This window comes from Triticum aestivum, chromosome 5A, assembly GCF_018294505.1.
Source record: "Triticum aestivum cultivar Chinese Spring chromosome 5A, IWGSC CS RefSeq v2.1, whole genome shotgun sequence".
NCBI classification, from domain to species: domain Eukaryota; kingdom Viridiplantae; phylum Streptophyta; class Magnoliopsida; order Poales; family Poaceae; genus Triticum; species Triticum aestivum.
In genome coordinates this window covers 450,837,837-450,982,015 of record NC_057806.1, presented here as the reverse complement: position 1 = coordinate 450,982,015, position 144,179 = coordinate 450,837,837, and positions in this window count along the sequence as shown.

Here is a 144,179-nt window from a genome sequence, read left to right as displayed (position 1 = left end):
CCATCAATTAGATGACCTCTAATAAGTTGTTGAACCTTAGCTCTACTCACTAACTATTGTAGAACATCAGCTGCAATACTAAACAGTACGAGAGACAAAGGATCTCCTTGTCTTAAACCTTTACCAATTTAAAAGTTACTACTGGTTTGACCATTAACCATTAAAAATACACTACCACTTTGCACAATATGTTTAATTCAATCTGTATATTTCAAAGGGCGACCTTTCATTTCCAAGACATCAAACATAAACTCCCAATTAATTTTATCATAAGCTTTCTCAAAATCAACATTAAACAAAACAACATTGCGCTTTTTTCTTGTGAATCTCATCTAACACCACTACTCCTTCAAAGATAAATCTATTTTTATAATGGTTGTTTGAATAGGAGCAACTATTTAAGAAGCTAATAGAACATCATCAATGACCACCTTAGTAATTCATTTCACACTCACATAGTCCTACAAATAGGCTTGATCATCTTAAGCATATTAGCTCGAGTGCATTTAGTAATTAAAGCTATTAATCCATAATTCAATCTAGCTAAGTCAATTCTTCCATAAAAATCATTAAACAAATGTAAAATCTCCTAACAGATGCCAAAAATATTGATAAAACTATGTTGGCAGTCCGTCGGGGCCAGAAGACTTATTATGCTTCATATGGAATAAAGCTACTTTGACCTCACCTAAAGTAAATCAGAAACCAATTTCTCTATATCAGAATCATCTAACACACAAGGTACATGAACATCCAAATGAATAAAAGTACTATTATTATCCTGACCAAAAAGAGATTAGTAAAACTCAGTAGCATATCTACGTAAATTCACATCCCCTTCAATGACTCTATTAACTATTTGAGAGGAACGATAACGTTTCTCCTCCTTCAACCATTGACTTTAGCCATAAAATAAGCAGTATGAGCATTCTCCAGTAATAAATCTTGTTCTCTAGCTCTCCGTATCCACTTAATCTAGTCTTCCTTGACAATTCTGTTTAATTTTTCTTCTAATATTTTTCTAAAAGAGTATTTATGAGCAGTGTAAGTGCATCTAGTGCCACCCCCAGTTGGTTTTGGAGTATTGACGACAAATCTGGTTGAGTGACTAATGTGTTTGTGAGAATTGAAGGATAACACAGGTAGTAGTCTCTCATTAATTCGGTTTACCTACCGGAGATGACCCCTAAAAATGTGTGAAGACATTGAAGACAATGGTGGTATGTGAAGATATTCACAACGGAGACTGTGACTCTAGAAGACATTCACGTGAAGACTATGGAGTGCGAAGACATAGTTGTTTCGTAGTTTCCTTTTCTTCTTTGTTGAGTCATAGGGACCACCGTACTGTTAAGTGGGGTCCAAGTGAACAAAGTCAGAGTGACTGAAGTGATGCTCAACCAAATCCTAAGTCTTCAAGCGAAGACAATGAGAGCAAATCTTATCCAGAGCTAGATGAGTCAGCTTTACTTGTAGCCCAAGTTAAGCTGTCGCGTGTGTTTGAAATCTGACCATTGGAACACGTGTCAGTTCCTTAGTGACCTAGGGTCATTTCGGACAAATCAGGTCGGGTTGCCTAGTGGCTATAAATAGCCCACCCCCTACACCATAAATTGGTGGCCGCTCAGAGTTAGTGCACGGCTTTTGTCGTTTGAGAGCAACCCACCTCGAAGCCTTTGAGAGAGAAATCCTTGCGAGGACAAAGCCCTAAACACCTAGAGCCAAAGAGTGTTAGGCATCACTGAAGTCTTCCTGTCTGCGTGATCTGAAGACTTATTACACTTGAGGATTGTGAATCCTCCAGCCGGTTAGGCACCGCGTTATGAGCATCCAAGAGTCATTGTGGATCGCCGGTGAACGAAGTCTGTGAAGGTTTGGAAGTCTACCTTGAAGACTTACCAGAGTGATTGGGTGAGGACTGTGTGTCCTTAGCTCAAGGGGCATAAGGTGAAGACGCGGTCTTCTGAGTTGAATCTCAACCTCCCTAACCATACATATAGTTGTCACAACAACGGGAACTGGTCCAACAAATACCTGTCCTCACCAAGAAACTGGTTCTATCCTTACCTCTCTCTTTACTTACAGTTTGTCTTGTGAAGTCATTGCCTGCTTGCATGATATGATTGACTTCACTATGTGAAGACTGTTGTTGTTTGGCTTCATACTTTCTTCCATCTTGATCCATACTACATAGCTGCTGATAGTCTTCGTGCTTTCACGTCATTGCTTACTTGACTATGGCTTGTCTAGTGTAGTCTACCTTCCGCTGCATATCAATAGGTTCATTTCTACTGTTTGTCTTCAAAGACCTCGTGTTTTGAAGAATTCCATAAAAATCACATATTCACCCCCCTCTAGTCGATAACTAGCACTTTCAATTGGTATTAGAGCAAGGTGCTCCCTTGTTCTGTGTGATTCGGTTTAACCACCTGGATTTTAGCTATGTCGACTGCAGGGATAATCAAAGTCTCTGCTACGCGCCCTGTCTTCGATGGCACTGATTACCCTTACTGGAAGAATAAGATGCGCATGCATCTTGAAGCCATTGATGTCGACCTCTGGTATGTCGTCAAGAATGGCGTTCCCAAGGCCGGTGAAGGCGTTACCACAGCTGATGTCAAGAAGTTCATTCAACTAGATTCTACTGCCAAGAACATCATCTGTGGTCATCTGACCAAAGGATAGTATGGTCGTGTGAGTGCTCTGGAAACTGCAAAGCTAGTCTGGGACTGGCTCTCCAACGTCAATGAAGGCGTCTCAACCCAAAGAGACTCAAGGATCAGTGTTCTTCGCAACCTCTTCAACGGCTTCAAGAGAAATGACAATGAGAATGTTTAGCTGACGTTTGATCGCCTCACTGATATCACAAATGAGCTTCATGCACTCGACGCCACTGAAATCACCAAGCATGAAATCGTCAAGACACTCTTGAGATCACTCGACAACTCATTTGACACCCTGGCCCTGATGATTCAAGAACGCCCTGACTTCAAGACTCTCGATCCATCTGACATACTTGAGAGGCTCAACACACATGAGTTCCAGCTATCTAAGAAAAGAGATATCTATGGTCCGAACTATGGCCGAGCTCGCGCCTTGAAGGGAAAGGTTGTTTCCTCATCTGAAGAAGAATCTGACTGTAGTTCTGAGGATCCTGAAGACATTGGAAAGGAGCTTGCCATGCTCGTAAAGAAGTTCCAAAGGTTCACTAGGAAGAAAGGCTCCAGACAGTCTTCAAGATCCAGCTCAAGAAATGATGAAGCTTCCTCCTGTGACTACGAGAAGAGAACATGTCACAAGTGCAAGAAACCTGGTCACTACATCTCTGAATGTCCTCAATGGGAAAATGAGAACAACAAGAAGAAGAAGAGCAAGGAATATGATTCTAATGACAAGAAGAAGAAGAAATCCTCAAAGTCTTCTTCTAAGTCTTCGTCAAAGTCCTCATCACACAAGAAGAGCTCATCTAGCAAGGGTCGTGCATTTGTTGGCAAGGAATTGGATTCAGAGGAGGAGTCTGCATTTGAGGAGGTGGAGATGGAGTCTGAAGAGGAATCTGATTCGGGCGTGGCAAGCCTGGCTTTAGCTTCAGCGTACATCGCCAAGTCCATCTTCAACACTAAAGACGATGGCCTCTTCACCAACGCTGATGCTAACGAAGATGATTCTGCACCCACCTACTGCTTCATGGCACGTGGTGCCAAGGTAAACTCACACGATGCTCACTATCAAACATCCAGTGAAGATGACTCTGAATGTAAATCAAAACCTAGCTACAAAACACTTGCTAAAATTACAACACAGCAACAGATTGTTATGGAACATATTCAAAAACTGTTAGACAAAAGCGATGACCTGTTGGAAGCGGAAATGACTCGAACTTAGTCCTTAATTGAAGACATTAAAAATCTTCATGTTAAGTACGAAGAACTTGAAAGTCATCATGAAACGCTATCAACTACTCATGAAAAGCTCTCCTACGATTATCTTCAAAGGAAGCAAGAACTTGAGAACTTGAGAGCGGCTCATGAAGATCTTCAAAAAGAGAATGAGTCACTTCACGCTCAACGGATCAGTCCGGCTCAGGAAGGATTTGAACCACCATGTCTAAAATGCCTTGAGCGTGATAACACTACTTCTGTTGCTGGATGTTCTACTGCTATTGCGATTGCAATATCTTCAACTACTGATGTGGTAACTAACCCCTCTGCTGAGGATACCACTACTATTGCCGATGAGAATGCCAGGTTGAATACATTGCTTGAGACAGGAATGTACAAGAGTCTCAAAGGGCATCAGACACTATGTGATGTCCTCAAGAAACAGATTCTGAACCGAAACCCTATGAAAGAGGGTGTTGGGTTTGAGAGGAAAATGAATGTTGATGGTTCTTACTGGAAGCCTGAACAGTACCCCAAAACCACATGGGTTGCTGCAAAGGGACCTTCAGTGGATCCATCTACCTTATATGGCTTCACTTGTGCTAACCCGATTATTATTGATGAATCCTTTGATGCAAACTATAAACTATTTAAGAATCAGAATGGTGAAGTGTTTGCCAGGTATATTTGTACTAACTGCAGGAATGGACCACCTTTGAAGAAGATCTAGGTGCCCAAGAGTTGTCTTGAAAATCTTCAGGTGAATGTCATCATGACACCACCTGGGAAGAAGACAAACCCCAGACCAAAGGCTTCACATGGTCCAAAGGCTTCATATAGATAGAGGACTCATCAGAGTCGTCCTAACACAAATGTTTTGCAGGGAAACCATACTCAGGCCTATGAATATGAGCGTGTTTCATCAAACTGCCATGTTCATAAGACCAAGAACTGCACTGCTTATTCTTATGAGTATTATTCACCTCCTGCAAGACTATTTGCTAGGGCTCCAAAGCCAAAGTTCTCAGATGCTGCACTTAGAGTCATTGCTTCGAAGCCACCCCTGAAGATGTGGGTGGTTAAGAAAACCTAACTCTCTTTTGCAGGGAAAGGTCTCCAGCCGGAAATTAAAGGCGTCAGAAGCTATTGATGGGGACCTAAAACATCTTGTGGGGCACAAGATAAAATGCCCAAATGGTCTTATTATGTATTTTGTTCCTGAGTTGCTTGCCATGCATCCTATCAGTCCTAACCTGGATCTGAGCTTTCATAATCCACTTGCTCGTCAAATGTTTATGCTTCACAATACTCTTCATGAAGCCTATCCCCCTAACTGCACTGTAGGGTATGACACCAGCTGCTTCAGAATGGATTATTGATAGTGGATGCACTAACCACATGACTGGCGATCGAAGTCTCCTCATGGACTCAACCTTACGTCCATCTGACAAGAGTCATATCACATTTGCTGACACTGGTAAAAGTAAGGTATTGGGTCTAGGTAGAGTTGCAATCTCAAAGGATCAGCACATGGATAAAGTGATGCTTGTTGAATCCCTTGGTTTCAACTTAATTTCTGTCTCAATACTTTGTGACTTGAACATGATTGTGATATTTGGAAAATATCGTTGCCTTGTTCTAATGGAATCTGACAAGTCTCTAGTTTTTGAAGGGTACCGAAAAGGTGATATGTACATGGTAGATTTCTCAGCAGGACCACAGTTGGCAGTATGTCTTCTAGCAAAAGCTTCAGAGTGATGGCTCTGGCATCAGAGGCTAGGGCATGTGTAAGTGCATCTAGTGCCACCCCTAGTTGGTTTTGGAGTATTGACGACAAACCTGGTTGAGGGACTAATGTGTTTGTGAGAATTGCAGGATAACACATGCAGTAGTCCCTCATTGATTCGGTTTACCTACCGGAGATGACCCCTAAAAATGTGTGAAGACATTGAAGATAATGGTGGTATGTGAAGATATTCACATTGAAGACTATGACATGAGAAGACATCGCATGAAGTCTTTGGAGCGCGAAGACATAGTTGTTTCAGTTTCATTTTCTTCTTTGTTGAGTCATAGGAACCACCGTATTGTTAAGTGGAAGAAAGCCAGAGTGACTAAAGTGATGCTCAACCAAATCCTATGTCTTCAAGCGAAGACAATGAGAGCAAATCTTATCCAGAGCTGGATAAGTCAGCTTTACTTGTAGCCCAAGTCAAGCTACCGCGTGTGTTTGAAATCTAACCGTTGGAACACATGTTAGTTCCTTAGTGACCCAGGGTCATGTCAGACAAATCAGGTCGGGTTGCCTAGTGGCTATAAATAGCCCCCCTACACCATAAATTGGTGGCTGCTCAGAGTTAGTGCACGGCTTTTGCCGTTTGAGAGCAACCCACCTCCGAAGCATTTGAGAGAGAGATCCTTGCGAGGACAAAGCCCAAAACACCCAGAGCCCAAAGAGTGTTTGGCATCATTGAAGTCTTTCTGTCCGTGTGATCTGAAGACTTGTTACACTTGAGGATTGTGAATCCTCCAGCCGGTTAGGTGTCGCGTTCTGAGTATCCAAAAGTCATTGTGGATTGCCGGTGAACGAAGTCTGTGAAGGTTTGGAAGTCTACCTTGAAGACTTACCAGAGTGATTGGGCATGGACTAAGTGTCCTTAGCTAAAGGGGAACAAGGTGAAGACACGGTCTTCTGAGTTGAATCTCAGCCTCCCTAACTAGACGTACAGTTGTCACAGCAACTGGAACTGGTCCAACAAATCCTTTGTCTTCACCAAGCAACTGGTTCTATCTCTTCCTTCTCTTTAGTTACAGTTTGTCTTCGTGAAGTCATTGCCTGCTTGCATTATCTGTTTGACTTCACTGTGTGACTACTTGTTCTGATTGGATTCATACCATCTTCCATCCTGATCCATACTGCCTAGCTACTAATAGTCTTCGTGCTTTCACTTTATTGAATACTTCGATGGCACTGATTACCCCTACTGGAAGAATAAGATGCGCATGCATCTTGAAGCCATTGATGTTGATCTATGGTATGTCATCAAGAAGGGCATTCCCAAGACTGGTGAAGGTGTCACCCCTGCTGATGTCAAGAAGTTTGTTCAAATGGATTCTATTGCCAAGAACATCATCTGTGGTCATCTGACCAAAGGACAGTATGGCCATGTGAGTGCTCTGGAAACGTCGAAGCTAGTCTGGAACTGGCTCTCCAAGGTCAACGAAGGCGTCTCAACCCAGAGAGATCAAAGGATCATTGTCCTTCGCAACCTCTTCAACCGATTCAAGAGAAACGACAATGAGAATGTTCAGCTCACGTTTGATCGCCTCACTGACATCACAAATGAGCTTCATGCTCTCGGCGCCACTAAGATCACCAAGCATAAAATCGCCAAGACACTCCTGAGATCACTTGATAGCTCGTTTGACACCCTAGCTCTGATGATTCAAGAATGCCCTAACTTCAAGACACTCGATCCGTCTGACATACTTGAGAGGCTCAATACACATGAGTTTCAGCTATCTGAGAAAAGAGATATCTATGGTCCCAACTATGGCCGAACTCGTGCTTTGAAGGCAAAGGTTGTTTCCTCATCTGAAGAAGAATCTGACTGCAGTTCTGGTGACCCCGAAGACATTGGAAAGGAGCTTGCTATGCTTGTGAAGAAGTTCTAGAAATTCACCAAGAAGAAAGGCTTCAGAAAGTCTTCACGATCCAGCTCAAGAAATGATGAAGGTTCTACTCATGACCACAAGAAAAGAACATGCCACAAGTGCAAGAAACCTGGTCACTAAATCTCTGAGTGTCCGCAGTGGGACAATGAAAACAACAAGAAGAAGAGCAAGGAATATGATTGTGATGAAAACAAGAAGAAGAAATCCTCAAAGTCTTCTTCCAAGACTTCATCAAAGTCTTCATCACACAAGAAGAGCTCATCTGGCAAGGCTCGTGCTTTTGTTGGCAAGGAGATGGATTCAGAGGAGGAGTCTGCTTCTGAGGAGGCGGAGGTGGAGTCTGAGGAGTCCGACTCTGGCGTTGCAAGTCTAGCTCTAGCTACAACCTACGTTGCCAAGTCCATCTTCAACACTGAAGACAATGGCTCCATCACCTACGCTGATGCTAATGACAAGGACGACTCCACTCCCACCTACTGCTTCATGGCACGTGGTGCCAAGGTAAACTCACGCGATTCTTACTTTCAAACATCAAGTGAAGATGACTCTGATTGTGAATCCAAACCCAGCTACAAAACACTTGCTAAAATTGCAACTGAACAACAGAAAGCTATGGAACATATTCAAAAACTGTTAGACAAAAGCGATGACCCATTGGACACGGAAATGACCTGATCTCAGTCCTTAATTGAAGACATAAAAAATCTTGATGTTAAGTATGAGGAACTTGAAAGTCGTCATGAAACGCTCTCAACAACTCATGAAAAGCTTTCCTATGATTATCTTGAAAGGAAGCAAGAACTTGAGAAATTGAGAGCAGTTCATGAAGATCTTCAAAAAGAAAACGAGTCACTTCGCGCTCAACACATCAGTCCTGCTCAGGAAGGATTTGAACCACCATGTCTAAAATGCCTTGAGTGTGATAACACTACTTCTGTTGCTGAATGTTCTACTGCTGCTACTATTGCAATATCTTCAACTGTTGATGTGGTAACTAACTCCTCTGCTAAGGATGCCACTGCTATTGCTGATGAAAATGCTAGGTTGAAGACATTGCTTGAGACAGGGATGTACAAAAGTCTCAAAGGGCATCAGACACTATGTGATGTCCTCAAAAAGCAGATTCTGGACCAAAACCCTAGGAAAGAGGGTGTTGGGTTCGAGAGGAAAATGAATGCTGATCGTTCTTACTGAAAGCTTGAGCAGTACCCCAAAACCACATGGGTTGCTGCAAAGGAACCTTCAGTGGATCCATCCACCCTATCTGGCTTCACTTGTGCTAACCCTATTATCATTGATGAATCCTTTGATGCAAACTATAAACTATTTAAGAATCAGAATGGTGAAGTGTTTGCCAGGTATATTAGTACTAACTGCAGGAATGGGCCACCTATGAAGAAAATCTGGGTGCCCAAAAGGTGTTAGGAGAATCTTCCTGTGAATGTCATCATGACACCACAAAGGAAGAAGACAAACCCCAGACCAAAGGCTTTATATGGTCCAAAGGCTTCATACAGACACATGACTCACCTGAGTCACCCTAACGCCAATGTTTTGCAGGAAAATCATACTCAAACTTATGAATATGAGCGCGTATCATCAAACCCCTATGTTCATAAGACTAAGAACTACTCTGCTTATTCATATGAGTACTATTCGCCTCCTGCAAGGCTATTTTCTAGGGCTCCAAAGCCAAAGTTCTCAGATGCTGCACTTAGACTCATTGCTTCTAAGCCACCCCTGAAGATGTGGGTGGCTAAGAAAAATTGACTTTCTTTTGCAGGGAAAGGTCTCCAGCTGGAAATCAAAGGCATCAGATGCTATTGCTGGGGACCTAAAACATCTTGTTGGGTGCAAGATAAAATGCCCAAATGGTCTCACTATGTATTTTCTTCCTGAATCGCTTGCCATTCATCCTATCAGTCCTAATCTTGATCCAAGCTTTGATAATCTTCTTGCGCGTCAAATGTTTATGCTTCACAATACTCTTGGTGAAGCCTATCCCCCTAAATGTACTGTAGGGTATGACACCTCATGCTTCAGAATGGATTATGGACAACGGATGCACTAATCATATGACAGGTGATCGAGGTCTTCTCATGGACTCAACCTTACGTTCATCTGACAAGAGTCACATCACATTTGCTGACACTGGTAAAAGCAAGGTATTGGGTCTAGGTAGAGTTGCAATCTCAAAGGATCAGCACATGGATAAAGTGATGCTTGTTGAATCCCTTGGCTTCAACTTAATGTCTGTCTCAATGCTTTGCAATCTGAACATGATTGTGATATTTGGAAAATATCGTTGCCTTGTTCTAATCGAATCTGACAAGTCTCTATCTTTGAAGGGTATCGGAAAGATGATTTGTACATGGTAGATTTCTCAGCAGGACCACAGCTTGCCGTATGTCTTCTTGCAAAAGCTTCAGAGTGCTAGCTCTGGCATCGGAGGCTAGGGCATGCTGGCATGAGGAACTTGCATAATCTCGCAAAGAAGAAGCACGTCATAGGCATCATGGGCGTCAAGTTCAAGAAGGATCACTTATGCGGTGCCTGCGAAGCTGGAAAGATGACGAGGGCCAAGCATCCCTCGAAGACAATCATGACAACAACTCAACCCTTCGAACTGCTACACATGGACCTATTCGGCCCTACTCACTACTCTACTCTCACTACTACTGCTTGTCTCTATGGCTTCATCATTTTTGATGATTATTCAAGATATACATGGGTGCACATAATCCTCTACAAGACTGAAGTGCAGGATGTCTTTAGATGCTTCGCCTACCGTGCCATGAACAACTATGGCGTCTGAAAGTGCGTTATATCGACTAGAGGGGGGGGGGGTGAATAGGCGATTTTTATGAAAGTCTTCAAAACGTGGAAGTTATGAAGACAAATGATAGAAATAAACCTATTACCCTGTAGCGGAAGGTAGACTACACTAGGCAAGCCATAGTCAAGTATTCAATAGAGTGAAAGAACAATGACTAATAGCAGCAATGTAGTAAGGATCAGGTAGGAAGATATTATGAAGCCAAACAGAACACACAGTCACTCAGTGAAGATAAATGATAGTGCAATCATACAATGACTTCACAAGGAGTAACAGTACGTAAAGAGAAGGGAAGGATGAAACCAGTGACTCGTTGAAGACAATGATGTGTTGGACCAGTTCTAGTTGCTGTGACAACTATACGTCTGGTTAGGGCGGCTAGGTATTTAAACCTGAGGACACACAGTCCCGGACACCCAGTCCTGAACACGCAGCTCAGGACACCCAGTCCTCACCGTATTCCCCTTGAGCTAAGGTCACACAGACCTCGCCCAATCACTCTGGTAAGTCTTCAAGGTAGACTCCCAAACCTTCACAAACTTCGTTCACCGATGATCCACAATGTCTCTTGGATGCTCAGAACGCGACGCCTAACCGGCTGGAGGATTCACAGTCCTCAAGTGTAATAAGTCTTCAGATCACACAGACAAGAAGACTTAAGTGATGCCTAATTCTCTTTGGCTTTGGGTGGTTAGGGCTTTATCCTCGCAAGGAATTCTCTCTCAAGGGCTTCGAGGTGGGTTGCTCTCAAACGACAAAAGCCGTACACTAACTCTGAGCAGCCAACCATTTTTGGTTGTAGGGGGTGGGCTATTTATAGCCACTAGGCAACCCGACCTGATTTGTCCGAAATGACCCTGGGTCACTAAGGAACTGACACGTGTTCCAACGGTCAGATTTCAAACTCACACGGCAACTTTACTTGGGCTACAAGCAAAGCTAACTTGTCCGACTCTGGAAAAGATTCGCTCTCATAGTCTTTACTCGAAGACATAGGTTTTGGTTAAGTATCACTTCAGTCATTCTGACTGGTTCTGTTGGACCCCACTTAACAGTACTGTGGTTCCTATGACTCAACAAAGAAGAAGAAAAAGAACTACGAAAGATCTAAGTCTTCGAGCTCCATAGGCTTCATGCGATGTCTTCTCTTGTCATAGTCTTCAATGTGAATATCTTCATATACCACCTTTGACATCAATGTCTTCATACATTTTTAGGGGTCATCTCTGGTAGGAAAACCGAATCAATGAGGGACTTCTACCTGTGTTATCCTGCAATTCTCACAAACACATTAGTCCCTCAACTAGGTTTGTCGTCAATACTCCAAAACCAACTAGGGGTGGCACTAGATGCACTTACAACGTCAAGATCAAGCATATCATAAGCGACAATGGCACAGAGTTCAAGAACACTAGCCTCGACCTTTACCTAGATACATTGGGCATCACTCATGAGTTCTCAGCCCCATACACACCTCAGCAAAATGGCATCATGGAGCGCAAGAACAGAACACTCATTAAGATGGCTCAAACGATGCTTGATGAATACAAGACTCCAAGAAAGTTCTGGCCTGAAGCTATTGATACTGCATGCCATGTCATCAACCGTGTTTATCTTCACAAGCTTCTGAAGAATACATCCTATGAACTCCTTACTGGTAAGACGCCAAATGTCAGTTACTTCAGAGTATTTGGTGCTAGGTGCTGGATCAAGGATCCACATCACACTTCAAAATTTGCACCGAAAGCACATGAAGGTTTTATGCTTGGTTACGGAAAGGACTCACACTCCTACAGAGTCTTCAACCTCTTTCACTATAAAGTGGTTGAAACTATGGATGTGCAGTTCGATGAGACTAACGGCTCGCAAAGAGAGCACCTGCCAAATGTGCTAGATGAAGTTCCACCTAGTGAATCCATCAAGCTTATGGGAACTGGAGAAATCATACCATCTAAAGCTCAGGCTGAAGAGGAACTTATCATTTCTGCACCTAATCAACCTGAAGACAATGATCAGCCTAAAGACAATCCTCCTAATGATGACAATGATCAGCAAGAGCAAAATCTTCGTCCAGTTCATCCTCGTGTTGCAAATGAAGTACATATTGAGAAGATAATTGATAGCATCAATGCACCTGGTCCACTCACTCGTTCAAGAGCAACACAACTAGCAAATTTCTGTGGGCACTTTGCATTTGTCTCAATATGTGAACCCAAGAAAGTTGTTGAAGCCTTCATGGAACCTCAATGGATTCAAGCTATGCAAGAAGAGCTTCAACAGTTTGAGCTGAACAATGTGTGGGAATTGGTCAAGCATCCCGATCCTCGTAAACACACTATCATAGGCACTAAATGGATATATCGTAACAAGTAAGATGAGCATGGTCAAGTTGTCAAAAACAAGGCTCGTCTCGTTGCTCAAGGATACACTCAAGTTGAAGGGATTGACTTCGATGAAACATTTGCTCCCGTGGCTAGGCTTGAAGCCATTCGCATACTGCTAGGCTACGCAAATCATCATAACATCCTTCTATATCAAATGGATGTGAAGAGTGCCTTTCTCAATGGCAAGATTGAAGAAGAAGTGTATGTTGCACAACCGTCTGGCTTTGAAGATCCAAAACATCCTGATATGGTATACAAGCTCAATAAGGCACTGTATGACCTCAAACAAGCCCCTCGTGCTTGGTATGACACACTCAAATATTTTCTGAAGAGCAAAGGCTTCAAACCTGGTTCCCTGGATCCCACACTCTTCACGAAGACATATGATGGTGAACTGTTTGTGTGCCAAATATATGTGGATGACATTATCTTCGGCTGCACTAATAAAAAATACAGTGATGAGTTTGGACACATGATGCAAGAGCAATATCAGATGTCCATGATGGGTGAGCTGAAGTTCTTCCTTGGTCTTCAAATACGTCAGCAAAGCAACGCATCTTCATATCTCAATAAAAATATCTCAAAGACTGCCCGAGGAAGTTTGGAATGCAAGATTGCAAATGATACACGATGCCCATGCCAACCAAAAGTCATTTGGGTCCTGACGACAATGGTAAAGAGTTTGATCAAAAGGTATATCACTCCACAATTGGTTCTTTACTTTATTTATGTGCATCTAGGCCAGATATAATGCTTAGTGTTTGCATGTGTGCCCGATTCCAAGCGGTACCAAAGGAATCGCATCACTTAGCTGTGAAGCAAATTCTTCGATATTTGGCCTACACCCCAACATTAGGATTATGGTATCCAAAGGGCTCAAAGTTTGATCTAGTTGGATTCTCGGATGTTGATTATGCTGGTGACAAGGTGGATCGCAAGTCTACATCAGGCATATGTCACTTTCTGGGACGATCACTTGTTTGTTGGTCTTCAAAGAAGCAAAACTGTGTATCTCTCCCCACTTCTGAATCTGAATTCATTGCTGCTGAATCTTGCCGCGCTCAGCTTCTATGGATGAAGCAAACACTCAAAGACTATGGCATCCATCTAAAGCAAGTACCACTCTACTACGACAATGAAAGCGCCATCAAGATTGCCAACAACCCAGTTCAGCACTCGAAGACAAAGCACATTGAAATTCGTCATCACTTTCTCAGAGATCATGTCATGAAGGAAGATATTGATATCATAAACGTCAACACTGAAGAGAAACTAATAGATATCTTCACAAAGCCCTTGGATGACAAAAGGTTTTTCAAGTTGCGGCGTGAGCTAAATATCTTGGAATCCTCAAATGTCCTGTGATTAGGCACACATCCTAACACTTATGCATGTTGATGACTTAGATGTGCAACACACGAAGTAACGTATATCTTCAATTAATGAAGACTTAGACAAGTGTGAATACATTAACGCGGAATTTGACTTTGGAGCGCCACGATAATTTTGCGCCGTGTTTGGGTCTAATACTTCCTATACGGTGGGTAACGCCACCACCAAACTTTTGTTTGGAGTGTTTTCTGTTGGCGTTACATTTGCAAAATCTTCGCATTTGGTTTGTCTTCAATATTGACATGACTTCATGTTTATCTTCACAATGTTGATTTGGTCTTATTCTGATATATACATATATTAGTGTTTTGTCCTCTACAACATTCACTTATAGCTATGTCTTCTCGTTTGAATCTTTTGAACTAAGTGAATGTGATCGGACCCTAACCTCTCTATGCTTCTTTCTCAAATCTATCTATCCAAATCATATGCATTCTATTGAAACCGTCGAATGTCTTCTCTGCGTCCTTGTCAGTAGAAGATACATAGACAAACATTAAATCTGTTTTAAATGCTTAGTCCTTATTGCCTGAAACCCGGAGAAGCCAGAACGACCACCCGACAGTCCAGGAATGCGTGGGAACGAACAACTTCCAATGTGTTGCATGTTCGCCACCTGTCCCTCAGATGTGAACTGCCAGGGGCACCGCGTAATTGCGCTGTGCTGTCCCTCTCCCTATAAGTGCACATCACATCGCGGTCAAAATCTTTCTTCCACCTCTCCACCTCAGGCAAACCCTAGCGCCACCGCTACCTCTCGACGACGCTGGCGACGAAGTGCTTTGCTGCCGCGACCTCACCGACGCCAGCCTCACGCCGGCCGCGGACATCGTGTTCTCCGCCGCCGCCGTAGGTGTCCTCCATCGCCAAGTTAGGGCACGGAAGATCGAACTGATCGGCCTCATCTTCTACTCCGTCTAGCAGTTGATCGTGTGGTAAATTAGAACTCTCTTTTTACTGTCTTTTTGATCTGATGAATTCATCTTTCCTTACCAAAAGTAGTTTCTGCCTCCACAAATTCGGATCTATCATGTTCTGCATCTCATAATATGCCTAGTATATTCACTTATGCTTCACACGAGTTGGATTCCTCACTTGTACCAATTCTTGGATTCGTACAAATCTGGAACCAACTCTCAACATATAAGTGAATGTCTTCACGCTATGAGGTCAATGTCTTCTAAACTAATTTATCTTCAAATCTTCTGAGAATGCATATGACCTCTTCCCCTTCCCTTGCATCTCTAATGTTGTCACAGGTACATGTCCGTCGGAGAATCCCTTGGTTCTCATAGTCTGCATTCATTTGCAGAATTCTTACAGCATCACATCAATTCTCCCGAAGCTAGTTCCTGTCTGACCAGCAGACGGAAGCCTTTGACAGTTTTGAAGCCATTCAGTCTGAACTACATGGCCGTAGATAAGTCAGCAAGGAAGGGAGGAAGACAGCTCCGAGGGGGCACGTCAATGGATTTGCCTGAAGATCTATATGAGTTATACAAAACTGATCCTGAAGAGAGCTATGGCCAACGCAAAACACGAATCCAATGGATTCAAAGATATTGGGCCGAGCAATGGTTCAAGTACAGATTCATCACCAAGGAATACGCTGAAAAGAATGCCATCAAGCGTCCTTGGGGAGATATTCTCTATAAAAATCTTCAACCCAAGACTAAATCTGAAGCTATTGCTCAGGGTTTCTACCCTTGCATGGTCCGTGGACCACAACCTGCTGATGCCGACCCATCTTCTCTGCTATGGTGTCGTGAAGACAATCTGTTCAAGCGCAACTACCAGTTTGCCAAGAACTCGGCCAAAGAGAACAAGAAGTCGTGGGGATTAAACTTCAACCCTGGTCCATCTGCTCCTCGTGCCGATGGCACACGCGATGCTTGCTACCTCTTGAGCACTGCGTTGGTTTTCCCTTGAAGAGGAAAGGGTGATGCAGCAAAGTAGCGTAAGTATTTCCCTCAGTTTTTGAGAACCAAGTTATCAATCCAGTAGGAGGCCACGCACGAGTCCCTCGCACCTACACAAACAAATAAACTCCTCGCAACCAACACAATAAAGGCGTTGTCAATCCCTTCATGGTCACTTACGAGAGTGAGATCTGATAAGATAATATTTTTGGTATTTTTATGAAGTAAAGAAAGCAAAATAAACAGAAAAGGAAATAGCTTGTTGACGGAAGATTAATATGATGGAAAATAGACCCGAGGGCCATAGGTTTCACTAGTGGCCTCTCTCGAGAGCATAAGTATTATGGTGGGTAAACAAATTACTATTGAGAAATTGACGGAATTGAGCATAGTTATGAGAATATCTAGGTATGATCATGTATATAGGCATCACGTCTGAGACAAGTAGACTGACTCCTGCCTGCATCTACTACTATTACTCCACACATCGACCGCTATCCAGCATGCATCTAGAGTATTAAGCTCAAGAGAACAGAGTAATGCCTTAAGCAAGATGACATTGATACGTCTCCAACGTATCTATAATTTTTGATTGCTCCATGCTATATTATCTACTGTTTTGGACATTATTGGGCTTTATTTTCCACTTTTATATTATTTTTGGGACTAACCTATTAACCGGAGGCCCAGCCCAGAATTGTTGTTTTTGCCTGTTTTAGGGTTTCGAAGAAGAGGAACATCAAACGGAGTCCAAACGGAATGAAACCTTTGGGAACGTGATTTTCTCAACGAACAAGACCCGGGAGACTTGGACCCTATGTCAAGACACAAAAGAGGAGGCCACGAGGTAGGGGGGCGCGCCTACCCCCCCCCCCCCCAGGCGCGCCCTCCACCCTCATGGGCCCCCTATTGCTCCACCGACGTACTCCTTCCTCCTATATATACCTACATACCCCCAAACGATCAGATACAGAGCCAAAAACCTAATTCCACCGCTGCAATTTTCTGTATCCACGAGATCCCATCTTGGGGCCTATTCCGGAGCTCCACCGGAGGGCTTCTACATCAACACCATAGCCTCTCCGATGAAGTGTGAGTAGTTTACCTCGAACCTACGGGTCCATAGTTATTAGCTAGATGGCTTCTTCTCTCTTTTTGGATCTCAATACAATGTTCTCCCCCTCTCTTGTGGAGAACTATTCGATGTAATCTTCTTTTTGCGGTGTGTTTGTTGAGATCGATGAATTGTGGGTTTATGATCAAGTCTATCTATGAATAATATTTGAATCTTCTCTGAATTCTTTTATGTATGATTGGTTATCTTTGCATGTCTATTCGAATTATCAGTTTGGTTTGGCCTACTAGATTGATCTTTCTTGCAATGGGAGAAGTGCTTAGCTTTGGGTTCAATCTTGCGGTGTCCTTTCCCAGTGATAGTAGGGGCAGCAAGGCACGTATTGTATTGTTGCCATCGAGGATAACAAGATGGGGTTTTCATCATATTGCATGAGTCTATCCCTCTACATCATGTCATCTTGCTTAAGGTGTTACTCTGTTTTTAACTTAATACTCTAGATGCATGCTGGATAGCGGTCGATGAGTGGAGTAATAGTAGTAGATGCAGGCAGGAGTCGGTCTACTTGTCTCGGACGTGATGCCTATATACATGATCATACCTAGATATTCTCATAACTATGCTCAATTCTGTCAATTGCTCAACAGTAATTTGTTCACCCACCGTAGAATACTTATGCTCTCGAGAGAAGCCACTAGTGAAACCTATGGCCCCCGAGTCTATCTTTATCATATTAATCTCCTACTACTTAGTTATTTCCTTTGCTTTGCCTTTATTTTACTTTGCATCTTTATCACAAAAATACCAAAAATATTATCTTATCATATCTATCAGATCTCACTCTCGTAAGTGGCCGTGTAGGGATTGACAACCCCTATTCGCGTTGGTTGCGAGGATTTATTTGTTTTGTGCAGGTACGAGGGACTCGCGCGTAGCCTCCTACTGGATTGATACCTTGGTTCTCAAAAACTGAGGGAAATACTTACGCTACTTTACTGCATCAACCCTTCCTCTTTGGGGAAAACCAACGCAGTGCTCAAGAGGTAGCAAGAAGGATTTCTGGCGCCATTGGCGGGGAGGTCTACGCAAAAGTCAACATACCAAGTACCCATCACATACCCTTATCTCCCGCATTACATTTTTTGCCATTTGCCTCTCGTTTTCCTCTCCCCCACTTCACCCTTGCCGTTTTATTCGCCCTCTCTCTCTATCCTCCCTCTCTTTCTCTTTTGGCCTGCTTGTTTTTTGTTTGCTTGTGTGTTAGTTTGCTTGCTTGTCACGATGGCTCAAGAAAATACTAAATTGTGTGACTTCACCAATACCAACAACAATGATTTTATTAGCACTCCGTTTGATATTCTTTTTCTGCGAAACTCTGAAATAGGCAAAAAATAGCAATTCCGAGCTGGGCCTCCGGTTAATAGGTTAGTCCCAAAAATAATATAAAAGTGTATAATAAAGCCCAATAATGTTCAAAACAGGATATAATATTGCATGGAACAATCAGAAATTATAGATACGTTGGAGACGTATCAAGCATCCCCAAGCTTAATTCCTGCTCGTCCTCGAGTAGGTAAATGATAAAAAACAGAATTTTTGATGTGGAATGCTAGTTGGCATAATTTCAATGTAATTCTCTTAATTGTGGTATGAATATTCAGATCCGAAAGATTCAAGACAAAAGTTCAATATTGACATAGAAATGATAATACTTCAAGCATACTAACTAAGCAATTATGTCTCTTCAAAATAACATGGCCAAAGAAAGTTATCCCTACAAAATTATATAGTCTAGCTATGCTCCATCTTCACCACACAAAGTATTTAAATCATGCACAACCCCGATGACAAGCCAATCAATTGTTTCATACTTTTGGTGTTCTCAAACTTTTTCAATCTTCACGCAATACATGAGCGTGAGCCATGGACATAGCACTATATGTGGAATAGAATGGTGGTTGTGGGGAAGACAAAAAGGGAGAATATAGTCTCACATCAACTAGGCGTATCAACGGGCTATGGAGATGCCCATCAATAGATATCAATGTGAGTGAGTAGGGATTGCCATGCAACGGATGCACTAGAGCTATCAGTATATGAAAGCTCAAAAAGAAACTAAGTGGGTGTGCATCCAACTCGCTTGCTCACGAAGACCTAGGGCATTTTGAGGAAGCCCATCATTGGAATATACAAGCCAAGTTCTATAATGAAAAATTCCCACTAGTATATGGAAGTGATATCATAGGAGACTCTCTATCATGAAGATCATGGTGCTACTTTGAAGCACAAGTGTGGTAAAAGGATAGTAGCATTGTCCCTTCTCTCTTTTTCTCTCATTTTTTTATTTGGGCCTTTTTTCTCTCTCTTTTTTATGGCCTCTTTTTTATTTAGTCCGGAGTCTCATCCCGACTTGTGGGGGAATCATAGTCTCCATCATCCTTTCCTCACTTGGGACAATGCTCTAAAAATGATGATCATCACACTTTTATTTACTTACAACTCAACAATTACAACTCAATACTTAGAACAAAATAGAACTCTATGTGAATGCCTCCGGCAGTGTACCGGGATATGCAATGATGCATGAGTGACATGTATGAAAGAATTATGAGCGGTGGCTTTGCCACAAATACGATGTCAACTACATGATCATGCAAGCAATATGACAATGATGGAGCGTGTCATAATAAACGGAACGGTGGAAAGTTGCATGGAAATATATCTTGGAATGGCTATGGAAATGCCATGATAGGTAGCTATGGTGGCTGTTTTGAGGAAGGTATATGGTGGGTGTATGATACCGGCGAAAGGTGCGCGGTATTACAGAGGCTAGCAATGGTGGAAGGGTGAGAGTGCGTATAATCCATGGACTCAACATTAGTCATAAAGAACTCACATACTTATTGCAAAAATCTATTAGTTATCAAAACAAAGTATTACGTGCATGCTCCTAGGAGGATAGATTGGTAGGAAAAGACCATTGCTCGTCCCCGACCGCAACTCATAAGGAAGACAATCAATAAATAAATCATGCTCCGACTTCATCACATAACGGTTCGCCATACGTGCATGCTACGAGAATCACAAACTTCAACACAAGAATTTCTCAAATTCACAACTACTCAACTAGCATGACTCTAATATCACCATCTCCATATCTCAAAACAATTATCAAGTATCAAACTTCTCATAGTATTCAACACACTCATAAGAATTTTTTTATTAATCTTGAATGCCTAACATAATTAAAGAAAATTACCATGCTGTTTTGTAGGACTCTAAGAATAATCTAAGTGAAGCATGATAGAACAATAGTTTCTATAAAACAAATCCACCACCGTTCCCTAAAAGATATAAGTGAAGCACTAGAGCAAAAACTATATAACTCAAAAGATATAAGTGAAGCACATAGAGTATTCTAACAAGTTCCGAATCACATGTGTCTCTCTCAAAAGGTGTGTACAGCAAGTATGATTGTGGAAAACTAACAAATAAAGACTCAAATAATACAAGACGCTCCAAGAAAAGCACATATCATGTGGTGAATAAAAATATAGCTCCAAGTAAAGTTACTGATGGAAGTAGACGAAAAAGGGGATGCCTTTCGGGGTATCCCCAAGCTTAGGCTTTTGGGTGTCCTTGAATTTTACCTTGGGGTGCAATGGGAATCCCCAAGCTTAGGCTCTTGCCACTCCTTGTTCCATAATCCATCAAAACTTAACCCAAAGCTTGAAAACTCCACAACACAAAACTTAAAGTAGAAAATCTCTTGAGCTCCATTAGCGAAAGAAAACAAAACACCACTTCAAGGTACTGTAATGAACTCATTCTTTATTTATATTTGTGTTAAACCTAATTTATTCCAACTTCTCTATGGTTTATGAACTATTTTACTAGCCATAGATTCATCAAAATAAGCAAACAACACACAAAAAACAGAATCTGTCAAAAACAGAACAGTCAGTAGTGATCTGTAGCTAACGCAAGTTCTGGAACCCCAAAAATTCTAAAATAAATTGATGGACGTGAATAATTTGTCTATTAATTATGTGAAAAAATAATTAACTAAATAGTATTTTCCAAATAAAAATGGCAGCAATTCTCGTGAGCGCTAAAGTTTCTATTTTTTACAGCAAGATTAAAAAGACTTTCCCCAAGTCTTCCCAACGGTTCTACTTGGCACAAACACTAATTAAACACAAAAAACACAACCAAAACAGAGGCTAGATAAATTATTTATTACTAAACAGGATCAAGAAGCAAGGAATAAAAATAAAATTGGGTTGCCTCCCAACAAGCGCTATCGTTTAACACCCCTAGCTAGGCATAAGAGCAAGGATAGATCTAGGTATTGCCATCTTTGGTAGGCAATCCATAAGTGGCTCTCATAATAGATTCATATGGTAATTTAATTTTCTTTCTAGGTAAGTGTTCCATGCCTTTCCTTAACGGAAATTGGAATCTAATATTCCCTTCCTTCATATCAATAATTGCACCAATCGTTCTAAGGAAAGGTCTACCAAGAATAATAGGACATGAAGGACTATGTCAAGAACAATAAAATCCACGGGCACATTATTCCTATTTGCAACAATAAGAATATCATTAATTCTTCGCATAGGTTTCTTGATAGTGGAATCCGCAAGGTGCAAGTTTAAAGAGCAATCATCAAAATCACGGAAACCTAGCAAATCACACAAACTCTTTGGAATCGTGGAAACACTAGCACCCAAATCACACAAAGCATAGAATTAACGATCTTTAATTTTAATTTTAATAGTAGGTTCCCACTCATCATAATTTTTTCTAGGGATAGAAACTTCCAACTCAAGTTTTTCTTCATAAGATTGCATCAAAGCATCAACGATATGTTTGGTAAAGGCTTTATTTTGACTATAAGCATGAAGAGAATTTAGTACGGATTGCAACAAGGAAATACAATCTATCAAAGAGCAATTATCATAACTAATTCCTTGAAATCAAAAATAGTGGGTTCATTGATATTTAAAGTTTTGACCTCTTCAATCCCACTTTTAACAATTTTAGCATCAAGATCTAAGGAATCCGAATTTTTGGAACGCCTTCTTGGTAAAGGTGGATCATATTCAGTCCCATCATTGTCAAGATTCATATTGCAAAACAAAGATTTAATAGGGGACACATCAATAACTTTTAGATCTTCATCTTTATTATCATGGAAACTAGAAGAACACGCTTTCACAAAACAATCTTTCTTAGCACGCATCCTATCGGTTCTTTCTTTGCACTCATCAATGGAAATTATCATGGCTTTGAGAGATTCATTGATATCATGCTTAGGTGGAATAGATCTAAGTTTCAAAGAATCAACATCAAGAGAAATTCTATCAACGTTCCTAGCCAATTCATCAATCTTAAGCAATTTTTCTTCAATCAAAGCATTGAAATTCTTTTGCGAAGTAATAAATTCTTTAAGATTAGATTCAAAATCAGAGTGTATCTTATTAAAATTTCCATAAGAATTGTTGTAGGAATTACCATAATTATTAGAGGAATTACTAGGATACGGCCTAGGATTAAAATTACCTCTATACGCGTTGTTACCAAAATTATTCCTCCGAACAAAATTCACATCCATAGATTCATTATTATTCTCAATTAAAGTAGACAAAGTCATATCATTAGGATCAGAATAAACACTTTTATTAGCAAATAATTTCATAAGTTCATCCATCTTTCCACTCAAAACATTAATTTCTTCTATCGCATGCACTTTCTTATTAGTAGATCTTTCAGTGTGCCATTGAGAATAATTAACCATAATATTATCTGGGAGTTTAGTAGCTTCTCCTAAAGTGATTTCCATAAAAGTGCCTCCTGCGGCCGAATCTAAAAGATTTCTAGAAGCAAGATTCAATCCGACATAATTTTTTTGTATAATCATCCATAAATTCAAACCATGTGTAGGGCAATTACGTATCATTAATTTCATCCTCTCCCAAGCTTGTGCAACATGGTCATGCTCAAGTTGCTTAAAATTCATGATATCGTTTCTAATAGAGATGATCTTAGCGGGAGGAAAATACTTAGAGATAAAAGCATCTTTGCACTTATTCCACGAATCAATACTATTTTTAGGCAAAGACGAAAACCAATCTTTAGCACGATCTCCAAGCGAAAAAGGAAATAGTTTCAATTTAACAATATTATTGTCCACATCTTTCTTCTTTAACAAGAGAAGGAGGACAGAGAGAGAGGGTGAATAAAATGGCAAGGGTGAAGTGGGGGAGAGGAAAACGAGAGGCAAATGGCAAATAATGTAATGCGGGAGATAAGGGTTTGTGATGGGTACTTGGTATGTTGACTTTTGCGTAGACTCCCCGGCAACGGCGCCAGAAATCCTTCTTGCTACCTCTTGAGCACTGCGTTGGTTTTCCCTTGAAGAGGAAAGGGTGATGCAGCAAAGTAGCGTAAGTATTTCCCTTAGTTTTTGAGAACCAAGGTATCAATCCAGTAGGAGGCCACGCACGAGTCCCTCGCACCTACACAAACAAATAAACTCCTCGCAACCAACACAATAAAGGGGGTTGTCAATCCCTTCACGGTCACTTACGAGAGTGAGATATGATAGATATGATAAGATAATATTTTTGGTATTTTTATGAAGTAAAGAAAGCAAAATAAATGGAAAAGGAAATAGCTTGTTGACGGAAGATTAATATGATGGAAAATAGACCCCGGGGCCATAGGTTTCACTAGTGGCTTCTCTCGAGAGCATAAGTATTACCATGGGTAAACAAATTACTGTTGAGCAATTGACAGAATTGAGCATAGTTATGAGAATATCTAGGTATGATCATGTATATAGGCATCACGTTCGAGACAAGTAGACCGACTCCTGCCTGCATCTACTACTATTACTCCACACATCAACCGTTATCCAGCATGCATCTAGAGTATTAAGTTCAAGAGAACAGAGTAACGCCTTAAGCAAGATAACATGATGTAGAGGGATAAACTCATGCAATATGAAATAAACCCCATCTTGTTATCCTCGATGGCAACAATACAATACATGCCTTGCTGCCCCTACTGTCACTGGGAAAGGACACCGCAAGATTGAACCCAAAGCTAAACACTTCTCCCATTGCAAGAAAGATCAATCTAGTAGGCCAAACCAAATTGATAATTCGAAGAGACTTGCAAAGATAACCAATCATACATAAAAGAATTCAGAGAAGATTCAAATATTGTTCATAGATAAACTTGATCATAAACCCACAATTCATCGGTCTCAACAAACACACTTCAAAAGAAGATTACATCGAATAGATCTCCACAAGAGAGGGGGAGAACATTGTATTGAGATCCAAAAAGAGAGAAGAAGCCAGCTAGCTAATAACTATGGACCCGAAGGTCTGAAGTAAACTACACACACTTCATCGGAGAGGTTGTGGTGTTGATGTAGAAGCCCTCCGTGATCGATGCCCCCTCCGGCGGAGCTCCGGAAAAGGCCCCAAGATGGGATCTCACGGATACAGAAAGTTACGATGGTGGAATTGTTGGAAATATGCCCTAGAGGCAATAATAAAAGTGTTATTATTATATTTCTTTGTTCATGATAATAGTCTTTTATTCATGCTATAACTGTATTATCCGGAAATCGTAATACACGTGTGAATACATAGACCACAATATGTCCCTAGTGAGCCTCTAGTTGACTAGCTCGTTGTGATCAACAGATAGTCATGGTTTCCTGGCTATGGACATTGGATGTCGTTGATAACGGGATCACATCATTAGGAGAATGATGTGATGGACAAGACCCAATCCTAAGCATAGCACAAAGGTCGGTTAGTTCGTTTGCTAGAGCTTTTCCAATGTCAAGTATCTCTTCCTTAGACCATGAGATCGTGTAACTCCCGGACACCGTAGGAGTGCTTTGGGTGTACCAAACGTCACAACGTAACTGGGTGACTATAAAGGTGCATTACAGGTATCTCCGAAAGTGTCTGTTGGGTTGACGTGGATCGAGACTGGGATTTGTCACTCCGTATGACGGAGAGGTATCTCTGGGCCCACTCGGTAATGCATCATCATAATGAGCTCAAGGTGACCAAGTGTTTGGTCACGGGATCATGCATTGCGGTACGAGTAAAGTGACTTGCCGGTAACGAGACTGAATGAGGTATTGGGATACCGACGATCGAGTCTCGGGCAAGTAACGTACCGATTGACAAAGGGAATTGTATATGGGGTTTGATCGAATCCTCGACATCATGGTTCATCCGATGACATCATCGAGGAGCATGTGGGAGCCAACATGGGTATCCAGATCCCGCTGTTGGTTATTGACCGGAGAGTCTCGGTCATGTCTGCATGTCTCCCGAACCCGTAGGGTCTACACACTTAAGGTTTGGTGACGCTAGGGTTATCAGGAAGACAAGTATGTGATTACCGAATTTTTTTCGGAGTCCCGGATGAGATCCCGGACGTCACGAGGAGTTCCGGAATGGTCCGGGGGTAAAGTTTTATATATGGGAAGTTGTTAAACGGACACCGGAAAGTTTCGGGGTCATACCGGTATTGTACCGGGACCACCGAAGAGGTTCCGGGGGTCCACCGGGAGGGACCACCCCTCCCGAGGGGCCACTTGGGCTGCGTAGGGATAGCAGCCAGCCCCTAGTGGGCTTGGCGCCCCCCCTTGGGCCCATGCGCCTAGGGTTGGGGGGGGAACCCTAAAGGGGGCGCACCCCCCTTACTTGGGGGGCAAGCCCCCCACCCTTTGGCCGCCGCCCCCCTCTAGGGTTTCCCCTAGAGGGCCGGCCCCCTTGCCCCTCTCCTCCTATATATAGAGGGGTGAGGGGAGGGCTGCTGCACGACAACACAACTCAAGGCGCAGCCCCTCCCCTCCCCAACACCTCTCCTCCTTCGTACATGCTTGGCGAAGCCCTGTCGGAGTACTGCTGCACCAACTACACCACGCCGTCGTGCTACCGTTGGAGCTGCCTTCCTCAACCTCTCCTTCCTCCTTGCTGGATCAAGACGGAGGAGACGTCATCCGTCCCGTACGTGTGTTGAACGCGGAGGTGCTGTCCGTTCAGCACTTGGTCATTGGTGATCCGAATCACGACGAGTACGACTCCATCATCACCATCCCCTTGAACGCTTCCGCACTTGATCTACAAGTGGTATGTAGATGCAAACTCTTCCCCTTGACTCGTTGCTTAGATGAACTCATAGATGGATCTTGGTGAAACCGTAGGAAAATTTTTAATTTTCTGCAACGTTCCCCAACAGGAATTAGGGTTTTGGCTCCGTATCTGGTAGTTTGGGGGTACATAGGTATGTATAGGAGGAAGGAGTACGTCGGTGGAGCAACGTGGGCCCCATGAGGGTGGAGGGAGCGCCTGGGGGGTAGGCGCGCCCCCCTACCTCGTGCCTTCCTGGTAGCTTTCTTGACGTAGGGTCCAAGTCCTCTGGATCATGTTCGTTCCGAAAATCACATTCCCGAAGGTTTCATTCTGTTTGGACTCCGTTTGATATTCTTTTTCTGCGTAACTCTGAAATAGGCAAAAAACAACAATTCTGGGCTGGGCCTTCGGTTAATAGGTTAGTCCCAAAAATAATATAAAAGTGTATAATAAAGCCCAATAATGTTCAAAACAGGATATAGTATAGCATGGAACAATCAAAAATTATAGATACGTTGGAGACGTATCAATGCTGAACCCAATATTGTTGGGCCCTTCTACAACCTCGAGGGTCTCATCACTTACATCATGGTTCAAGGGGAAGTCGTGGATCACTCTATAGATGACAGTGATTCTGATGAAGCGCCTGCACCACCGAAGCCTAAGAAGCAGAAGAAACCCAAGGCTTCGAAGCCCTCCACTGCACCAAGAGCTTCGCGAGCGAAGCCTCTGGCCACTGCTCCTCCTGCAACAAGTGTGCATTCTGAAGATCTCTCACGCATCTCCAAGTCTTAGAAGAGGAAGCCCATGCAGACTACTAGTCAAGCACTGATCCCCGCTGCCGTTCTAAGGAATGAGAACGACGCCATTGATCTGTCTAGTGACAACGATCTTGGCGATGATGCTCTTGAGCTGCTAATAAAGAGCAAGCAAGAGGCGGAAATCTTCAATGATCTTCCCCTCTTCGATGTGGACATCCTGAACAAGTTCATTGACGAGTGGTTTGATAGCCCAAACCTCAGTTTTGATGATCTTCAGCTCCCTATTGGCCTCAGTGTCTCCTTCCATGGAGCTATTGCTCCTGAGCTGGCTCTAGCTCAGAGGATAGTTGAACTGAAGCACAAGATTGACTATGAAAAGGATCAGTTCAAGAAGCACATGGCCAAGCTCAGTGTGACAAACATCCAAAACTTCAAGCAAATGATGCATGAGCTCAAGGAGGCGTTTCACAAGAAACGTGACAAAGCTAAATATTCTCGAGAGCGCATGAAACTCCTCGCTGCCAAATGTTTCAAGCTTACAATGAAGCTGAGAAGCGCAAGGCACTTGGGCATCCTAGCATCGACCCCAAGATGGCTGCTAAGAAGAAGAAGCCTACTGTGGCCCCAGCTGAAGCATCCAGGCGGGAAGAACCTCGCATTATCTTCCCCGCCAGCATGACAGGCGTGAAGCCTAAGGTCCCCATAGTGGCTTCAGAGCTCAAGAAGACAAGAACAGCCGAAGCCGAAGCCAGAAAGCGCAAGAACAAGAACACCACAGATGATGCGCCACCAACCAAGAAGATAAAGTCCAAGAAGAAAAATTGGGCTGCTCCCACAGAGCCTCTTGTCGTCGAGCCAATTTCGGTTGCTCGCCCTGCGTTCGCACTCCAAGAGCGTCGCTTGATATTTCATGAGCCTGCTTCCACAGAGGCTCCTGAAGCTAAAGACATTCCAGCTGTCGACCCCATCGCAGCTGAAGACATTGGTACCCAAGACAATGTAGAAGATGATGAAGTCCTTCCTCAGATCGAGCACAACATGGTATCATCGCATGTTCTCATGAACAGCAAGCTCACCAGCATTGGTCGTCCTTTGACGCCAATTGCTCAGGATGATTCCTGGGCTGATCACCCTCAAGTCTCACCCCGTCAAGAAGAATCACCACGTACTCCCCCAACTCAAGTCACCACTCCGGTGCTTGATGATGAAGACTTTGTGGCCTAGACAACTCCATCTCCACAAGTGTTGCCAGCATTTCACAGGCTTTGCAAAGGACCAAGGCCACAAGTCACTCTTTCGAGTGTTCCAGAAGGAGAAGACCACCACCACTCAGTCTCACGACAAGTGTTTCCTGAAGACTCTCCAACTGCGAACATCTCAGAGTCTGAAGCCAATGCTGCTGAAGACATTCCGGCTGCATCAGCCGATGAACAAGAAGAACCAAGAGAAGAAGAAGAACATGTTGCTACACCCCCGTCCAACCCTGAAGTTGTTCTCGAGGACCCTCCAACTACTCAAGTGGAGGATGACAATACTGCGGCGTCCACAGACAACTCAACTGAAGCCAATGACATTGTCATGGCCGAAGCTAATGTGGCGCCTTAAGCTAATGTGGTGCCAGAAGTGAATGCACCTGAAGCCAATGTTGCACCTGATGCAAATCTGCAGCCTGAAGTTAATGCCACTGCCACTGCTCCTGTACCGCCTCCAAGGACACACACCATCAAGCAAGCATTTGATCATGGTCAATTGGTTACTGTCAGATGGACCATTATGGTTCCTCCACCTGCTGCCGGTCCATAATTTGACTATCATGTAGAGCACAGGCCTCAGGTCCTGAAGCCGAAGCCAAGGCTGCCAAGGTTTCCAAGTACTGTAACTTCACCAGGATATTTCAATGCAAATGGCTTCATTGCACACACAAAATTCTTTGATAGTGCCAAGAACCCCTACTCCAAGCCAAGAATTTCATCTGATCAGTTCTGGAGCTACCAACAGCGCAGTTACTATTCCGGTGTTCTCTATGATCAAGGGCGCATCTTTCCCCATATGCGTCTAGATAGTGAAGCTATGCTGGACTACCCTTCTTAGAAGAAGCTCTTGACTGTCTCCATGATGCTGGTCTCCTGAACTTTCTGACTGATAAAGAGCATTGGAATGAAGAGCTTCTGCTACAATTCTATGCTACCCTCCACATTCACGGCTACAACAGAGATCCAAAGACTTGGATCCTTGAGTGGATGACAGGCAATACACACCATGAAGCCAAAGCTCTGGATATCATTGAGCTCACAGGCCTGCCCACTCCAGGTGAACTCTTCAAACCTGGTTGTCAGCTTCACCGCAATGCCTTGGAGAGCATTTTTCACAAGCCAGAGCCCAACATGAGACAAATGCTGAGCATGATGAAGCCTCTGCCACGTGACGCTGAATACCCAAGAGAATTCTTTGTTGAAGACCTAGAGTATCTGCCCCGAACGATCTATCATATCATAAGGCGAACTCTATGGCCCATCAAGGGACATTCTTCTAGAGCGAAGCTTGAAGGAGCGATGAAGACATTGGTCTTTTATATCTTCAACGGCATCAGCTTCAATGCTCAAGACTTCTTTATCAAGCAATTGGCTGCATCTGGCTCTGACCTCTTTGGTCTGAAATTCTACGCTCCATGGGTTATGCGCCTTATCAAGCTTCATTCAGCTGTCAACTATCAGCCTTCTCCACGCAACCATCTGATATTTTTGTCAGAAGTTGATATGTCAGTTGAAGCCATATATCCAGAGCCTGCCAAGGAGCCAATTTATCTTCACAATGCTGATCACCAAAGCTTCACCAAGCCCATTGAAGGAGTTCAGGCCATCACTCAGGTTTATCCTTTGGCTGGCAATACACATGCACCAAACCGTGCCCATACTGAAGCCACTGAGAGCACTATTGCTCAAAGGCCGCGGAAGCGATCTCGTGTTCTCAATGACCGAGAGCTTCTCGTCGCCTTGCATCAAAAAATGATAAGCATCATGACTGGCTCAAGCGTCAAATGCAAAGCCTCTTGGTGGATGTCAATCGCATTTGCAACCTTGCCATCAAGAATGCCTTTGTCACTCATGAAACCTGTCGGAGGTTGTGGAAGAGTTTGACATTGCTCAGTGTTGAATTTGATCTTCAAGATGATGACTTCATGAAAGATTCAAGTTTGACTCAACTCCTCCAAGGAATGTTGTCTTGCGTCAGACTCCCTCACTTGAAGACTCTGACTATTCCTCCTCAGCTGCAACTATTAATGCCAGAGTCATTGATGACCAAGATGATGCTACTTCACCACCTCCAACTTCGGCGTGTATCGACACTGCACCAAGTTCTTCTGCACCACCAAATCTCAACGACGACCCTGCTACTTCACCACCTACTCCTCATGGGAACGACTAGAAGCTCTATGTCTTCAAACCTTTTTGGTCCTTACTGACAAAAGGGGGAGAAGCATATGAGTTGATAGTCTTCAAGCGGGTCCCTATGGGTGGTTGCTATACTTTTTGCCAAGTGTTTGCAACTCTCGCTTTGATACATTTGGGTTCTTTGAGTTGTAACACTTAAACTTGATGGTCGTCTGCTACTTTTTCTATCATCCATGTGATGCAACTATAAATTCTGCATGTGCGACGATAAATGCCGCACGGAGTCATATTGCAGACGTCCATTTTTCATTATGCATGTCATTATCTTTGTTATTTCTTATCATGCATGATAAATTGCCTTCGTAAGTTGAAGAGGATCTCCACAAGTACAACCTGCCATGTGCATTTGCATTCCAAAAGCAAAATACATATATGCACATCTTGTAAGTGCATCTAGTGCCACCCCTAGTTGGTTTTGGAGTATTGACGACAAACCTGGTTGAGGGACTAATGTGTTTGTGAGAATTGCAGGATAACACAGGTAGAAGTCCCTCATTGATTCGGCTTTCCTACCAGAGATGACCCCTAAAAATGTATGAAGACATTGAAGTCAAAGGTGGTATGTGAAGACATTCACATTGAAGACTATGACAAGAGAAGACATCGCGTGAAGAATATGGAGCGCGAAGGCTTAGTTGTTTCGTCGTTCTTTTTCTTCTTTGTTGAGTCATAGGAACCACCGTACTGTTAAGTGGGGTCCAAGTGAACCAGTCAGAATGACTGAAGTGATGCTTAACCAAAATCCTATGTCTTCGAGCGAAGACAATGAGAGCAAATCTTATCCAGAGCTGGATAAGTCAGCTTTGCTTGTAGCCCAAGTAAAGTTGCCGTGTGTGTTTGAAATCTGACCGTTGGAACACGTGTCAGTTCCTTAGTGACCCAGGTTCATTTCAGACAAATCACGTCGGGTTGCCTAGTGGCTATAAATAGCCCACCCCCTACAACCATAAACGGTTGGCTGCTCAGAGTTAGTGTACGGCTTTTGTCATCTGAGAGCAACCCACCTCGAAGCCTTTGAGAGAGAATTCATTGCGAGGACAAAGCCCTAAACACCCAGAGCCAAAGAGTGTTAGGCATCACTGAAGTCTTCCTGTCTGTGTGATCTGAAGACTTATTACACTTGAGGACTGTGAATCCTCCAGCCGGTTAGGCGTCGCGTTCTAAGCATCCAAGAGTCATTGTGGATCGCCGGTGAACGAAGTCTGTGAAGGTTTAGAAGTCTACCTTGAAGACTTACCAGAGTGATTGGGCGAGGACTGGGTGTCCTTAGCTCAAGGGGAATAAGGTGAAGATGTGGTCTTCTGAGTTGAATCTCAGTCTCCCTAACCAGACGTAGAGTTGTCACAACAACTGGAACTGGTCCAACAAATCATTGTCTTCAACGAGACACTGGTTCCATCCTTCCCATCTCTTTACTTTCAGATTGGTCCCTGTGAAGTCATTGCCTGTCTGCGTTATCTATTTGTCTTCACTGTGTGACTGCTGTTCTGATTGGCTTCATACTATCTTCCATCCTGATCTATACTGCCTAGCTGCTATTAGTCTTTGTGCTTTCTTCTCATTGAATACTTGACTATGGCTTGCTTAGTGTAGTCTACCTTCCGCTGCATGGTAATAGGTTTGTTTCTATTGTTTGTCTTTGAAACTTCCATGTTTCGAAGACTTTCATAAAAATCGCCTATTCACCCCCCTCTAGTCGATAACTAGCACTTTCAATTGGTATCAGAGCAAGGTACTCCCTTGTTCTGTGTGATTCGGTTTAACCACCTGGAGTTTTAGCTATGTTGACTGCAGGGATAATCAAAGTCTCCGCTGTGTGCCCAGTCTTTGATGGAACTAAATATCCCTACTGGAAGAATAAGATGTGCATGCATCTTAAAGCCATTGATGTCGACCTATGGTATGTCGTCAAGAATGGCGTCCCCAAGGCTGGTGAAGGTGTCACCGCTGCTGATGTCAAGAAGTTTGTTCAACTGGATTCCACTGCCAAGAACATCATCTGTGGTCATCTGACCAAAGGACAGTATGGCCGTGTGAGTGCTCTGGAAACATCCAAGCTAGTCTGGGACTGGCTCTCCAAGGTCAACGAAGGCGTATCAACCCAGAGAGATCAAAGAATTCCTTCACAACCTCTTCAACCGCTTCTAGAGAAACAACAATGAGAATGTTCAACTTACATTTGATCGACTCACTAACATCACAAATGAGCTTCAAGCTGTCGGCGCTACTGAGATCACCAAGCATGAAGTCGTCAAGACACTCCTGAGATCACTTGACAGCTCGTTTGACACCCTAGACCTGATGATTCAAGAACGCCCTGACTTCAAGACACTCGATCCGTCTGACATACTGGAAAGGCTCAACACACATGAGTTTCAGCTTTCTGAGAAAAGAGACATCTACGGTCCCAACTATGGGCGAACTCGTGCTTTGAAGGCAAAAGCTATTTCCTCATATGAAGAAGAATCTAAGTGCAGTTCTGATGATCCTGAAGACATTGGAAAGGAGCTTGCTATGCTTGTGAAGAAGTTCCAGAAATTCACCAAGAAGAAAGGCTTCAGAAAGTCCTCACGATCTAGATCAAGGAATGATGAAGCTTCTGCTCATGACTACAAGAAGAGAACATGCCACAAGTGCAAGAAACCTGGCCACTACATCTCTGAGTGTCCTCAGTGGGACAATGAGAACAACAACAAGAAGAAAATCAAGGAATATGATTCTGACGACAAGAAGAAGAAGAAGAGACACTCAAAGTCATCTTCCAAGTCTTCATCAAAGTCTTCATCACACAAGAAGAGCTCATATGGCAAGGCTCATGCGTTTGTTGGCAAGGAAAGGGATTCAGAGGAGGAGTCTGCTTCTGAGGAGGCGGAGGTGGAATCTGAGGAGGAGTCCGATTCTAGCATTGCAAGTCTGGCTACAGCCTACGTTGGCAAGTCCATCTTCAACATTGAAGACAATGACTCCATCACCGACGCCGATACTAATGACCAGGATGACTCCGCTCCCACCTACTACTTCATGGCACGCGGTGCCAAGGTAAACTCACGCACTACTCACTATCAAACATCCAGTGAAGATGAATCTGATTGTGGTTCCAAACCCAGCTACAAAACACTTGCTAAAATTGCAACTGAACAACAGAAAGCTATGGAACATATTCAAAAATTGTTAGACAAAAGCGATGACCTGTTAGACGCTGAAATGACTCGATCTTAGTCCTTAATTGAAGACATAAAAAATCTTCACGTTAAGTATGAGGAACTTGAAAGTTGTCATGAAATGCTCTCAACAACTCATGAAAAGCTCTCCTATAATTATCTTCAAAGGAAGCAAGATCTTGAGAAATTGAGAGCGGCTCATGAAGATCTTCAAAAGGAAAACGAGTCACTTCGCGCCAAATAGATCAGTCCCTCTCAGGAAGGATTTGAACCACCATGTCTTAAATGCATTGAGCGTGATAATGCTACTTCTGTTGCTGGATGTTCTACTGCTGCTACTGTTGCAATATCTTCAACTGTTGATGTGGTAACTAACCCCTCTGCTGAGGATGCCACTGCTATTGCTGATGAAAATGCTAGGTTGAAGACATTGCTTGAAACTGGGATGTACAAAAGTCTCAAAGGACATCAGACACTATGTGATGTCCTCAAATGGCAGATCCTGAACCAAAACCCTAGGAAAGAGGGTGTTGGGTTGGAAAGGAAAATGAATGCTGATGGCTCTTACTAGAAACCTGAGCAGTACCCCAAAACCACATGGGTTGCTGCAAAGGAATCTTCAGTGGATCCATCCACCCTATCTGGCTTCACTTGTGCTAATCCCATTGTTACTAATGAATCCTTTGATGCAAACTATAAACTGTTTAAGAATCAGAATGGTGAAGTGTTTGCCAGGTATATTGGTACTAACTGCAGGAATGGGCCACCTATGAAGAAAGTCTGGGTGCCGAAAAGGTGTCTGGAGAATCTTCCTGTGAATGTCATCATGACACCACAAGTGAACAAGACAAACCCCAGACCACAGGCTTCATATGGTCCAAAGGCTTCATACAAACAGAGGGCTCACCTGAGTCGCACTAACGCAAATGTTTTGCAGGGAAACCATACTCAGGCCTATGAATATGAGCGCGTTTCATCAAACTGCCATGTTCATAAGACCAAGAACTACTCTGCTTATTCTTATGAGTACTATTGCCCTCCTGCAAGACTATTTGCTAGGGCTTCAAAGCCAAAGTTCTCGGATGCTTCACTTAGACTCATTGCTTCGAAGCCACCCTTGAAGATGTGGGTGGCTAAGAAAGCTTAACTCTCTTTTGCAGGGAAGGGTCTCCAGCCGAAAATCAAATTCGTCTGAAGCTATTGCTGGGGACCTTAAACATCTTGTAGGGCGCAAGATCAAATGCCCAAATGGTCTTATTATATATTTTGTTCCTAAGTTGCTTGCTACTTGCCCTATCAGTCCTAACCTCGATCTAAGCTTTCATAATCCACTTGCTCGTCAAATGTTTATGCTTCACAATTCTCTTTGTGAAGCCTATCCCCCCAACTGCACTGTAGGGTATGACACCAGCTGCTTCAGAATGGATTATTGATAGTGGGTGTACTAATCACATGACTGGCAAGCGAAGTCTTCTCATGGACTCAACTTTACGTCCATCTGACAAGAGTCACATCACATTTGCTGATACGGGTAAAAGCAAGGTATTAGGTCTAGGTAGAGTTGCAATCTCAAGGGATCAACACATGGATAAAGTGATGCTTGTTGAATCCCTTGGTTTCAACTTAATGTTTGTCTCAATACTTTGCGATTTAAACATGATTGTGATATTTGGAAAATACCATTGCCTTGTTCTAATGGAATCTGACAAGTCTCTAGTCTTTGAAGGGTATCGGAAAGATGATTTGTACGTGGTAGATTTCCCAGCAGGACCACAGCTTGCCGTATGTCTTCTAGCAAAGGCTTCAGAATGCTGGCTTTGGCATCCGAGGCTAGGGCATGCTGGCATGAGGAACTTGCACACTCTTGCAAAGAAGAAGCATGTCATAGGCATCGAGGGCATCAAGTTCAAGAAAGATCACCTATGCGGTGCCTGTGAAGCTGGAAAGATGACGAGAGCCAAGCATCCCTCGAAGATAATCATGACAACTACTTAACTCTTACTACTACTGCTTGTCTCTATGGCTTCGTCGTTGTTTATGATTATTCAAGATATACATGGGTGCATATAATCCTCTACAAGACTGAAGTGCAGGATGTCTTCAGACGCTTCGCCAATCGAGCCATGAACAACTATGGCGTCAAGATCAAGCACCTCAGAAGTGACAATGGCACTGAATTCAAGAACACTGGCCTCGACACTTATCTTGATACTTTGGGCATCACTCATGAGTTCTCAGCTCCGTACACGCCGCAGCAGAATGGCGTCGTGGAATGCAAGAACAGAACACTTATTGAGATGGCTCGGACGATGCTCGATGAATACAAGACTCCAAGAAAGTTCTGGCCTAAAGCCATTGATACTTCATGCCATATTATCAACCGTGTTTATCTTCACAAGCTTCTGAACAAAACATCCTGTGAGCTCCTCACTGGTAAGAAGCCAAATGTCAGCTACTTCAGAGTATTTGGTGCCAGGTGCTGGATCAAGGATCCACATCACACTTCAAAATTTGCACTGAAAGCACATGAAGGTTTTATGCTTGGATACGGAAAGGATTCACACTCCTACAGATTCTTCAACCTATTTCACTATAAAGTGGTTGAAACTGTGGATGTGCGGTTCGATGAGACTAATGACTCGCAAAGAGAGCACCTGCCAAATGTGCTAGATGAAGTTCCATCCAGTGAAACCATCAAGCTTATGGGAACTGGAGAAATCATACCGTCTGAAGCTCAGCCTGAAGAGGAACTCATCATCTCTGCACCTGATCAACCTGAAGACAATGCTCAGCCTAAAGACAATCCTTCTAATGATGACAATGATCAGCTAGAGAAAAATCTTCGTCCTATTCATCCTCGTGTTGCAAATGAAGTACAGATTGAGAGAATAATTGACAGCATCAAAGCACCTGGTCCACTCACTCGTTCAAGGGCAACACAACTAGCAAATATCTGTGGACACTTCGCATTCGTCTCAATATTTGAACCCAAGAAAGTTGATGAAGCCTTCATAGAGCCTGAGTGGATTCAAGCAATGCAAGAAGAGCTTCAACAACTTGAGATGAATAATGTGTGGGTACTGGTCAAGCGTCCTGATCCTCGTAAGCACAATATCATAGGCACTAAATGGATATATCACAACAAGCAAGATGAGCATGGTCAAGTTGTCAGAAACAAAGCTCGTCTCGTTGCTCAAGGATACACTCAAGTTGAAGGAATTGACTTCGATGAAACATTTGCTCCTGTGGCTAGGCTTGAAGCTATACGCATACTGCTGGCCTATGCAAATCATCATAACATTCTGTATCAAATGGATGTGAAGAGCACTTTTCTCAATGGCAAGATTGAAGAAGAAGTGTATGTTGCACAACCGCCTGGCTTTTAAGATCCAAAACATCCTGACATGGTTTATAAGCTCAACAAGGCACTGTATGGCCTCAAACAAGCCCCTCGTGCTTGGTATGACACACTCAAGGACTTCCTAAAGAGCAAAGGCTTCAAACCTGGTTCTTTGGATCCCACACTCTTCACGAAGACATATGATGGTGAACTGTTTTTGTGCCAAATATATGTGGATGACATTATCTTTGGCTGCACCAACCAGAAATACAGTGATGAGTTTGGATATATGATGTAAGAGCAATATCAGATGTCCATGATGGGTGAACTGAAGTTCTTCCTTGGTCTTAAATACGACAGCAACGCAACGACATCTTCATATCTCAAGAGAAATACCTCAAAGATTGCCTGAAGAAGTTTGGAATGCAAGACTGCAAAGGTTACACTACGCCAATGTCAGCTAAACACCATCTGGGTCCCGACGACAATGGTAAAGAGTTCGATCAAAAGGTATACCGCTCCATGATTGGTTCTTTGCTTTATTTATGTGCATCTAGGCCAGATATCATGCTTAGTGTTTTCATGTGTGCCCGATTCCAAGCGGCACCAAAGGAATCGCATCACTTAGCTGTGAAGCGAATTCTTTGATATTTGGCTCACACCCCAACACTAGGATTATGGTATCCAAAGGGCTCAGGGTTTGATCTAGTTGGATTCTCGGATGCTGATTATGCTGGTGACAAGGTGGATCGCAAGTCTACATCAGGCACATGTCACTTTCTGGGACGATCACTTGTATGTTGGTCTTCAAAGAAGCAGAACTGTGTATCTCTCTCCACTGCTGAATCTGAATAGCAAACACTCAAAGACTATGGAATTCATCTGAAGCAAGTGCCACTCTACTGCGACAATGAAAGCACCATCAAGATTGCTAACAACCCAATTCAGCACTCGAAGACAAAGCACATTGAAATTCGTCATCACTTTCTCAGAGATCATGTCATGAAGGAAGATATTGATATCATACACGTCAACACTGAAGAGCACTGGTAGGTATCTTCACAAAGCCCTTGGATGAGAAGAGGTTTTGCAAGTTACGGTGTGAGCTAAATATCTTGGAATCCTCAAATGTCCTGTGATCAGGCACACATCCTAACACTTATGCATGTTGATGACTTAGATGTGCAACACATGAAGTAAAGTATGTCTTCAATCAATGAAGACTTACATTCTGAGTGTGAATACATTAACGTGGAATTTGACTTCGGAGCACCGCGATAATTGTGCGCCGTGTCTGGGTCTAATACTTCCTATACGGTGGGTAACGCCACCACCAAATTCTTCCCTTAGAAGTGTTTTTCACATGGCGTTACATTTGCAAAGTCTTCGCATTTTGTTTGTCTTCAATGTTAACATGGCCTCATGTTTATCTTCAATTTAGTTTCTGTCCTCTACAGCATTCACTTATAGCTATATCCTCACGTTGAATCTTTTGAACTAAGTGAATGTGATCGGACCCTAACCTCTCTATGCTGTCGTCTTAAGTCTCTCTATCCAAATCATATGCATTCTATTGAAACTGTCAAAACATCTTCTCTGCGTCCTTGTCAGCAGAAGACACATAGACAAACATTAATATGTTTTCAATGCTCAATCCTTTTTGCCTGAAACCCGGAGAAGTGGGAATGACCACCCAACAATCCAGGCGTGCGTGGGAACGTGGAACAACCTCTCATGTGTTGCATGATCGCCACATGTCCTTCAGATGCGAATCGCCAGGGGCACCTGTGTAATAACACTGTGCCATCCCTGTCCCTATAAATACACGCCTCACCCCAGTCATTATCTCTTCTTCCACTCTCGCACAAACCCTAGTGCCGCCGCTAGCCCTCGACGATGCCGGCGACGAAGCGCTTAGCTGCCGTGACCTCACCGACGCCGTCCTCACGCCGGCCGCGGACATCGTCTTCTCCGCCATCGCCATAGGTGTCCTCCGTCGCCAAGATAGGGCACGGAAGATCGAACTGCTCGGCCTCCTCTCCCCCTCCGTCTAGCAGTTCCTCGTGTGGTAAATAAAACCTCCTTTTTACAGTCTTTTTGATCTGATAGATTCATCCTTTTCCACCACAAGTAGTTTCAGTTCACACAAGTTGGATCTATCTCATACTGCATCTCATAACATGCCTAGTATGTTCACTTATGTTTCACAAAGTAGTTAGATTCCTCACTTGTACTTATTCATGGATTCGTACAAATCTGGAACCAACTCTCTACCTATGAGTGAATGTCTTCGCACTATGAGGTCAATGTCTTCTAAACTGATTTATCTTCAAAATCTTCTGAGAATGCATATGACCTCTTCCCCTTCCCTCGCACATTTAATGTTGTCATAGGTACATGTCCGTGGGAGAATCCCTTGGTTCTCATAGTCTGCATTCATTTGCAGAGTTCTTACAGCATCATATAAATTCTCCTGAAGCCAGTTCTTGTCTGACCAGTAGACGGAAGACTTTGACAGTTTTGAAGCCTTTCAGTCTAAACTTCATGGCAACAGAGAAATCTGCAAGGAAGGGTGGCAGACAGCGCCGTGGAAACACCTCAAGAGATTTGCCTCCTGACCTCTATGAGCTGTACAAGACAGATCCAGAGGAGGACTACAATCAGCGGTAAACCCGAATCCAATGGATTCGAAGATATTGGGCAAAACAATGGTACAAGTACAGGTTCGTGACCCAGGAATATGCTGAGAAGAATGCCATCAAGCAACCATGGGGAGACATCTTGTACAGAAATCTTCAACCCAGGTCCCGAGCTGAAGCCATTGAACACGGCTTCTATCCTTGCATGGTCCATGGACCACAGCCTGTAGATGCAGACCCATCTTCATTACTATGGTGCCGTGACGACAATCTGTTCAAGCGCAACTTCCAGTTTGCCAAGAACTCGACCAAAGAAAACAAGAAGTCACGGGGATTAGACTTCAATCCAGGCCCCTCAGCTCCTCGTGCTGACAGGGCACGCGAAGCTGAACCCAGTCTGGTTGGGCCCTTCTATAACTTAGAAGGTCTCATCACTCACATAAAGGTTCAAGGGACAGCTGTGGATGAACCTGCAGACGACGCTGATTCCATGAAGCGCCTGCACCACCGAAGCCAAAGAAGCTGAAGAAACCTAAAGCTTCGAAGCCTTCCCCTGCACCAAAGGTTTCATGGATGAAGCCTCTGGCCACTGCACCTCCTGAAGACAGTGTGCAATCTGAAGATCTTTCACGCATCTCCAAGCCCGCCAAAGTGAAGATGCCCATGCAACCCACTAGCCAAGCACTGATCCCTGCTGCTGTTCTGCGCAACAAGAATGACGCCATTGATCTGTCCAGCGACGACGATCTTGGCGATGACGCTCTTGAGCAGCTGATCAAGAGCAAGCAAGAGGAAGAAATCTTCAATGACCTTCCTCTCTTTGATGTGGAAATCTTAAACAAGTTCATTGATGAGTGGTTTGACAGCCCAAATGTCAGCTTTGATGATCTTCAGCTGCCCATTGGCCTCAGCATCGCCTTCCATGGAGCCATTGCTGCTGAGCTGGCTCTAGCTCAGAAAATTGTTGAGCTAAAACATAAGATAGATTATGAAAAGGCTCAGTTCAAGAAGCATATGGCCAAGCTCAATGTTGAAGACATTCAGAACTTCCAGGTCAGGATGCATGAGCTCAAGGAAGCATTCCGCATGAAATGCGAAGAAGCCAAATGTTCTTGTGAGCGCCTGAAGGATCTTGTTGCTAAATGTGTCCAGGGATACAATGAAGCTGAAAAGCGCAAGGCTTTGGGGCGTCCAGGCATCGACCCCCGAATGGCAGCCAAGAAGAAGAAGAAGCCAGCTATGGCAGAACCCGAAGCACCAAGGCAGGAAATACATCCAATTGTCTTCCCAGCTAGTATGACAGGCTCGAAGCCTATGGTCCCCACAGTGGCTTCAGAACTCAAGAAAACAAGGGCAGCTGAAGCAGAAGCAAGAAAACGCAATACCAAGGCCACCACTGATGATGCTCCCCCAACCAAGAAACAGAAAACCAAAAAGAGAGATCCGGCTGCTCCCACAGAGCCCCTTGAGGTCGAGCCAATCTCTATGGCTCGTCCCGTGTCCGAACACCGAGAGCGCCAGTTGATAGTTCATGAGCCTGCTTCCACAGAGGCTCCTGAAGCTGAAGACAATCCAGCTGTTGACCCCACCACAGCTGAAGACCTTGGTCCTCACGACAATGTTGAAGATGATGAAGTCCTTCCTCAGATCGAGCGCAATTTGGTATCATCGTCTGTGCTCACGCACAATGAGCTCATCAGCATTGGTCATCCTCTGACGCCAACTGCTCAGGATGCATCATGGGCTGATCACCCACAACACCAAGACACCCCAAGTGCTCCCCAACCACAAGATGATGATGACTTTGAGGCCCAGCCGACTCCATCTCCACAAGCGTCGCCAGCATTCCGCAGGTTTCGCAAAGGCTCAAGGCCCCAAGTCCCTCCAACTGTGCACGTCTCTGAGTCTGAAGCCAAAATGGCTGAAGATATTCCGGCTGCATCAGCCGATGAAGAAGAAGAACCAAGAGTTGAAGTAGAAAGAGTTGCTACACCCCTGTCCCACCAAGATGTTGTTCTCGAGGAGAACGTGTCTGACCCTCCAGCTCTTGAAGTGGAGGTTAACAATCCTGAGGTGGCCACCAACATCAACACTGAAGCCAATGATGTTGTCATGGCTGAAGCTAATGTGGCGCCTGAAGCTCATGCGGTGCCAGAAGTGCATGCACCTGAAGCCACTGCAGTGCCCGAAGCCAATATTGAAGCTCCTGAAGCCAATGTGGACCCTGAAGCCCATGTCAACGCCAATGCCAATGCTCCTGTACCCCCTCCAAGACCTCATACAGTTGAGCTGGCATTTGATCATGGTCAGCCTGTTATGGTCCGATGGCCCATTATGGTTCCTCCACCTGCTGCGGGTCCACAATTTGACTATCATGTCGAGCATAGACCTCATGTCCAGAAGCCCAAGCCAAGACTTCCAAGATTCCCAGGCACTGCAACCTCTCCTGGGGTCTTCAATGTGAATGGCTTTGTGCCACATAACACCTTCTTCAACAGCGCCAAGAACCCTTACACCAAACCCCATATTTCCTCGGATCGGTTCTGGAGCTATCAGCAGTGCAACTACTATTCCTGTGTCTTATACAATCAAGGGATCATACTTCCCCATATGCGTCTTGATACTGAAGCTATAGCTGGCCTGCCCTGTCTAGAAGAAGCATTGGATTGCTTCAGAGATGCTGGACTCCTGCAGTTTGTCACAGACAAGTAACACTGGAATGAAGAGCTTCTGTTACAGTTCTATGCAACTCTTCACATTCGCGGCTACAACAGGGATCCAAAGACTTGGGTCATTGAGTGGATGACAAGCAATGTCCATCATGAAGCCAAAGCTCTTGATATCATTGAGCTCACAGGCATGCCCACTCCTGGTGAATACTATGAACCAGGTTGTCAACAACACCAGAATGCTTTGGAGAGCATTTTTCAGAAGCCAGAACCCAACATGAGCCAAATGTTGAGCATGATGAAGCCTTTGCCTCACAATGCTGACTACCCATCTGAATTCTTTGTTGAAGACCTAGAGTATTTGCCTCGCACCATTTATCATATCATCAGAAAAACTCTATGGCCTGTCAAAGGACATTCATCTGCAGCAAAGCTTGAAGGAGCAATGAAGACTTTGGTTTTCTATATCTTCAATGGCATCAACTTCAATGCTCAAGACTTCTTCATCAGGCAGTTGGCTGCATCTGGCTCCGACATTTTTGGTCTGAAGTTTTATGCTCCATGGGTAATGCGCCTTATCAAGCTCCACCCTGCCATCAACTATCAGCCGTCTGCGCACAGTCATCTTGTATTCTTGCCAGAGGTTGATATGTTTGTTGAAGCTATTTACCCAGAGCCTACAAAGGATCCCATTTATCTTCACAATGTTGATCACCAAAGCTTCACCCAGCCCATTGAAGGAGTTCAGGAAGTCTCGCGTGTTTATCCCTTGGCTGGCAATACACGTGCCCCTCGCGCTCAAATTGACGCCACTGGAAGCACCATTGCCCAAAGGCCTCGGAAGCGATCTTGTGTTCTCAATGACCGAGAGCTTCTCGTCGCACTTCATCAGAAACAGGACAAGTATCACAACCAGCTTAAGTGTCAGATGCAAAGCCTCTTGGTGGATGTCAATCGCATTCGCAATCTTGCCACCAATAATGCCTTTGTTACTCATGAAACCTGTCGGAGGTCTTGGAAGAGTTTGGCATTGCTTAGTGCTGAAGCTGATCTGCAGGACGATGGCTTCATCGAAAGATTCAAGTTTGACTCAACTCCTCCAAGGAATGCTCACTTGCGTCGGACTCCCTCACTTGAAGACTCTGACTATTCGTCCTCAGCTGCGACAGTGAATGCCAGAGTCATCGGTGACCAAGATGACGCAACTTCACCTCCTCCAACTTCAGCGCGTGTCGACACTACACCAAGTTCTTCTGCACCACCGGGCCTCAACAACGACCCTGCTGCCTCGCGTGCACCTCATGGGAACGAGTAGGCGCTCTATGTCTTCAAACCTTTTTGGTCCTTACTGACAAAAGGGGGAGAAGCATATGAGTTGATAGTCTTCAAGCGGGTCCATATGGGTGGTTGCTTTACTTTTTGCTACTTTTGCCAAGTGCTTACAACTCTCGCTTTTCGATACATTTGGTTCTTTGAGTTGTAACACTTAAACTCGATGGTCGTCTGCTACTTATTTGCTATTCAGTGATGCGATGATAAATTCCGCATGTGCGATGATAACTTCCGCACTTAGGTCATTTTGCAGACGTCCATTTTTCATTATGCATGTCATAATCTTCGTAATATCAAATCATGCATGATGAATTGTCATCATAAGTTGAAGAGGATCTCCACAAGTACAACCTGCCATGTGCATTTGCATTCCAAAAGCAAATTACTTATATGCACATCTTCAGGGGGAGCCTTTGCCACTTATGAAGACAATACCCTATCCTTTACAATTTCACATATTTTTCCCCCGTTGAAAACTTCAACTAGTTTGTCATCAATCACCAAAAAGGGGCAGATTGTAAGTGCATCTAGTGCCACCCCTAGTTGGTTTTGGAGTATTGACGACAAACCTGGTTGAGGGACTAATGTGTTTGTGAGAATTGCAGGATAACACAGGTAGAATTCCCTCATTGATTCGGCTTTCCTACCAGAGATGACTCCTAAAAATGTATGAAGACATTGAAGTCAAAGGTGGTATGTGAAGACATTCACATTGAAGACTATGACAAGAGAAGACATCGCGTGAAGAATATGGAGCGCGAAGGCTTAGTTGTTTCGTCGTTCTTTTTCTTCTTTGTTGAGTCATAGGAACCACCGTAGTGTTAAGTGGGGTCCAAGTGAACCAGTCAGAATGACTGAAGTGATGCTTAACCAAAATCCTATGTCTTCGAGCGAAGACAATGAGAGAAAATCTTATCCAGAGCTGGATAAGTCAGCTTTGCTTGTAGCCCAAGTAAAGTTGCCGTGTGTGTTTGAAATCTGACCGTTGGAACACGTGTCAGTTCCTTAGTGACCCACGGTCATTTCGGACAAATCAGGTCAGGTTGCCTAGTGGCTATAAATAGCCCACCCCCTACAACCATAAACGGTTGGCTGCTCAGAGTTAGTGTACGGATTTTGTCGTTTGAGAGCAACCCACCTCGAAGCCTTTGAGAGCGAATTCCTTGCGAGGACAAAGCCCTAAACACCCAGAGCCAAAGAGTGTTAGGCATCACTGAAGTCTTCCTGTCTGTGTGATCTAAAGACTTATTACACTTGAGGACTGTGAATCCTCCAGCCGGTTAGTCGTCGCGTTCTGAGCATCCAAGAGTCATTGTGGATCGCCGGTGAATGAAGTCTGTGAAGGTTTGGAAGTCTACCTTGAAGACTTACCATAGTGATTGGGAGAGGACTGGGTGTCCTTAGCTCAAGGGGAATAAGGTGAAGATGTGGTCTTCTGAGTTGTATCTCAGCCTCCCTAACCAGACGTACAGTTGTCACAGCAACTGGAACTGGTCCAACAAATCATTGTCTTCAACGACCCACTGGTTCCATCCTTCCCATCTCTTTACTTTCAGATTGGTCCTTGTGAAGTCATTGCCTGTCTGCGTTATCTATTTGTCTTCACTGTGTGACTGCTGTTCTGATTGGCTTCATACTATCTTCCATCCTGATCTATACTGCCTAGCTGCTATTAGTCTTTGTGCTTTCTTCTCATTGAATACTTGACTATGGCTTGCTTAGTGTAGTCTACCTTCCGCTGCATGGTAATAGGTTTGTTTCTATCGTTTGTCTTCGAAACTTCCATGTTTTGAAGACTTTCATAAAAATCGCCTATTCACCCCCCTCTAGTCGATAACTAGCACTTTCACATCTTCAGGGGGGCCTTTTGCTACTTATGAAGACAATATGTTAATCCTTTACAATCTCACACACTTTTATCCCCGTTGAAAACTTCAACCAGTTTGTCATCAATCACCAACAAGGGGGAGATTGTAAGTGCATCTAGTGCCACCCCTAGTTGGTTTTGGAGTATTGACGACAAACCTGGTTGAGGGACTAATGTGTTTGTGAGAATTACAGGATAACACAGGTAGTAGTCCCTCATTGATTCGGTTTACCTACCGGAGATGACCCCTAAAAAATGTGTGAAGACATTGAAGATAATGGTGGTATGTGAAGATATTCACATTGAAGACTATGACATGAGAAGACATCGCATGAAGTCTTTGGAGCGGGAAGACATAGTTGTTTTGTAGTTTCATTTTCTTCTTTGTTGAGTCATAGGAACCACCGTACTGTTAAGTGGGGTCCAAGTGAACAAAGCCAGAGTGACTAAAGTGATGCTCAACCAAATCCTATGTCTTCAAGCGAAGACAATGAGAGCAAATCTTATCCAGAGCTGGATGAGTCAGCTTTACTTGTAGCCCAAGTCAAGCTACCGCGTGTGTTTGAAATCTAACCGTTGGAACACGTGTTAGTTCCTTAGTGACCTAGGGTCATTTCGGACAAATCAGGTTGGGTTGCCTAGTGGCTATAAATAGCCCCCCCTACACCATAAATTGGTGGCTGCTCAGAGTTAGTCCACGACTTTTGCTGTTTGAGAGCAACCCACCTCCTAAGCATTTGAGAGAGAGATCCTTGCGAGGACAAAGCCCAAAACACCCAGAGCCCAAAGAGTGTTTGGCATCACTGAAGTCTTTCTGTCCGCGTGATCTGAAGACTTGTTACACTTGAGGATTGTGAATCCTCCAGCTGGTTAGGCATCGCGTTTTGAGCATCCAAAAGTCATTGTGGATTGCCGGTGAACGAAGTCTGTGAAAGTTTGGAAGTCTACCTTTAAGACTTGCCAGAGTGATTGGGCGGTGACTAAGTGTCCTTAGCTCAAGGGGAACAAGGTGAAGACGCGATCTTCTGAGTGTATGTTGCACAACCACCTGGCTTTGAAGATCCAAAACATCCTGACATGGTTTACAAGCTCAACAAGGCACTGTATGGCCTCAAACAAGCCCCTCGTGCTTGGTATGACACACTCAAAGACTTCCTGAAGAGCAAAGGCTTCAAACCTGGTTCCCTGGATCCCACTCTCTTCACGAAGACATACGATGGTGAACTGTTTGTGTGCCAGATCTATGTGGATAACATTATCTTTGGTTGCACTGAAAAAAGATACACAAATGAGTTTGGACACATGATGCAAGAGCAATATTAGATGTCCATGATGGGTGAGCTGAAGTTCTTTCTTCATCTTCAAATCCGTCAGCAAAGCAACGACATCTTCATATCTCAAGAGAAATACCTCAAAGACTGCGTGAATAAGTTTGGAATGCAAGACTGCAAAGGTTACAAGACGCCAATGCCAACCAAAAGTCATCTGGGTCCCGACGACAATGGTAAAGAGTTCGATCCAAACATATACCGCTCCCTGATTGGTTCTTTACTCTATTTGTGTGCATCTAGGCCAGATATCATGCTTAGCGTTTGCATGTGTGCCCGATTCCAAGCGGCACCAAAGGAATCACATCACTTAGTTGTGAAGCGAATTCTTCGATATTTGGCTTACACCCCAACACTAGGATTATGGTATCCAAAGGGCTTAGAGTTTGATCTAGTTGGATTCTCAGATGCTGATTATGCTGGTGACAAGGTTGATCGCAAGTCTACATCAGGCACATGTCACTTTCTTGGACGATCTCTTGTCTGTTGGTCTTCAAAGAAGCAGAACTGTGTATCTCTCTCCACTGCTGAATCGGAATACATTGCTGCTGGATCTTGTTGCGCTCAACTTCTATGGATGAAGCAAACACTCAAGGACTATGGCATCCATCTAAAGCATGTGCCACTCTACTGCGACAATGAAAGCGCCATCAAGATTGCCAATAGCCCAGTTCAGCATTCAAAGACAAAGCACATTCAAGTCCGTCATCACTTTCTCAGAGATCATGTCATGAAGGAAGATATTGATATAATTCACGTCAACACTGAAGAGCAATTGGCAGATATGTTCACAAAGCCCTTGGATGAGAAAAGGTTTTGCAAGTTGTGGTGTGAGCTAAATATCTTAGAATCCTCAATTGTCATATAATTGGACACACATCCTAACGCTTATGCATGTGATGACTTAGATGTGCAACACACGAAGTAACGTATATTCTCAAACAATGAAGACATACACTCTAAGTGTGAATACATTATTGCGGAAATTGACTTTGAGCGCCATGATAACTGTGCGCCGTGTCTGGGTCTAATACTTCCTATACGGTGGGTAACGCCACCACCAAACTCTTGTTTGAAGTGTTTTTCATTTGATGTCTCATTTGCATAGTCTTCGCATTTGGTTTGTCTTCAACATTGATTCGTCTTCATGTTTATCTTCACAATGATGATTTGGTATCTAATACGTCTCCAACGTATCTATAATTTTTGATTGTTCCATGCTATTATATTATCTGTTTTGGATGTTTATGGGCTTTATTAAACACTTTTATATTATTTTTGGGACTAACCTACTAACCCAGAGCCCTATGCCAGTTTCTGTTTTTTCCCTTGCAGTGTTTCACAGAAAAGGAATATCAAACGGAGTCCAAACGGAATGAAACCTTCGGGAGCGTGATTTTTGGAACGAACGTGATCTAGGAGACTTGGAGTAGAAGTCAAGGAAGCTTCAAGGTGGCCACGAGGCAGGAAGGCGCGCCTGCCCCCCTGCGCGCACCCCCACCCTCATGGGCCCCTCGTGGCTCCCCTGACCGACTTCTTTCTCCTATATATATCCATATACCCTAAAAACTTCGGGGAACATAATAGATCAGGAGTTCCACCGCCAAAAGCCCCCGTAGCCACCGAAAACCAATCTAGACCCGTTCTGACACCCTACCGGAGGGGGAACCCCTCTCCGGTGGCCACCTTCATCATCTCGGTGCTCTCCATGACGAGGAGGGAGTAGTTCTCCCTCAGGGCTGAGGGTATGTACCAGTAGCTATGTGTTTGATCTCTCTCTCTCGTGTTCTTGAGGTGGCACGATCTTGATGTATCGCAAGCTTTGCTATTATAGTTGGATCTTATGATGTTTCTCCCCCTCTACTCTCTTGTAATGGATTGAGTTTTCCCTTTGAAGTTATCTTATCGGCTTGAGTCTTTAAGGATTTGAGAACACTTGATGTATGTCTTGCATGTGCTTATCTGTGATGATAATGGGATATCACGTGATCCACTTGATGTATGTTTTGGTGATCAACTTGCGAGCTCCGTGACCTCGTGAACTTATGCATAGGGGTTGGCACACGTTTTCGTCTTGACTCTCCGGTAGAAACTTTGGGGCACTCTTTGAAGTTCTTTGTGTTGGTTGAATAGATGAATCTGAGATTATGTGATGCATATCGTATAATCATACCCACGGATACTTGAGGTGACATTGGAGTATCTAGGTGACATTAGGGTTTTGGTTGATTTGTTTCTTAAGGTGTTATTCTAGTATGAACTCTATGATGTATTGAATGGAAAGAATAGCTTCATGTTATTTTACTACAGACTCTTGAATAGATCGGTCAGAAAGGATAACTTTGATGTGATTTCGTACCCTACCATAATCTCTTTATTTGTTCTCCGCTATTAGTGACTTTGGAGTGACTCTTTGTTGCATGTTGAGGGATAGTTATATGATCCAATTATGTTATTATTGTTGAGAGAACTTGCACTAGTGAAAGTATGAACCCTAGGTCTTGTTTCAACGCATTGCAATACCGTTTGTGCTCACTTTTATCATTAATTACCTTGCTGTTTTTATATTTTCAGATTACAAAAACCTATTTCTACTATTCATATTGCACTTGTATCACCATCTCTTTGCCGAACTAGTGCACCTATACAATTTACCATTGTATTGGGTGTGTTGGGGACACAAGAGACTCTTTGTTATTTGGTTGCAGGGTTGTTTGAGAGAGACCATCTTCATCCTACACCTACCACGGATTGATAAACCTTAGGTCATCCACTTGAGGGAAATTTGCTACTATCCTAGAAACCTCTGCACTTGGAGGCCCAACAACGTCTACAAGAAGAAGGTTGTGTAGTAGACATCAGTATCATATTGGTATATACTTATATTAGTGTTCTGTCCTCTACAACATGCACTTATAGCTATGTCTTCATGTTTGAATCTTTTGACCTAAGTGAATGTCATCGGACCTTAACCCCCTCTATGCTCCTATCTCAGATTCTATCTATCCAAATCATATGCATTCTACTGAATCTGTCGATTGTCTTCTCTGAGTCCTTATCAACAGAAGACACGGAGACAAAATTGAATCTTTTTTAATGCTCTATCCTTTTTGCCTGAAAACCGGAGAAGCGGGAACGACCACCCGACAATCTAGGCGTGTGTGGGAACATGGAACAACTTCCAATGTGTTGCATGTTCGCCACGTGTCCCTCAGATGTTAAACGCCAGGGGCATCTACATAATAACGATGTGTCGTCCCTGTCCTTATAAATACACACCACACCCCAGTCATTATCTCTTCTTCCACGACGACTGTGACGAAGTGCTTAGCTGTCACGACCTCATCGACGCCGTCCTCACGCCGGTCGCGGACCTCGTCTCCTCCGCCGTCGCCGTAGGTGTCTTCGGTCGCCAAGTTAGGGCATGGAAGATCGAACTACTTGGCTTCCTCTCTACTCCGTCTATTAGTTCTTCGTGCGGTAAATAAAACCTCCTTTTTACTGTCCTTTTGATCCGATAGATTCATCCTTTTCAACCTCAATTGGTTTCTGTACCTACAAAACTGGATCTATCCTGTTCCACATCTCATATCATGCCTAGTATACTCACTTATGCTTCACAAAGTAGTTAGATTCCTCACTTGTACCTATTCTTGGATTCTTACAAATCTGGAACCAACTCTCAACATATAAGAGAATGTCTTCGCGTCATGAGATCAATGTCTTCAAACTAATTTATCTTCAAAATCTTCTAAGAATGCATATGACCTCTTCCCCTTCCCTCGCATCTCTAATGCTGTCACAGGTACATGTCCGTGGGAGAATCCCTTGGTTCTCATAGTCTTCATTCATTTGCAGAGTTCTTACAGCGTCACATCAATTCTCCCAAAGCAAGCTCCTGTCTGATCAGCAGATGGAAGCCTTTGCAAGTTCTGAAGCCATTCAGTTTGCACTTCATGACGACAAAGAAATCAGTCAGGAAGGGCGGCAGACAGTGCCGTGGGAATACATCCAAAGATTTGCCACCTGATCTGTATGAAATGTACAAGGCTAACCCAGAAGAAACCTATGGTGAACGCAAGACTCGAATCCAGTGGATTCGAAGATATTGGGCAGAGGAATGGTACAGATACAGATTCTTCACTGCTGAGTATGCTGAGAAGAATGCCATCAAGAGACCATGGGGAGATATCATATACAAAGGTCTGCAACCCAAGTCCAAGTCCGAAGCCATTGCTCAAGGCTTCTACCCTTGCATGGTCCGTGGACCTTAGCCTGCTGATGCCGACCCATCTTGTTTGTTATGGTGTCGTGACAACAATCTGTTCAAGCGCAACTTTTAGTTTGCCAAGGAATCTACCAAGAAAAACAAGAAGCAGTTTGGCCTCGACTTCAACCCTGGTCCATCTGCTCCACGGGCTGACGGGACACGTGAGGCCGAACCCAATGAAGTTGGCCCCTTATACAATGTTGAAGATCTCATCTCTCACATTGCTGTCCAAGGGGCTGCGTGTTGGGGAACGTAGTAATTTCAAAAAAATTCCTATGCACACGCAGAATCATGGTGATGCATAACAATGAGAGGGGAGAGTGTTGTCTACGTACCCTCGTAGACCGTAAGCGGAAGCATTTATCAATGCGGTTGATGTAGTCGTACACCTTCACGATCCATCCCAATCAAGTACCGAACGTACGACACCTCCGCGTTCACCACATGTTCAGCTTGATGACGTCCTCGCCTTCTCGATCCAGCAAGAGAGGCGAAGTAGTAGATGAGTTCCGGCAGCACGACGGCGTGGTGACGGTGTTGGTGTAGAACAATCTCCGCAGGGCTTCGCCTAAGCACTATGAAAACTATGACGGAGGATAAACTAGAGGGGACGGGGTAGACGGCACATGGCTTGGTGTTTCTTGATGTGTCTTGGGTGCTAGCGCTACCCCTCTATTTATATGTTGAGCCTTGGGGTCGAAACTTGGAGTAAAAGCCTCCACAAAGCCAGTTTCACCTGAAAGGCAAGAGTCCTTCTCGGACTCCAGGACCAGACGCCAGGGTTCCCGGCGTCTGGACCTAGACGCCAGGGACCCTGGCATCTGGCCCCTGGACTCCGTAAAACTTCCTTTTGCGCTTTCCAAAAACCTTGTGGGCTTTCCCCTTTGGCCCAAATAAAGTGCTCTCGTACCCAAACATTTCGGGAAACATCCGAAACCCCTTCCGGTGAATTCTGGAACCCTTCCGAAGACCAAACACTATTATCCCATATATCAAACTTTATCTCCGGACCATTCCGGAGTTCCTCGTCATGTTCATGATCTTATCCGGAACTCCGAATAACATTCGGTTACCAACATACATAACTCATAAATACTATATTGTCAACGAACGTTAAGCGTGCGGACCCTACGGGTTCGAGAACTACGTAGACATGACCAAGACATTTCTCTGGTCAATAACCAATAGCGGAACCTGAATGCCCATATTGGCTCCTACATATTCTACGAAGATCTTTATCGGTCGAACCGCATAACAACATACGTTGTTCCCTTTGTCATCGGTACGTTACTGGCCTGAGATTCGATCGTCGATATCTCAATACCTAGTTCAATCTCGTTACCGGCAAGTCTATTTACTTGTTTCACAATACATCATCCAGCAACTAACTCATTAGTTACAATGCTTGCAAGGCTTATAGTGATGTGCATTACCGAGTGGGCCCAGAGATACCTCTCCGACAATCGGAGTGAAAAATCCTAATCTCGAAATACGCCAACTCAACAAGTACCTTCGGAGACACCTGTAGAGCACCTTTATAATCACCAAGTTACGTTGTGACGTTTGGTAGTACACAAAGTGTTCCTCCGGTAAACGGGGGTTGCATAATCTCATAGTCATAGGAACATGTATAAGTCATGAAGAAAGAAATAGCAACAAACTAAACGATCAAGTGCTAAGCTAACAGAATGGGTCAAGTCAATCACATCATTCTCCTAATGATGTGATCCTGTTTAATCAAATGACAACTCATGTCTATGGTTAGGAAACAAAACCATCTTTGATCAACGAGCTAGTCAAGTAGAGGCATACTAGTGACACTATGTTTGTCTATGTATTCACACATGTATCATGTTTCCGATTAATACAATTCTAGCATGAATAATAAACATTTATCATGAAATAAGGAAATAAATAATAACTTTATTATTGCCTCTAGGGCATATTTCCTTAACTGCGATGGCTCACTCTGCGGACGACGCTGATTCTGATGAAGCGCCTGCTCCTCCCAAGCCACCCAAGCAGAAGAAACCTAAGGCTTCAAAGCCCTCCACTGCACCAAAAGCTTCGCATGCAAAGCCTCTAGCCACTGCACCTTCTGAAGCCAGTGTGCAGTCTGAAGATCTCTCTCGCATCTCCAAGACTGAGAAGAAGAATAAGCCCATCCAGATTTCTGGTCAAGCACTGACCCCAGCTGCCGTTCTAAGGAACGAAGATGAAGCCATTGAACTGTCAAGTGACGACGATCTTGGCGATAATGCTCTTGAGCTGTTGATAAAGAGCAAGGAAGAGGCAGAGATCTCCAATGATCTACCCCTTTTTGACGTAGACATCCTGAACAATTTCATTGATGAATGGTTTGAGAACCCCAACATCAACCTTGATGATCTTGAGCTTATAATTGGCATCAGTGTCTCCTTCCACAGTGCCATTGCTACTACGCTGGCTCTAGATCAGAAGATTGTTGAACTGAAGAACAAGATTGATCATGAGAAAGCTTAGTTCAAGAGGAACATGGCAAATCTCAGTGTGGCGGATGTTCAAAGCTTCAAGTAGACACTGCATGAGCTCAAGGAGCAGTTTCACCAAAAACACCAGGAAGCAAAAGGTTCGAGAGAAAGAATGAAATATTTTGCTGAGAAAAGTGTGCAAGCACACAATGAGGCTGAGAAGCGTAAGGCACTGGGGCACTCTGGCATCGACCCCAGAATGGCTGCCAAGAAGAAGAAGAAGCCTGCTGTGGCCCAAGCTGAAGCATCAAGGCAAGAAGAACCTCACATTGTCTTCTCTGCTAGTATGACAGGCTCGAAGCCTAAGGTCCCCACAGCTGCATCAGAACTCAAGAAAACAAGGGCAGCTGAAGCCGAAGCCCGAAAGCGCAAGACCAAGAACACCACTGACGATGCTCATCCGAGGCCCTTGTCGTCGAGCCCATCTCAGTTGCTTGTCCTACGTCCGAACACCGAGAGCGTCAGTTAATAGTTCATGAGCCTGCTTCCACAGAGGCTCCTTGACGGTGTCCTGGACTAGGGGGTACTCACCATGTCGTCTCCCGATCTATTAGATTGGGCCGAGGACCCCCGTGGTCGTATACTCATGGGCCAGTTCGGACGGCTACCGCATACAAGGAAGATTCCACTAGACTTGGCGATCAAGACAAGGACTTCTCCCCACCGGCGTATTCGGCTAGGACTCTTGTTAACCTAGGCCTCTGGTGCATTATATAAACCAGGGCCAGGCTAGTCGATAGAAGATACAACATACACATCAACAATCATACCATAGGCTAGCTTCTAGGGTTTAGCCTCCTTGATCTCGTGGTAGATCTACTCTTGTACTACCCATATCATCAATATTAATCAAGCAGGACGTAGGGTTTTACCTCCATCAAGAGGGCCCGAAACTGGGTAAAACATCGTGTCCCCTGCCTCCTGTTACCATCGATCCAAGATGCACAGTTCAGGACCCCCTACCCGAGATCCGCCGGTTTTGACACCAACATTGGTGCTTTCATTGAGAGTTCCGCTGTGTGATCGACAAAAGGATCGATGGCTCGCCTGCAGATCAACTGCGACTTCGGCATCTTCGCCACCAGCTCGACTGGTCACCTTGGCTCGACCAAGAATTGCGCCCCATGTTCGGATCACCATGTTCGGACGAGGGCCTTCATCAAACATCAACTCCGATCTCTATCAAGATCATGGAGGAATCATCTATGGAGCTCAGGGGCTCAACGTCAACATTGCCCTCAAGCGACCGTGCTGTTTTTCCAAACAGCGAATGCGTATCCGCCGCCACCGCCTGCTCGAGCATCGCTTTAACGATCACTTCAGTGGAATTGTGCGGAATCGAGTCTACAACAACCCTGGAAAATTTTATCGAGTTCCGATTGAGGAACCTCTGGCAATCTATGATATACCGGAGCCCTGTCAAATCTGGACGAGAATCTGGACGAGTTTAGGGCGTGGTGTCCAGCTTCTAGCTCGGACGTCCTTTGGAAGATCCAACCGTTCATCGGCTGCGGAATTCCTATATCTACCAGCCCTCCAAATTTCAGCTCGATCCGACCGTCCAAACTCCGGGAACCTTCCGATCAGTGCATCACTTTTCGGATCTGTTTTCTGCGCGAAAACGAATCCGACCCGAGTTCATCTTTTTTATGAACGGGATTTCGGACATCCTTTTTGAAGGAAGTTTTGTATGGGGTATTGTGTTTTGTTCCCGAACACACCCCACTAACTTTAAGATCTTTTGAACATGACCTTCAACATCATGCTGGTGTCAAACCAGTCCGGCAATATTACTCCACGGCTGCCGACCTGCGCTAGACACGTCGTCACTTTAGCCGAGCTCAACTTCTTCGGATCATCATCTCGGCAAGCCGAACAAGAGTTCGGCATCGAGAAGGATAAATCACCATCAACATCGCTGCCCCACGGATTACACGGAGCGGGCATACCGGCATCGTCGCACGGTCGCTTCATCAAGCCGGCATCGACCACATCACGACCTGCATCGACAGGGCCGCACTATTGCTTCTTCAAGCTGGTGTCCATCACACCGAACTACTTCGACATCTCGGCTGGACCGGGGGCTTCGTCATCTCTTCATCAACCTACTCCGGACGCTTCGGCGTCACTAGCCGACCAGCTTCGTCACGTTAGCTGGGCCGAGGGCTTTGCCTCGACGAGTCAACCTTTACCAGCATTGGCATGCCGTCGTTTTATCGCCCATCAGGCAATGGGTGTGCGGAGCGAGTCCCAATTTTGGGAATCATCTTCCTTCGGATTGCTACAACAAATAAACCAGGTGCTATTAATCTCAGTATTTTTTTGCTTGTTTGGGTTCATTTTTCCCAAGGAATTATTACTCTGTTTTGTCCATCATATACACACAGGTCGATCAGTTTCCGTACATAGTCCGGCGAACGCCGCATTCGGAGCTCGGACCGACCTGCGAATTCAGGCTTTGCCACGCCTTTACCGCATCACGCCGATGCCCTGCATCGACATTGACTTCGGCGCCAGGCCATATTTCTTTTATTACTCATTTTGCATAAATTATGGATTATGCAATGATTTTTTTATATTATTATTACTATTATCTCCGGTTTGCACTATTTTATGTGGCACAGGAAAATGATCTAGCTGGACTATATCCTTTGGCGTCACCTCGGCTGGATGGGGGGCTTTGTCAACACTTCATTACCCCATGTTGAGGACTTCGGCATCACTCTGCCGGCCTGCATTAACCGTGCTATGTCACCACTTCGGAGTGCCGAGCTCTTCGCTCCGCCACCTCGGGACCGGCTTGGGGGATGGCACCTTGTCCCGCATCAAGCTCGGACCGCGTCATCAATACCGAACACATTAACCAGCTAAGTCGCTTTCATGCTCAAATTTCTAACTTGTGTTCGGTTCGACCAAGCATTATACTTTTTTGGAAAAAAGTTGCTTGTAAAAAATTTCCTTGTCCAAACTTTGTTTGTGACACACAAATTCAAGGACCCAATTCACTTGGGGGTTTCATTTATGAAGCTTTTCCTCTTGCATATGATTATACTTGTACGGCTTCGTTCCTTGTTCATGTATTATGCCACAATATGCACCATATTGACTTAAGCGATTTGCAAGCTGGGTTGCCTCGCTCCTCTGTTTACCCCTACGTTCCCGATTGTTCGGCTAGGGAGTAAAGGGAGCACCTCTGTGATTGTCACGATCGGGTCACCCGAGCCGGACCTCAGACTGGGTGAAGCCGAAAGCTAGCGCTCTTATAGTTATTCAATGATGGTCGGCACACAACGGAACTCATGAGTACAAAAAATCTATTGCACAAGTCTCATAATAACAATGAGCACCGAAGAAAGGTATCGGTGGGGGTACTATTTTCTTCGAAGATGCTTCTTACTCTTCGCAGTAATATAGCATAAGTTCCCTGAGCGCGCTTTGTCTGTTACAGCCTTATGGCATGATTGCCTGGTTATTGGAAACACCGTCGATATTCTCGACCGATGGAGTACATAACACTTTTCGGTCCTTAACCGAAGAGGGAGAAGCCGACGGTCGGTTAAGATGCGTTTAAAGTTCGGTTGAACATAGATATGATATAAGTACTTCGGTACATGCAATCATTCTTCTACCCAAGTCACTTGGGGGCTCTTAAGTTTATTTGAGCCGTTTTATAATAAGTGTTCTTCTTCTCAGTCGTTGCAAAGTTCTATTATTATTATTATTTATCACTCCTTTTTTCGACACGAGTGTGCGGTCACTAGCCGGGGAGCCTAATTTCTCTCTCAAAGCTGCTAGAGTTTAGTTTGCTAAACTGGCCTAATGAGAAGTACTCCGCCCTCGGGATAGGAGGTTGAAGCCGTAGGCTGACCCACTCGAAGTCTTGAGATAGGATGTGTCATGTTAAAGGACGACAGAAGCACTTCTTTTTTCTAAGACCAATTTTCGGATTGGCACCGAACACTTGATCTTGTTCGGACATCATGTTTTTACTGACGTTTCTTGGTTTTTCAAGCTTTCTGGCACTTTTAAACTATTTGTGCTTTTCCAGCATTAGTCTCGCAGTGCAACGCCGGACACCTTTAGGGATTCGGCAAAAACATTCTCAGATATTGCTATATATGCATCGGTTTCGAATTGTGTCTTCGGTCAATAGTTGGGTTGCCCGGCTCCTGCACTTGCTTCCTACGTTCTGTTTTGTTCGGCTAGGCGTGCAAAGGGAGAACCACTGCGATTGTGCTTCCAGCTCACATGGCTAAGCACCTTAGTGGAGAAAGCCGAAAACTGACTGTCACAATAAGCGTAAACTGGTCAGCGATCCGATGACTATGACGGGCCATTCATAACATTGGCCGAAGTGTTTACGGCTTGACCTCGACTGTCGCCGAACACTACCGGGGGCTATTAACTGGCCTCCCAAACTAAATCCTCGATATTTTGCTCTTACATTCGAGCTGAGGTTTCATGATCATGCTTAGCATGACAACCCAAAGAAAGGAACCGATAGCGGGACTATTTTCTTTGGAATACATTTCTTCTGTTAAATAGTAATATAACATATCTCTCTGCGTACCTTTGTTTATAAAACCGTACGGCCAGATTGCCTTGTTTGTTGTAAATCTTTGCCCTCATAAAGGCTTTATAAAGTAGGACAAACACTCCTCGGCTACTGGCCAAGGAGGTGGAAGCCGATGGTCGGTGAACAAAGTTTTGTACAATGCAGATCCGAGCATTAATGACGTAAAGTACTTTGATACATAGAGTCATTACACATAATTTGTGATTTTACTATGGATATTGATCCTTAATTCGGCCACCCGTGCCCGCATTAAGGCTCGGGGGTACTGGGCTTCGGGCTTATTATTTACAAATATTAAAGGGGCACATCGATCCCCTGATCTGGTGTTGCCACCCGACCAGTGTCTCGGGGGCTACTGCATTGCTTGTCCAATGAAGAAAATTTTATGTGCAATATAGTTTCCGAGGAGATTTTGATCCTCAGGTTGGTCGGCTGCACCCAACCTGAGTCTTGAGGACTGAGCATGCTGCTTTTGTGTCCCGAAGTATTCTGCCGAGCTAGGACTTGATCCTTAGGCCGATTTTGCAAATCAACTTGAGTCTCAGCGGCTACTAGGATCAGCGGTCTTACATCATCCTTTAGGTGCATCTCGGGTTTTAGACCGATACACACCTTGAGGGCTACTGGCTATATATCTCGGCAGAGAATAAATTGCACCAACAAAAAATATTCACAAAATCAGCCCACATTCGGGGTGGTGCACCACCTCAGAAGAAGTCCGGCATAAAGCTCGGGCGCTAGTGGATGACTCCGTAGAGGGCATTTCCGGCGTTAAGCTTGGCTAAACTCCTTCAAACTTTTTTGAACCAAGGTGATATGACACCTCAGATATAGTCTGGCGTTGGAGCTCGGACACATAGTCCGGCGTTGGAGCTCGGATACATTCCGGCGTTAGAGCTGGGAAGCGGTCCGGTGTTGGTGCTCAGCTGCAAAAGATACCTCGAATGCAGTCCGGCGTTGGAGCTCGGACGCAAGAGGACCCTGCCTCCCGGGAACAACTTCAAACCCGAGGTGTGGCATAAAAATAAACAAGGCATTGATAAAGGCCGGAAACTTAAAGGGGCTCACGGATACCTGACGTGTAAACTCGTCGAATGCATTTCGGCGATCCTCAAGATCAAAGATAAAGAAGATTTGTTGAACCAGTTTTCAAGACCGGCAACCGAAGATAAAGAACAGTTCAGAAGAATCGAGGAGCATCCCTAACTTGAAGACTGGTTCAGGGGGCTACTGACGGTGTCCTGGACTAGGGGGTACTCACCATGTCGTCTCCCGATCTATTAGATTGGGCTGAGGACCCCCGTGGCCATATACTCATGGGCCAGTTCAGACGGCTACCGCATACAAGGAAGATTCCACAAGACTTGGCGATCAAGACAAGGACTTCTCCCCACCGGCGTATTCGGCTAGGACTCTTGTTAACCTAGGCCTCTGGTGCATTATATAAACCAGGGCCAGGCTAGTCGATAGAAGATACAACATACACATCAACAATCATACCATAGGCTAGCTTCTAGGGTTTAGCCTCCTTGATCTCGTGGTAGATCTACTCTTGTACTACCCATATCATCAATATTAATCAAGCAGGACGTAGGGTTTTACCTCCATCAAGAGGGCCCGAACCTGGGTAAAACATCGTGTCCCCTGCCTCCTGTTACCATCGATCCTAGACGCACAGTTCGGGACCCCCTACCCGAGATCTGTCGGTTTTGACACTGACACTCCTAAAACTGAAGACATTCCAGGTCCTGAAGCTGAAGACATTGGTCATCACGACAATGTAGAAGATGATGAAGTCCTTCCTCAGATTGAGCACTGTCGGTGTCAAAACCGGCGGATCTCGGGTAGGGGGTCCCGAACTGTGCGTCTAGGCTAGATGATAACAGGAGGCAGGGGACACAATGTTTTACCCAGGTTCGGGCCGTCTTGATGGAGGTAAAACCCTACGTCCTGCTTGATTAATATTGATGATATGGGTAGTACAAGAGTAGATCTACCACGAGATCAGAGAGGCTAAACCCTAGAAGCTAGCCTATGGTATGGTTGTTGTTCGTCCTATGGACTAAAACCCTCTGGTTTATATAGACACCGGAGAGGGCTAGGGTTACACAGAGTCGGTTACAATGGGAGGAGATCTACATATCCGTATTGCCAAGCTTGCCTTCCACGCCAAGGAAAGTCCCATCCAGACACGGGAAGAAGTCTTCAATCTTGTATCTTCATAGTCCGAGAGTCCGGCCAAAGGCTATAGTCTGGCTATCCGGACACCCCCTAATCCAGGACTCCCTCAGTAGCCCCTGAACCAGGCTTCAATGACGACGAGTCCGGCGCACAGATTGTCTTCGGCATTGCAAGGCGGGTTCCTCCTCCGAATACTTCATAGAAGATTTTGAACACAAGGATAGTGTTCGGATCTGCAAAATAAGTTCACATACTGTCGTAGAGAGAATAACATTTACACAAATCTTAATCTGTTGACATGTTTTGGCAACATGACATTATGCCATGGCCCGGTGCTTATTCGAACCATTTTTCTTCAACCAGCTCCACACATAAGGCGAGGCGGTTTCTTGACATGTCTTGTCAAAGCAGAGATCGTGTTCCTCCAATTACGGGATTCTCATTAATACGGTCGTGGGTAACCCAACCGTGTCTAGGACTCCTAGATTATAGGCAAGTCCCAAACGGCTACGGACAGGACGCTTGATATTCACCCTCTTTATAAAGGCACAAGGCTTTTACTTTTTCCCTCCCGTGTTCAATCGAATCCTTCCCCCTCCTCGAGTTCTAACACCCAAAGCCCAGGTCAGGTGCTCCGGATCTTCAATCATGTCTGGATCTAGCCTTCAAGGCGGATGGATGCCCTCCTCCGTTACGGAAGAAGACATCAAGAAGTTGAGGGAGGCCAGATACCTGACCGCCAAGGTTTCGCATAGGCTGCCTGCCCGAGGGCAGGTCGTCCCTACTCCTGAACCCAATGAAGACATCGTGTTCATCTCCCACTTCCTCTGAGGACTAGGCCTCACTCTAGATCCCTTCGTCAGGGGTTTGATGTTCTATTACGGGCTAGATTTCCACGATCTAGCTCCAGACTCCTTTCTCCACATCTCGACATTTATTGTCGTGTGTGAGGCCTTCCTTCGCATTACCCCTCACTTCAGCCTGTGGCTCAAGACATTTGAAGTGAAGCCGAAGATGATCGAGGGACAATATGCAGCGTGCGGAGGCATGTCAATAAGCAAGATGGCAGGAGCTCCGTGGCCGAAAGGTTCCTTTCCAGAGGTGTCTGGATTATGGCAACGGGAGTGGTTTTACATCACGGCTCCCAGAAGTGCGAAGTGGGTGGCTGCCCCCGCTTTCCGCTCGGGCCCCCCATCACAACTGATGTCATGGATTAGCAGAGGTCTGAGCTGGGGTCCAGCCAAGGACGTGCCTATACTGCAAAGCCGCATTCAAGATCTCTTCGAGGGAGATTTTAATTTGGTTGTGGTAATGCAAGTTATGTTGGTTCGCCGAGTCCAGCCTTGCAAACGCTGGCCCCTTCGCTTGTGGGAGTTCAACCCAGAAGGACCGCGTGCCATTCAAAGTTTCCTCGGCCCGATGCACGAGGAAATGTACAAGTCATTCTTCGAACCTCAAATAGAGTGTCCGGATACTACCGAGGACGTGGGCCTGAGCAGTAACCGCGCCGCTGAACAAGTAAGTAATCCTCTAGCCGAACACACCGTCTTTTATTCATAATGATGTCATCTCTGAGAAATCGCTCTTTGACCAGGACTGGCTAACAAAGGCGAAGATGATTCGGGGTTCGGCCCCCCTCCCCGAGGGTTTGGAAAATCTGGTATTGGAAAAGATGCTCGAGCTCGCACCTTGCACGGGCCCCTCGAAGGAAGATACAGGGGGGAATAATATGGGAGGAAGCGGCCCCCCATCGCTGCCAGTTGCAACCGAGGGAATGAGCGCCTCCATAAAGGAGGATAATTGGGGGAGGAAGAGGACTGCTTCTGAGGATCCGGAAGCCGAGGCCTCCAAACGAGAGAAGAAGTCTCCAACAGAGGGTCCTGCCTCGGGGGGTGCTCTTGCCGCACAAAGTACGCGGGGGGATCAACCCTCCAATGAGTCGTAAGTGATCCAACAAATACTTTAATAGTGAAGGTATACTACCTTTCCTCTGAGGAGAATAACTTCCACATATATCATGCAGTTCGGGTCTTAGCCCTTCTCAGCTGAGCACGTCTTTGGGGGTCTTCTTCCGGAGATGATGGAGAGTGAAACGCCTTCCCCGGACTCCTCCGCTCAAGAAGCGGGCGACCCCGAAGTGTCATCACGGAGGGCCTCTCCGGATCCGGTGAGGCCAGAAGATAATCCCATACTCACCCGAAGTCCTCAACGTCCGGCTCTCGAAGAGAGCAAACAAAAGAGTCCGACACCGTCTGGTATGCGGTCGGACGTTCTGAGGGAGCTATTGGGGCGAGCGGCCATCTCATAAGAACACCGTATGCTGATGGGTATGGTGATGGAAAGAATTTCGTCCACCGAAAGCGGATTACATGAAGCCTTTATGAGTCTACTAACAGGCTTTGAGGTACGTGAAATGATATTTGATGGAACCGCACATGTTAGGTGTGCCCTGTGTAGATAGTAGCCCCTGAGACTCCGGTTGTCGTCGAGAATAGCGGCGAACAGAGGATCATAGTCCCAGGCAGTAACCAAACTGCCCTTATGTGCAGGTGGTGGAAGCTCCGGTGGCTAGCTGGACTAGTGATTTTGCCGAATTAAAGCGGCAACTGGATGCGGCAGACGCCGACATCGAGCTTGTTAACAAGCGGCTTGATGAATCATAGGGTAAGTAATGTTTTCTGGTGAATGTCACATAATAAGAGCAGCATGATGCCAGTATCTTTAATATGTTGTGACTGCAGACGGAGCTGCCACTGTGGAGACCCTTCGAGCGGAACTCGCCCGAGCCAAGGAACAAGCGAGGGTTACTAATGCGGCTGCTTTGAAGGCGGCCGAAGAGTTAAGAGCCGAGAAGGCTGCCCATTGCGAAAGCAAAGAAAAGATGGCCAAGATGGCCGTAGAATTAAAAGGCACTGCCGACCGTTGCCAGTTCCTTGAAGAAGAGAACCGAGTGAAGCCAGCGGACCTTGAGAAGGCCACTATGGCGACCAAAGACAATCGCTCTGCTATGAGGGCGAAGAAGGAGGAGCTGCGTGAAGCCGGGGATATTGCGGCTGGGAAGCCCTTTCTGCTGCGGAGGAAGTTCGGAGATCCGCGGTATGCCCCTCTGGATCGGCTGTGGAGTTCGGCAGACGCATATATGGACTTGGCGGCGAGCGCTGTCGATGCGGTCGAATACTTCCAAGATCAATCAGATCGTGAAGTGGACAAGCTATTCTGGTCGCAATTCAACGTTCCAGAGCGTCCGCTTCCCTTGACTGATCAGCTTGCTGAATGGGCCGAACTTAATAGGTTGTCCGAACTCGCCATAAGGTCTGTTGTAGATCATTTGTGGCCGGAGAAGCCAAAGCCGAACAACTATTTCAGCTTAGTGCAGCAGTTCCTTGGCGCGGTGCCGCGCATCAACGCAATGAAGAGGTCGGCGTGCATAGAAGGCTCGCGGATGGCCTTTCCCCTTGTCAAGGCATACTGGGCGGAAATGGATGCTACCACTGTTGCGGTGCAAGGTTCGACTATAGGCCGAGTAGCTGCCGAGCACTATTTTGAAGAGGTTCTTGAGGGTGCTCGTTTGATAGAGTCCCAGTGTGTTGGGGATATTACTGCTGGGCATAAACCGTCCTAGCTGGGCCGGGTCAACTTCATCAGTAGTTCAAGAGTGCTAAAGCCCAAGAAGGCAGATGAGGGCCTAAGGCCCGTAGTCGGTTCAAGACTTGTAGCTGTAAACCGGTATTTGTATATAAGCTTGTATTGTAAGTTAGGAATAAGGAGAGACCAACCCGGATACGAATATCGACCGGTGTTGGGACTCTGTGAACCGACGGGCGTCACCCGTGTATATAAGGGGACGACCCGGCGGCGGTTCAAGGACAACAGACAACAACTCGAGACATAGGCGAAGCTTGTTTGCTCCCTAGTCATCGAAACCCCATCAATTCCATCACAACTAGACGTAGGCTTTTACCTTCATCGAAGGGGCCGAACTAGTATAAACTCTCTTGCGTCCCTGTGTCCGCTTTAACCCCTTCAAGCTAACCCATCGCGATGGCTCCACGACTAAGTCCTTCCTCTAGGACATCTGCCATGACAAAACCACGACAGTTGGCGCCCACTGTGGGGCTATCGCACAATGGTTTCAGATTCTTGGAGGGCTGCGTTAAAGGACTCGAGGGCTAAGCTGTAGGCCGAATGACTAAGAGTCGTCACGGCAAGCTCTACATCGATGACGCAGGCTGGGGCCCCGAGGCCGGCTCAGTTGAGTACAGGTACCGGGTCCCCTTTGGTGGCATTCACGTTTTCATCGGCAAGATCGGTGAACCGGGCCCTGAGCCGGACATCTGCACCGACCTCGTCGAGACGGCTCTGCGTGCGCGATCCGCCCGGGTTAAACTGGCCATGAAGCGTGCCTTCGTGGGAGTCATCCATGGAGGAAGTTATGAGGATGGATCGGAATCTCGCGGCGATACCGTCGTTTGTTCCGATGAAGAGTCATCGACCGGAGAAACCGAATCTCTTTATCAGCTACAAGACGGCCGGATTGGGGGCTGTTCTGATGGCGACAGTATTCCGGACCCCTCTGATCTGCCCAACCGGGTTGGAATATTCATGGCCGGCACACAAGCAGCGCTTCATTCTTCGACCGCTGCGGCAACAACCTCCGGTTCAGCAGCGGCGACGGCTGCCGGGGCAGGAGGCCCTGTGCGCCCGCCGGCTCAAGTTCTATCAGAGCTATTGGATGCATTGGCTGTGCTTATGGCAGAAGCTAACCCGGCGGATCAGGACGTCCACAACGCGGAGATTGCAAAGATAAAGGAACAGATCACCCAGGGCAAGGCGGATCTGGCAGCTGAGGACACCAGGATGGCCACAGAGCGGGCCGCTTTAGACGCACAGGCCTACAGGCTCATGTTGGACCAGAGCGCGTCGCAGGAAGTCATGAGGAGGAAGCACCGATCCCGTTTGCCTCCGGTTTTCGAGGCCAGAGACCTTTTCAACACTCCAGGAGCAAGAACCGGCAATCCGCTGGAGGGAAACCGGGCGGAAGCTCCTGGGACCGGTGCACCGGTTCAGCCTCGTCAGATGGACCCGCCTCGTCAAAACACCGTTATACCTCAGGCTGTTTTAACACCTCCGGGTCACTACTCCAACCCGATGGACAATCTCGTTGCCGCTGCTGCACGGCTGGAGGCCATTCCAATTGAAGGTGACTCGCCGCAGGCAGTAGAGACGCGACGGGTCAAGGAGCTTCTGAGGACAGCTTTGGTCCAACAGGAAGCGTACTCGTACAGCCGCGACCGGATCCACTCGACCCCCCGTCCAAGCCGGAGCTATAGCAGACATATGGATGAACTGGCAGTGTCGAGTAATGAACAACGTGGAGCACCCCGTGGCAACAACCCGGCGGATGGTGCTGATAACGCTCAGGAAGTGGTGGACCGGGCCCGAGCACGCAGGGAGGCCGAGTTAGCCGCACAGCATCAGGCTCGGCAGCTCACGCCGGTTCGTCCAACTATCTCGATCGAAACTGGTGTTACTTCTAGTTCTTTGGGGGTGCCTTGCCTTATCCCCGCTTTACGCAATGTGCGCCTACCCAAGGATTTCAAAGGCGGATCAACCTCCAGATACGTGGGTGGAGAGCTATGAGATGACCATGGAGATGCTTGATGTGGATGACGCAGCGTGTGAGAAATACTTCACCATGATGCTTGAAGGAACGGCCCGTACTTGGTTAAAAAGCTTGCCGGCTAATTCTATCAGTTCATGGGCCCAATTACGAGCCCAGTTTATCAGAAATTTCAAGGATACATGTAAACAGCCTATGTCGATAGTGGACTTAGCTGCCTACGTCCAAGAGGAAGGAGAGTCAATGACTCATTGGGTGCGCCGAGTTTCACAAGTGTTGCACTCATCAGACCGCATCAACGCTGATACCGCAGTATTGACCCTAGAAGGCAACTGCCGGTTTGGGCCCCTAAAGCTGAAGTTGGGACGGATGAAGCGTCATTGCACTGACATGGGGACCCTCATGGCCGCTTTGGTGAAATATGCTGATTCTGATAGTACCAAGGATCCCGAATCTGATGATGACAAGACAGGGAAGGGAAAGAGGAACAACAACTCCAAAGGTCAGCAGCATCACTGGACAGGCAATGGTGGTGGAGGCAAGCGTAAAGCGGATGGTAACATGGACTTTGTGGCTAATACCAACACGCAGGACAATGGCCAGCGACGCAAGGGTAAACCGAAAAATCGCAATGGGGCACCCAACCCTAACCCGGACCGCCTAAACTATCTGCTAAGCCAGCCCTGTCCAAGACATGGGACGAAGGAGGCGCCAGCAAACCACCTTTGGAAGGATTGCTTCATTATGCAGGAGTTCAAGAATTCTAATGCTTTCCGGTATGATCACGGCTCCGGCGGTGGCTCAGGATCCGGGCCGGGTTACGGTGGAGGAAATTCCGGTTCAGGATTTAATGGTAATCCGGGCGGACATAATGGTCAAAATAGTCAGAACAACCAGGGTGGTTACAACCAACAGCAGCAACAGTCAGGTTACCAGAGCAACCCAAAGCAGTTGAGTAGTGGGCAGTACCATGTCTTCACCACTAGCTTGGACAAGCGAGACCGGAAGGTTCAGAGGCGGGCGGTCAACTCTGTTGAACCGGCCATACCCCGTTATCTACGTTGGTCTGAACAGCCAATCATATGGAGCAGAGAGGATCACCCTCCCCAGGTTGATAATCCGGGTCAGTTGGCTCTGGTGGTGGCGCCTCAGGTGGGAGGTTACAAGTTCACCAAGGTGCTCATGGATGGAGGGAGCAGCATTAATATCTTGTACTATGAGACCTTCCGTCGTATGGGACTAACAGATAAAAATCTCAAACCGTCTAATACGGTGTTCCACGGTGTAGTACCTGGCAGATCAGCATATCCTGTTGGTAAGATAGCTCTGGAAGTGGCCTTTGGGGATGATCATGATTCCAGGTCGGAGACATTGACGTTTGAAGTGGTGAAAATCCAAAGTCCATATCACGCCCTGTTTGGGCGACCGGCCTACGCCAAGTTTATGGCACGGCCCTGTTATGTGTATTTGCAGCTCAAGATGCCGGGTCACAAGGGGACAATAACGGTTCACGGAAGCCGCAAAATCGCTTTGGAGTGCGAGGAAGGAGATGCGGCCTATGCAGAGTCGGTTTGTGCCACCGAGGAGCTGAAGTATTATAAGGACAATGTTGATCCGGCGGACATGACTCCATTAAAGAAGCCAACTACGGAGCATGATCCGGCCCTGAAGTTCAAATCGGCAGCAGAAACTAAGCTTGTTGACTTTGTACCTGGCGATTCGTCCAAGCAGTTCAGCATCAGTGCTAATTTGGATCCGAAATAGGAAAGCGCGCTCATCGAGTTCATCCGTGAGAATCGGGACATTTTTGCATGGAAGCCCTCTGACATGCCAGGTGTACCGAGGCAACTCGCTGAGCACACCCTTAATGTGGATCCTAAATACAAACCGGTGAAACAGTTCCTCCGCCGGTTTAACGAAGAAAGACGCAAGGCAATTGGAGAAGAGGTAGCCAGGCTCTTAGCAGCTGGCTTTATTGTTGAAGTTTTTCACCCTGAGTGGCTTGCCAATCCGGTGCTGGTCCTTAAGAAAAACGGCACCTGGCGCATGTGTGTGGATTACACAGATCTTAATAAAGCTTGTCCAGCAGATCCTTTTGCCCTCCCCCGTATTGATCAAATTATTGATGCTACGGCGGGTTGTGAGCGTTTAAGTTTTTTGGATGCATATTCTGGCTATCATCAGATCAAAATGGCAGTTAAGGACCAGGAGAAGACGACATTCATAACTCCCTTTGGAGCCTTCTGCTATGTGTCTATGCCCTTCGGGCTCAAGAGTGCCCAGGCAACTTATCAACGTTGTGTGCAAAATTGTCTACACAAACAGATTGGCCGTAATGTACATGCTTACGTGGATGATATCGTGGTTAAATCCAGGGAGAAGGAGACTCTGATTGGTGATTTGAAGGAAACCTTTGATAACCTGAGGACATACAAGATGATGCTTAATCCGGACAAGTGCGTCTTTGGTGTACCGGCGGGCAAGTTATTGGGCTTTCTGGTGTCCAATAGGGGAATTGAGGCTAATCCGGAGAAGATCACAGCCATCACCTCCCTGGCTAAACCGAAGTGTATCAATGATGTTCAACGCCTGGCAGGCCGGATTGCCGCGTTAAGCCGGTTTATCAGTCGTCTTGGTGAGAAGGCAATCCCTTTGTATCAGATGTTGAAGAAGACGGATCAGTTTGTCTGGAGTTCTGCTGCTGATGAAGCATTTGAGGACTTAAAGCGGCAATTGGCCAATCCGCCTGTGCTCGCCGCTCCCATTGACAAGGAGCCGTTACTGCTATATGTTGCTGCTAATGCTCGGGCGGTCAGCGTGGCTATTGTGGTGGAGCGAAAGGAGGCAGGTAAGGAGCATCCGGTTCAACGTCCGGTCTATTATATCAGCGAGGTACTCATTGAGTCCAAGCAAAGGTATCCGCATTGGCAGAAGCTGGTGTATGGAGTTTTTATGGCAAGCCGGAAGCTTAAACAATACTTCCAAGGGCATCCAATTACGGTGGTCAGTTCTGCTCCTTTGGGGGATATCATCCAGAACCGGGAAGCAACTGGCCGGATTGCCAAGTGGGCTATAGAGCTTGGGCCGCACGATTTGAAGTATGTGCCTCGGACGGCGGTTAAGTCTCAAGCACTTGTTGATTTTATCAATGATTGGACGGAAATGCAAGCACCTGAAGAAAAGCCGGATCACACATATTGGACCATCCATTTTGACGGATCCAGGCAATTGGAAGGCTCGGGGGCTGGAGTCGTATTAACTTCCCCACGAGGTGATAAGTTTTGTTACGTTCTCCGTTTAATGTTCCCTTGTACTAACAATGCAGCTGAGTATGAAGCCTTGCTCCATGGTCTCCGGATGGCTAAGGAGATGAATCTAAGTCGAGTTAAGTGTTTCGGTGACTCGGACCTCGTGGCTCAGCAAGTGTCCGGCACTTGGGACTCCAAGGACCCACTCATGGCAGCATATCGTCGTGAGGTGGATATTGTTGCAGGTCATTTTAAAGGCTATCAGGTGGACCACGTGGACCGGCGGAAAAATGAAGCGGCGGACGCTTTAAGCCGGCTGGGCTCTCAGCGCAAACCGGTCCCGCCCAATGTTTTTCTGGATGTGCTGCACAACCCGTCGGTCAAGATCCCTGGTGAAGCGGATTTGGCTATTCCTGATCCGGAGGCTCAATTGGTGGCAGCTCTTCATGTTATTCCGGATTGGACGCTTCCTTACCTGGCGTACAAGAACCGGGGCGAGTTACCAGAGGATGAGACTCTGGCCCGACAGATAATCCGGCGATCCAAGTCCATGACTATTATCAACGGCGAGTTGCATCATTGCAGTGTGTCAGGAGCATTTCAACGCTGTGTGTCTCCTGAAGAAGGCCGTGAAATTTTGCGTGAGATCCACGAAGGAGATTGTGGTCACCACGCCGGTTCAAAATCTCTGGTGGCTAAAGCGTTTCGCCATGGCTTCTATTGGTTAACTGCTCATGCTGATGCGGAGGATCTGGTCAGACGATGTGATGGTTGCCAAAAGTTTTCAAGACGTGCTCATGTACCGGCTCAAGAATTGAGAATGATTCCAATTACTTGGCCGTTTGCGACTTGGGGGCTGGATATGGTTGGGCCTTTCAAAAGGTCCAAAGATAAGAAGACCCACCTCCTGGTGGCGGTTGACAAGTTTACAAAGTGGGTGGAGGCAGAACCTGTTAGCAAGTGTGATGCGGCCACGGCGGTTCAGTTCATTAAAAAAGTGATTTTCCGGTTTGGCTTTCCACACAGTATCATCACAGATAATGGTACCAATTTGTCCAAAGGTGCCATGAAGGAGTTCTGCGAACGGGAGCACATCCGGCTCGACGTTTCATCAGTGGCACACCCACAGTCCAATGGTCAAGCAGAAAGAGCTAATCAAGAGATCTTGAGAGGCATCAAGCCCCGGCTCATGGTTCCTTTGCAGAGAACGCCGGGTTGTTGGGTAGAAGAATTACCATCTGTGTTATGGAGCATCAATACAACACCCAACAGATCAACAGGATACACACCGTTCTTCATGGTTTATGGAGCGGAGGCGGTTCTCCCCAGTGATATCCGTCATGATTCACCTCGTGTGACGGCTTATATTGAAGCGGACAACGAGACAGCACGGCAAGATGCTTTGGACCGGTTGGATGAAGAGCGTGACATAGCAGCCGCCCGATCGGCGATTTACCAACAGGATCTTCGTCGTTATCACAGTCGCCGAGTCAGAACCAGAACCTTTCAGGAAGGAGATTTGGTGCTTCGGCTCATCCAAGATCAGACTGATATGCATAAGCTATCCCCACCTTGGGAGGGGCCTTTCGTGGTCAGCAAGAATCTGCACAACGGGTCATACTATCTGATCGATATTCGAGAGCATAAGGACTCACGTACATCAGAGGAGGAGACCAACAGGCCGTGGAACATAGCTCATCTTCGGCCTTACTATACCTGAGCCATTGGCTCTACTTATGTACATATTACGACGATGTATATATTATGATTAAATATAATAAACCGGAACCTCAGCTAAAGCGGGGTATCTGTTCTTTTACATCATGTGTGGTTACACGGAGTTGTTCTAAAGCGGCCTCCGGTTTACCCCTTGAGTTAGCTTTTTAAAAGCATCATGTTATATCACTTGGGGGTTTGGTCGTGTCCGAACCAATACCATACCTCTTGATAGGCGAGAGCCACCAGATCACTTGGGGACTTGGTCACGTCTGAACCAGTCATGCCTCTTGATCGGCCTAAGGCCACAGAATCACTTGGGGGCTTGGTCGAACCCGAACCATTGCCATGCCACTTGATCGGCATAAATGCCACGGTTTCATTTGGGGACCTGGCTGACTAGAACCATAGTTACACCTAACGGGAGCTTGGTCGTGTTCGGCCATGGTAACGCCATCTGATCAGCTCAAATAAACCTTTTTTGCAAACGGTTTTGTCATTGCATTTGCTTCACACTTTTCTTTGCAAGATACTTCTTTCTTTTTATTGTGTTCTTTAAACCGACAAAGTTTTCAACCGGTTCATACTGTCAATTGACGGAACACGGTTCACTTCAATCCGGAGACTATTTTCCCGGTTTGATCTTTTTTGTTAACATCCTCTTATGGAGTAACACGGTGTTTATTATAACCCGGTACGGTTTACATGGTAAACCGGCATCATATATATATGGGAGCTGCTATCTCCTCCAACAGTGTGGGTTTATAAAACTCCGCTTCAAGATTGGCCGAGCCAACTTCACGCTCAACGATGGCAGGTATTATGTATCTCAAAAATTTGGTCATATACTTAAAAAAATTTGGATGTTTTGATTTCATGTATGCAGACATCATATTCCGCCTGACGGTACAACCGCGGTGGCACTTGAAGATTTTTTATTGCAGAAAGTACTTTGGCAAGTTCATCACCCAAAGGAAGAGCAAATTATGCACGAAGGCATATCAACATCAAAAGTATCAGCTAGCCTATTACAAGGCAACACGGTGCCCACAATAAGATCATTGTTTTTTGCAAAGGAGAAGCAGTTTTAAACCGGCTTCCGGTTCAAGCTTGGTCACCAGCCTGGCCTGATGGTTGTGGGTCATCCTGCCGCTCAGCTTTAGTCTTCCAGGGTTAACAGTTGTCCAGTCGATTCCCATTAATGCTTGAAAAACAGCTTCATCATGGATCAGCGATGATGGGTCAATATCGGGAGCGTAAGTATGCTTACGGATTGGAGGGATAAGATTTTCCGATTCATGAATTGGTGCAGCTATTCGCTTGTTCTGATTGTCATATTGGGCTTGATAATGAGACAAGTCTGCTTCTTCAGCCAATTGACAAGCTAGCGGACGCACCTCCCGGTTTATTGCTCGCAGATCCGCTTCACCAAACTCTGACCCGTCTTCCTTCAAGCTGGGATAGCCCTGAGCCGCTTCAATAGGATCAAAATCCGGCACCCAGGCTTTTGCCCGGATTAAGGCATTGATCGCACCGGTTCGAGCAGCAGATTTCTTCAGCTCTTCAACCCGGGCAGGAAGCACCGACAGTTTCATCAGAGTGTCTTGAATCAAAGTGGGTGCCGGTTTGTTGTGGGATGCGGTACAGATGATCCGCTGTGCACCAGTGTACAGTTGTTCGACCAACGTATAGGCGGCTTTCAATTTCTTCCGCACATCTGACCCCAAGTGACCAATGCGTGTCCCTGAAATATCATAAAGGGTTAAAACCGGCAGCTCTGTAAGAAGGCCGAGTCAATTCAGAAGTCAAACTGGCTTACCAAAGATAGCAGTGGTCATGGCATGCACGTGCCGCTTTATGCTGGTCAGTTCATCCGCCACCGGTTTTAGTGCAGCCTCGGCATCCTCTGCTCGTTTGATTAAAGCGGACTTTTCAGTGGCCCAATCCGCCCGCTTCTTCTTGAAGCTCTCCTTAAGCTGTTCCATGGCGCTTAAAGCGCTGGCTAATTCCTCTTTTGCTTTGGAGGTTTCAGCTTGTTGGGTTTTCAGGTTTTCTTGGAGATCGGCGACTTGGCTTTCTTTCGTCTTCAGCTCAGCCTGCATGCAGACAGTTATATGCTTCAACAAAACGGTACAAGGATTGAAGTACCAACCACATAACAAGTTATGCACTTGGCACTTGGGGGCTAATGCATATTCGATCTTCATCTTTCAATTGCTTACAAAGTCCCAAGATCAATACAAGTATTCAACTTGGCACTTGGGGGCTAATGGCTATTTGCTCGTATATATTCTGATGCGGCAATCTCAATTACTTAAAGTACCGGTTTAACTATGCTAAGTTGAACCGGTCCTTGGGGGCTACATCAGCGAATTTCAAAGCATTAAGATTTATATTAGTAAGTCCCGGTTTGAAAGAAGATTGCAAACCGGCCCTTGGGGGCTAGGAGAGTCAGCAAGAATTGAAGCATACAAGCAGGAAAGAGCATATGGAAGTTACCTCATATTTATCTTTCATCATATTAAGCAAACCGGCTTCATAGTCACGACTGGTATACAACCGGTTCAGGTAGCTGGAATGGATATCTTGGGCGTTCAGAGCAGCGTAAGTCGCCAGATCAGCATTCCACTTGCCTTTGCCAAAGGCAGCAAATTCTTCCTGGCAGAATGTTTGGACAAAGCAATAGGATTGCTTGGCTCGGTATGGCCAGTGCCAGTAATGACAACCTCATCATCCTTGGTATCGCCGATTTGCACTGGGGCTGTTGGCTTGTCAGTAGGCTTTGCTGGACCGGTGGATTTCTCAATCCGGATGGAGCTTGTGGGCTGATTGACAGGACCTGAGGCATCAGTAGGTCTCTCTTCAGTAATAAGATCGGCGTCTTGCTGCGGTGGATCATTGGGTATATCCTCAGGAATAGCTTCTTCAAGATCTGGTGTCTTGCCCGGTTCAAGGACGGCATCTTCTTCGGCCGCTTTGTCTAGGCAAGCCTTCTTGCTTGGCCTAGGTTTGGCCCTGAAAGGAATAACAAAATCAAATACAGCATATGTTCTAAGGCAATGTGCTGCAAATATTATGATAAGTATAGCTTACCCAAGCACCGTTTTGAGCGGTGGCAGCTGAGTAGCCGATGACTCGCCAGAAGATGAGTGGGAAGTAACCTGGTAATCGGAGTCAGATGGATTAAGAGGTTGACGAAAGCAGCCCGCTTTAGGACAAGCACTGACAAGCAAATTAGAGACCTCTGAACGGCGTTTCCGAACCGGACTGTTCGGTAAACCGGCGGAGGTAACTACCTGGCCGCTGTGCCGGGTTGTGCGACGAGCTTCGTGCTGTTGGGTCTTCATAAGAAATTTGGGATCCAAATAAGCAAGAGGATGAGAAAATTTAACTTTCCGGTTTGCCTGACGGATTTTTAGTGAAGGCAAAGGTTCTGAATCGGAAGAGAGAATAATTACCTCTGCAGCATCAGCGTGGCTGGCTTCGGCATCATCCTGACAAATATCATCATCAATAAGACGCATGAAAAATAAGCCAAGTGAGTCAAGCTCTACCTCAAGGTCCGGATTATCCACATCATCATCAGGGGCCGGATTAGAGGATGCAGTGGTTCTTTTCCTGTGGGCAGTCTTCTTCACAGCTTTAGTCTTTTGCCGGGTTGCTCTTTCCGGTTTGTCTGGTTTTTCTGGTTTCTCCTGCGGCAGTTTCTTGCTCCAAAACGGATCATTGCCCTGATTACACAGACACTGATATTAAACAATGACCAGATATATCAATAACAGATTCAGCAAAAAGAAAAATCAAAGTCTTACAGCTGGCGGTTTGTTGGTGGCACAGAAGGGAAGCAGGCCGTTTTTAGCACAGATGTGTTCCGGTTCATTCAGCATCTTATTCACAGCCTCTGTGATTTCTTCATCGGTGAGCTGGATTTTGGAATGTCGCAGTGGGTCATCAACACTGCCAGTATACTCGCACATCAAACCGGAGCGCTGACTAAGGGGCAGTATGCTCCATGATATCCAACAGCGAGCGAGATCAACCCCTGTTAAACCGTTGGCCATAAAGGCTCTGAGCTTCGACAGTTGAGGAGCATATTTGCTTCTCTCCTGGGCAGTCAATCTTTGCGGAAAAGGGTGTGTATTGCTGAGCCGCTCCGGACGAAAGCCAGGCAAGGGATTCTCACCAGCAGGGGAGGTGTCTTTGCAATAGAACCATGTCTGATTCCACTCTTTGGGGTGGCTGTGCAGTTTGGCGTGAGGGTATGTGACCTCTTTCCTTTTCTGGATCGCCACGCCACCCAACTCCGTATTGGAGCCGTCAGTAAACTCAGTACGGCGGTTTAGATGGAAAAGGTCTCTGAACAATTCCACTGTGGGCTCCTCTTGAAAGAACGCCTCACAGAGCACTTGGAAGTGACACATATTTGTAACAGAGTTGGGGCCAGTGTCTTGTTGATGGAGTTGGAAATCGGCTAAAACATCCCGGTAAAATTTAGAACCGGGCGGCTTAAAGCCCCGGGCTAAGTGATCTACGAAAACAACGACCTCTCCTTCTTGAGGTGTGGGAGGGCATTCTTTGCCAGGAGCCCTCCAATGGATGGTATCTTTGCTGCCTAAAGCGCCGATCAGGACTAAATCGTCCAGCTGAGCCTCTGTGATGCAAGAAGGAACCCAATTGCACTCATATACTTGCTTGGCCATGATGAAATCTACAAGGTAGAAGATCCCGGTTCAAAAATGCATTGATCAAGGTACATTGGTATGTGCAATGTTAAACCGGAGACAGATCTATCTGAACTAGAGTTTTATGAAGCAACAACATCTGGCGGTTCAACAAGGGGACTAATGGTATATACCGGTTTGGCAATTTTTTATACAAGGTTAAACCGCCTGGTCTAAACATTGAAGCAGATGAGTAAGTTTATAGAAACAGATTTCATAAGATTTCTCTATAGCGATGGATCTGAAGCAAGTTCAGAAAAGAGATAAATATTCAGAGGTCCAAAAGGAGTAGTACCGAATCAATGAGCAAACGTACATATAGATCTATGGTTTTGAGATGTGTAAGTGAAGGCAAAGGTTAAACAACTACCATTGCACAGAATAAAGATTTGCGGATTCATCTAAAGATCTATCATATGAGCAAGAGGCAGACGATGAACACCGAAGAACTGTGAAACCCTAGAGCAGATCTGTGGGGGAAAGGATAGAAGATTTACCGGAGCTGTGGAAGACGCGGAAGGTTGCCGCGATGCTCTGGTGCGCCCAGGTTGATGCAGCGGCCAAGGTTGAGGCAGAGGTCGACGGCGGCGGCGGAGCTTCGAGGCTGGAGACGCAAGGAAGACGAAGAAGAAAGGCATGAAGGGGAGAAAAGAAATGACCCATCGGTCCTATTTATAAGGCAAAAGGACATGTGTCAGGCGCGACAATCAAGGGGCCATGAAACGGAGCTGTCGCCTCGATTTCCGCAGATCTATTAAACAAAGAAGCATAATGGATAGCTTCGTTATGACAGGTGACGTCACTCCGGTTTACAACAATCAGAGAAGATGACATCATGGCGGTTTGCCAATTTATGAGAAGATGTTGAAGATGAAGCTTTTGTTAAAGGATTGACATGAACCTGTTCAAATCAATCTGGGGCCTAATGTTGGGGATATTACTCCTGGGCGTAAACCGGCCTATCTGGGCCAGGTTAACTTCATCAGTAGTTCAAGAGTGCTAAAGCCCAAGAAGGCAGATGAGGGCCTAAGGCCCGTAGTCGGTTCAAGACTTGTAGTTGTAAACCGGTATTTGTATATAAGCTTGTATTGTAAGTTAGGAATAAGGAGAGACCAACCCGGATACGAATATCGACCGGTGTTGGGACTCTGTGAACCGACGGGCGTCACCCATGTATATAAGGGGACGACCCGGCGGCGGTTCAAGGACAACAGACAACAACTCGAGACATAGGCAAAGCTTGTTTGCTCCCTAGTCATCGAAACCCCATCAATTCCATCACAACTAGATGTAGGCTTTTACCTTCATCGAAAAGGCCGAACTAGTATAAACTCTCTTGCGTCCCTGTGTACGCTTTAACCCCTTCAAGCTAACCCGTCGCGATGGCTCCACGACTAAGTCCTTTCTGTAGGACATCTGCCGTGACAAAACCACGACACAGTGCTCGAAGGATATTATGTTTGAATGACATGTATTCCCATTGTAAACACAATGTTTTTATGAAATATAGTAAGGCTGTATTTATACTTTTGCCGGAAAGTAATGTGATGCCTCCTGTGCGGCCGTTTATGTATATATGTATATAACCTGAAAGATTGCAGTTGTCGGCTTCAACCCCCACGCATATAATGCGGAGGTGCTCGCAAAAAATGTGTGTTCACACTTAACCCAACGTCTTGGTCCTATTAAGGAGGTGATAGCGCAGCGAACGAGGCAACCAGACTATAATGCTTTAACACTTTCAGTTAGCCATAGGAGTTTGACAGTGGGGCTACTAGATAGCCCCTGGTGGCTCCGCACTCTCCCGATCTCGGGGTGCGTACATGCCTAGCCAGAAAATGGCCCTTCGTTAAGGCGGAGGAATTCTAACATTCCGATAGGTCATCGAGTGGTTGACCAGTCTCACGCTATATCATGACAGTCAGTTTTCAGCTTTCTCTACTGAGGTGCTCGTCCGGATGAACCAAGGCACAATCACAGTAGTTCTCCTGGTGCTGCCTTAGCCGATAAAGCGGAATGTAAGGCACCAAAACACAGGAGCTGGGCAAACCCAACATTTGACCAAATACAATGATTCGGAGCTGATGCATATAAGGCCAAACTCGCGACGCCGAACACTCCCTAAGGTATTCGGTCTTTATGGTATAAACCGGGCCTAAATAGTGCCCTTTGTAAGAAGCCCCTTGTGTCCAGGTACGTGCATTATTCTGACGTGGCCACATGCCAAGACGTCAGCATCCTTCTCAGTTGTACTGAGAATTTGAGGGATGTGTATCAACAAGAGGCAGTAAAAAAGGTTTACGCATGGTCTTAATCTAAAAAGAATCCTTGGAGTGGGTCCCTGCTGCACGTCTGCGCCTGTGTCTCCATTGTGCCGTATCCTGGACGGGTGTAGCACGATGATCATCTATAAAAGAGAGGAACTTAGGTGAAAAAGTTGTCGTGCAAAAAGATAGTTTTTAAAGAAACCATGTATAACTAAAAATGAGTAGAAATTGCCACTTGTCTGCGCGCGTTGAGCCCCTTGTATTTGTAATAGGGGTGTGGCCATCAATCCAGTACAAATTACATATAGCAGCACCGGACTCGTCTAACCGCGTCCGTGGTCTTGACGACCTATCAAATGCTTTAGTTGGTGAGGCCGTTTTTAGTGTGCGGCTGCCAAGGCAGTCACATTCTTTTCGGCGCGCAAAGATTGCTTAATATTTCCGTTCACTGTAATGATGCCACGTGGACCGGGCATCTTGAGCGTGAGGGAAGCGTAATGCAGTATTGCATTAAAGCGAGCAAAAGCTTCGCGTCCAAGTAGTGCTTGATAACCGCTTTGGAACGGAGCAATGTGGAAGGTTAAATGTTTGCTACGGGAGTTATCGGGGAAGCCGAATATAACCTTAAGTAGCAGGGAGCCCGTGTAGTGAGCCCCTGGGCCTGGCGTTACTCCTTTAAAGGTAGTGTTGCTATGGCAAATTTTCGTTGGGTCTATCCCCATTTCGCGGATTGTATCCTGGTATATCAGGTTTAAACTGCTGCCACCGTCCATCAGAACTCGTGTAAAGTGGTATCCGTCAATTATTGGGTCTAATACCAGGGCAGCCCATCCTGCCTGCCGGATACTTGCTGAGTAATCACGATGGTCGAAAGTGACCGGATGAGACGACTAGTGGCAGGATTTCGCAGTGATAGGCCCTTGGGCATATTTATTTGGGAGGGATGCTTTGCTTCCCTTGATCACGTGTAATACGTTGACTATTTTGACTTCTGATGGAAACTTCTTTTGTTCCCCAGTGTCTTGCTTGAGAGGCTCATCCTCATCTTCGCTTGGTGTATCCTCCCCCTTGTGTACGACGTTGAGCTTGCCGGACTTCTTGAAGACCCAACATTCTCTGTGGGTATGATTAGCAGGTTTACCAAGGGTGCTATGGATCTGACATACTTAGTCCAGAATTTTGTTCAGGCTGGACAGTTCATCTCTGGCGCCTTTAGAGGGCGGCTTTTGCTGACCTAGCAGAGAGCTTCTGAATCCGGTGTTTACCGCCGTGCTCTTCGGGCTGTCTTCTTTATTTCGACGCTTATTATTTTTGCTGCGTCGTGATTTCCCGTTTTCATATCTAACTTCGGATGTGCTTGGGTCGCTGGTGCTGCATCTGGATAGCCAGCTGTCCTCACCCGCGCAAAAGCGGGCCATGAGGCTTGTTAATGCTGCCATTGTTCTCGGCTTTTCTTGGCCGAGGTGTCTGGCAAGCCATTCATCACGGACGCTATGCTTAAAAGCTGCCAAGGCTTTGGCGTCTGGACAGTCGACTATTTGGTTCTTTTTAGTAAGAAACCTGTTCCAAAGCTTTCGGGCTGACTCTCCGGGCTGTTGAGTTATATGACTCAAATCGTCCGCGTCCGGAGGTCGGACATAAGTCCCTTGAAAATTTGCCTGAAAAGCATCTTCGAGCTCTTCCCAGCTTCCAATGGAGTTTTCGGGGAGGCTTTTAAGCCAGTGCCGAGCTGGCCCTTTGAGTTTGAGGGGTAAGTATTTAATGGCATGGAGATCGTCTCCTCGAGCCATATGGATGTGGAGGATATAGTCCTCAATCCAGACCCCAGGGTCTGTTGTTCCGTCGTATGCCTCTATGTTTACGGGTTTGAATCCCTCTGGAAATTCATGGTCCAGCACCTCATCGGTGAAACATAGGGGGTGTGCGGCGCCCCTGTATCTGGGCATGCCGTGGTGTTCGGATGTTTGGTGTGTTGCATCGTATGCTGGGGTGAGCTTGCGTGGTCCATAGATGGATCTGGTTGCACCATCCTTTTGATGCGAGCCCTCGCATGGATCGTGTATTGGCTTATGTGCGGCATTGCTTGTCGCTCTATGTTGGCCGTGAGGTCGTCTATCCGGACAGGTGGCCATTTTAATTTTTGGTTGCGGGGGGTCTAAGGCCTCCTCCTTGAATTCAGGTAGCAACTTCCGCTTCAGGTAGCTCTTGGTGGGGCGATTACCGCCATACTTCGCTGCTGTGTTGAGTACTTTGCTCCATCTGATTTGGAGTGTGTCCTGCGCAGCCTTGAGCCTTTGCTCCTGCTTTTTTAGACTCCTAGCGGTGGCAACAAGCCTTTGACGGGCACTCTGTTGCTCCGGGTGCCTGTCTGGCGTTATGTCATCCGAACTATTATCTTTGACAGAATCGGTTTGTTCGGTTTGATTCTCCGTATTGCCGTGGTCCGGCAGTGGTTCGCCCTGCTCCAACGCTGGGTCTGTATGATCATTATTTCTGCCGAGGCGGGATTTGGGGCGGCGCTTACGCCGCCACTTTAACTGCTTCTCGAGGGGACAATCCTTCGTTGCGTCCTTCTGTTCCTCGTCGTCGGTTTTCTTTGGTGTGTCCACCATGTATACGTCATGTGATGAGGTGGACGTCCAGTGCCCTGTGGGTGGTGGTTCCTCTTCACCTCCCGCATCGTCGTCCATACCATCGATGTCTTCAGAGTCGAAGTCGAGCATGTCGGTTCAGTCATCGACAGTGGCTACTAACTGGGTGGTGGGTGGGCTGCAAATTTCTTCGTCGTCCGCATCCCAGTCCTATCGGACATAGTTTGGCCAGGATTCTCCTGATAAGGAGAGAGACCTTAACGAGTTCAGTATGTCGCCAAAGCACGAGTGCTGAAAAATATCCGCGGAGGTAAACTCCATGATCGGCGCCCAATCAGATTCGATAGGAACGAGCGCAGGCGGTTCGGAGTCCGTGGCCGGAGAAGGATCCGGCAGTTTATCAACATGGCTCTCGTGCAAGGTAAGGTCGATGTTCGGCTTGATCGCCGCTTAGGGTAAGGCCTCCGTGGCGGGGTCCATCCACCCGTCAGCGGAAGGCGCAACTGGCTCCGAATTGAGGGTTGGAGCGGGTGCCGGTGCGATCTCCTGAACACTGTCCGATGGTAGAGCTAAATCGTATTCATCGTGACCGCGTGACGCACAAGGCAGAGGCTCGAATCCGTCGAAGATCAAGTCTCCACGGATATAGGCCATGTAGTTTAAGCTTCCAAACCTGACCTGGTGGCCAGGGGCATAACTTTCAATCTGCTCCAGATGGCCAAGCGAATTGGCCCGCAGTGCAAAGCTGCCGAATACGAAGATCTATCCGGGGAGAAAAGTCTCACCCTGGACTGCATCGCCATCAATGATAGTAGGAGCCATCAAGCCTAACGGCGATGACACAGGGGAACTCTCAATGAAAGCACCAATGTCGTGTCAAAACCAGCGGATCTCGGGTAGGGGGTCCCGAACTGTGCGTCTAGGTCGGATGGTAACAGGAGGCAGGGGACACAATGTTTTACCCAGGTTCGGTCCCTCTTGATGGAGGTAAAACCCTACGTCCTGCTTGATTAATATTGATGATATGGGTAGTACAAGAGTAGATCTACCACGAGATCAGAGAGGCTAAACCCTCGAAGCTAGCCTATGGTATGATTGTTGTTCGTCCTATGGACTAAAACCCTCCGGTTTATATAGACACCGGAGAGGGCTAGGGTTACACAGAGTCGGTTACAATGGGAGGAGATCTACATATCCGTATTGCCAAGCTTGCCTTCCACGCCAAGGAAAGTCCCATCCGGACACGGGACGAAGTCTTCAATCTTATATCTTCATAGTCCGAGAGTCCAGTCGAAGGTTATAGTCCGGCTATCCGGACACCCCCTAATCCAGGACTCCCTCAAGCACCAAATGGTATCATCGCATGTTCTTACGAATAGCAAACTCATCAGCATTAGTCGTCCTCTGACGCCAATTGCTCAGGATGATTCTTGGGCTGATCGCCCTCAAGACTCTCCAAGTACTCCCCCACCTCAAGCCACCACTCAGGTGCTTGAAGATGATGACTTTGTGGTCCAGCCAACTCCCTCTCCAAAGGCGTCGCCTGCATTCCGCAGGCTTCGCAAAGGACCAAAGCCACAAGTCACCCTATCGAGCGTTCCAGAAGGAGAAGAGCAACACAACTCAGTGGCATGACAAGTGTTCCCTGACGCCACTCCAACTGTGAACGTCTCTGAGTCCGAAGCAAAAGCTGCTGAAGACATTCTGGTTGCATCAGCCGACGATCAACAAGAACCACCAAAACCCCATCAAGAAGAAGAGCGAGTTGCCACACCCCCTACCAACCAAGAAGCTATTCTCGAGGAGAACGAGTCTGTGCCAGACCCTCCAGCTACTCAAGTGGAGGTTGACAATAATGAGGCAGCCACAAACAACAACACTAAAGCCAATGACGTTGTCATGGCTGAAGCTCATGTGGCGCCTGAAGTGAATGCGGTGCCTGAAGCCAATACTACCCCTGAAGCCAATGTTGCACCTGAAACCATTGTGCAACTTCAACCTCATGTCAATGCTGACGCTCCTGTACCACCTCCAAGACCTCATACAATTGAGCTGGCATTCAATCGCGGCCAACCTGTCATGGTTCGTTGGCCTATTCTGGTTCCTCCTCCTACTCCCGGACCTCAATTTGACTATCATGTGGAGCACATGCCTCAGGTCCAGAAGCCAAAGCCAAGGCTGCCAAGGTTTCCAGGTACTGCAACTTCACCAGGATCGTTTAATGTGAATGGCTTCATAGCACACAACACCTTCTTTGATAGCGCCAAGAACCCATATTCCAAGCCAAGAATATCATCTGATAGGTTCTGGAGTTATCAGCAGCGCATTTACTATTCTTACATGATATACAATCAGGGGCACATTTTTCCTCATATGCGCCTAGACTGCGAAGCCATGGCTGGCCTGCCTTGCCTGGAAGAAGCCCTTGACTGCTTCAGAGATGCTGGCCTTCTACAGTTTGTGACCGATAAAGAGCATTGGAATGAAGAGCTTCTGCTGCAATTCTATGCAACTCTCCACATCCGCGGCTACTACAGGGATCCGAAGACTTGGGTCCTTGAGTGGATGACAGGCGATGTACACCATGAAGCCAAAGCCCAAGATATCATTGAGCTTACCGCCCTGCCCACTCCTAGTGAACACTATGAACCAGGTTGTTAGCTGCACCATAATGCTTTGGAGAGCATCTTCCAGAAGCCAGAGCCAAACATGAGCCAAATGCTGAGCATGATGAAGCCACTGCCACAAGACGCTGAATATCCAAAGGAGTTCTTTGTTGAAGACCAAGAGTATCTTCCCCACACCATACCGAAGCCACTGCAAGCACAATTTCCCAAAGGCCTCGGAAGCAATCTCGTGTTCTTAATGACTGAGAGCTTCTCGTCACCCTACATCAAAAACAGGATAAGCATCATGACTGGCTCAAGCGTCAGATGCAGTACCTCTTGGTGGATGTTAATCGCATTCGCAACCTTGTCACCAAGAATGCATTTGTCACCCATGAAACCTGTCGGTGGTCCTGGAAGAGTTTGACGTTGCTGAGCTCTGAAGATGATCTCCACCAAGATGGCTTCGCTGAGAGATTCAAGTTTGATTCCACTCCTCCCAGGAACGGTCACTTGCATTGGACTCCTTCACTTGAAGACCCTGACTATTCATCCTCAGCGGCAACTGTCAATGCCAGAGTTATTGATGACGAAGATGATGCTACTTACCCAACTACAACTTAGCCTCAAATCGACACTGCACCAAGTTCTTCTGCACCACCCAACCTCAACAACGACCCCTGCTTTGCCTACTCCTCATGGGAACGAGTAGAAAGCTCTATGTCTTCAAACCTTTTTGGTATTCACTGACAAAAGGGGGAGAAGCATATGGGTTGATAGTCTTCAAGCGGGTCCATAAGGGTGATTGCTATACTTTTGCCAGGTGCTTACAACTCTCTCTTTTGATACATTTGGTTCTTTTGAGTTGTAACACTTAAACTTGATGGTCGTCTGCTACCTTTTCTGTCAACTATGTGATTTGATGATAAATTCTGCATGTGCGACGATAAATTCCGCACGAAGTCATTTTGCAAGCATCCATTTATCATTATGCATGTCATTATCTTCATTATATCTTTTCATGCATGATGAATTGTCTTCATATGTTGAAGAGGATCTCCACAAGTACAACCTGCCATGTGCATTTGCATTCAAAAGCAAAATACTTATATGCACATCTTCAGGGGGAGCCTTTTGCTACTTATGAAGACAATACCTTAATCCTTTACAATTTCACATGCTTTTATCCCTGTTGAAAACTTCAACCAGTTTGTCATCAATGACCAAAAAGGGGGAGATTGTAAGTGCATCTAGTGCCACCCTAGTTGGTTTTGGAGTATTGACGACAAATGTGATTGAGGGACTAATGTGTTTGTGAGAATTGCAAGATAACACAGGTTGTAGTCCCTCATTGATTTGGTTTACCTACCGGAGATGACCCCTAAAAATGTGTGAAGACATTGAAGACAATGGTGGTATGTGAAGATATTCACAACGAAGACTGTGACTCGAGAAGACATTCACGTGAAGACTATGGAGTGCGAAGACATAGCTGTTTCGTAGATTCCTTTTCTTCTTTGTTGAGTCATATGAACCACTGTACTATTAACTGGGGTCCAAGTGAACAAATTCCGAGTGACTGAAGTGATGCTCAACCAAATCCTAAGTCTTCGAGCGAAGACAATGAAAGCAAATCTTATCCAGAGCTGGACGAGTCAGCTTTACTTGTAGCCCAAGTTAAGCTGTCGCGTGTGTTTGAAATCTGACCATTGGAACACGTGTCAGTTCCTTAGTGACCTAGAGTCATTTCAGACAAATCAGGCTGGGTTGCCTTGTGGCTATAAATAGCCCACCCCCTACACCATAAATTGGTGGCTGCTTAGAGTTAGTGCACGGCTTTTGTCATTTGAGAGCAACCTACCTCGAAGCCTTTGAGAGAGAAATCGTTGCAATGACAAAGCCCTAAACACCCAGAGCCAAAGAGTGTTAGGCATCACTGAAGTCTTTCTGTCTGCGTGATCTGAAGACTTATAACACTTGAGGACTGTGAATCCTCCAGCCGCTTAGGCATCGCGTTCTGAGCATCCAAGAGTCATTGTGGATCGCCGGTGAACGAAGTCTGTGAAGGTTTGGAGGTCTACCTTGAAGACTTACCAGAGTGATTGGGCGAGGACTTTATGTCCTTAGCTAAAGGGGAATAAGGTGAAGATGCGGTCTTCTGAGTTGAGTCTCAGCCTCCCTAACCAGACGTACAGTTGTCACAGCAACTGGAACTGGTCCAACAAATACCTGTCCTCACCAAGCAACTGGTTCTATCCTTACCTCTCTCTTTACTTACAGTTTATCTTGTGAAGTCATTGCCTGCTTGAATGATATGATTGACTTCACTATGTGAAGACAGTTGTTGTATGGCTTCATACTTTCTTCCATCTTGATCCATAGTATATAGCTGCTGATAGTCTTCGTGCTTTCACGTCATTGCTTACTTGACTATGGCTTGTCTAGTGTAGTCTACCTTCTGCTGCATATCAATAGGTTCATTTCTACTGTTTGTCTTCGAAGCCCTCATGTTTTGAAGATTTTCATAAAAATCGCCTATTCACCCCCTCTAGTCGATAACTAGCACTTTCAAGCAGTGAGACCTAGAAGTTCACTCTCTTTATCTATATCATCTACATTCTCCATTAATTAATTTTTGACTTTCTTATTCTGAGCAATATAATTAGATTTCGGCCCTTAAACACCCTCCTAACATTTCTATTTATGTTTTGCTATTTATCTAGAAACGATCTACCACAATACTCTTTACTCCACACATTAGTCAGCACCTCATATAAATCAAGTCTAAGTAGCCAGCAAAGTTCAAATCTAAAAAGGCCTAGTAAAATTGTCTGACCAGAGAAAATAGCCATAGCCAGAGGGGTATGATCAGGCATGACCATGGGTAAACTAAAAATACTAACTCTAGGAGACATCTCCCCCCAACTTGTACTAACAAGAACTTTATCAAGATTTTTAAAAACATGATATTCATGCTTATTAGACCACGTATATATCCTCCTTGTTAGCTCTATCACCCTCAACTCACTATTGAAAACAACATTAAGCAAGACAGACCACTTACTTAATTTTATTCTTTTATTACTCTCATCAATTTTTCTGATGATATTGGAACCACCTCCTATCGCAAAAGGAAATTTGTTACTACCCAAAACATGAACTGTATCTACTAGGAAACTCTCTTTATCTATAGTATGGACAACTCCATGTACAAAAACTATGTTTGAGATAACACCAGTAATCTTATTCTTTGCTAAGCATCTAACATAAAACAAACCAATATGTTTTTCCAAAACATCAAATATATCATATTTATACCTACAATAATTGTACCAACAAAGCCCCTACAGGAGAGATGACCCAAGTGAAATCATGCCATGTACTGAAATTATAAAAAAGTACGCTCATAATTTTCCTTCTAAGTTTCCTATGGTGCCACAGAACCCAACTTAATAAACCTATTGGGGGGGGTAATTACCCCTAGCATTCGAAAAGATTCCAGACATTAAAACAATCTGCAAAAGATAAAATCTACTTTAGTTTACTCTTATTTATTGTAGTCTCTATTATAACTTTACTACCAAATATCCATTTCTGAGCCTAGGCTCATCTGCACCCGGTCAAGAAAAAAATCACAAAAAATCAAAAAAAATCAAAAAATCCAATTCTTTTTGCATGATAGATAATTCGGTGTGTGAGGTGCGCTCAAATTTTAGATCGTTTGGACTTATGAATAGCTCTCAGTAAGAAAGACATATTGGGTCAGAACAATACATGAACAGTAAACTTTTTTCAAACCCCAAATTTGTATTATTAGCCGAGAGCTACTTCGATGTCCAAATGGTCTAGAGTTTAGAGCGCACCTCATGCACCCAATTATCTACCATATAAAAAATTGAATTTTTTTTTATTTTTTCTAGTTTTTTTGATTTTTTCTTCCACGTGAGTGAAGATGCGTCTGGGCACCAAATCGGTGCTCTCCATTACTACCTTCTATTTTTCTAATTTTATTAAATATGTGAATATTACTACCATTTAAACCAGACATGCACTTAACAACGCCTCAATGTCACTATCAAAATCCTCTATATCATACTGATCTACCTGTAACTTGATGCGTCTCCAACGTATCTATAATTTTTGATTGCTCCATGCTATATTATCTACTATTTTGGACAATATTGGGCTTTATTATCCAATTTTATATTATTTTTGGGACTAACCTATTAACCGGAGGCCCAGCCCAGAATTGTTGTTTTTTGCCTATTTTAGGGTTTGGAAGAAAAGGAATACCAAACGGAGTCCAAACGGAATGAAACCTTCGGGAACATGATTTTCCGTCAAGAAATAAAGGAGGAGGCCACGAGGTAGGGGGGCGCGCCTATCCCCCCCCCCCCAAGCGCGCCCTCCACCCTCGTGGGGCCCCTGTTGCTCCACCGACGTACTCCTTCCTCCTATATATACCTACGTACCCCCAAACGATCAGAGATGGAGCCAAAACCCTAATTCCACCGCCGTAACTTTCTGTATCCACGAGATCCCATCTTGGGACCTATTCCAGAGCTCCGCCGGAGGGAGCATCCATCACAGAGGGCTTCTACATGAACACCATAGCCCCTCCGATGAAGTGTGAGTAGTTTACCTCAGACCTTCGGGTCCATAATTATTAGCTAGATGGCTTCTTCTCTTTTTTTGTATCTCAATACAATGTTCTCCCCCTCTCTTGTGGAGATCTATTCGATGTAATCTTCTTTTTGCGGTGTGTTTGTTGAGACCGATGAATTGTGGGTTTATGATCAAGATTATCTATGAACAATATTTGAATCTTCTCTGTATTCTTTTATGTATGATTGGTTATCTTTGTAAGTCTATTCGAATTATCAGTTTGGTTTGGCCGACTAGATTGATCTTTCTTGCAATCGGAGAAGTGCTTAGCGTTGGGTTCAATCTTGCGGTGTCCTTTCCCAGTGATAGTAGGGGCAGCAAGGCATGTATTGTATTGTTGCCATCGAGGATACCAAGATGGGGTTTTTATCATATTTCATGAATTTATCCCTCTACATCATGTCATCTTGCTCAAGGCATTACTCTGTTTTCATGAACTTAATACTCTAGATGCATGCTGGATAGCGGTCGATGAGTGGAGTAATAGTAGTAGATGCAGGCAGGAGTCGGTCTACTTGTCTCGGACGTGATGCCTATATACATGATCATACCCAAATATTCTCATAACTATGCTCAATTCTGTCAATTGCTCAACAGTAATTCGTTCACCCACCGTAAAATACTTATGATCTTGAGAGAAGCCACTAGTGAAACCTATGGCCCCCGGGTCTATCTTCATCATATTAATCTTCCAATACTTAGTTATTTCCTTTGCTTTTTACTTTGCTTTTATTTTACTTTGCATCTTTATCACAAAAATACCAAAAATATTATCTTATCATATCTATCAGATCTCACTCTTGTAAGTAACCGTGAAGGGATTGACAACCCCTTATCGCGTTGGTTGCGAGGAGTTATTTGTTTTGTGCAGGTACGAGGGACTCGCGCGTAGCCTCCTACTGGATTGATACCTTGGTTCTCAAAAACTGAGGGAAATACTTACGCTACTTTGTTACATCATCCTTTCCTCTTCAAGGAAATCAAACGCAGTGCTCAAGAGGTAGCATAACTCTATCTCTAAAATATACTTATAGACCAGAGCCCTCCAACTCTTGGCCCTCACTTGGACACGATAAATCAGGTTTCTCGTTACCAGCTACAAACATGTCAACTCTAGCTTGCTCTAACTTCTTAATAACATCTAGTGAACTATCAATCTATCTATCAAAATTTCCTAACTTAACTCTCAACTGACCAACAATATTCAAGAGAATTTTATTTGTAGAATTAAGGGAATGAGTTTCCTAAGCTTACCTTGCAAAACATACAGGTTCTGGAGCCTATCCCTCTCCATAGCTTTGTCCATCATGTTCTAATCTACGTTTGTTCTAATGCTTGGCTTCCTCTCCTCTACATTGTTTTCTTGCTTTGATCCCTCTCTTGGTATTCTTTGGCTCAAGTTGTTCAACCTTCTTCTGTACATCTACTTCTCCAATTACCACATTTGCAATATCTTTACTTTTAGAATTTTCTCACCCAACATCCTTTGCATATGTATTTCTTGTGTATTGTACCCCAACTTCCTTGCATGAGTACGAGCATCCATTTCATCCAAACCATGCATTTCCAGTGAGATATTATCATTATCCCACCCGCCTTCCATCTGATCGGACAAATGTTGTGTCCGCTCTCTTTTTCCTATTTTCTCCCAATGTCCATTACCTCTAAATCGTCATTATTTTGCTTAGAATTTTGTGTAATTCCCTAGTATGTTCTCTTCCTAATTCCTCCATTTTTTTCTTAGTTGGCACCCTTTCCCTAAGCTCCCACTCCATTCTCCTATCTTGACTAGGTTGGCTTGAAGTCACACATTCAACTTCTTTCATACCTAATTTGTTATGCTTGGGTGGTTTTGGTGAATGGAGAATGTGCAACTAATCCTTGGGTGGTTTTCGTAATTAATAGCAACATATAAGTCATTGATCTAATGCTCATTGATAATAGATTTCAGAGAAGATCAATGATTGGCATGGCATGGACTAGTGAATGTGAACCCCTCAAAATGCTTAGGACAAAGATTGGCAAAGCTCCAAGACTCTACATGTTTGGTTAAGTGATCCAAGATCACATCGAGTCCATAGGAAAGCCAATACTATTAAAAGGGGATGAGGTTTTGGTCATGACTCAATTGCTCAAGTGCTTAGTGATATTGCTCCAAAATCCTCATACACTTCTCCACTTCATTCCTATCCAAAACCCTAAAGTTGATCTCGGTCCCGCCGAAAAGCTCTCATCTAGACCCACTAAGATTACCATATACATTGCCACATGCCAAACCCTAACACTTAGATACAATCTAAATGGATCTCAGTCTCACCGAGATGACCTGACCAAGCTTCTGTAATGAAGATGCTTCATTTCAGAATCACCGAGATGAACGGATCGGAATTTTTCAAACGAGGTCTATCCCTAGCCATCGCACCTCGGTTGCACCGAGATGTTCTGTTCAGTCTCACCGAAAAGCTTAACGGTCAAGTCTTTACACTAGTCGATCTCACCGAGATTTTCATGTCAGTGTCACCGAGTTGCACTACAAAAAAATACACTTCCGTGATGATACGTGTTTGTCACAGTAGGTCACATTTTCTGTGATGCATGTACAACCATGATGATTTTATGACAGAATCAAGATAGTCATACCTGTGCTGTTGTAGAAGTGTTCCATGACATTACCAAAATTATCGTCATGGAAGTGTCCACTTCCATGACGAGAAATCATGTGTCATGGAAGTGCCTTCGTCAAGGGTGACCAACACGTGGCATCCACCATAACGGGTCGCCGTTAAGCTATTGGGTCCGGTTTTGGATCCAATAACCCGCTAACAGCCCGGACCAATGAGGATTTTCCACGTGTAAAATTCTCATTGTTCGGAGGAAATGCGTGTTGGCTCACCATTGGGGCAGATGTCATCCATTCACTAGACAGGAGGCCCCTATGATACGTCGACATGTGGCACGGCCCAACAGAGGCCCATTTCGGTGAAAATGCCAACCCGTTTGACTTGGTCAAAAGGTAACGAGCTGGCCCACGGAAAGCCTATTAATGGCTTGTTCGTATATAGCCCATTTACGGCCCGCTAACTCACGACCCGTTACGGCCTATCTGAATTAAGCCTAGTAGCTTCATCTGGGCCGTCCAATATGATTCCAGCCCGTTGTAACTTCCAGGCCATGTATGGACCATGATGTCTTTTGGCCCTGATGACGCACAAGTATAGGGGATCTATCGTAGTCCTTTTGATAAGTAAGAGTGTCGAACCCAACGAGGACCAGAAGGAAATGACAAGCAGTTTTCAGTAAGGTATTCTCTGCAAGCACTGAAATTATCGGTAACAAATAGTTTTGTGATAAGGTAATTCATAACGGGTAACAAGTAATAACAAAAGTAAAAAAGGTGCAGCAAGGTGGCCCAATCCTTTTTGTAGCAAAGGACAAGCCTGGAAAAACTCTTATATAAAGGAAAGCGCTCCCAAGGACACATGGGAATTATCGCCAAGCTAGTTTTCATCATGCTCATATGATTCACGTTCGTTACTTTGATAATTTGATATGTGGGTGGACTGGTGCTTTGGTACCGCCCTTCCTTGGACAAGCATCCCACTTATGATTAACCCCCCTCGCAAGAATCCACAACTAAGAAAGGAGAATTAAGGTAAAGCTAACCATAACATGAAACATATGGATCCAAATCAGCCCCTTACGAAAAACCGCATAAACTAGGGTTTAAGATTTTGTCACTCTAGCAACCCATCATCTACTTATTACTTCCCAATGCCTTCCCCTAGGCCCAAACAATGGTGAAGTGTCATGTAGTCTACGTTCATATAACACCACTAGAGGAAAGACAACATACATCTCATCAAAATATCGAACGAATACCAAATTCACATGACTACTTATAACAAGACTTCTCCCATGTCCTCGGGAACAAACGTAACTACTGACAAATCATATTCATGTTCATAATCAGAGGGGTATTAATGTGCATAAAGGATCTGAACATATAATCTTCCACCGAATAAACCAACTAGCATCAACTACAAGGAGTAATCCACACTACTAGCAACCCACAGGTACCAATATGAGGTTTTGAAACAAAGATCGGATACAAGAGATGAACTAGGGTTTGAGAGGAGATGGTGCTGCTGAAGATGTTGATGGAGATTGACCCCCTCCTGATGAGAGCATCGATGGTGATGACGATGGTGACAATTTCTCCCTCCCGGAGGGATGTTTTCCCTGCAGAACAGCTCCGCCGGAGCCCTAGATTGGTTCCGCCAAGGTTCCGCCTCGAGACAGCGGCGCTTCGTCCCGAAAGCTTCCTTATGATTTTTTTCAGGGCAAAAGACACCTTATACCAGAAGATGGGCATCGGGGGGCTTCCAGGTGGCCCACGAGGCAGGGGGCACGCCCTCCACCCTCATGGACAGTGGGTGGCCCCCCTCTGGTGCTTTCTTCGCCCTATATTTTTAATATATTGCAAAACTGACTTCCATGGAGTTTTAGGACTTTTGGAGTTGTGTAGAATAGGTATCCAATATTTGCTCCTTTTCCAGCCCAGAATTCCAACTGCCGGCATTCTCCCTCTTCATGTAAACCTTGTAAAATAAGAGAGAAAAGGCATAAGTATTGTGACATAATGTGTAATAACAGCCCATAATGCAATAAATATCGATATAAAAGCATGATGCAAAATGGACGTATCAACTCCCCCAAGCTTAGACCTCGCTTGTCCTCAAGCGGAAGTCGATATCGAAAAATATGTCCACATGTTTAGAGATGGAGGTGTCGATAAAATAAAATACGGACATGAGGGCATCATGATCATTCTGAGAATAGCAACATATATATATTGTCATATGATTTCTTATGCTGAAGTAACAATCTATTCACAATGTAAAGTATGAATCAAAAACTTCATGAAAAAACTAGCAAACTATAATCTCAGTCATTGAAGCAATTCCAATTTATCATAACATCGGAAAGAGTCAATATAAGAGCTTTTCAGCGAGTCCACATATTCAACTATCATTTAGTCTTTCACAATTGCTAACACTCACGCAATACTTATGGGTATGAAGTTTTAATCGGACACAGAGAAAGATAGGGGCTTATAGTTTTGCCTCCCAACCTTTTACCTCAAGGGTAACATCAACAATAATGCTTTATGAAAACCCACATCCAATTGGATATATATATATATTAGGATCTTTCCAACACATCGTGCTTGCCAAGGATAAACTGTAAAAAGGAAAGGTGAAGATCACCATGACTCTTGTATAAGGTATAAGACAAAAATAAAAGATAGGCCCTTCGCAGAGGGAAGCAGAGGTTGTCATGTGCTTTTATGGTTGGATGCACAAAATCTTAATGCAAAAGAACGTCACTTTATATTGCCACTTGTGATAGGGACCTTTATTATGCAGTCCGTCGCTTTTATTTCTTCTATATCACAAGCTTGTATAAATCTTATTTTCTCCACACTAATAGATCATACATATTTAGAGAGAAATTTTTATTGCTTGCAACAATGACAACTTACTTGAAGGATCTTACCCAATCTATAGGTAGATATGGTGGACTCTCATGGAAAAATTGGGTTTAAGGATATTTGGAAGCACAAGTAGTATCTCTACTTGGTGCAAAGAATTTGACTAGCATGAGGGGGAAAGAAAAGCTCAACATGTTGGATGATCCATGACAATATAATTTATTTCGGATATAAAAAAACATAACCCATTACATTGTCTTCCTTGTCCAACATCAACTTTTTAGCATGTCATATTTTAATGAGTGCTCACAATCATAAAAGATGTCCAAGATAGTATATTTATATGTGAAAACCTCTCTTTCTTTATTACTTCCTATTAATTGCAACAATGACCAAAACTATGTTTGTCAACTCTCAACAACTTTTATTCATCATACTCTTTATATGTGAAGTCATTACTCTCCATAAGATCAATATGATCTCTTTATTCTTTTTATTCTTTCTTTTTTATTTTATTCCCTCAAGATCATAGCAAGATAACCAAGCCCGTGACTCAAGACTAATCTTTATTATATATAGCTCACGGACTCAATTACATAGATAAGGATCAACACAAAAACTCAAAGCTAGATCATACTAAACTTTATTCTACTAGATCAAGATATAACCAAAAGGATCGAACTAAGAAAAATGGTAAAGATAGAAGTGTGATGGTGATATGATACTGGGGCACCTCCCCCAAGCTTGGCAGTTGCCAAGGGGAGTGCCCATACCCATGTATTTATGTCTCTTTCTTCGGAGTAGTGATGATGGAATTGTTGATGATGTAGGCTTGTCGTCCATCTTCCAAGGCATAGGCTCACCATCATAGAAGGATGATCGAGTCTCTGGGATCCACAAATCTGCAGCCAAACTCATCCTCTTAAATCTATATTCATACTCACAATTTTGGTTTTGCAGGTCATAGTTCTGGGCTTGGAGGTGCTCAATTTTCTCGTGAAGCTTGAAGATGGTCTCCCCAATGTTCTTGTCATCCAGCTTGTGGTTGTTGGTGAACTCCGTGATCATCATGTGGTTAGCATTGAGTCCGTGTTCCACCATCCCCTGGCACTTGAAAACTTGTTGCTCCATTGCTTCGAGTCTTGTCTCCACGCTTCCGGTCCTCCTTGGTCCCTCAACATCGCGGATGTGCAGCATCCCCTCATGCATCTCAATGGTTTGAGGGTGTTGCAGCACCTCCGCGAGGTAGGGGTTGATGACCTTCTCGAAAAAATTGTCCTTGGGGGCGCTTGAAGACGTCATGGTGATCTAGATCTGTCAGAAAAACAGCTCGAAACAAAAGCAGAGGATTTTGTCGTGGTACCGTGGTCAAAACCTTCGGGAGATTATATAATGAATTTTTACCGACCAAAAGAAGTATCATGCAAGAAAACGGAGTCCAGAGGGCACACGAGGTGCCCACGAGGTAGGGGGCACGCCCAGGGGGTAGGGCGCGCCCTCCACCCTCGTGGATGCCTCGTGTCCCTTTTGGACTGCTTCTTATTTTTGCTATTTTTTAAATATTCCAAAACGGAGAAAAACTGCTATTAGATCTATTCTAGAGTCCGTTTACTTACCGTACCACATACCTATTCCTTTTTAGAGTCCGAAACGTTCTGGATAGTGTCCCTTATGTACTCCTCCGAGGTGACCATGTCAATAACATTGGTTTCAACATTTATGGGATTACCTGAGATATAATGTTTGATTCTTTGACCGTTCACAACCTTCGGATTTGTGCCTTCGAAGTTGTTGATTTTTATTGCACCGGAACGATAGACCTCCTCGATAACGTAAGGACCTTCCCATTTAGAGAGGAGTTTTCCTGCAAAAATCTTAAACGAGAGTTGTATAACAAAACATAATCACCTACATTAAACTCACGCTTTTGTATCCTTTCGTCATGCCATCTTTTTACTTTTTCTTTAAACAGTTTGGCATTCTCATAGGCCTCGGTTCTCCACTCATCAAGTGAGCTAATGTCAAATAGTCTCTTCATCGGCAAGTTTGAAATCATAATTGAGCTCTTTAATGGCCCAACGTGCCTTATGTTCTAGTTCAAGAGGTAAGTGACATGCTTTTCCATAAACCATTTTATATGGAGACATACCTATATGATTTTTATATGCAGTTCTATAGGCCCATAATGCATCATCAAGTTTCTTGGACCAATTCTTTCTAGATCTATTAACAGTCTTTTACAAAATTAATTTAATCTCTCTATTACTCAGTTCTACTTGACCACTAGACTATGGGTGGTATGGAGATGCAATTCTATGATTAACAACATACTTAGCAAGCATTTTACGAAAAGCACCATGAATAAAATGTGAACCACCATCAGTCATTAAGTATCTAGGGACTCCAAACCTCGGAAAAATAACTTCTTTAAGCATCTTAATAGAGGTGTTATGATCAACACTACTAGTTGGAATAGCTTATACCCACTTAGTAATGTAATCAACAGCAACTAAAATATGTGTACACCCATTAGAGGAAGTAAACGGTCCCATATAATCAAAGCCCCAAACATCAAATGGTTCAATAACAAGTGAATAGTTCATAGGCATTTCTTGACATCTACTAATATTACTAATTCTTTGACATTCATCACAAGACAAGACAAACTTATGGGCATCTTTGAAAAGAGTAGGCCAATAAAAACCGGATTGCAATACCTTATGTGCAGTTCTATCTCCGGCGTGGTGTCCTCCATAAGCCTCGGAGTGACACTTGCGTAGGATTTGTTCCTGTTCATGCTCGGGTACACAACGTCTAATAACACCATCTACTCCTTCTTTATAAAGGTGTGGGTCATCCCAGAAGTAATGTCTTAAATCAAAGAAAAACTTTTTCTTTTGCTGGTATGTGAAACTAGGTGGTATAAATTTAGCAACAATGTAATTAGCATAATCAGCATACCATGGAGCAGTACGATAAGCATTTATGACAGCTAATTGTTCATCGGGAAAACTATCATCAATAGGGAGTGGGTCATCAAGAACATTTTCTAACCTAGACAAGTTATCTGCAACGGGGTTCTCAGCTCCCTTCCTATCAATAATATGCAAATCAAATTCTTGTAGCAAGAGAACCCATCTAATAAGTCTAGGTTTAGCATCTTTCTTTTCCATATGGAATTTAATAGCAGCATGATTAGTGTGAATAGTTAATTTAGAGGCAACAATATAAGGTCTGAACTTATCACAAGCAAATACAACTGCTAAAAATTCTTTTTCAGTAGTAGCATAATTTCTCTGGGCACTGTCTAGAGTTTTACTAGCATATTGGATAACATTTAATTTCTTATCAACTCTTCGTCCTAGAACAACACCTACATCATAATCACTAGCATCACACATAATTTCAAAGGGTAAATTCCAATCAGGTGGCGGAACAATAGGTGCAGAAATCAAGGCTTTCTTAAGTATTTCAAATGCTTTTACACAATCATCATCAAAGACAAAAGGAACATCTTTCTGTAAGGCATTAGTCAGAGGCCAAGAATTTTTTTAGAAGTCTTTAAGGAACCTCCTATAAAAACTGGCATGACCAAGGAAACTTCTTATACCGTTAATTTCCTTAGGACACAACATCTTTTCAATAGCATCAACTTTAGCTTTATCAACTTCAATACCTCTTTAAAAAAATTATGCCCCAAGACAATACCTTCATTAACCATAAAGTGGCACTTCTCCCAATTCAAGACAAGATTAGTTTCTTCACATCTCTACAAAACTCGATCAAGGTTGCTTAAGCAATCATCAAAAGAAGTTCCATAGACGGAGAAATCATCCATGAAAACCTCAACAATATTTTCACAAAAGTCAGAAAATATAGCTGTCATACATCTTCGAAAGGTAGCAGGTGCATTACATAAACCAAAAGGCATACGTCTATAAGCAAAGGTACCGAAAGGGCAAGTAAAAGTGGTATTTTCCTGATCCTCTTTCGACACAGGTATTTGAGAGAAAGCAGAATAACCGTCTAGAAAGCAAAAATGTGTATGTTTGGATAATCTTTCTAGCATTTGATCAATAAAAGGTAAAGGGTAATGATCCTTTCTAGTAGCTTTATTTAATTTGCGGAAATCAATTACCATTCTATAACCTGTAACAATTCTTTGTGGGATCAATTCGTCTTTCTCATTAGGAACAACAGTAATACCTCCCTTCTTAGGGACACAATGGACAAGATTTACCCACTGGCTATCAGCAATAGGATAAATTATACCTGCCTCCAGAAGCTTTAGTATTTCATTTCTTACCACTTCTTTCATCTTAGGATTTAACCGTCGTAGGTGATCAACAACCGGTTTAGCGTCTTTCTCCAATTTTATTTTGTGCTGGCATAGAGTGGGACTAATGCCCTTAAGATCATCAAGAGTATGTCCAATAGCAGCACGGTGCTTCTTCAGAGTTTTCAATAATTTCTCTTCTTCCTACTCTGAAAGGTTAGCACTAATAATAATAGGATATATCTTCTTTCATAAAGATAAGCATATTTAAGAGTATCAGGTAATAGTTTAAGTTCAAACACGGGATCACCCTCGGGTGGAGGACGATCCCCTAGAATTTCAACGGGCAAGTTGTGTTTCAAAATAGGTCCCTATTTAAAGAATACTTCATCTATTTCTCTTCTTTCATTCATAAACATATCATTTTCATGGTCTAGCAAATATTGTTCTAAAGGATCATTAGGAGGCACGGTAATAGAAGCAAGACCAATAATTTCATCTTTACTAGGCAATTCTTTATCATGGGCTTGTCTATGAAATTTAGCAAAATTAAAATCATGAGACATATCTCCTAAACCAACAGTAGCAATATCCTTTTCGCAGTCTATCGGAGCATTAACAGTATTCAAGAAGGGTCTACCAAATATAATGGTACAAAAGTCATCTTGTAGGGAAGCAAGAACAAGAAAATCAGTAGGATATTTAATTTTCCGACACAAGACTTAAACATCTCTAACAATCCCAACTAGTGAAATAGTATATCTATTGCCAAGCTTAATAGTAACATCAATATCTTCTATCTCAGCAGGTGCAATAGCATGCATAATTTCTTTATATAAAGTATAAGGTATTGCATTCACACTAGCACCCATATCACATAAGCCATGATAACAGTGATCTCCTATTTTAACAGAAACAACAGGCATGCCAACAACAGGTCTATGTTTATTTTTAGTATCGGGCCTAGGAATTCTAGCAGCTTCATCACAGAAGTACATAACATGCCCATTAATATTATCGACCAAGAGATCCTTAACCATAGCAATACTAGGTTCAACTTTAATTTGGTCAGAGGGTGTAGGTGTTCTAGCATTATGATGACCCACAAGTATAGGGGATCTATCTTAGTCCTTTCGATAAGTAAGAGTGTCGAACCCAACGAGGAGCAGAAGGAAATGATAAGCAGTTTTTAGTAAGGTATTCTCTGCAAGCACTGAAATTGTCGGTAACAGATAGTTTTGTAATAAGGTAATTTGTAACGGGTAACAAGTAATAAAAGTAAATAACGTGCAGCAAGATGGACCAATCCTTTTTGTAGCAAAGGACAAGCCTGGACAAATTCTTATATAAAGGAAAGCGCTCCCGAGGACACATGGGAATTATCGTCAAGCTAGTTTTCATCACGTTCATATGATTTGCATTCGGTACTTTGATAATTTGATATGTGGGTGGACCGGTGCTTGGGTACTACCCTTCCTTGGACAAGCATCCCCCATATGATTAACCCCTCTTGCAGGCATCCGCAACTACAAAAGAAGTATTAAGGTAAATCTAACCATAGCATGAAACATATGGATTCAAATCAGCCCCTTACGAAGCAACTCATAAACTAGGGTTTAAGCTTCTGTCACTCTAGCAACCCATCATCTACTTATTACTTCCCAATGCCTTCCTCTAGGCCCAATCAATGGTAAAGTTTCATGTAGTCGATGTTCACATGACACCACTAGAGGAGAGACAACATACATCTCATCAAAATATCGAACGAATATCAAATTCACATGACTACTTATAGCAAGACTTCTCCAATGTCCTCAGGAACAAATGTAACTACTCACAAATCATATTCATGTTCATAATCAGAGGGGTATTAATAAGCATAAAGGATCTGAACATATGATCTTCCACCGATAAACCAACTGCAAGGAGTAATCAACACTACTAGCAACCCACAGGTACCAATCTGAGGTTTTGAGGCAAAGATTGGATACAAGAGATGAACTAGGGTTTAATATGAGATGGTGCTGGTGAAGATATTGATGGAGATGGACCCCCTCCCGATGAGAGGATCGATGATGATGACGGTGGTGATGATTTCCCCCTCCCGTAGGGAAGTTTCCCCGGCAGAACAGCTCCATCGGAGCCCTAGATTGGTTGCGCCAACGTTCCACCTCGTGGCGGCGGAGTTTCGTCCCGTAAGCTTGCTTATGATTTTTTTCTCGGACGAAAGACCTCATATAGCAGAAGATGGGCACTGGAGGCCTGCTAGGGGGCCCACGAGGCAGGGGGCGCGCCCAGGGGGGTAGGGCGCGCCCCACCCTCGTGGATGGTGGGTGGCCCCCTTCTGGTACTTCCTTCTCCCAATATTTTATATATATTCTAAAACGTGCCACCATGAAGTTTCAGGACTTTTGGAGTTGTGCAGAATAGGTCTCTAATATTTGCTCGTTTTCCAGCCCAGAATTCCAGCTGTCGGCATTCTCCCTCTTCATGTAAACCTTGTAAAATAATAGAGCAAAGGTATAAGTATTGTTCATCAGGAAAGCTATCATCAATAGGTAGTGGGTCATCAAGAACATTATCTAACCTAGACAAGTTGTCTGCAACGGGGTTCTCAGCTCCCTTTCTATCAATAATATGCAAATCAAATTCTTGTAGTAGGAGAACCCATCTAATAAGTCTAGGTTTAGCATCTTTCTTTTCCATAAGATATTTAATAGCAGCATGATCAGTGTGAACAGTTACTTTAGAATCAACAATATAAGGTCTGAACTTATCACAAGAAAACACAACTACTAAAAATTCTTTTTCAGTAGTAGCATAATTTCTCTGGGCACTGTCCAGAGTCTTACTAGCGTATTGGATAACATTTAATTTCTTATCAACTCTTTGTCCTAGAACAGCCCCTACAGCATAATTACTAGCATCACACATTATTTCAAAGGTAAATTCCAATCAGGTGGTTGAACAATAGGTCCAGAAATCAAGGCTTTCTTAAGTATTTAAAATGCTTCTACACAATCATCATCAAAGACAAATGGAACATCCTTTTGTAAGAGATTACTCAGAGGCCTAGAAATTTTAGAGAAGTCCTTAATGAACCTCCTATAAAAACCGGCATGACCAAGGAACTTCTTATACCTTTAATGTCCTTAGGACACGTCATCTTTTCAATAGCATCAACTTTAGCTTTATCAACTTCAATACCTCTTTCAGAAATTTTATGCCCCAAGACAATACCTTCATTAACCATAAAGTGGCACTTCTCCCAATTAAATACAAGATTAGTTTCTTCACATCTCCGCAAAACTCGACCAAGGTTACTTAAGCAATCATCAAAAGAAGTTCCATATACGGAGAAATCATCCATGAAAACCTCAACAATCTTTTCAGAAAAGTCAGAGAATATAGCATTCATACATATTTGAAAGGTAGCAGGTGCATTGCATAAACCAAAAGGCAAATGTATATAAGCAAAGGTACCGAAAGGGCAAGTAAAAGTTGTCTTTTCTTGATCCTCTTTTGACACAGGTATCTGAGAGAAACCAGAATAACCATTTAGAAAGCAGAAATGTGTATGTTTAGATAATTATTCTAGCATTTGATCAATAAAAGGTAACGGGTAATGATCCTTTTTAGTAGCTTTATTTAATTTGCAGAAATCAATTACCATTCTATAACCTATAACAATTCTTTGTGAAATCAATTCATCTTTATCATTAGGAACAACAGTAATACCTCCCTTCTTAGGGACACAATGCACAGGACTTACCCACTGACTATCAGCAACGGGATAAATTATACCTACCTCCAGAAGCTTTAGTATTTCTTTTCTTACCACTTCTTTCATCTTAGGATTTAACCGTCGTTGGTGATCAACAACCAGTTTCGGGTCTTTCTCAAATTTTATTTTGTGCTGGCATAGAGTGGGACTAATGCCCTTAAGATCATCAAGAGTATATCCAATAGCAGCACGGTGCTTATTTAGAGTTTTCAATAATTTCTTTTCTTCATGCTCTGACAGGTTAGCACTAATAATAACAGGATATATCTCTTTCTCATCAAGATAAGCATATTTAAGAGTATCCGGTTAAGGTTTAAGCTCAAACACAGGATCACCCTTGGGTGGAGGAGGATCCCTAGGATTTCAACAGGCAAGTTGTGTTCAAATAGGACCCTATTTAAAGAATACTTCATCTATTTACCTTCTTTCATTCATAAACATATCATTTTCATGGTCAAGCAAATATTGTTCTAAAGGATCATTAGGAGGCACGACAATAGAAGCAAGACCAATAATTTCATCTTTACTAGGCAATTCTTTATCATGGGGTTGTCTACGAAATTTAGCAAAATTAAACTCATGAGACATATCCCCCAAACCAATAGTAACAACATCCTTTTTGCAATCTATCCTAGCATTAACAGTATTCAAGAAGGGTCTACCAAATATAATGGGACAAAAGTTATCTTGTGGGGAACCAAGAACAAGAAAATCAGTCGGATATTTAACTTTCCCACACAAGACTTCAACATCTCTAACAATCCCAACTGGTGAAATAGTGTCTCTATTGGCAAGCTTAATTGTAACATCAATTTCCTCTATCTCAGCAGGTGCAATATCATGCATAATTTCTTTATATAAGGAATGAGGTATTGCACTTGCACTAGCACCCATATCACATAAGCCATGATAGCAATGATCTCCTATTTTAACAGAAATAACCGGCATGCCTACAATAGGTCTATGTTTATTTTTAGTGTCAGGTCTAGCAATTCTAGCAGCTTCATCACAGAAGTAAATAACATGCCCATCAATATTATCGGCCAAGAGATCTTTAACCGTAGCAATACTAGGTTAAACTTTAATTTGCTCATAGGGTGTATGTGTCCTAGTATTACTCTTACGAACCACAGTTGAAGTTTTAGCATGATCCTTTATTCTAGTAGGGAAAGGTGGTTTCTCAATATAAGCAGTAGGAACAATAGAATCATTATAAGTGATAGTCTTTTCTTCAACTTTAATAGGTGCAACTACTTTTACTTGAACGGGAGGATTATATTTAAACCACTTCTCCTTAGGGAGATCAACATGAGTAGCAAAGGATTCACAGAAAGAAGCTACTATCTCAGAGTCGAGTCCATATTTAGTGCTAAATTCACGGAAAACATCGGTATCCATAAAAGATTCAACACAATCAAACTTAGGTATTATACCTGACTCCTTACCTTCGTTGAGATCCCAATCTTTAGAGTTGCGTTTAATTCTTTCCAATAAATCCCATTTGAATTCAATAGTCTTCATCATAAAAGAGCCAGTACAAGAAGTATCGAGCATGGAGCGATTATCGAGAGAAAGCCAAGCATAAAAATTTTGAATAATAATTTCTCGTGAGAGCTCATGATTGGGGCATGGATATAACATTGACTTAAGCCTCCCCCAATCTTGAGCGATGCTTTCTCATTCGCGAGGCCAAAAATTATATATATAATTATGATCACGATGAACAAGATGTATAGGATAAAACTTTTGATGAAATTCCAATTTCAATCAGTTGTAGTTCCATGATCCCATATCATCACATAGCCTAAACTGTGTCAATGCCTTTCCCTTCAAGGATAAAGGGCAGACCTTCTTCTTGATAACATCCTCGGGCATACCTGCAATCTTAAATAATCTACAAACTTCATCCACATAGATTAAGTGCAAATCGGGATGCAATGTTCCATCTCATGTAAAAGGATTAGCTAGCAGTTTCTCTATCATACCCGAAGGAATTTCAAAGTAAACATTTTCAGTAGGTTCAGTAGGTTCAGTAGGTTGAGGAGCAACTCTTTTCTCTATTGGTCGGGGTGAAGATACACCGAACAAGCCCCTCAAATGATTACTTTCCATAGTAACAAGTGACAGTAAATTTCAGCACACTATATAAATTTTTCCTTACCAAATTCCACCTACCAAAGGTGCTTCACTCCCCAGCAACGGCGCCAGAAAAGAGTCTTGATGGCCCACAAGTATAGGGGATCTATCGTAGTCCTTTCGATAAGTAAGAGTGTCGAACCCAACGAGGAGCAGAAGGAAATGATAATCAGTTTTCAGTAACGTATAAGCACTGGAATTATCGGTAACAGATAGTTTTGTGATAAGGTCATTTGTAACGGGTAACAAGTAATAAAAGTAAATAAGGTGCAGCAAGATGGCCCAATCCTTTTTGTAGCAAAGGACAATCCTGGACAAACTCTTATATAAAGGAAAGCGCTCCCGAGGACACATGGGAATTATCGTCAAGCTAGTTTTCATCGCGTTCATATGATTCGCGTTCGGTACTTTGATATGTGGGTGGAACGGTGCTTGGGTACTGTCGGGGATATACCCCATGGTATGACCCGGCTGGAGATATCACCCGGCTGGGACTTGGTATTTCATTGGTAAGCCGACAGATGTTTAAGCCGTTAGATTGTTTAAGATGTTTAAGCCTGCAGATGTTTAAGATGTTTAAGCCGGCAGATTGTTTAAGATGTTTAAGCCTGCAGATTGTTTAAGATGTTTAAGCCGGCAGATTGTTTAAGATGTTTAAGCTTGCAGATTGTTTAAGATGTTTAAGCCAACAGATTGTTTAAGACGGCAAGCCAGATGGTAAGCCAGATGGTAAGATAGATTGTAAGCCAGACCGTAAGCCAGATTGTAAGCCGGATTGTAAGAAGCCCAAGACGTTAAGAAGCCCATGGAGAGAAGCCCGTGATGAGAAGTCGGAATAGTTTAAGTCTTAATCCGAGTTGGACTCTACATGTAACCCGCCCGTTCAACTTATATAAGGAGGGGCAGGGCACCCCAAGAGGGACAAGAAAATAATTGCTAAGGCTAGACACAACTAAAAGGGGAGACGGCTTATGCAGCGACTCCCTCATGAGTATAATGAGACCTAGCCACAAACAACGTGTAGGGCTATTACCGGATGATGTTTCCCGGGGCTCGAAGCTGTCTAAACCCTTGTCTTCTGTTGCGTCTCTCGATTCTGATCAACCCCTCTCAAGCTACTACATAGATGTGTTGGCCTCACGACTAAGTCCTTACACTAGGACATCTGCCATGACAATTCCACGACAGTTGGCCGGCTCAATTGAGTACGGGTACCGGGACCCCTTTGGCGGAATCCACGTCTTCATCGGCAAGATTGGCGAGCCAGGCCCTGAGCCGGACATCTGCACCGACATCATCGAGACGGCTCAGCATGCACGACCCGCCCGGGCTCAGCCTGCTGTAAGGCATGTCTTCATTGGGTTCACCCATGGGGCTGAGTTGGAAGGCTCTGTCTCTGGTGGTGAGACGGAAATTTGCTCTGAGGATGAGTCCACAGGCGAGACCAATTCAATGTATCAACTGCAAGATGGACGGCTTGGGGGCTATTCCGATGGTGACAGTATTCTGGACCCCCATGAGCCGCCGAATAGGGTGGCGATCTTGATGGCAGGCACCCAGCCGGTTCTCAGCTCGACAGCCCCCGCGGCTATAACATCTGGTGTGGCAGCAATGACAACTATAGGTGCTAGCGGGTCAGCCCGCCCGATGGCTCAAGTTTTAGCAGATCTATTGGATGCTCTGGCAACTCTGATGGAGGTTAAGGTAACCCCAGACCACCAGGAGCAGCACAAAGTAGAGATAGCCAAGTTGCGTGATGAGATAGCGCATGCTAAAGCTGACTTAGCGGCAGAAAACGCCACGATGGCTACAGAGCGGGCCGTTTTGGAAGCCCAAGCACAGCGGATTCAGGCAGATTCATATTGGCTCATGGTAGATTAGAACGCTTCACATGAGGTCTTGAGGAGAAAGCACCGAAGTCGTTTGCCCTTGGTTTATGAGTCGAGGGACCTCTTCAACACCCCTGGAGCAGGGGCTAGTAACCCGCCGGTGGTGAATCGGATGGTTGACCCGGAAAGCCAGCCGCATATGAACAACACTCCGCCTCAGTGTGTGGTGACACCACCGGGTCATTACTCCACCCCTCTGGACAATATGATTGCTGAAGCTACACGATTGGCGGCTCTGCCTGTCGAGGGTGAAACTCCAGTGGTGGTTGAAACCCGAAGGGCCAGGGAGCTTCTTCAAACAGCTTTGGTACACCAGCAGGCTTATTCTTATAGTCGTGATCGACTTCATGCGACCCCTCACCCAAGCCGGAGCTACAACAGGCACATTGACTCACCAGCGGTCTCAAGTACTGAACAGCACCGTAACCAACCTCACGGGCATGACCCGGCGCGCAATGGAGTCAATGCACAGAATTTGGTGGACCAGGCCAGAACACATCGGGAGGCTGAGCTGGCGGCTCAACTGGCGGCTCATCATCACGCGTAGGTTTACCCGACAGCTTCAATTGAGGCAGGTGTGACTTCCAAGGCTTTCGTTGTTCCATGTCTAATGGCAGTTATACGAAGTGAGCGTCTACCCAAGGACTCCAAAGGCCCTCGTAAGGTGCCTAATTATACAGCCGATCAACCCCCTGAGGCGTGGGTGGAGAGTTATGAGATGGCCATGGAGATGCTGGATGTTAGTGAAGCTGCTTACGTCAAGTACTTCACCATGATGTTAGAAGGACCGGCTCATACCTGGTTGAAGGGATTGCCGGCTAATTCCATCGGGTCATGGGCGGAGCTGAAGGCCCGGTTTATCCAGAATTTTAAAGATACGTGCAAACAACCTATGTCGATTGTGGATTTGGTTTCGTGTGTGCAGGCCGAGGGCGAATCAACGACCATCTAGGTGCGGCAGGTCTCAACCATCATACATTCTTCAGATAATATCAATGTGCGCTCAGTGGTTCTAATGTTGGAGAAAAATTGCCGGTTCATTCCACTCAAGCAGAAGCTTGGATGGCTCAAGCGTCATTGCAATGACATGGGGGAGTTAATGGCGGCTCTTGTAAAATATGCTGACTCTGATGGTACCAAGGACCCCGATTCTGAGGATGAAAGATCAGGAAAGCGAAAGAAGAATAACAGCATGAAGGGACAACAATACAATTCTACCAATCAGGGTGACAACGGTAAGCGCAAAGCTGATGATTTTGTGGCTAACACCGATGCATGCAATTATAACCAGCGTCGTAAGGGACAGATGGCTCCGAGGACAGGATTTGACCTTGAGGCAATGTTAAATCAGCCGTGTCCGAAGCACGGAACGGATCGGAAGCCGGCTACTCATTCGTGGAAAGATTGCAGCATAATGAGAAGCTTTAGGGAGTCCATCCAGCGCCACCCTGGCCCGAACGGCGGATCAGGATCCGGTTCTCATGGTCTGGGTCATGGAGGCGGCAGCTCAAGTGCCGAGTTTCAAGGTCACGATAACCAGGGTGGTTACAATCAGTAGAGTAATCAGGGGAGTCAACAGCAGCAACAGTCTGGTTATCAGACCAACCCAAAGTAGTTGAATAGTGGGCAGTATCATGTCTGCACCACTAGCTTATGTAAGTCGGGCCCAGCTGCCCCGTTTATGACTCATATTTGAAGCATACTTTGGGTTTATACAACCCGTCAGGAGGATAGACTCTAAATTACCAAAGCATGATGAATCCTATGGTTGGAGGTATAACTCTAACACCTCTCAATTACACGAAGCTGATAAGCCGACAGTTTAAGTATATACTATAGGTATGTCGTTTTACTTAGCACTTGTTAGATCAGCTCTGGTTATGGACTATTCAACCCCAACGGCTTTAATTGGGTATCATGACCCACCCGGCCGTAAGCCGCTAGGGCCCTTGTGTTTTCTTTGTGTGTAGGATAATAATAATTCAAATCTGCGTAAATCAAAGGTATCATACCCAGAATGATTTTTTAAACCTGTGGATCAGCAGTATTACGCACAACAGAAACGTGCACGATGGCACGACAAAGACAGGTTTTAACTACCCTATTACATGGCTCCATGAGCCAAAAGGAGATCAAGTGTTTCCAAAGATTAAGTCTCTAAATCACCCGACGGTTCAATCTTCTTGACCTTGCTGATGGGAGGCCTCCGGTTCATCCCTTGCCGGTTCTTCTTCCTCCTCCGCCGTCTGGAAGTTTGGTTTGGACCAATCAAAGCCACGCAAGGTGAAGAATTCAGCTTCGTCGTCAATCAGATTAGATGGGTCAATTTCAGGAGTGAAAGTGTGCTTACGAATCGACGGGATTAAGTCCATCACTTTGTACGTAGGCGTATGCATCTTCTGATTCTCTGCGTCGTAAGCCGGCTGATACTTAGAGGGGTTGGTTTCTTCGGCAACGACTATCGCATGAGGATGGATTGCTTTAGCACAAGCCACGAAGTCCTGTTGATCAAAATAAGTACCGTCCTCCTTCAGACTTGGATATCCGCTAGCTACTTCAGCCGGGTCTAACTCCGGTACCGATGCCTTAGCATGGCTCAAGGCCGTCACGGCATCGCCTCTCGCACACGACCGTTTTCTCTCTTGAATCCTGGTGGGCAAGATTGATAATTTCTTTAGCACATCGCTTAACAGATTGGGTCCTTGATTATCCAGGGAGATGGTAGCCAATGTTCGTTGAGCTCTAGTATACAATTGCTCGACAAGAGTATAGACCGCCTTGAGCTTCACAAGTGTGTCTTGGCTAAGGTTGCCGCTCCGGGGACCTGAGTAAGTTACAGATTGGTTAAATGGCGGCTTACATTATTGTGACAAGTACTCACTTTCGATGAATAACAAGGTGACTTACCAAAGATAGCAAAAACCATCTGAGATACACGGTGTTTTAAGCCGGAGAGCTCAGTGGTCACCTCTTGAAGAGTTGCTTCTGCTTTCTCGGCCCGCTGCATTAAAGCAGTCTTTTCTTCAAGCCAAGTCTTTTTCTCCGCCTTAAAGCTGGTCTTCAACTTTTCTGACTCAGCCACACTAAACTGGAATTTCGACTTAGCTTTTCGGGTCTCATTTTCTTGAGCCGCCAGCCGGGTCTTGGCATTGTTCAGTTGAGATTCCAATTCAGTAGTAGCAGCCTGCATGCAGCACACATTTATCAAACATATTTTATGGAGGATTACAACAATATAAGTCCCAAGTCCTTTGCAAGCAATAACACTTGGCACTTGGGGGCTAATGTCTGTCAAAATAATTTTTCGAAGAAACGGCTCTTATAAAAAAGTCCAAAGCACTTTGCAAGCCACACTACTTGGCACTTGGGGCTAATGCATATTGCTTGTATCTTTTTTATAATGAGCCGGATGTGCTGTAAACAGTCTCAACCGACTCATGGGGGCTATGCAGTTAAGCTCTATTTTCTTACACAGTGATAAATAGGACGGCTCATTCATACTGATTAAACCGGCCCTTGTGGACTACGAATGCAAAATTACGCTATTTTAGCCTCTGGTTTAATTTTAAACCGGACTTGGAGGGAGTCTAGGACACAAGCTTATGATTCTTATAAGTCTGCAGATTATTCATTCTTATCATAATCAGAAGACTTGGGGGCTAGAAGGATATACATAACTTATTTAAGTCGGATGTCATACCTCATATTTTTGGTGCATCTGTTTCACCATGTCAATCTCAAGGTCGCGACTGGAATGAACTTGGTTAAGATAACCAGAGAATACTTCATTGACAAACAGTTGAGAATAATCAGTGATGTCAAGTTTCAATTTCTGCTTCTCAATGAACTCATCCTTCGTGGAGTGTTTGGCCAAGACAGTTGGACGTCCCGGATCTTGGAAGCCGGTGCCAGTAATCATAACATCTTCACCATGTTCTTCTGGCGGCTTAAGTGGGTTGGATGACTCGGTGGGCGCAGGATTGACATCTGTTCCGTCATGGGAAAGGTCAGGAATTTCAGGTGCAGGGTCCGAGACAAAATCTTCTGGCTGTTTGTCAGAAACGTCAGGCGCAGAAATTTGTTGCTCCAGCTCAGCAACTTCAGGTGCCTCAGTTGGCTTGATCACTTTCTCCTTCTTGTTAGGTTTTGCTTGACCACTACACGGTTTATGACAAGTCAGTACAAGTTTAAGAGTATAAAGAGGTACAAAGTAAAACTAATTGCCATTACCCAGGGGCAGTTTTAAAAGCCGACAATTTGGTTTGCGATGAGTCGCCAGAGGAGGAACGGGCAAGCTCCTGGCCAGTTGGTTCAACAGAGTTAGGAGGAAGGCAGATTAGACCTGCGATGGGTGGAACCTCATTTCGATGTTTTTGAGGAGCGGGGATGTTTGGTAAGCCGGAGGAAAGTTCGTCACCTTCACTGGTCCAGGTTTGATGTCGACTCTCATGTTGTTGTCGTTTCAAAAGAAAGCGAGGATCTAAATAAGCCAAGGGGTGTGAAAACCTTACTTTCCGGGTTACTCGCCGAGGTTCCTGTCTTGGCAAAGGTTCTGAGTCAGAGGTAATAATAGTTACCTCTTCTTCAAATGCTTGGCTGGCTCTCGTGTCATCCTGGTAATAGTCAGTGTCAATAAGATGGTTGAAAAACAAGCCAAGAGAGTCAAGGGCTACTTCTGACTCAGAGGTGTCATCCAGCTTAACCAAATCAGAGGTGCTTGATTTCTTCTTAGGTTTCTTGCTGGTCTTTCTGGCGGCTTTCGCAGCAGCCCTAGCCTTTTTGGCGGCTTCGTGGTCATATTTTGCCTTCCAGAAGTCAGATTTAGCCTGCGGAATTGTAACATACTTGAGTTCACATAATATTTGGATGATGAGATAAAGTAAGGGAAATCAAGAAACTTACATCTAGCGGCAGGTTAAGTTTGCAGAAAGGGTTCAGACCCACTTTGCTGCAGTCTTTGAATATTCCATTTACAAGTGTTGTTGCCATTTCAAAAATGCCCTCTTCAGTCAGAAGCAGAGAGCTATGGCGTAATGGATCATCTTTTTCTCCTGTGTAAGTACACATCAAGCCAGTTCAGCGGCTTAAGGGTATGATCAGCCACGAGACCCAGCATCGGACCAAATCAACTCCGGTTAAACCGTTTCCTAGCAGGGCTTGGACCTTTTTGATAGTAGGGGCGAGTTTCTTACGTTCGGCGGCGGTAAGTTTTTCAGGGAGTTGATGTTTTGGGTCAAGACGTTCAGCACGATAACCCGGCAATGGATTTTCATCGGCCGGCAAGATATATTTACAATAGAACCATGTCTGATTCCAGTCCTTGGGGTGACTCGGTAGAGCTACTTGAGGGAAGATGGCGTCTCTTCTGCGTTGAATCGAGATTCCACCAAGTTCCAAGCTGGGCCCGTTTGTGAACTCATTTTGGCAGTTCAGATAGAAGAATTCGCTGAAAAGCTTGACACTAGGTTCTTCTTGAAGGTATACTTCACAGAAAACATGAAAGTTACAGATGTTTGACATGGAGTTGGGTCTAATGTCTTGAGGATGGAGTTTGAAGAAGTCCAGAACATGTCGAAAAAACTAAGAGCCGGGCGGTGAGAAGCCCCGGTTCATATGATCAGTGAATACAATGACTTCACCGTCCTTTGGCAGAGGTCTCTCCTCGCCCAGGTCAGGAGCGCGGTAATGCATGACACTCTTCTCTGGCAAATATCCAACTTTGACAAAATCTTTTAAAGTACCCGAACCCAGTTACATGTAGTAACTGTCGTTGGCGGCATTGTGAAAGAAGGACAACCTAAAGGAAGGGAATAATTTGCCGGCTCAAGTTAGTTGGTGAAATCACAAGTTAACGGTTGCAGTGCACTTTCATAATGGCGGCTTAAGCGAGGGCTAATGATATATGAAGTAACGATAAGCCGGTACCATGACTAAGATACTCAAGATCTAACAAGAGAAATTGTGCTAAGTGTTGGGACAAACAGGTTCCACAAGTTAAAGCTATAATTTCGGATCTACAACTGTTCAGAAAAAAGAAATAAATTCTAAACTTACAGAGGCGGCAGCAGAAAAGTGGAGGTGCCCCAGAGGAGATCTGTCGTGATGAGGATATGTTCTAATATCAAAAGCGGGTGCTAAAACTGCTACCGCATAGGACCTACATTATTTTTAGATTAATATATGCAATCTAGAAAGGAGAAAGGGAAGAAACGGTGATGAACACCAACGAACACCGAAACCCTAAGAACTGATCCATGAAAAGGAAAAGGGAGGACTTACTGGTGCTAGCTGACAGCGGAGGAGTGTCGCGGCGTTTTTGGTCCGTTCAGGGTGATGCAACGGCCGGAGTTGACGAAGGGGACGAAGGTCGATGGTGGCAGAGCTCGTGCGGGCTGGTGCGTTGCGAGGAGGAAGAAGACGAGAAAGAGAAGAGAGCAGAATGAGAAAGGGGCGGTTTGACCCTATTTATAAGGAAAAGAGTAACAAGCAGGCGCCAAAAACAAGGAGGCCAAATGATGATTATCCAACTAATTGAATGCCTCGATTTTTGGAAGGTCATTAAAGATAAAAGATCCATTAAAGATGACGTCGTGGCGGGTTTTCGAAATTTCTGGAGATGATGTCATGGCGGGTTACAATGTTTCACAGCAGATGAAGAAGGATTTTTTCTAAATGTTGAAGATTGACATGAACAAGTTCAAATCAACCTGGGGCCTAATGTTGGGGATATGACTATCAGATATGACCCGCCCAGGAGGGGCCGGGTCAACCACAATGGCGGTTCATCTAAATGAAGCCCAAGAGTATACAAGATGACGGTTCACAGTTAGGCTTGTAAGAGGCCCAAGCCCAGAGGCGGCTTAAGGCCCCTAAGTATAAACCGCCATGTATGTGTAGACTTGTAATGTAAGGCATGTAAGATACGTCACCAAGCCGGACACGTTGTATGAGTCGGTCGAGACTCTGTAGGCCGCAGGGCATCAACCCATGTATATAAGGGGACGACCCGGTGGCGGCTTAGGGAAAGAAACATCAAATCGAGAGCCAGGCAAAGCGTGTTTGCTCCCTGGTAATCGAAACCCTATCAATACCACCTCAAACTGGAGTAGGCCTTTACCTTCACCGTAAGGGGCCGAACCAGTATAAACTCTCCGTGTCCTTTGTCCCATTTAACCCCTTTAAGATAACCTCGTTGCAATGGCTCCACAATTAAGTCCTTCCAAGAGGACACCTACCGTGACACTTCCACGACACATGCCGATCAACGGGCAAGTCAACCAAAGTCCATACTTTGTTCTCATACATGGATCCCATCTCAAATTTCATTGCCTCAAGCCATTTTGTGGAATCTGGGCTCATCATCGCTTCCTCATAGTTCGTAGGTTCGTCACGGTCAAGTAACATTACTTCCAGAATAGGATTACCATACCACTCTGGTGCGGATCTTACTCTAGTTGACCTACGAGGTTCGGTAGTAACTTGATTAGAAGTTTCATGATCATCATCATTAGCTTCCTCACTTACTGGTGTAGAAATCACTGGAACTGATTTCAGTGATGAACTACTTTCCAATAAGGGAGAAGGTACAATTACCTTGTCAAGTTCTACTTTCCTCCCACTCACTTCTTTCGAGAGAAACTCTTTCTCTAGAAAGGATCCATTCTTAGCAACGAACATCTTGCCTTCGGATCTGTGATAGAAGGTGTACCCAACTGTCTCCTTTGGGTATCCTATGAAGACACATTTCTCCGATTTGGGTTCGAGCTTTATCAGGTTGAAGCTTCTTCACATAAGCATTGCAGCCCCAAACTTTAAGAAACGATAACTTGGGTTTCTTGCCAAACCACAGTTCATAAGGCGTCGTCTCAAAAGATTTAGATGGTGCCATATTTAACGTGAATGCAGCCGTCTCTAAAGCATAACCCCAAAACAATAGCGGTAAATCAGTGAGAGACATCATAGATCGCACCATATCTAATAAAGTGTGGTTACGACGTTTAGACACACCATTACGTTGTGGTGTTCCAGGTGGCATGAGTTACGAAACTATTCTGCATTGTTTCAAATGAAGTCCAAACTCATAACTCAAATATTCACCTCCACGATCAGATCGTAGAAACTTGATTTTCTTGTTATGATGATTTTCCACTTCACTCTGAACTTCTTTAAAGTTTTCAAATGTTTCAGACTTATGTTTCATTAAGTAGATATACCCATATCTGCTCAAATCATCTGTGAAGGTGAGAAAATAACTATATCAGCCGCGAGCTTGTCACAACCCTAGAATATCTGAGTGTAATAGTTGCATCTGTGAGCATGCATCATGTTTAAATTGAAGAAACTTGAATTGAGGGAATTTGAAAGCCTCAAAATCTTTTAAAAGAAGGACAAGAACCCTTTAAATTGCATTCAATGAATCCAAAATTCCCTAAAAATAGTTTAGAGAATTTTGGCAAGGGATATATACCAAACCAAAATTTTGGAACATTTTGAAGGAATTATTTGCTCTCTGAATTTAAAACAATATTCTATTTGAATTTGAAAATATATTCAAATATATATATATGGATATGTTTTTAAATGCTCTGTGATAATTTATGTGCATTTGGAAATGTCCAATGAGCAACATAAGTTATACTTAGAGGATATTTGGCACTGTTTTGATTTGTTCTAAATTTTAAACAGTGGCAAGTTTAAATAAAAGAAAACAAAACAGAAGAAATAAAATAGACAAAGGAAATGGCCTTACCTGACTTACCTGCCTGGCCCAACTCCTGTTTTGGCCCAGCCCACAGGGGCAACACCGTCTTCTTCCTCCTGCCAGGAGGAGAAGCAGTTGCGTGCCTGCACGCACGCGGTCGACGACGCCACCTCCTGCTCCAACGTGACGTCCCGGTGCTTCCAGCCACCCCAGTGAGACGCCTAGACCCCCCTGGATCGTTCCCCCCTCTCAGCGCTCTCTCCCCCCTCGCCTGGACCCCTCTCTTTCACCCACCCGTGCGCGCCCGTCGCCGCCGCTTGCTGCCACCGCAGCCACCGGCCAGCTCTAGCCCTCGGACGTGTTCCTTAGCATGGTTTTTGACCCCGACGCCATCTCCACCGAGCCCCGCGACGAGAAGAGCCCCGGAGCCCCGTCCCCGAGCCCGCTGGCCTTCTCCTCCGCCCCCTAGTGAGCCCGCCCGTCTTTTCCCCTGCTCCCCGATCTCGATTTTGTCTCCTAGCCGCGTTAGCCGTCGGAGCTGAAACCTCACCGCCGCCGGCCATGTCACCGCCGTGGCCACAGATGCGTAAGCTCCAAACCGAGTGCGTCACCGTGCTCAGAAGCTTCCCAGCAAGCCCACGCACCCACCAGCTCCTCCTTCCGTGCACGGTAGCGCCAAACCTGACCCCACCCGAACTCCGGCCGCCGCCATGAGCTTGCTTCCGGCGAAATCCGGCCACCTCGTGCCCTTCCGTTGGTTCCCCTAGATGCGCGCGGGCACGGGCTACCTCCTAGTGCCCTCGGCGCGTCGATCCGTCGCCTCTAGCGCAACTCCAGCGGACACCGCCGCGGTTTGAGGTCGCCGCCGGCCAAAACTCTGGCGTGCTGACATGGCCTAATTAGTTTAGGCACTAACAACCCCCTAGGCACCAATAGTGGGCCCCAAGCCCTATTAGTTATAGTTAAGATTAGTTTTAACCTTAATTAACCCCTGAGACACTAACATGCGGGACCCATAGGTCAGGTTTGACCTGGACCGCGCCTGTTGACTTGATGACGTCACAGCGATGTCATGCTGACGCAGTAAAGGAATTTCTGGATTAAAACAAATTCAGAAAATTCTAGAAAATAGTATCAACTTCAAAAAATCATAGAAATTAATATGTAACTCCAAATGAAATAATTTATATATGAAAAATTATCAAAAAAATCCAATCTATCCATTTATGCTGTTTTGACGCATGACAAAGCAACTTAACCTTGTTGTATAGATCAAAACATGATAATCCACATTATAAATTCATAACTTGAGTTTGAATTTTAACCCTTGGTTCAAATTAGCTCAAACCCTTCTGGTTTTAGTTGCATTAGCTAAAATCACATCATATTGCCATGTCACGTTCATGCATCATATTGTTGCATTGCATTGATTGTGTTTCTTCTTTGTTGCCGGTGTTTGTACCCTCTCAGTGGACGTAGTTCCGACGATGAGTTCAATGACACCGATGAAGAGTTATGCTATCTTCGGAAGTGTCAGGCAAGCAGAACCACCTTGTTCATTCTGATACAATCCCACTCTCTCGCTCCTGCTCTCTTTTACTGCATTAGGACAAACACGATTCAACTATTACATGATGCGGTAGTTGAACCCCTTTCCTCTGCATGACCTGTCATTGCCACATTAAATAGATGAAACCCACTAGCATGAGTAGGAGTTGTTTGAGCCCTGATGTGCCTACTCATTCATGCTTGTTGTCATGCTTGCTACTGCTTAGAGTTGAGTCAGGTCTGATTCATCGGGGATGAATTGGAGGTGTGTGAACATGTCCTACTATTGAGAGCTAAGGGTGTGAACATGATTTGGTAAAGGTAGCGGTGAGAGGCCATGTAGGAGTACATGGTGGGTTGTCTCATTGAAACCGTCCTCAGGAACTGAGTTCTGTGTTTGTGATCCATGAATAGTTACTACCACACATTGGGCTCCGGTAACTTGACCCCTCTCGGCTTATTAACCGCCTCGATCTATGTCCATGAGTTGCAACTAGTTTCTGGTGTTTGTAGGTTGTGTTAGTAGTCTACCAAGTGGCACCCGGTACAGGTGGGCTTGGGACCGACTAGGCACCATGGCACTGTGTACCAAGTGTAGATCCATCCGTCGAGGTGGACTTGGGAACCCTGCACACATCGTTTGGGGCCATGAGCGACACCCCGGCTGGATCTCCTTGCGGATGGAACCGTAATAGGCGATAAACCTGGACGAGAGACTTGTGTGGTTAGTCAGATTGTGGCCGACTCCCTCGCGAGGCTTCTGCTTGAAGGTTGCCGAGATACACGACGTGTACATGGTGGTAAGTGGCGAGATCGTGTGTGAAGAAGTACACCCCTGCAGGGTTAACATCATCTATTCGAATAGCCGTGTCCGCAGTAAAGGACTTCTGGGTTGCCTGTACAGTTCATAGACAAGTGAAAGTGGATACTCTAAAATGTGCAAGATAAGCGTGAGTGCTATGGATGGCGTTCTCGTAGGGAGACGGGAGTGGATCCATAGTGGTGTGTTGATATGGTGAATATGTGGACTCATGTGCGCCACCTCAAAAGAGTTACTCGCAGTCGTAGTTTAGGATAGCCACCGAGTCAAAGCTGGCTTGCTGCAGTTTAACTCCACCACCCCTTTGTTGATACTGATGCATATGTAGTTAGTTCTGATGTAAGTCTTGCTTGGTACATTTGTACTCATGTTTGCTTAATTTATGTTTTTGCAGAGAGATCTCAGTCTCACTAGTAATTTCGCGTGGACTTCGACGTTTAGCTTGTTACCTCAGCTACGATCCTGTACCCTTGGGAGGGTCTTGTAGATAGTCAGGCTTGCCAGCCTTTTCCATTTGTAGTTGTCTGTACTCAGACAAGTTAAGCTTCCGCATGTGCTTGATGCTTGTATGCTCTGTATGTTGGGTCATGAGACCCATGTTTGTAATACTTGGCTCCTCGGAGCCTAATGAATAAATACTCTGAGTCATAGAGTCTTGTTGTGATGCCATGTTGTATTTGCACATATCGAGCATATTGTGTGTATGATTTTGAAATGCTTGGTATGTGTGGGATCCGACAACCTAGTTGTCTATCCTTGGTAGCCTCTCTTATGGGGAAATGTAGTCTAGTGCTTCCACTGAGCCATGGTAGTCTGCTACAGCCCGGGTTCCCGGAGTCCTGTTAGCCCAGTTGGTACTGCTCCAGAACACTTAGACTGGCCGGCATGCGTCCTACTTTGATCTTGTGTCTGTCCCATTGGGGAAATGTCACGCGGTGTATACCGGAGTCTTGTTATCCTGCTACAGCCCAGTTTACCAGAGTCCTGCTAGCCCAGCTGCTACAGCCCGGATTCACTTGTTGTTGACCGACACGTTTGATGTTGGGTCATGTATGCCTGTCCCTGTAAGTTAGTGCCACTTTGGGTTTTATGACTAGTCATGTCGGCCAGGGTTCTCTGTCATATGGATGCTAGCGACACTATCATATACGTGAGCCAAAAGGCGCAAACGGTCCTGGACCAGGTAAGGTGGCACCCGTGGGAATACCGTGCGTGAGGCTGCAAAGTGATCTGATGTGTTACATTATAGATCAATGTGACTTAGGATCGGGGTCCTGACAGCTTTGGTATCAGAGCCTGACTACCTGTAGGATTACCAAGCCAAATTGGTCGAAGTTGAGTCTAGAAATTCTTTAGTTATGTAAGGGAATTGATTGGGGAAGGGAACGTAAGGCTCTTTTTACTCCTTTACCTTATGTCCTTCTGATCCGAGTCATCCTATCTTTTCTACGGGGTTAAGGAACTAGGCTTTCTTTTCTTCCATCAGGATCATGTGTTACTAATCCATAGACTTATAAGATTGTTGAATTCAAGTCTCAATTCAGTTTCTAGTATTTATGTGTGTTAACAGTTGGTATCAAAACCTTGATATTGTGATGTTGAGTGGTCATGCCACTATTTTGCAGGATGTCTCAAACCTTTTTGAGCATTTACAGTCGTTATGCTGTTCGAGTCATCCCAGATTTCTAAATAGTCCGATGCATTTGCAAATACCTTCTTTCCGTTCCCGTTGTTCCTTTGGGCCAGATTAACCACACCAATCGATGAGTTGAGGTACTCTATTGCCTCGACATATATGTTGGAGCTATTATTATGACCATAGGTGTCTTAGAGAATCACCCAGTAATCTAGCAATGATTTTGTTCCCAGTGTGATGATTTTGGCCGCCATTTTTGAAAGCATCCCGTGATGCCATTTAGTTAGTAGGTATTCTATTCCTGGGTTTTGAACCCAAGATTTACTCCACTCACCTCCTGTTGATAGTGTTTGCTAGTACCTTTAGGATATTAGTAACCTTTGCGTCAGTCCTCGAGGTTCGTGGTATTTCCTTCTTCCAAATACCATGAACTACTTATGGAAAAAGCTCCTCGTTGAACCGGAAGATCACAACCAGAGTGCTCTTGATGAGTTCTCGATTCTATGTTGTGACTCTGCCAGTCCTACCTTTCTACATGGGTTATTCGGAAGAAATATGTTGAACTCATTCGACATGCTAATATATGCATCCACAACTCAGAAAATCGTGTGTTCTGTTGAGTTGCCCCTCTTTAGTTGTATTCCGGCCTTCATCTATCAGTTGATAGTCAAGAGCATGTGTGCATTCATGTTCATCGATGCCTTTTACTCTTGTGGTCCGTCAAGCCATTCTAGTTCAGAATGACTAGGAGAAACAAACTCCAGTACCTCATCCATTTCTTGGATTGGGTCAAAGCAGTTGTATTCCGCAGATCAAAATGCTAAACCAGCTTTTGTTCTATTCTACCTTGGAGTATTACCCCCTTTATGTCAGGATTTTCATGAGAATTGCACCACCTCTTGTGAATTTTTGACGCAGTGATACTTCTTGCCATCATTGTTCATTCCTCGGTTCCAGTGTTATTGTAACCGAAATGTCGACAAGTGAATCATGATGTGTGAAATCAATACTCCTAACAACTCCGTTGCTTGGTAGTTAATGGACAATATTCTCATTCTTAGCATGTTGGTTATTGAATCATCATCCTAAGATTGATCGTGCCACCTAGTCCTTATTTCTGGTGCACTCTTCAGTCAATGAGTTAGGACTGTGCCAATCCCTCGCTTATTTGATCCTATAGTCTTGAACTGAAAAGTAGGATTATTCCCAAGCTTAATAACATATCGGTGGTTCGTGATTTTCTGAGTATCCTCTTTGAGGTATCACCGAGTTGTCCCCTGACCGTTATGTTGAGCTCGCGATCAAGTTGGTTTTCTTATAAACCACCCCTTCTCCAAGAATCTGTGTTGGATATCCCTGAGCTAGTTGGTTGATCTAGACAACAACTTGGAGAGTTTGAAGATGAAAGCTTGTCCCGCTTAGTTCATCTCCAAAGGGATATCCTTGGTTTGTGTGCTTGTTGAAGAAAGATGATATCTTCATCGATTGATCCTCGTGATCAATCGTCGGCGCTATCGTCTTATCCAATCTTTGATTTGCGCATGGGCTATCGTCAAATCAAATCAGTACCAACAATGTTCGTAATGTTGTCTTACTCGTGGTTGTTTCCTCGAGCATACAGCATTATATCTTTTGGTCTGACCAATACTATCACATTGTTCACATAATGGTGGAATTCCAGTGATATGGAAATTCCAATGAGTTGCTGTTGATCCCATCAGCAGCATCTTCTCCTCCATGATTCATGTTGAACATTCAGCTAATGTTGGAAACTTTGTAAGCATTGCCTACGTGTTCCGCTCATGAGGTATATGTCTTGGTGAAAGAAGTGACTTCCTCTAATTCATGTGCATTTGATGCAAGTTGCCGCCGTGAATTCAAGAAAGTCAATGTTGCTTCACTTGGAATCATCCCAAGTCAGTCATGCATTCGTGCGAAGTATACTATGGCTTGGTAGATTAATTACCTCCACTCCATATGTGTTCCTAGCACACCAAGCCACTGATTGATTTGTTCGAAGAAAAGGAGTTAAGTGCTAATCCATGGTAATGCACAAGACTTCGATATCCTCGATGATGGTTCCCAACCTGAACTTGGTAGTATTTTATTATAAGACTACTACGTGGTCATGCTTGTCTTGGACAGCATGCTCACATGTGTGTAGCAGAACCAGCTCATGTTTTGGAGCTTGATATCATAGTTCATTTCCTGAGAATCTCGCAATGCCATCTCATCGACTTGTGTTGCAAACTTTCATTCTTCTTCCTAGACTTGATGAGTCTGAAGTATCTGTTACCAACCAGATCTGAATCTCAGGCAGATATGATGGTTGGAACATTCCCAACATTTGCATTTTGTCCCTAGCTTACACCCGCCATTGTGCCATTTTACTATGATCCACCTTCTCAGTAATTGTTGTTCAGGATCATCTTCAAAAGTGGTCCTACTGTGGGTCCCATCCATTTCCAGTGATAAGCAAAAATCACTCATTGCGTTGTCTTCAACAAGGTAGTCCACATCATCCATTCTAGTCCGAGTATGCCATTCTTTCGGACTCCTTCAAATGATTGATTGTGATTGCCTTAGGCTGGTATAAAGAGTTTCAATGATATTTGTATCACAAGTAATTCTTTTTGCCACTTAAGGGAATAATTCTACGAGTCACCTTCCCTAAGGTATCACGTTACAAAATCATGGAAATTATCTCCTTGGTACTTTGAAATTCATGCTCCATCTTATTCAAGTGTGGAATTGTAGCCTGCCAAATTGAAAACTCATCATCTGTTTCTTTCCTCCCCTCTTGATGTGTGTTTTGCGTCTCAACTCGAGAGATATTGTTATGTCTCATTCCATGAGTTGATCGTCAGTTGTTCGATCTTCAAGAAGATCGATTCCTGTAGAGTCTCTTTCTATCATCGTCATGCTGGATGAAGATCTCGAAAGCAAAGACGTCAAGATCAATATGAAGCATTTGGATTGAGAATATTGTGATAGCTTTGTGTCCCTTCGGTCGTCTTACCTCACGTCTTGAATCTCAGGATGAGGTTCTTGTTTAGTGGGGGTGAGTTGTCACAGCCCTAGAATATCTAAGTGTAATAGTTGCATCCGTGAGCATGCATCATGTTTAAATTAATTGAGGGGATTTGGAAGCCTCAAAATCTTTTAAAAGAAGGGCAAGAACCCTTTAAATTGCATTCAGTGAATCCAAAATTCCCTAAAAATAGTTTTGAGAATTTTGGCAAGGGTTATATACCAAACCAAAATTTTGGAACATTTTAAAGGAATTATTTTGTCTCTGGATTTAAAACAATATTCTATTTGAATTTGAAAATATATTCAAATATATATATATATATAGATATGTTTTTAAATGCTCCGTGATAATTTATGTGCATTTGGAAATGTCCAATGAGCAACATAAGTTATACTTAGAGGATATTTGGCACTGTTTTGATTTGTTCTAAATTTTAAACAGTGGCAAGTTTAAATAAAAGAAAACAAAACAGAAGAAATAAAATAGATAAAGGAAAGGGCCTTACCTGACTTACCTGCCTGGCCCAACTCTTGTTTTGGCCCAGCCCACAGGGGCAACACCGTCTTCTTCCTCCTGCCAGGAGGAGAAGCAGCTGCGTGCATGCACGCGCGTGGCCGACGACGCCACCTCCTGCTCCAGCGCGATGTCCCGGTGCTCCCAGCCACCCCAGTGAGATGCCCAGACCCCCTGGATCCTTTCCTCCTCTCAGCGCTCTCTCTCCCCTCGCCTGGACCCCTCTCTTTTACCCACCCGTGTGCGCCCGTCGTCGCCGCTCGCTGCCACAGCGGCCACCGGCCAGCTCTAGCCCTCGGACGTGTTCCCGAGCTCGGTTTTTGACCCCGACGCCGTCTCCACCGAGCCACACGACGGGAAGAGCCCCGGAGCCCCATCCCCGACGTCTTCTTCCTCCTCTGGTCACCGAGATCGCAGACGACCGTGCTCCCGCTCCGGCGCGTCCCCGAGCCCGCTGGCCTTCTCCTCCGCCCCCTAGTGAGCCCGCCCATCTTTTCCCCTGCTCCCCGATCTCGATTTCGTCTCCTAGCCGCGTTAGCCGTCGGAGCCAAAACCTCACCGCCGCCGGCCATGTCGCCGCCATGGCCACAGATGCGTAAGCTCCAAACCGAGCGCGTCAGCATGCTCAGAAGCTTCCCAGCAAGCCCACGCACCCACCACCTCCTCCTTCCCTGCACCGTAGCGCCAAACCCGACCCCACTCGAACTCCGACCGCCGCCATGAGCTTGCTTCCGGCGAACTCCGGCCACCCTGTACCCTTCCGTTGGTTCCCCTAGATGCGCGGGGCATGGGCTACCTCCTAGTGCCCTCGGCGCGTCGATCCGTCGCCTCTGGCGCAACTCCGGCGAACGCCGCCGCGGTTTGAGGTCGCCGCCGGCCAAAACTCTGGCCTGCTAACATGGCCTAATTAGTTTAGGCACTAAAAACTCCCTAGTCACCGATAGTGGGCCCCAGGCCCTATTAGTTATAGTTAAGATTAGTTTTAACCATAATTAACCCCTGTGACACTAACACACAGGACCCACAGGTCAGGTTTGACCTGGACCACGCCTGTTGACTTGATGACGTCACAGCAATGTCATGTTGACGCGGTAAAGGAATTTCTGGATTAAAACAAATTTAGAAAATTCCAGAAAATAGTATAAACTTCAAAAAATCATAGAAATTAATCTATAACTCCAAATGAAATAATTTATAGATGAAAAATTATCAGAAAAATCCAATCTGTCCATTTATGTTGTTTTCACGCATGACAAAGCAACTTAACATTGCTGTATAGATCAAAACATGATAATGCACATTATAAATTCATAACTTGAGTTTGAATTTTAACCCTTGGTTCAAATTAGCTCAAACCCTTCTGGTTTTAGTTGCATTAGCTAAAATCACATCATATTGCCATGTCACGTTCATGCATCATATTGTTGCATTGCATTGATTGTGTTTCTTCTTTGTTGCCGGTGTTTGTCCCCTCTCAGTGGACGTAGTTCCAACGATGAGTACGATGACACCGATGAAGAGTTATGCTATCTTCGGAAGTGTCAGGCAAGCAGAACCCCCTTGTTCATTCCAATACAATCCCACTCTCTCGCTCCTACTCTCTTTTACTGCATTAGGACAACCGTGATTCAACTGTTACATGATGCAGTAGTTGAACCCCTTTCCTCTGCATGACCAGTCATTGCCACATTAAATAGATGAAACCCACTAGCATGAGTAGGAGTTGTTTGATCCCTGATGTGCCTACTCATTCATGCTTGTTTTCATGCTTGCTACTGCTTAGAGTTGAGTCAGGTCTGATTCATCCGGGATGAATTGGAGGTGTGTGAACATGTCCTACTGTTGAGAGCTAAGGGTGTGAACATGATTTGGTAAAGGTAGCGGTGAGAGGCCATGTAGGAGTACATGGTGGGTTGTCTCATTGAAACCGTCCTCAGGAACTGAGTTATGTGTTTGTGCTCCATGAATAGTTACTACCACACATTGGGTTCCGGTAACTCGACCCCTCTCGGCTTATTAACCGCCTCGATCTCTGTCCATGAGTTGCAACTAGTTTCTGGTGTTTGTAGGTTGTGTTAGTAGTCTACCAAGTGGCACCCGGTACAGGTGGGCTTGGGACCGACTAGGCACCGTGGCACTGTGTACCAAGTGTAGATCCATCCGTCGAGGTGGAGTTGGGAACCCTACACACATCGTTTGGGGCCGTGAGCGACACCCCGGCCGAATCTCCTTGCGGATGGAACCCGAATAGGCGATAAACCTGGACGAGAGACTTGTGTGGTTAGTCAGGTCGTGGCCGACTCCCTCGCCAGGCTTCCGCTTGAAGGTTGTCGAGATACACGACGTGTACATGGTGGTAAGTGGCGAGAGCGTGTGTGAAGAAGTACACCCCTGCAGGGTTAACATCATCTATTCGAATAGCCCTGTCCGCGGTAAAGGACTTCTGGGTTGCCTGTACAGTTCATAGACAAGTGGAAGTGGATACTCTAAAATGCACAAGATAAGCATGAGTGCTATGGATGGCGTTCTCGTAGGGAGACAGGAGCGGATCCATAGGGGTGTATTGATATGGTGAATATGCGGACTCGTGTGCGCCACCTCAAAAGAGTTATGTGCAGTCGTAGTTTAGGATAGCCACCGAGTCAAAGCTGGTTTGCTGCATTTTAACTCCACCACCCCTTTGTTGATACCGACGCATATGTAGTTAGTTCTGATGTAAGTCTTGTTTGGTACATTTGTACTCATGTTTGCTTAATTTATGTTTTGCAGAGAGACCTCAGTCTCATTAGTAGTTCTGCGTGGACTTCTATGTTTAGCTTGTTACCTCAGCTATGATCTTGTACCCTTGGGAGGGTCTTGTAGATAGTCAGGCTTCCCAGCCTTTTCCATTTGTAGTTGTCTGTACTCAGACAAGTTAAGATTCTGCATGTGCTTGATGCTTGTATGATCTGTATGTTGGGTCATGAGACCCATGTTTGTAATACTTGGCTCCTCGGAGCCTAATGAATAAATATTCTGAGTCATAGAGTCTTGTTGTGATGCCATGTTATATTTGCACATATCGAGCATATTGTGTGTATGATTTGAAATGCTTGGTATGTGTGGGATTCGACAACCTAGTTGTCTATCCTTGGTAGCCTTTCTTATGAGGAAATGTAGTCTAGTGCTTCCACTGAGCCATGGTAGTTTGCTATAGCCCGGGGTTCCCGGAGTCCTGTTAGCCCAGTTGCTACTGCTCCGGAACACTTAGACTGGCCCACATGTGTCCTACTTCGATCATGTGTCTGTCCCTTTGGGGAAATGTCACGCGGTGTATACTGGAGTCCTGTTAGCCTGCTACAGCCCTGTTTACCGGAGTCCTGCTAGCCCAGCTACTACAGCCCGGATTCACTTGCTGTTGACCGACACGTTCGATGCTGGGTCATGTATGCCTGTCCCTGTAAGTTAGTGCCACTTTGGGTTTTATGACTAGTCATGTCGGCCCAGGTTCTCTGTCATATGGATGCTAGCGACACTATCATATACGTGATCCAAAAGGCGCTAACAGTCCCAGGCCAGGTAAGGTGGCACCCATGGGAATACCGTGCGTGACGCCGCAAAGTGATATGATGTGTTACATGCTAGATCGGTGTGACTTAGGATCGGGGTCCTGTCAGAGCTTCAATGTTCATTGGACCACATACATCAGTATGTATGATTTCCAATAACTCTGTTGCTCGCTCCATTGTTCCGGAGAGTGGAGTTTTAGTCATCTTGCCCATTGTTGGAAATATGCCCTAGAGGCAATAATAAATTGGTTATTATTATATTTCCTTGTTCATGATAATCGTTTATTATCCATGCTAGAATTGTATTGATAGGAAACTCAGATACATGTGTGGATACATAGACAACACCATGTCCCTAGTAAGCCTCTAGTTGACTAGCTCGTTGATCAATAGATGGTTACGGTTTCCTGACCATGGACATTGGATGTCATTGATAACGGGACCACATCATTGGGACAATGATGTGATGGACAAGACCCAATCCTAAGCCTAGCACAAAGATCGTGTAGTTCATATGCTAAAGCTTTTCCAATGTCAAGTATCATTTCCTTAGACCATGAGATTGTGCAACTCCCGGATACCGTAGGAGTGCTTTGGGTGTGCCAAACGTCACAACATAACTGGGTGGCTATAAAGGTACACTACAGGTATCTCCGAAAGTGTCTGTTGGGTTGGCACGAATCGAGACTGGGATTTGTCACTCCGTGTAAACGGAGAGGTATCTCTGGGCCCACTCGGTAGGACATCATCATAATGTGCACAATGTGATCAAGGAGTTGATCACGGGATGATGTGTTACGGAACGAGTAAAGAGACTTGCCGGTAACGAGATTGAACAAGGTATCGGGATACCGACGATCAAATCTTGGGCAAGTGTCGTACCGATAGACAAAGGGAATTGTATACGGGATTGATTAAGTCCTTGACATCGTGGTTCATCCGATGAGATCATCGTGGAACATGTGGGAGCCAACATGGGTATCCAGATCCCGCTGTTGGTTATTGACCGGAGAGTCATCTCGGTCATGTCTGCATGTCTCCCGAACCCGTAGGGTCTACACACTTAAGGTTCGGTGACGCTAGGGTTATAGAGATATTAGTATGCGGTAACCCGAAAGTTGTTCGGAGTCCCGGATGAGATCCCGGATGTCACGAGGAGTTCCAGAATGGTCCGGAGGTAAAGAATTATATATAGGAAGTGCTATTTCGGCCATCGGGACAAGTTTCGGGGTCACCGGTATTGTACCGGGACCACCGGAAGGGTCCCGGGGGTCCACCGGGTGGGGCCACCTGCCCCGGGGGCCACATGGGCTGTAGGGGGTGCGCCTTGGCCTATATGGGCCAAGGGCACCAGCCCGTAGAGGCCCATGCGCCAAAGGGACAAGAGGAGGGGAGAGTCCTAAAGGGGGAAGGCACCTCCGAGGTGCCTTGGGGAGGATGGACTCCTCCCCCCCTTGGCCGCACCCTTCCTTGGAGGAAGGGGCAAGGCTGCGCCCCCCCTCTCCCTTGGCCCTATATATAGTGGGGGGAAGGGAGGGCAACCATACCTAAGCCCTGGCGCCTCCCTCTCCCTCCCATGACACATCTCCCTCCTCCCGCAGCGCTTGGCGAAGCCCTGTTGGAATCCCGCTACTTCCACCACCACGCCGTCGTGCTGCTGGATCTCCATCAACCTCTCCTCCCCCCTTGCTGGATCAAGAAGGAGGAGACGTCGCTGCTCCGTACGTGTGTTGAACGCGGAGGTGCCGTCCGTTCGGCGCTAGGATCATCGGTGATTTGGATCACGACGAGTACGACTCCATCAACCCCGTTCTCTTGAACGCTTCCGCGCGCGATCTACAAGGGTATGTAGATCCACTCCTCCCTCGTTGCTAGATGACTCCATAGATTGATCTTGGTGACACGTAGGAAAATTTTGAATTATTGCTACGTTCCCCAACAGTGGCATCATGAGCTAGGTCTATGCGTAGTTTCTATGCACGAGTAGAACACAAAGTAGTTGTGGGCGTTGATTTTGTTCAATATGCTTGCCGTTACTAGTCTTATCTTGATTCGGCGGCATCGTGGGATGAAGCGGCCCGGACCGACCTTACACGTACTCTTACGTGAGACTGGTTCCACCGACTGACATGCACTAGTTGCATAAGGTGGCTAGCGGGTGTCTGTCTCTCCCACTTTAGTCGGATCGGATTCGATGAAAAGGGTCCTTATGAAGGGTAAATAGCAATTGGCATATCACGTTGTGGTTTTTGCGTAGGTAAGAAACGTTCTTGCTAGAAACCCATAGCAGCCACGTAAAACATGCAAACAACAATTAGAGGACGTCTAACTTGTTTTTGCAGGGTATGCTATGTGATGTGATATGGCCAAGAAGAATGTGATGAATGATATATGTGATGTATGAGATTGATCATGTTCTTGTAATAGGAATCACGACTTGCATGTCGATGAGTATGACAACCGGCAGGAGCCATAGGAGTTGTCTTTATTTATTTATGACCTGCGTGTCAACATAAACGTCATGTAATTACTTTACTTTATTGCTAACCGTTAGCCATAGTAGTAGAAGTAATAGTTGGCGAGACAACTTCATGAAGACACGATGATGGAGATCATGATGATGGAGATCATGGTGTCATGCCGGTGACGATGATGATCATGGAGCCCCGAAGATGGAGATCAAAAGGAGCAATATGATATTGGCCATATCATGTCACTATTTGATTGCATGTGATGTTTATCATGTTTATACATCTTATTTGCTTAGAACGACGGTAGTAAATAAGATGATCCCTCATTAAAATTTCAAGAAAGTGTTCCCCCTAACTGTGCACCGTTGCGACAGTTCGTTGTTTCGAAGCACCACGTGATGATCGGGTGTGATAGATTCTAACGTTCACATACAATGGGTGTAAGACAGATTTACACACGCGAAACACTTAGGTTGACTTGACGAGCCTAGCATGTACAGACATGGCCTCGGAACACAAGAGACCGAAAGGTCGAGCATGAGTCGTATGGTAGATACGATCAACATGAAGATGTTCACCGATGATGACTAGTCCGTCTCACGTGATGATCGGACACGGCCTAGTTGACTCGGATCATGTAATCACTTAGATGACTAGAGGGATGTCTATCTGAGTGGGAGTTCATAAGATGAACTTAATTATCCTGAACATAGTCAAAAGGTCTTCGCAAATTATGTCGTAGCTCGCGCTTTAGTTCTACTGTTTAGATGTGTTCCTAGAGAAAATTTAGTTGAAAGATGATAGTAGAAATTATGCGGACTAGGTCCGTAAACTGAGGATTGTCCTCATTGCTTCATAGAAGGCTTATGTCCTTAATGCACCGCTCAGTGTGCTGAACCTCGAACGTCATCTATGGATGTTGCGAACATCTGACATACACATTTTGATAACTACGTGATAGTTCAGTTAAACGGTTTAGAGTTGAGGCACCGAAGACGTTTTGGAACGTTGCAAAACATATGAGATGTTTCGAGGGCTGAAATTGGGATTTCAGGCTCGTGCCCACGTCAAGAGGTATAAGACCTCCGACGATTTTCTTAGCTTGCAAACTAAGGGAGAAAAGCTCAATTGTTGAGCTTGTGCTCAAATTGTCTGAGTACAACAATCATTTGAATCGAGTGGGAGTTGATCTTCCAAATGAGATAGTGATGTTTCTCCGAAGTCATTACCACCAAGCTGCTAGAGCTTCGTGATGAACTATAATATATCAGGGACATGTATGATGATCCTTGAGATATTCGCGATGTTTGACACCACAAAAGTAGAAATCAAGAAGGAGCATCAATTGTTGATGGTTGGTGAAACCACTGGTTTCAAGAAGGGCAAGGGCACGAAGGGATACTTCATGAAACGGAAATTCAGCTGCTGCTCTAGTGAAGAGACCCAAGGTTGAGCCCAAACCCGAGACTAAGTGCTTCTGTAATAAGGGGAACAACCACTGGAGCAGAATTACCCTAGATACTTGGTAGATGAGAAGGCTGGCAAAGTCGATAGAAGTATATTGGATATACATTGTGTTAATGTGTACTTTACTAGTACTCCTAGTAGCACCAGGGTATTAGATACCGGTTCGGTTGCTAAGTGTTAGTAACTCGAAATAAAAGCTATGAAATAAACGGAGACTAGCTAAAGGTGAGCTGACGATATGTGTTGGAAGTGTTTCCAATGTTGATATGATCAAGCATCGCACGCTCCCTCTACCATCGAGATTGGTGTTTGCGTTGAGCATAGACATGATTGGATTATGTCTATCGCAATACGGTTATTCATTTAAGGAGAGAGTAATGGTTACTCTGTTTATTTGAATAATACCTTCAATGGTCTTACACCTAAATGAATGGTTTATTGAATCTCGATCGTAGTGATACACATGTTCATGCCAAAAGATAGTAATGATAGTACCACCTACTTGTGGCACTGCCACGTAAGTCATATCGGTATAAAACGCATGAAGAAGCTCCATGTTGATGGATCTTTGGGCTCACTCGTTTTTGAAAAGTTTGAGGCATGCGAACCATGTCTATTGGTGTATATGCATGAAGAAACTCCATGCAAATGGACCGTTTGGACTCACTTGATTTTGAATCACTTGAGACATGCAAATCATACCACATGGGCAAGATGACTGAAAGCCTCGTTTTCAGTAAAATGGAACTAGAAAGCAACTTGTTGGAAGTAATACATTTTGATGTGTGCAATCCAATGAGTGCTGAGGCATGTAGTGGATATCGTTATGTTCTTACTTCACAGATGATTTGAGTAGATGTTGAGTATATTTACTTGATGAATCACGAGTCTGAATTATTGAAAGGTTCAAGTAATTTCAGGGTGAAGTTGAAAGATCGTCGTGACAAGAGGATAAAATATCTATGATATGATCATAGAGATGAATATCTGAATTACGAGTTTGGCACAGAATTAAGACATTGTGGAAATTGTTTCACAACTAATACAGCCTGGAACACCATAGTGTGATGGTGTGTCCGAACATCATAACTGCACCCTATTGGATATGATGCATACCATGATGTCTCTTATCGAATTACCACGATAGTTTATGGGTTAGGCATTAGAGACAACCACATTCACTTTAAATAGGGCACCACGTAATTCCGATGAGATGACACCGTATGAACTATGGTTTAGGGAAACCTAAGCTGTCATTTCTTAAAAGTTTGGGGCTGCGACGCTTATGTGAAAAAGTTTCAGGCTGATAAGCTCGAACCCAAAGCGGATAAATGCATCTTCATAGGACACCCAAAACAGTTGGGTATACCTCCTGTCTCAGATTCGAAAGCAATAAGGGATTGTTTCTAGAATCGGGTCCTTTCTCGAGGAAAAGTTTCTCTCGAAAGAATTGAGTGGGAGGATGGTGGAGACTTGATGAGGTTATTGAACCGTCTCTTCAACTAGTGTGTGGCAGGGCACAGGAAGTTGTTCCTGTGGCACCTACACCAATTGAAGTGGAAGCTTATGATAGTGATCATGAAACTTCAGATCAAGTCACTACCAAACCTCGTGGGATGACAAGGATGCGTACTACTTCAGAGTGGTACGTAATCCTGTCTTGGAAGTCATGTTGCTAGACAACAATGAACCTACGAGCTATGGAGAAGCGATGGTGGGCCCGGATTCCGATAAATGGCTCGAGGCCATAAAATCCGAGAGAGGATCCATGTATGAAAACAAAGTGTAGACTTTGGAAGAACTACTTGATGGTCGTAAGGCTGTTAGGTACATATGGATTTTAAAAGGAAGACGGACAATGATGGTAAGTATCACCATTAAGAAAGCTCGACTTGTCGTTAAGATGTTTTCCGACAAGTTCAAGGAGTTGACTACGATGAGACTTTCTCACTCGTAGCGATGCTAAGAGTCTGTTGGAATTATATTAGCGATTACTGCATTATTTATGAAATCTTGCAGATAGGATGTCAAAACATTGTTTCCTCGACGATTTTCTTGAGGAAAGGTTGTATGTGATACAACCGGAAGGTTTTGTCAATCCTGAAAGATGCTAATAAGTATGCAAAGCTCCAGCAATCCTTCTAAGGACTGGAGTAAGCATCTCGGAGTTGGAATGTATGCTTTGATGAGATGATCAAAGATTTTGGGTTTATACAAAGTTTATGAGAAACTTGTATTTCCAAAGAAGTGAGTGGGAGCACTATAGAATTTCTGATGAATATATGTTGTTGACATATTGTTGATCAGAAATGATGTAGAATTTCTGGAAAGCATATAGGGTTATTTGGAAAGTGTTTTTCAATGGAAAGCCTGGATTAAGCTACTTGAACATTGAGCATCAAGATCTATAAGGATAGATCAAAACGCTTAATGGTACTTTCAAATGAGCACATACCTTGACATGATCTTGAAGGTGTTCAAGATGGATCAGTCAAAGAAGGAGTTCTTGCCTGAGTTGTAAGGTATGAAGTTAAGACTTAAAGCTCGACCACGGCAGAATAGAGAGAAAGGACGAAGGTCGTCCCCTATGCTTAAGACATAGGCTCTACAGTATGCTATGCTGTGTACCGCACCTGAAATGTGCCTTGCCATGAGTCAGTCAAGGGGTACAAGAGTGATCTAAGAATGGATCACAGGACAGCGGTCAAAGTTATCCTTAGTAACTAGTGGACTAAGGAATTTTCTCGATTATGGAGGTGGTAAAAGAGTTCGTCGTAAAGGGTTACACCGATGCAAACTTTGACACTAATCCAGATTATTCTGAGTAGTAAACTGGATTCGTATAGTAGAACAGTTATTTGGAATAGCTCCAAATGTAGCGTAGTAGTTGCATCTACAAGATGACATAGAGATTTGCGAAGTACATACGGATCTGAAAGATTCAGACCCGTTGACTATAACATCTCTCACAAGCATAACATGTTCAAACCCAGAACTCATCGAGTGTTAATCACATGGTAATGTGAACTAGATTATTGACTCTAGTAAACTCTTTGGGTGTTAGTCACATGGGGATGTGACCTTGAGTGTTAATCACATATCGATGTGAACTGGATTATTGACTCTAGTGCAAGTGGGAGACTGTTGGAAATATGCCCTAGAGGCAATAATAAATTGGTTATTATTATATTTCCTTGTTCATGATAATCGTTTATTATCCATGCTAGAATTGTATTGATAGGAAACTCAGATACATGTGTGGATACATAGACAACACCATGTCCCTAGTAAGCCTCTAGTTGACTAGCTCGTTGATCAATAGATGGTTACGGTTTCCTGACCATGGACATTGGATGTCATTGATAACGGGATCACATCATTAGGAGAATGATGTGATGGACAAGACCCAATCCTAAGCCTAGCACAAGATCGTGTAGTTCGTATGCTAAAGCTTTTCTAATGTCAAGTATCATTTCCTTAGACCATGAGATTGTGCAACTCCCGGATACCGTAGGAGTGCTTTGGGTGTGCCAAACGTCACAACGTAACTGGGTGGCCATAAAGGTACACTACAGGTATCTCCGAAAGTGTCTGTTGGGTTGGCACGAATCGAGACTGGGATTTGTCACTCCGTGTAAACGGAGAGGTATCTCTGGGCCCACTCGGTAGGACATCATCATAATGTGCACAATGTGATCAAGGAGTTGATCAGGGGATGATGTGTTACAGAACGAGTAAAGAGACTTGCCGGTAACGAGATTTAACAAGGTATCGGGATACCGATGATCGAATCTCGGGCAAGTATCGTACCGATAGACAAAGGGAATTGTATACGAGATTGATTAAGTCCTTGACATCGTGGTTCATCCGATGAGATCATCGTGGAACATGTGGGAGCCAACATGGGTATCCAGATCCCGCTGTTGGTTATTGACCGGAGAGTCATCTCGGTCATGTCTGCATGTCTCCCGAACCCGTAGGGTCTACACACTTAAGGTTTAGTGACGCTAGGGTTATAGAGATATTAGTATGCGGTAACCCGAAAGTTGTTCGGAGTCCCGGATGAGATCCCGGACGTCACGAGGAGTTCCAGAATGGTCCGGAGGTAAAGAATTATATATAGGAAGTGCTATTTCAGCCATCGGGACACGTTTCGGGGTACCGGTATTGTACCGGGACCACCGGAAGGGTCCCGGGGGTCCACCGGGTGGGGCCACCTGCCCCGGGGGGCCACATGGGCTGTAGGGGGTGCGCCTTGGCCTATATGGGCCAAGGGCACCAGCCCCTAGAGGCCCATGCGCCAAAGGGACAAGAGGAGGGGAGAGTCCTAAAGGGGGAAGGCACCTCCGAGGTGCCTTGGGGAGGATGGACTCCTCCCCCCCTTGGCCGCACCCTTCCTTGGAGGAAGGGGCAAGGCTGCGCCCTCCCCCTCTCCCTTGGCCCTATATATAGTGGGGGGAAGGGAGGGCAACCATACCTAAGCCCTGGCGCCTCCCTCTCCCTCCCGTGACACATCTCCCTCTTCCTGCAGCGCTTGGCGAAGCCCTGTTGGAATCCCGCTACTTCCACCACCACGCCGTCGTGCTGCTGGATCTCCATCAACCTCTCCTCCCCCCCTTGCTGGATCAAGAAGGAGAAGACGTTGCTGCTCCGTACGTGTGTTGAACGCGGAGGTGCCGTCCGTTCGGCGCTAGGATCATCGGTGATTTGGATCACGACGAGTACGACTCCATCAACCCCGTTCTCTTGAACGCTTCCGCGCGCGATCTACAAGGGTATGTAGATCCACTCTTCCCTCGTTGCTAGATGACTCCATATATTGATCTTGGTGACACATAGGAAAACTTTGAATTATTGCTACGTTCCCCAACACCCATGAGGCATGGTTCGCAAGTACCAAGTGATTCATAATCAAGTGATTCCAGAAGTCCATCAGAATGGAGTTTCTTCATGCGCTTTACACCAATATGACCTAAATGGCAGTGCCACAAATAAGTTGCACTATCATTATCAACTCTGCATCTTTTGGCTTCAATACTATGAACATGTGTATCACTACTATCAAGATTTAGTAAAAAATAGACCACTCATCAAGGGTGCATGACCATAAAAGATATTACTCATATAAATAGAACAACCATTATTCTCTGATTTAAATGAATAACCATCTCGCATCAAACAAGATCCAGATATAATGTTCATGCTCAACGCTGCACCAAATAACAATTATTTAGGTCTAAAACTAACCCCAAAGGTAGATGTAGAGGTAGCGTGTAGACGGCGATCACATCGACTTTGGAACCATTTCCCACGCGCATCGTCACCTCGTCCTTAGCCAATCTTCGCTTAATCTGTAGCCCCTGTTTCGAGTTGCAAATGTTAGCAACTGAACCAATATCAAATACCCAGGCACTACTGCGAGCATTAGTAAGGTACACACCAATAACATGTATATCAAATATACCTTTCACTTTGCCATCCTTCTTCTCCGCCAAATACTTGGGGCAGTTCCACTTACAATGACCAGTTCCTTTGCAGTAGAAGCACTCAGTCTCAGGCTTAGGTCTAGACTTGGGTTTCTTCACTTGAGCAGCAACTGGCTTGTTGTTCTTCTTGAAGTTCCCCTTCTTCCCTTTACCCTTTTTCTTGAAACTGGTGGTCTTGTTAACCATCAACACTTGATGCTCCTTCTTGATTTCTACCTCTGTAGCCTTTAGCATTGCGAAGAGCTCAGGAATTGTCTTATCCATCCCTTGCATATTATAGTTCATCATGAAGCTCTTGTAGCTTGGTGGCAGTGATTGAAGAACTCTATCAATGACACTATCATTAGGAAGATTAACTCCCGGTTGAGTCAAGTGGTTGTGGTACCCAGACATTCTGAGTATATGTTGACTGACAGAACTATTCTCCTCCATCTTGCAGCTATAGAACTTATTGGAGACTTCATATCTCTCAATCAGGGCATTTGCTTGAAATATTAACTTCAACTCCTGAAACATCTCATATGCTCCATGACGTTCAAAATGTCGTTGAAGTCCCGGTTCTAAGCCGTAAAGCATGGCACACCGAACTATCAAGTAGTCATCAGCTTTGCTCTGCCAGGTGTTCACAACATCTAGCGTTGCTCCTGCAGCGGGTTTGTCACCTAGCGGTGCTTCTAGGACGTAATTCTTCTGTGCAGCAATGAGGATAATCCTCAAGTTACGGACCCAGTCCGTGTAGTTTCTACCATCATCTTTCAACTTAGCTTTCTCTAGGAACGCATTAAAATTCAATGGAACAATAGCACGGGCCATCTATCTACAACAACATAGACATGCAAATACTATCAGGTACTAAGTTCATGACAAATTAAAGTTCAATTAATCAAATTACTTTATGAACTCCCACTTAGATAGACATCCCTCTAATCATCTAAGTGATCACGTGATCCGTATCAACTAAACCATGTCCGATCATCATGTGAGATGGAGTAGTTTTCAATGGTGAACATCTCTATGTTGATCATATCTACTATATGATTCACGCTCGACCTTTTGGTCTCAGTGTTCCGAGGGTGCCATATATGCATATGCTAGGCTCGTCAAGTTTAACTCGAGTATTCCGCGTGTGCAAAATTGTCTTGCACCCGTTGTATGTGAACGTAGAGCTTATCACACCTGATCATCATGTGGTGTCTCGGCACGATGAACTGTAGCAACGGTGCATACTCAGGGAGAACACTTATACCTTGAAATTTAGTGAGAGATCACCTTATAATGCTACCGCTGATCTAAGCAAAATAAGATGCATAAAGGATAAACATTACATGCAATCAATATAAGTGATATGATATGGCCATCATCATCTTGTGCCTTTGATCTCCATCTCCAAAGCACCGTCATGATCACCATCGTCACCGGCTTGACACCTTGATCTCCATCGAAGCATCGTTGCCATCTGCTACCTCTTGAGCTTGCGTTGGTTTTCCCCATAGAGGAAGGGATGATGCAGCAGAGTAGCGTAAGTATTTCCCTTAGTTTTTGAGAACCAAGGTATCAATCCAGTAGGAGGCCACGCTCAAGTCCCTTGTACCTGCACAAAACGATAGCTACTCGCAACCAACGCGATTAGGGGTTATCAATCCCTTCATGGTCACTTACGAGAGTGAGATCTGATAGATATAATATTTTTGGTATTTTTGGTATAGAGATGCAAAGTGAAAAGTAAAGGCAAAGTAAAAAAGCAAAGCAAGATTAAAGTGATGGAGATTGATATGATGAGAATAGACCCAGGGGCCATAGGTTTCACTAGTGGCTTCTCTCAAGAGCATAAGTATTCTACGGTGGGTGAACAAATTACTGTTGAGCAATTGACAAAATTGAGCATAGTTATGAGAATATCTAGGCATGATCATGTATATAGGCATCACGTCCATGACAAATAGACCAAAACGATTCTGCATCTACTACTATTACTCCACTCATCGACCGCTATCCAGCATGCATCTAGAGTATTAAGTTAAAAACAGAGTAATGCCTTAAGCAAGATGACATGATGTAGAGAGATAAATTCATGCAATATGAAATAAACCCCATCTTGTTATCCTCGATGGCAACGATGAAATACGTGCCTTGCTGCCCCTTCTGTCACTGGGAAAGGACACCGCAAGATCGAACCCAAAGCTAAGCACTTCTCCCATGGCAAGAACTACCAATCTAGTTGAACAAACCAAATGAATAATTCGAAGAGACTTGCAAAGATAACCATTCATACATAAAAGAATTTAGAGAAGATTCAAATATTATTCATAGATAGACTTGATCATAAACCCACAATTCATCGGTCTCAACAAACACACCACAAAAAGAAGATTACATCGGATAGATCTCCACAAGAGACGGGGAGAACTTTGTATTGAGATCCAAAAAGAGAGAAGAAGCCATCTAGCTACTAACTATGGACCCGAAGGTCTGAGGTAAACTACTCACACTTCATCGGAGAGGCTATGATGATGTAGAAGCCCTCCGTGATGACGGCCCTCTCCAGCGGAGCTCCGAAACAGGCCCCAAGATGGGATCTCATGGATACAGAAAGTTGCGGCGGTGTAATTAGGTTTTTGGCTCCGTTTCTGATCGTTTGGGGTACGTATGTATATATAGGAGGAAGGAGTACGTCGATGGAGCACCGAGGGGCCCACGAGGCAGGGGGCGCGCCCTAGGGGGGCGCCCCCCACCCTCGTGACCGCCTCTTTGACTCCTTGGAGTAGGGTCCAAGTCTCCTCGATCACGTTCAGCGAGAAAATCACGTTCCCGAAGGTTTTATTCCGTTTGCACTCCGTTTGATATTTCGTTTCTTCGAAACACTGAAATAGGCAAAAAACAGCAATTCTGGGATGGGCCTCCGGTTAGTAGGTTAGTCCAAAAAATAATATAAAAGTGGAAAATAAAGCCCAATATAGTCCAAAACAGTAGATAATATAGCATGGAGCAATCAAAAATTATAGATACGTTGGAGACGTATCAACGTCTCTCCAACTATTGCTTCTATGACTATCGCTACCACTTAGTGATAAAGTAAAGCAATTACATGGCGATTGCATTTCGTACAATAAAGCGACAACCATATGGCTTCTGCTAGTTGCCGATAACTGTGTTACAAAACATGATCATCTCATACAATGAAATTTAGCATCATGTCTTGACCATATCACATCACAACGTGCCCTGCAAAAACAAGTTAGACATCCTCTACTTTGTTGTTGCAAGTTTTACGTGGCTGCTACAAGCTGAGCAAGAACCGTTCTTATCTACGCATCAAAAACCACAACGCGGTATAGTGATTGCTTTTTGATCTTCAGAAAGAACCATGTTCATCAAATCTGATTCAACTAAAGTTGGAGAAACTGACACCCACCAGCCACCTGTGTGCGAAACACGTTGGTAGAACCAGTCTTGCGTAAGCGTACGCATAATGTCGGTCTGGGCTGCTTCATCCAACAATACCATCGAATCAAGAAACAACTAGTGATGGAAAGCAATATGTATATACCCACGCCCACAACTCCTTTGTGTTCTACTCGTGCATACAACATCTACGCATAAACCTGGCTCGGATGCCAATGTTGGGGAATGCAGTAATTTCAAAAAATTCCTACGCACATGCAAGATCATGGTGATGCATAGCAACGAGAGGGAAGAGTATTGTCTATGTACCCTCGTAGACCGTAAGCGGAAGCGTTATGACAACGCGGTTGATGTAGTCGTACGTCTTCACGATCGACCGATCTTAGTACCAAAAGTACGGCACCTTTGTGATCTGCACACGTTCGGCTCGGTGACGTCTCACGAACTCACGATCCAGCAAAGTGTCGAGGGAGAGCTTCGTCAGCACGACGGCGTGATGACGATGATGATGCTACCAGAACAAGGCTTCGCCTAAGCACCGCTATGATATGACCAAGGTGGATTATGGTGGAGGGGGGCACCGCACACGGCTAAGAGATCAATGATCAACTTGTGTGTCTATGGTGTTCCCCCTCCCCCGTATATAAAGGAGTGGAGGAGGGGGAGGGACGGCCCTCTACTATGGCGCGCCCTGGGGAGTCCTACTCCCACCGGGAGTAGGATTCCCCCCCCCCCTTCCATGTAGTAGGAGTAGGAGAGAAGGAAAGGGAAGAGAGAAGAGAAGGAAGGAGGGGGCACCGCCCCTCCCCCTTAGTCCAATTCAGACTAGGCCTTGGGGGGCGCACGGCCTGCCCTAGGAAGCCCCTCCCTCTCTCCCCTAAAGCCCATTAGGGCCCATATACTCCGGGGGGTTCCGGTAACCCCCGGTACTCCGGTTAATGCCCGAACTTACCCGGAACCATTCCGATGTCCAAACATAGTCATCCAATATATCGATCTTTATGTATCGACCATTTCAAGACTCCTCATCATGTTCGTGATCATATCTGGGACTCCGAACAACCTTCGGTACATCAAAACATATAAACTCATAATATCGATTGTCACCGAACGTTAAGCGTGCGGACCCTACGGGTTCGAGAACTATGTAGACATGACCGAGACACGTCTTTGGTCAATAACCAATAGCAGAACCTGGATGTTCATATTGGCTCCCACATATTCTACAAAGATCTTTATCGGTAAAACCACATAACAATATACGTTGTTCCCTTTGTCATCGGTATGTTACTTGTCCGAGATTCGATCGTCGGTATCTCAAATTCTCAATACCTAGTTCAATATCGTTATCGGCAAGTCTCTTTACTCGTTCCGTAATGTATCATCCCACAACTAACTCATTACTCACATTGCTTGCAAGGCTTATATTGATGTGCATTACCGAGAGGGCCCACTGCCCAGAGATACCTCTCCGACAATCGGAGTGACAAATCCTAATCTCGATCTATGCCAACTCAACAAACACCATCGTAGACACATGTAGAGCACCTTTATAATCACCCAGTTACGTTGTGATGTTTGGTAGCACACAAAGTGTTCCTCCGGTATTCGGGAGTTGCATGATCTCATAGTCATAGGAACATGTATAAGTTATGGAGAAAGCAATAGCAACAAACTAAACGATCATCGTGCTAAGCTAATGGATGGGTCAAGTCAATCTCTAATGATGTGATCCCGTTAATCAAATGACAACTCATGTCTATGGTTAGGAAACATAACCATCATTGATTCAACGAGCTAGTCAAGTAGAGGCCTACTAGTGACATTATGTTTGTCTATGTATTCACACATGTACTAAGTTTCCGGTTAATACAATTCTAGCATGAATAATAAACATTTATCATGATATAAGGAAATATAAATAACAACTTTATTATTGCTTCTCGGGCATATTTCTTTCATCAACCACACTTGTGCGCCAGTTTCTCGCGGCACCGAGCGAAAAATTTCGGCAACCGTGGAAATATCTAGCTCCCCGCCCCCTTCCCCCAACCAAAAGCCACATTTCCACTGTTGATATGTCTCCAACGTATCTATAATTTTTTATTATTCCATGATATTATAGTATCAATCTTGGATGTTTTATATGCATTTACAAGCAACTTTATATCATTTTTTGGGACTAACCTACTAACTTAGTGCCCAGTGCCAGTTGCTTGTTTTTTTACTTTGCAGAAAATCAATACCAAACGAAGTCCAAATGCCACGGAATTTTTTTGAGATTTTTTCTGGCAATAAGAGACCCTGCAAGCTTCGGGAAGGAATGAGAAGATGAAGGAGTGGCCCACTAGGCACTAGGGCGTGCCACCTGGTACCTAGTGGGGCCCACAAGCCTACGTTTGACCTAACTCCGCCTCTATAAATACTCTAAAATCATAAAACCTACCAGGGAGTCCACATAATACTTTTTCCGCCGCCGCAAGCCTCTATTCTCGAGAGATCCCATCTGGGGACCCTTTCTGGCACTCTGATGGAGGGGGAATCAATCACAGAGGAGTTCTTCATCAACCTTGCTGCCCCTCCGATGATGCGTGAGTAGTTTACCATAGACCTATGGGTCCATAGTAGCTAGATGGCTTCTCTCTTTTTGATCTTCAATACAATGTTCTCCTTAGTGTTATTGGAGATCTATTTGATGTAATGACTTTTTGCGGTGTGTTTGTTGGGATCTACTAAATTGAGTTTATGATCAGATCTATCCATGAATATTATTTGAGTGTTCTCTGAACTCTTTTATGCATGATTAATATAGCTTCGTATTTCTTCTCTGATTTATTGGTTTGGTTTGGCCAACTAGATTGATTTATCTTGCCCTGGGAAGAGGTGCTTTGTAATGGGTTCGATCTTATGGTGCTCAATCCCAGTGATAGAAAGGGACATGACACATATGTATCGTTGTTATTAAGGGTAAAAAGATGGGGTTTATTCATACATGAGTTTATCTTGTCTACATCATGTCATCTTGCTTAAAGCATTACTCTGTTTTCCATGAACTTAATACACTAGATGCATGCTGGATAGCGGTCGATGTGTGGAGTAATAGTAGTAGATGCAGAATCGTTTCGGTCTACTAATCTCGAACGTGATGCCTATGTATGATCATTGGCTTGGATATCGTCATAATTATTTGCTTTTCTATCAATTGCCCAACATTAATTTGTTTACCAACCGTATGATATTTCCTCAAGAGAAGCCTCTAGTGAAAACTATGGCCCCCGGGTCTATCTTTATAAATATATTAAATCTAAAATACTTTGCTGCAATTTTCTTTTATTTATTTTATTTTGTATTTTTCGGATCTATCTATCAAATACTATAAAATTTAATTTTGCTCATAACCATTGAGGGCTTAAAAACCCCTCTACGTGTTGGGTTGCAAGTATTTGTTGTTTGTGTGCGGGTGCTGTTTACATAGTATTGATTGGTTATCCTACTAGATTGATAACCTTGGTTTCATAATTGAGGGAAATACTTATCTCTACTGTATTACATCATCCTCTCCTCTTCAGGGAAATCCCAACGCAACTCACAAGTAGCAATTGTTCCTCCTTCCTTTCTAGTCCAAACCTTCATTGGTAACTTGCAGCGCCGCCTCCTCGCCGGCAGCCATTCTTCTTGCTGCGCGGCCTCATCGATATAGTTAAGTAATCCACACCACATCCCCATCCTCCTCCTTCTCCATCCCACATGCCCCGACTGACGGCGCGACACCTTCCGCCCAAATCACTACCCCGTCCTCCAAATAAGCGTTGCCCACAGCCATTTTGCACGCAGTATAGCGAGGAGCTCAGGAGCATATGGCAGCGGAGAAGCAAATCACGACCGCACGCGCGGATGAGGTCGAGATGGCTGCCATGCATGCTGACCGCCAGATCTTGGATGAGCACCTCGCCTTCGAGGCCACCGTCGACGCCGCCACGCGGTTGGTTACTTTAAAATATAGTTCGTTATATTTTCTCGACGCCACCGCCAGTGCCTTCTAGTGAATTTTCCTCTGTAATGTGGATATGCAATCTGATCTTCTGAAATGAAATGTTCAGTTAACAGTTTGGTCCAACAATTGCTTCATTTCCTAGTAGTTATCAAGCATTATTGGTTTGGTTAACTGTCTTATCTTCTAGTATATGGTTTTTTGTGCAATGTGGTGCTCAGTTAACTGTTTGGTTCATTTGTTCTATTGTTTAGTTAATTGTTTGGTTCAATTCTGCAATCTGATGTTCATTTTTCGTGGTTACAGTTTTGTAGTGTTATGCATGTGAGAAATAAGTCAAGCTTGGATGTACTAACTACATGAGAAATATATACGATTGCTCTATTTCCAAGTTGTTTAGCAAGGTTTGTGTTATCCTTGGGTCTTCGTAGTGTTGTAGAGGTCTTCGGCGTTGGTGTGTAGCGGCTTCGTTGCTTTGTGATTTGCCTCAATCGATTGAGTTAATCTATTGGGTCTGCAATTCGTCTATTTTCATTAACATATTATATTGATAGTATGCCAACTCTCAGATAACCTAATCAAGATCTGCCTTATATGTGTTGCAGAGAAACAATGGGAGGCAATGAGGTTTAGCATCGAGGTTTGCACATGCATGGTCCTTTGGCTAATAGGATATTATGCATATCTTTGTTTTCAGTACTTTCCAAAGAAGTTCACCGCTGCTTACCTCTCAAACCACTTGCATGGTCAAGAGGCGAGGAAGGTATTCATTCAACACCCACGGTACAATATTGAAGTCTTCCTCAAGAGGACGATGGTTGGGCGGGCAATTATCCATAGCCACTGGCCTAAAGTTGCAAGGACATTCAACATCACTAAAGGCTAATATTCGCCTTCCGCTTCAGTAGTTTCCCAGATGGGATTCATCTGTCTATTTACCATGTATCATGCTACTTTCCAAATGTTTTCGATGTTGCATGTGAAACTTGGTGCTGTTGTGTAATGGCGTAGCTAGCTATATGCCTATATGGTGTAACTGAGTGCTGAAGCTATCTGATGTAATTCAATTATGTAATCCTGGTTACAGTAATACATATATGAAATATATGGTGTGTTTTATAAGAAATGTCAATTTGATTACTAAATGGGTTATCAATAATAGGCCAATCAGCCTGCTTATTGGATTTTCCTATTGTAGACAGTTTCTCAGACAACACCGTGGGCAATGAGCTCAAACAACCCACACGGTTTCTAGAAAGTAGGCATGTTGGATCAATGAAGAATCACACACGATTTCGACTAGAGAACTGTTTGCGTTAGTCCACCTTGCACAAACGTTTACACATAAAAAAATTGTGTGTCATATACATACGAACAAAAACATTTTTCTGGGATTCACTGTGTGGGATGTACATACGAACAGAAACGATTGGGCATGTATAATTGTCTCTGATGCCTCGCCCGATTGCACACGAGCTCATTTTGCCCCGCGTGTGTGACCGGAGGACCTATCCCTGATGGTTTTTGGGTCGTGTGGGAATGACCCCCCCCCCATATCGCACACACTGGCCAAGCGACGATTTAAAACTCAGTCGCGAAAGGGGTTAAAAACCGTTTGTATAGGACGTCTTTGCACCAGTGGCTTATCGCCCGTGTTCTGGTCCTCGACACTGTTTGGAGTAGCGCCATTATTGGTGGTGGTGTGGTCAGTAGTGTCATGGCTAGCGTCCCTGTTACCCATATTTTTACCATGGTGCCTTCTACGCGTCGTTTGGGTGCCTCTTTATCTCCTTCATCATCCTTGGGAGTATCTACCATGTAGATATCGTATGTGGAGGTAGCTGCCCATTGCTCGGTGTTAGAGGCGGCAAGGGGGCATTCAGTGTATGACACATCGTCGGCATCTTCATCCATGTCGACTGCCTCCTAGGAGGCGTAGTCTAGTACGTCGGTTAAATCCTCGACTATAGCAACTAGGTGGGTGGAGGGAGGGGCTTGAATTCTAGCTCCTCCGGGTTTGTCCTAGATCCGATCATGAACCAAAGTCTGATCGTCCGAGATTGCAAGGCTCTAAATCAGTTCTAACATCTTGTTCAGGAGCTCCATGTCGGCCTCGCCCATCTATTGACAG